The sequence below is a fragment of the Lucilia cuprina genome, chromosome 5 (assembly GCF_022045245.1).
Source record: "Lucilia cuprina isolate Lc7/37 chromosome 5, ASM2204524v1, whole genome shotgun sequence".
NCBI classification, from domain to species: Eukaryota; Metazoa; Arthropoda; class Insecta; order Diptera; family Calliphoridae; genus Lucilia; species Lucilia cuprina.
The window spans coordinates 52,217,184-52,360,881 of NC_060953.1; the positions used below are offsets into that span (position 1 = coordinate 52,217,184).

At 29.8% G+C, this 143,698-nt stretch overlaps 11 protein-coding genes and 1 long non-coding RNA gene across 14 annotated transcripts; 6 read left to right on the forward strand and 6 right to left on the reverse strand.

Annotated features, from left to right (window-relative positions):
* Positions 1-5,102: 5,102 nt before the first annotated feature.
* LOC111681036 (T-box-containing protein TBX6L-like) lies at positions 5,103-11,871 on the forward strand. The gene is made up of 5 exons (XM_023442753.2): positions 5,103-5,468; positions 6,544-6,709; positions 9,939-10,206; positions 10,301-10,438; positions 10,912-11,871. Exons 1-5 carry the CDS (start codon positions 5,378-5,380, stop codon positions 11,593-11,595), a joined length of 1,347 nt encoding a protein of 448 aa, XP_023298521.2. The 5' UTR covers positions 5,103-5,377; the 3' UTR covers positions 11,596-11,871.
* Positions 11,872-31,427: 19,556 nt separating this feature from the next.
* LOC111681035 (ankyrin repeat and MYND domain-containing protein 2) lies at positions 31,428-33,159 on the reverse strand. The gene is made up of 2 exons (XM_023442752.2): positions 32,812-33,159; positions 31,428-32,674 (listed from the first exon to the last, which is right to left on the reverse strand). The coding sequence occupies exons 1-2, from the start codon at positions 33,013-33,015 to the stop codon at positions 31,670-31,672; spliced, it is 1,209 nt and encodes a 402-aa protein (XP_023298520.2). The 5' UTR covers positions 33,016-33,159; the 3' UTR covers positions 31,428-31,669.
* A 1,105-nt stretch (positions 33,160-34,264) lies between these two features.
* LOC124420145 lies at positions 34,265-40,534 on the forward strand. Its single transcript, XR_006941070.1, has 2 exons — positions 34,265-34,366; positions 40,490-40,534. It is a non-coding gene; the product is annotated as an uncharacterized LOC124420145 (long non-coding RNA).
* An 85-nt stretch (positions 40,535-40,619) lies between these two features.
* Positions 40,620-98,201, forward strand: LOC111677272 (CYFIP-related Rac1 interactor B). The gene is made up of 4 exons (XM_046951640.1): positions 40,620-40,927; positions 84,496-84,753; positions 97,437-97,699; positions 97,844-98,201. Exons 1-4 carry the CDS (start codon positions 40,745-40,747, stop codon positions 98,106-98,108), a joined length of 969 nt encoding a protein of 322 aa, XP_046807596.1. The 5' UTR covers positions 40,620-40,744; the 3' UTR covers positions 98,109-98,201.
* On the reverse strand, positions 94,490-95,887 carry LOC124420049 (GATA zinc finger domain-containing protein 10-like). The gene is made up of 2 exons (XM_046951641.1): positions 95,829-95,887; positions 94,490-95,756 (listed from the first exon to the last, which is right to left on the reverse strand). Exons 1-2 carry the CDS (start codon positions 95,835-95,837, stop codon positions 94,863-94,865), a joined length of 903 nt encoding a protein of 300 aa, XP_046807597.1. The 5' UTR covers positions 95,838-95,887; the 3' UTR covers positions 94,490-94,862.
* Positions 98,202-103,403: 5,202 nt separating the features above from the next.
* LOC111677260 (nuclear envelope phosphatase-regulatory subunit 1 homolog) lies at positions 103,404-104,478 on the reverse strand. Of its 2 annotated transcripts, none has more exons than XM_023438353.2 (4): positions 104,223-104,478; positions 104,042-104,119; positions 103,833-103,967; positions 103,404-103,772 (listed from the first exon to the last, which is right to left on the reverse strand). In XM_023438353.2, exons 1-4 carry the CDS (start codon positions 104,242-104,244, stop codon positions 103,627-103,629), a joined length of 381 nt encoding a protein of 126 aa, XP_023294121.1. In that variant the 5' UTR covers positions 104,245-104,478; the 3' UTR covers positions 103,404-103,626. The 2 variants fall into 2 exon arrangements, with proteins under 2 accessions (XP_023294121.1, XP_023294122.1); XM_023438354.2 differs by having other exon boundaries at positions 104,048-104,119; positions 104,223-104,471.
* Positions 104,479-104,822: 344 nt separating this feature from the next.
* LOC111677283 (histone-lysine N-methyltransferase E(z)) lies at positions 104,823-109,022 on the forward strand. 2 transcript variants are annotated; one of them, XM_023438379.2, is made up of 9 exons: positions 104,823-105,068; positions 105,130-105,927; positions 105,987-106,147; positions 106,311-106,325; positions 106,957-107,057; positions 107,263-107,449; positions 107,820-107,956; positions 108,020-108,449; positions 108,513-109,022. In XM_023438379.2, the coding sequence occupies exons 1-9, from the start codon at positions 104,944-104,946 to the stop codon at positions 108,920-108,922; spliced, it is 2,364 nt and encodes a 787-aa protein (XP_023294147.2). In that variant the 5' UTR covers positions 104,823-104,943; the 3' UTR covers positions 108,923-109,022. The 2 variants fall into 2 exon arrangements, with proteins under 2 accessions (XP_023294147.2, XP_023294148.2); XM_023438380.2 differs by lacking the exon at positions 106,311-106,325.
* Positions 108,918-114,005, reverse strand: LOC111677284 (chromosome transmission fidelity protein 8 homolog). Its single transcript, XM_023438381.2, has 3 exons — positions 113,870-114,005; positions 109,376-109,502; positions 108,918-109,317 (listed from the first exon to the last, which is right to left on the reverse strand). Exons 1-3 carry the CDS (start codon positions 113,887-113,889, stop codon positions 109,018-109,020), a joined length of 447 nt encoding a protein of 148 aa, XP_023294149.2. The 5' UTR covers positions 113,890-114,005; the 3' UTR covers positions 108,918-109,017.
* Positions 109,486-112,398, reverse strand: LOC111677282 (general transcription and DNA repair factor IIH helicase subunit XPB). Its single transcript, XM_023438378.2, has 3 exons — positions 112,242-112,398; positions 111,146-112,186; positions 109,486-111,083 (listed from the first exon to the last, which is right to left on the reverse strand). The coding sequence occupies exons 1-3, from the start codon at positions 112,291-112,293 to the stop codon at positions 109,771-109,773; spliced, it is 2,406 nt and encodes an 801-aa protein (XP_023294146.2). The 5' UTR covers positions 112,294-112,398; the 3' UTR covers positions 109,486-109,770.
* Positions 114,006-114,088: 83 nt separating the features above from the next.
* Positions 114,089-114,778, forward strand: LOC111677264 (39S ribosomal protein L23, mitochondrial). The gene is made up of 2 exons (XM_023438361.2): positions 114,089-114,507; positions 114,575-114,778. The coding sequence occupies exons 1-2, from the start codon at positions 114,214-114,216 to the stop codon at positions 114,731-114,733; spliced, it is 453 nt and encodes a 150-aa protein (XP_023294129.1). The 5' UTR covers positions 114,089-114,213; the 3' UTR covers positions 114,734-114,778.
* Positions 114,779-114,888: 110 nt separating this feature from the next.
* LOC111677256 (thioredoxin, mitochondrial) lies at positions 114,889-115,874 on the reverse strand. Its single transcript, XM_023438350.2, has 3 exons — positions 115,721-115,874; positions 115,446-115,647; positions 114,889-115,389 (listed from the first exon to the last, which is right to left on the reverse strand). Exons 2-3 carry the CDS (start codon positions 115,616-115,618, stop codon positions 115,143-115,145), a joined length of 420 nt encoding a protein of 139 aa, XP_023294118.2. The 5' UTR covers positions 115,619-115,647; positions 115,721-115,874; the 3' UTR covers positions 114,889-115,142.
* Positions 115,875-116,589: 715 nt separating this feature from the next.
* Positions 116,590-121,132, forward strand: LOC111677281 (E3 ubiquitin-protein ligase MARCHF6). Its single transcript, XM_023438377.2, has 4 exons — positions 116,590-118,271; positions 118,335-118,518; positions 118,591-118,785; positions 119,066-121,132. Exons 1-4 carry the CDS (start codon positions 116,839-116,841, stop codon positions 120,491-120,493), a joined length of 3,240 nt encoding a protein of 1,079 aa, XP_023294145.2. The 5' UTR covers positions 116,590-116,838; the 3' UTR covers positions 120,494-121,132.
* The last annotated feature ends 22,566 nt before the right edge of the window (positions 121,133-143,698 follow it).

The following is a 143,698-nucleotide window of genomic DNA, read 5'->3' on the forward strand; positions in this document are numbered from 1 at the left end:
TTATAACTTTAAAACACGTTAAAAGATACTTTTTATAAAGACTTCCCAGGATGAAACCCTTTAAAATTTTTACGACATTTTTCCCTTTAATTCAAAAGAAAACCTATAAAAATCTTTAATTACTACAAGTTTCTATTGTCATTATGAACAAGCAGTAAAACAACATAATTTTTCTCATTCACGGTCACCTCAAAAACATTTTTACTCCTTTCTTAACAGAAGTGTCATTTGGTTTGTAACCTTTTTGTGTAAAATGTGGCAATAAAATTAAGGAAAAAAATCCATATATCCTTTAACATTAGCTAAATAGTTAAACTAAGGATAGCAACAACAATAAATATATCCTTTAGTTACAATAACATTTATAGTTGTTGTATGAGTTTAAACTGGCGCCACCACAAACTGTGTTGTCCAAGAATGTCCTTAAAATTTAGTACAGTTTATTGTCGTTGTTATTGTTGTTGTTGTTGCTATTAGTTAGAGTGTAATGTAATGTAAGATCTTATAATGTGGTATGTTGGTTGTAAGTGATCGTATTTTGTAACCCAGTTTGTTGTTTTTTTTCTCTTATTTTCTTTGATTTTTCTTATCTCATTATTTCCATTGTTTCATCACTGTGTGCTGCTGCTGCTTTAGCTACTGTTGGTTGGCAATTACTTTTTTCCAAAATTTCTTATCTCCTTTAGCGGATCTTATTGTCACCGATCTTTTTGGTATATTTTTTACTCTTTAGTTTTTTTTTTGGAGGTTCCAATTTTTGTTAGTTTGCTTTTACAAAAGACATGTGTTTGGTTTGTAATTTGTGTTTTTTGCTTCCTACACGATAAGCATAAATTGTTTGAGGTTTCTTCTGTCTGTCTTTCTTATTTTTATTTACGATTGAAAAATTTGTCGTAATCTTTTTTTCTTGAAAATCTTGTAGTAATTTGTTTAACAGCTTCCGTTTTTATTTCTTTGCTTGTTTATTTAACTAATACTTTTTTCTAGGTTTTTTTATTTTAATTTTTATACATAAAAGGGTTTTTCTTAATACATTGTAGTAAATTTATACAATTACTTTTGTTTAATTGTGGTTTCTTTACTTAAACAATCTATTTTTTTTGTTCATGTTTAAATGCTGGTTAAATTATTTCTGTTTTTTTAATGTCGCAATTTGTATTTTTTCCTCTATCTATATAAGCAGATGTTTAGATATTGTTAATATAGATTATTTGCCCTCGTGTTTTATCTTGGAAATGGAAAATAATAGATTTGTAGAGCAATTAAATAGACTCAAAGACCGCTTTCAGTTGTGGATCATAAAACTGTACGAATCGTTTTCCTATTGCCCAAAATTGCCTTTACAATATATATGTCCTAATCTCTTTCTACAACTTTTGAAAACTTGATTGTAGGAACACAGTATACCATAGTCTTTGTTAGATTCTAAGATGAGCAAGCTCTGTCTGTCCATCTGTCTGTTGAAAGCAGGTTAAGATTTTCGAAAAATATTTTCTTCAGAAAATATTTATTTAGTATTGAAAATTGGTAAAATCCGTCCTCAAAAAGTTACCCTTTGAAACACTGCGTAATTACTCATAATTATGGTTATTATGGAGTAATTGTGATGAAATTTATCAGAGTACAAGATTTGTCAGAGCATGACCAACATCGGGCCGTATTTAACCCTAGACCCCATATAAAGTCCTCTTAAACAACCCTTCATAACTGGCTTAAAAACAGCACAATAGCAAAAATTAAAGATTTAAAAAGGAACAAAGTTTATAAGTATCGATTTATAACAAAGACCGACAATGTTTTAACCCAGAGTCCATAGGAGTATAAAGCTTTGTACTCAATACGAATCTGGTCTAGGAATTTGAATACCGCATCAAGTTTTCGAGATATAGTTAGTTCAATCTGTTTACTTTAAAATAAAACCTTAATATCTGTGATATCTGCTATTTTGTGGCTTAATGCAGAATAACCATAAAACATGTTAAAAAAAAAAACAAAATCTCTGTAACAAAAACTAACAATGTTTTAACCCAGAGCCCAAAGTATTATAAAGGTTTGTGCTCAATCCGAATATGATCTAGGAGTTTGAACTATGCATCAAGTTTTCGAGATATTTCGAGACATTTTGACCATATTTGAGACATTTAAGACAGCTTCAATATATCTTTGTTAGTCCAATCTATTTACTTTAAAATAAAGCTTTAACTTCTGTTATATTTTCTATCATCTTCTAGATATCTTAACCAAAAGTTTAAACCTGGACTACAAAGTCCAGACCTAGACTACAAATTATTTTAAACACTTCACTTTAGTGTGCCTTTTGTAAGCAAGAACCCAGACAGTTGTTACATCATTGATCACAAGTAATCTAGAGATTAAGCAAGAACCCAGACAGTTGTTACTTCATTGATCACAAGTAATCTAGAGATTAAAAGCCCTAAATCGGCACAGTGTAAAAAAAAGTTGTTTGTGCAAGAAATTTTTTAACAAAGCTCTTTCTCGATCGGGAGCTTAAGCAAAAAGTTACATTGCTTTCTTTTTAAAATCGATGAAATATTTTAAATGTTTCTCTAAAGAACTTCAGTTGCTTAAAAGTGGTCCTTATTTAATTGAAACAATTAGGAATGAAAAGTTTTGTTTCAAACATACTGGTTTTTTATTGTTATTTAAACTTTAAAAAGTCTACTAGAGCCTTTATAAGCGTCTGTTTCTGGAAATGTCGTACATTGTACGAATCGTTCGTTGTTTCGCACCACGAAATTCTTTCGTAATATATACAAAATTGTACGAAATATTTTAGTATAATGCAAAATATTCTTGAAAAAATTAATTTACATAAATTGAAAAAAGGGAATTTTGAATAAATATGATAAAATTTACGAAATATTAATTTATTCAAACATTTTTGTCCATTTTAAAATAAATTTTCTAGTTTTAGTTCAAAATTATTCTCCACACGAATTTTTAATTTTTTTCTAAAATTTTATATATAATAAATTATGTTTAATTTCGCTAAAATTTAAGAAAAAAATATTACGAAAGGTTTTCGTACTTTCGTAAAAGTTTTATTAAATAATATTTCGTATTGTACACGAAATTTTTGTAAATATGTATTACGAACATAGAAGTTACGAAATTTTTTTCGTAAAGTTGAGCATGGATTATTTTCAGTGTACGAGTGATGTCCTTTTTATTTAATTCCAAATTCACTACATCTGAAAGTTATTAGGAAGTGAAATTGTAGTATTATAGAATACAAAATAAAAACGTATACCTTTAATTTAAAATTAGATTTGTTTCGCTTTTTTGGAAGGTAATAATCAACACTTCCACAGAAGGTAAAAAAACACTTAGTGCTTCTTTCGAAGTGGTGATAGATGTTATTATTTTTTTTTTTTTTTTTGTTGAAGTACTTCCTTTTATTTTTGCTGGAAAACGAAATTAAAGTGTTTGATTTTCGAATGCTTAGCAATGGAACAGCAATGTTCAGAGATTAAATAACTCGTGTTTTTGAGAAAAATGCTTATTCAAGGACCAGAGTCGTTACAAGCTCTCCCTGTGCTTGTTAAAGTAAGGCAAGTGTTCACATAAAGCACTTCTCTTTTCAACATAACCTTAAAACTTTATTGTTATTTTAATAATAAAATCTTATTTGTATTTCTATAATTTATTAAAGGAATTAAATGTGTAAATATTTAAAAATTTAATTAATGACAATTTTGATTAAATATATAATTGACCTTCAGCTTTTATATTAATTTAATTTTTTTTATAATTGACGTCAATGAATAAACATAATGAATTTTACTTCCTAAACCTTCCAAAATTTCTAAAAAAAATTTTTTCTATACAAAAATATTTTAAAATTTTTTTTCATTCAAATAAACATAATAGTTAAGTACATATTTTGAAATTATTTAAAAAAATATTGTAGTAAACAAACTGTTTCTAACTGAAAATAAATTTCAAATAAGTATTTTTTTTAACACTGCATATTTTTACACATTTTTTGGAATAAATTAAATATATTTGATTGAAAAAATTTCCATAAATTTGAGTTGTTTGAAAACAAATTTTTGTGTTTTTTTTTTTTGTTAACTGTGACTGACGTTAGTTGAAAATGTATGAAAATGATCACCTTGTTTAACAATAATAATAAACGTTTTTGAATTTCATGAATATTTTGTAATATAAAACGAGGATTTTGTATAAAGAAATAATAGATAAATATAGCACCTGCCCAAAAAAAAAAAATAAGAACCTAAGAGTCAGCTAGCAGCCGCCAATTGTATTGAATTTTTTTAAGGACTCATAAAGAGGAAACAACAAAAATTTATCATCTAAAAACAGATGCTGTTTAGTTGTTTGTAATATTTTACAATTACCCAGAGAGAGATAACGCCAAAAAAAGATCTTAAAATATAAGAATTAAATAAAATTCATAACAAAATACATTCTGTGTGTATATTTTTATGGAACAGGACAAAGTAGAAGAAGAAAAAAATCCTAATTACTTTTCAACCACAACTCAAATATGTTGCTAGAATATTCTTTAAATAAATGTTGAAAAAACTAGCACTTTTCAATTAGAAAGCAAAGCTCTAAAAGTGATAATAACAGGGAGGAGTTAATCTAAAAAAGAAGAGAGAAAAAGAGTGAGAAAAATCATTAAAAACAAGCGTTAACAATAACACTTAACAATGAACACACTAAATGATAAAAATGGGTTTTTTTCTGTAGGAGGTGTAAGGGAATGTATGCTTTAAAAATGGAGTTTGCTTTAAAACAAATCACAAGAACATACACTCGTTTTCATTCTCGCTCTATCTCTTTTTCACACGTGCTTTCAAACACACAAGCATTCACTCATTCACTCCTTCTCACTCTCTCTCTCTAACCACAAAAAACAGTTCAATGAATGAACCAATCATAAGATCGTGAGAACAATTTTACTAAAAACAGGTATTTCAAAACTGGTTTTAACACTAAGAGAGTTCAGAGAGTTAAAATGAGTATATTATGCTCATTTGAGTGGGAGAGATTTGTTTAACTACTAGTTAACTAAACACTGCTTAAATAAAAGATCAGTAGTTTTTGTACCGTTGAGTGGTTAAGATCGTTAAGAGTGTAAAAAGTAGGAAAAAAAGAAGATTTATGTTAAAAACCTTAAAAAAAGTGTTAAAAGAATTTTGCTACTAATTAGTATTATTAATAAAAAAAACTAGTTTTACTACAAAAAAATAAACATTAACCGAACAAATTATTTACAAAAACAACTGAAAGTGTGTGGTGTTAATTAATAAAACAATTAAAAAAATATTTATTAATAAATTTTATTTCACAAAAAAAAGGAATTTTTTTATTAAAATATAAAAACAAAATGTTTAATGTACAAGAATTAATGGAATATCGTATGCAGCAACAAATTGCTCAAGAAATTTATCGTCAACAAATTATGCAACGTATACCAGGTGGGTTTAAGAAAAAAAAACAAAAACAATTTTAAATAAAAATATTTTTGAAAAAAACTTTTTATTGCCGTCGGCTTTTTTTCAATGAAAATGTTACAATTTTTATTTCTCAAAATATTTCAAAATTAAATTTGAAATTTAAATAGAATTTTTAACTAAAATACAAAATTTTATAAATTTTTTTTAAATATTAAAAAAAAATTAAAAAATTTCAAATATAATTAAATTTTGAAAATCCTTTAAACGCTAAACTATAAATATGCTTTTTAATTAAAAAAAATAATTTTTCTAAAAAGCTTTTTTCATTCAAGCTCAAAAATTTTTTTCCACTAAAGCTTTAAAAAGCCTTATTCCACTAAAGCTTTAAAAAGCTTTTTTCCACTAAAGCTTTAAAAAGCTTTTTACACAAAAGCTTTAAAAACCTTCTTTACACTAAAGCTTTAGAAAACGTTTTTTCTTCTTAAGTTTTAAAAAGCTTTTTTCTCTAAAGCTTTGATAAGCTTTATTCTCTAAATTCTCCAAAAAGCTTTTCTTTCAAAATTACTATTAAAAATACATTTTTTTACAAAAAAGTTAATAAAAAACTTAATTTTAAAAAAGTTTTTTTTTTCTCCAAAAAGCTTTTTTCTGAAAGTACTTTAAAACTTTTTCTTTAAAAAATTGTTTTTCTAAAAAAGCTAAATAAAGAAAAAGCTAATTTGTAATAAAAAAGCATAATAAAAGCTGTTCATTAAAATAGCTTGTTAAAATCTATTCATTAAAAAGCTATAATAAAAGATTTTCATAAAAAGCTAAATAAAAGATTTTCATTAGAAAGCTAAATAAAAGCTTTTCATTAAAAAGAAAAATAAAAGCTTTTCATTATAAAGCTAAATAAAAGCTTTTCATTAAAAAAAACTAAATAACAACTTTTCATTAAAAAGGTAATAAAAGCTTTTCATTATAAAGCTAAATAACAGCTTTTCATCAAAAAGCTAAATAAAAACTTTTTATGCAAAAATCCCAACAAAAGCTTTTTGGGTTTTTACATCTTTTTTAGTCTTTTTTAATTTATATTATTTTCCCCCCTTTTTAGATCCCTTTCCCCAAATGTTGCCCTTGGGCATGCCAGCACACCATATGATGGTGCCAGCTCCTCGTCCCACACTGCCCGGCAATGTTGAAGCCAAATTGGAAAATAATGATTTATGGCAGCAATTTCATAAGATCGGCACTGAAATGATTATCACCAAAAGTGGAAGGTAAGTTTGTTAAACAAAACAAAAAAAAAACATTTCGTTGTCCTAAACAAATATTTGCTATCAGCTCTTAGAAAGGGCAAGTGATGTGGGGCGCCAGTTATAAATTTTCTGTCATTTCTCAAAAAAAAACTGTCATTAAACATTTACTTTGTTAAAATGTTTAAGGAAAAGAGGACCCAAAATAAATAGTTCGAGTATTTAGATAGGATCAAGAGAGAGAGGGTGAGCAAATAACAAAAAGGCGCCTTTGATAAGTGGCACAAATATTTAACAGGATAGGGAATAAGTAAATAAAACTAGGATGTATGGGAATGAAATGTTGACGAAATTTCTATAAAAAAAGATTAAAGCTTTTTCCTTATTAAACGCTAAAGCTTTAAAAAACCTTAAGAAATACTTAGAAAAGCTTTTGGTTTGTTTTACTCTTTATAAAGCTCCTTCAAGAAACAACAAGGAATTAAGTATTGAAACAAACTTTCAATAAACAAAGATTGATTAAAGAAGCTTTAAAGCTCTAGTCTTCTTAGACAATACACAAAAAGTAATTACCTTTTTTACTCCCTTTAAACTTCACAAACTTTTTAAGAAACCAGTATTGGGTTTTGTAAAGCTTTAAAAGGAGTGGTAACGTAGTTTATTATTAACTTTAATAAAACTATAAAAACTGTTAAGGCTTTTAAGAACGAACTTTCTTATTATATTTCCTTCAAGCTTTAAAGCTTCTGTAACCATGACCAAAACAAACCGCTTAATTTAATCATTTAAATATTTTTTACTTTTTTTTTGAAAAATCTATTAAATTCTTTGTTCTTTAAATTTATGATAATAATATTTGGAATTATTTATCTCAAAACTCTGGTTAACATTGAAAATTATTACCAAACAAAATAAAAAACTTCTAACACTTTAAAAAAATGTTCAATTTAAAAGGAATTTTGAAGTAAATAATAAAATTAACATTAAAAAATGTTTACCGCTGGCGCCAGTTAAATCATAAAAACAGCATTAGGTCGGTCGGTCGATCGGTCGGTCATTTCATTACCGAAGAGAGAGAGAGACCATCATAGTCTACAGCAGACAATAACAGTCAGCAGACACTTGTTGCATTGTTTTTAACAAGTGTTGACAATAACTAACAAAACATTTTTAGTTTATTGTTTTAGAATTTCTATATTTTCGAACAAAAACAAAAATAACAACAAACATATAGAAAACGACAACGTCACAACCAAAATTTATGATTATTGACAAATATAAAGCAGACAAAGAAAGAAAAAGGGTCTCACCCATCAAATCATCCAATAACTACTACCAACTACCTGAGATTTCACACTTTTTTTTAGGTTTTATAATGATAAGTTTAACTTGTTGTTGTTGTTTTTGTTTTTATTTTAAATAAAATCTAAAAACAATATAATAAAGGCGGCGGCATCTCTTAATAATTCATTAAGTTCATTGTTTTCTTTCAATTTAGTAGACAGGTTTTAGGTAGCCGTTACAAGTTGGTATCCTATAACTTGTAAAAATCTTTTTTTCTGTTATTTATTAAATATTTGAAAATTAACATAATTATGTTTTAAGATTTTTATGTAAATTTTGTTGTTGTCTAGAGTGTTTGCTTATGTTTTTGTTTTTTTTTCGGTCCATCCGTTCAGCAGACCTGTCATTTGTTTTGAGACATTTTAAGGGAGCTGTTGCCGCTGCTCATTAAGTTCTCATTATAATATTCATAAGAAATATACAAATGATTAATATAATTTAAAATAAATTAAAAAATATTGTGTGGACAAAAGTTACGTTTAAAGGGGAAAAAACAAAAGTAAAACGACATAACAATAGTTATTTAATAAAATTTTAAGAATTTTTCAAAAAAAAAGTTTATTGAAATTGAAACAAGAAGTTTGAACGTGAACAGTAATCTATTAAGAGTTTTCTATACAATTTTTTAGTTTTTCTTAATGTCTTGATATAAATGTCATGTATTTATCATGACAAGAAAACTTAAGAAAACTTTTAATTTAACAAAAAATGTCAAGAAATATGTCTTGACATAAAATAAATCAAAGCTGGTTGGTTTGTTAAAAGCTTTTATTTTCGTTTTTTTTTTAAGCCTAACACAAGTTTTAGCAATCTATAGATATTGGCTTAGTTAAAGCAACTTTCAGCAAGCTTTAAGCATTTAATTAATAAAGCTTTAAAGCTTTTTTCTTTTATAAATTATGCACACAGCTTGAGAGAAACTTTATAAAAAGCCAAAAACAAACTTTAATTTTGTAAAGGTTAAGGTTAAAGTTTTTGTAAGAAAACTTTAAAAATCCTGACATAAAAACTTTTCTGTAATAAGAAAAAAAAAACTTTTAAACTTTTATTAAAGCTTTTATGTCTTGACATAAAACCAAACTCAATATAAAGCTTTTGTTAACTAAAAATCTTATGTCAACTGTCTTACTTAATGAAAATTACAAAACACTTGCTGAAATCTCAAAATTGTTAGAAAAAAAAAAACAAAAACTTTAAGCTTTAATCAAAAGCTGCGACAAATTTGCCAAACACACGTGCTGCTGGGCTTAACAATTTATTCAAAAATTATTCATATTATAACACTTCTGTTTTTGTTTATTAAATATTTCTCTGTTTACTTTCTAAAGGCAAAAAAAAACTCCTAACAAAACTAGCAATTAATTTGACACTTATTATCTCTCTCATTCTTAAATTGCTAATCTTGTTTTGTAAAGTTTGTTTGCTTTTTTTTCTAAATTTAAATTCTGATAATTAATCATTATGGGGAGTTGTGAAATTTATTGTTAATTTTGTTTTTTTGTTTTCTTGTGGCTTAAAGATATTGACCTTTTTTTGTGATTTTATTTGTTTGTGCCTTAATTTAAATTGTGTAAATGGCGCCAATCGGTTTATGATCGCCTGCTGTTATAATGATCACTGTCTTCGTTCGTTTTTTTGTTTTTCAGTTTATATTCTTTAGGTTCACTATGACGTTTGATAATTATATATAAACATGTGTACCGGAGAGGTTTCAGTTGAAACACTTGTTAGGCTGGAGTTTATTTAGATTTTAGGTTTTGTTGTTTATCATATCTAAACCACAAATCAACTAAAGTTTACACCCATTTGTTTAGAGAATATATAATTTTCATTTCATTTAGATTTATTTTTCAACAATGATTTATGATGTTTAAAATCTAACGTTTTTTCTTATTTTTTTCTTTTTTAGACGTATGTTTCCTTCTATGCGTGTCTCGGTTAAGGGTTTGGAAGAAGAATCCCAATATTGTGTTCTATTGGAAATGGTTCCCATTGGTGATTGTCGTTATAAGTTTTCGGGCTCCCAATGGGTGCCAGCCGGAGGAGCTGAACCTCAATCGCCTCAAAGAATGTTTTTACATCCCGATAGTCCTTCAACCGGTTCACATTGGCAATCTCAAACTATATTATTCAATAAAGTCAAATTGACTAACAATACCATGGATAATAGTGGTCATGTAAGTATCTCTCTCACTCTCACTCTCTTTTATCTTCTTACTCTTAAACCAAAATATTAATTTTCTTTTCATTTCTTTCATTATTTTCTTTTAGATCGTTTTGGCCAGCATGCATAAGTATCAGCCTCGTTTGCATATAATTAAGACATCCGATTTGTCTCAATTACCCTGGGCTCCTCAGCAAAATTATGTATTTCCTGAAACCGAATTCATAGCTGTGACCGCCTATCAGGTTAGTACTTAGTCCCTTTTAACAAATAAACGTCTATACAACAAAAATACCACTTGAAATGTCTAGACTATAGTCTTTATATGAAGATGAACCCTAACAGTTCCAAAAACCACCGGGGGTCCACATATGTAGGCCTTAAACTTGTTACTTTTTTTTTTTTGTTAAACATACTTTGAAAGAAAAAAAAAACAATATTTAAATAAAAATTTCACGCCTCTAGACAAACGACACGAAGATGACACTTAAAAATGTCGCGACACATTTACTTAAAGGCGCGTCAAGACGACATACGCTTTACACCAAAAAACATTAGAATTTGCTAATTACTGACGTCAATTTTGACACTTTCAAGTGGTTTAGAAATAAATATGACTTCATATTACTTTCACTTAAGAAAACACAACAAAAACAAATGAGAAAGAAAAAAAACATATTATTAATACATGTTGTTATCTTTTTTGTTTTATTTTTAGAATGATCGTATAACAAAATTGAAAATTGACAATAATCCCTTTGCTAAAGGTTTTCGTGAGACTGGTCAATCAAAATGTAAAAGAAAAATGATGTCTTCATCATCCTCCTCCACCTCTTCGTCGTCAAGTCAGCATGAGGAAAGTGATGATTGTTTGTCGAAATCTGAAGATGATCGTTCAAGTGTTTCCAGTTTTGATTCACCACCGCAACAGAAACGTTTGAGATCTTTAGAATCTTCAGATGAGGAAAGTTCTCCTCAATCATTACGCTATGAACAGTATTTGTTGGCTCAACATAAGCAACAACAACAACAGCAGCTACAAGCTCAATATATGAATTCTCCCACTTCGTCGTTTTATCATCCTCATCAACAGCAATTGGCTTCTTCGCAATTTATGCAGCAACATTTACAATCTTTAATCATGGATCCTTTAAGATATACCCTACCTTCTCATGCTTTACAAATGCCAGCTAACTCAGCCGTTTCTTCTACATATCATCCTTCCTCAAATCACCAAGAAACTAAATCTTTAGCCTCTTCTTCAGCACCTTCTCCCACACCCTCCAGCTCATCTTCTGCATCATCTTCATCATCCTCTTCAGTTGAAACTTCGTCAGCACCAGCACAGCCTGCTTCTCAAAAGAGAAATAATTTTAGTATTTCCGCTATATTGGCTTATTAAGATCATTGAAAAAGAGACGAAGAGCGAGCGCGAGAGAGAAAGATCAGAAGATCGTTAAATCAAGATTTATGTTAATTTTAATTGTGATGATTTATGTATGCTGTGCATCGTTATTTTGATTTATATTTTTAAGTTATGATTTATAATTGTTAAAGAAAGAAATTGTTAAATTATTTTTATTGTACATTTAAGTTTAGTAAGTAAGTCAAACATTGTAAATTAGTTTGTAAGTTTAACTTTTGGAAATGTTTATAATAAAAAATCATTAAGAAATAACAATAATCTGTAAAAGCTGTTTTACTGATTTTTATGCTTTAAAATCACTACAAAGTGACACTGGGAGTAACGGTAAAGGTTATCGGCTTATAGATTTAAAAGCCAGGAAGCAAAGAATATAAATAATAATGCCAGAAGTTGATGGTTAAATCAAGCAATTTCTGAAGATGTAATAATCTTTTCTTCGATCTGAAATTCTTTGGGATAAGTTTATAGATCATTCGTGGACGAATCATTTTGTTATTCGAAAAAATAAGGCAGTACTTCCAATTGGATATTCAATATCCTCAAACGATTATTACCCTTATATACCCAAGATTAAGCAGAAATCTGAAGCGTCAGAAGCTAAATAAGATTGTTTAGATCTATTATTGATTAACCCCCGTATTCATAAAGATATTAACCGCTTAGTTTAGGTTTATTACGCACATTTGCCAAACAACAAGAGAACATGTTTTTATACCCTTCACCTTCGTAAGAAGGGTATATATAAGTTTGTCATTCCGTTTGTAATTTCTATAATATAATTTTTCGACCCTATAAAGTATATATATACTCTGGATCCTTATAGATAGCGGAGTCGATTAAGCCATGTCCGTCTGTCTGTTGAAATCAATTTTCTGAAGACTCCAAATATCTTCGAGATCCAAATCTTCAATAATTCTGTCAGACATGCTTTCAAGAAGTTCCCTATTGAAAATCAGCAAAATCGGTCCATAAATAACTGAGATATGGGTAGAAATCTGAGACTACCTCTGAAAATTTCCTCAACAAATTATAAATAAAAGCAATATGGTTTATATAGCTGTAACTAATGATTGTCAACATTGGATGAGTAAGACCTGAATTGTTTCGAATCGAAGATCCAATTGTCGTGAATGGAGACTCAAAGAAGTTCTAATTTCTGTAAGATTCTAGTTGTTCGACAAAAAGTCAAGGCATCCGAAAAAGGCAGCAATTTCTATGTACGTCTAACCACCTGGTTGGCTTAGTTCACCTTTTGACACGGATGTACTCTTTATAAACGAGTGTGAAGACAATCGTCACTTTAGTGTTTCCTTTGTAAGCGAGAGAGTGTCAACTTGAAATGCAAACAGAAGTCAAACATTGATTGACTTCCTGGCAGGAAAAGTATATGTTAAAATAGAAAGTTATCTGTCTACTCGATGACTAGGGGTAACACTAAATGGAGGATAGTTACGAACTGTCCGACCTAACTGCTGGGTCAAGGCATCTGAAAAAGACAGTGATTTCCATTTACGCCTGACCACCAGGTCGGCTCTATTTCGTATTTCGTCACGGATGTACTCTTTGTAAACGAGTATGAACACAATCGTCACATTAGTGTCCCCTTTTTTAGCGAGAGGGTGGACACTTGAAAAACAAACTTAACTCTTTTTAATATATGTAATGATATTTGACTTCCTGGCAGGACAAGTACATGTTAAAATAGAAAGTTGTCTGGATACTCGATGGCTAGGGGTAATCCAAAATGTTAGATAGTTACGAACTTTCCGACCAAACTGCTGGGTCAAGGCATCCGAAGACAGTGATTTTCATTTAGGCCTGACCACCAGGTCGGCTCTATTTCGTCACGGACGTACTCTTTTTATACGAGTGTGAAGATAAATCGTCACTTTAGTGTTTCTTTTGTAAGAGAGAGAGAGAGACAGTGGACACTTGAAAAACAAACTTAACTCTTTGCAATGAAGATTGTTTTTCTGGTAGGACAAGTACAAATGCCGGCCTACCTATGCTCTACAAGTGGTAGCAACTCACATCGTTGCCGCTACATATCATCATTCCTCATAAAGACACTAAATCCATTTGGAAGAAGAAACCAGAGCCATTTCTTTAATTTTTCCTAAATCTATTTGCAAGATTAGGTTTCATTAGCACACCATTTCTTTCCATTACTTTATTAGCACCCGATATTTTAACGTTTAATGGGTGAAAAATCTTTAAGAATTAACTCTGTGAAGTAAGATATCAGCATTGAATATATGTATTTACATAAAGGTCTGGCAATGGACAATATATTCTTCAATTGTGTGCGTGGGGTACACGCATCAACCTTCCGTTAACTATTGCGCTTTCCTAGTCTGACGATTTTTTAATATTTGGGAGACCGTAAATGTAACCGATAGTATCTATCAAATTTATTAAACAATCGGAATAATTAGATATAGAATTGTATTTTTTCGATAATCTTCTTACTTTCAACCGCACTTCAATCACGAAGAACTTCACTATTTTAGTTGAGAAATTCTGATCGATTTCAACATGTATATCATAAGTACTACCTTTTTCCGTAAATCCTTTTCTTCTAATAACACAGGCTGATAAAATTTTAATAATGTCCAAACACTGAAACGAGATACTACGTTTCTAAAGGATTGATTGTGCTCTTTTTGAGACGTTATAACAGCTCCAAGACAACTTTGTTTGTAAAATGTTGTATGTCATCTGAGAGTCCAGTTCTATAGGTTTCATACAAACATTATCATAATCTCCACCAATCTTACTTATAGTACTGTTGGAATGGAACTAGAGGAAGTTATGCCTTTAAGTATTTCTGCAGAATAACTTAAATCAGTCAGTAACAAACATCCCAATGGATTCTGAAGAAAATCTTCCATAATCTTCATACATAAAGCCAGATTTCTATCATAAGATTTCGACGGCTGAAATTGCACTCAAGTAATCTGTTGATCTTTTATATAGAAGTTTTTGAGTTCTAACCGAAATTTTACTGAAAACATTTGTGTACTCTTTTTCTTTAGTGTGACTTATTGTACTTTATTGATCTAGTTCTCTATTGATCCTTCTTAAAAAAAACTTCCGTGATTGTAAACTGATCGATAGTCTCCTATGAATATTTGTATCATATTCTTGAAAACTTCCTTATAGAAAAGACATTGGTAATAATTCCTAAAGATTTCTACAATGTTGTCTAAAAATTAGAATTACAGATCTAATAATAGATAAACAAAATGTATGATATTGAGAAACTGATCATGATATTTGAAAGCTATAAATAACAACTTGTCAAATTAAAACTAAAAAGTTTTAAATAACAAATTTTTATTAATTCCAACAAAAGGAAGACGTTGGTGAAACTCAATTAAAAAAATAATTCAATCAAATATTTTATTTTCAATATTTACACAATTTTTTTCTTTAATTTGCTTAATATCCGTTGATCATTAAAATTTAAACTTTATTAATATTTAATTAAATTAGTATACAGTTAACACTAAAACACCAAAAATTACGTTTTCTTTAAAGCATTGCAATATTGACTTCAAACATTCAAATCCTACACATTTCCCTTTCCCTTATGCTAATCATTGATGGTTTTTGAACTTTTCAAAAGAAGTATTTTTAATTAAAATTTTTTTGTTTAGCTTAAAATGAAAAAGAAAACAAACGCATCATATCTGAAATGGTCAATTGATGGCGCCAGAAATTCCACGCTCAATGCCACGGTTTTTAAAAGCTGACTGACCAAACGTCAGCACAACGGACAGAAGCGATTGAACGAACGACCGCACACAGTGGACACTAAAGCGTAAGATTTTTTGACACACACACACACACTCACACTGTTTTATCAAAAGTAAAAGGTAGCAGTAACAGTAGTGCTGTTGTTGGTGGAATTAGTGGAATTAGACTGCAACAGTGTTTTAAGATTAAAGTCAAGTGGGGAATTTTTGAGTGTAACTTTTGGTCGTTGTACTGGAGTTGCTGTGGAAAATGAAGCCACCAGTCGCTTGTAGTGAAAAAGTGTTGTGGCAGCTAATGTTTGTACATGTTATTTCACCACCTTGATTTACGGCTTTTTGGTTGAATGAATCAATGGATTTTATTGGAGTAATAGGGGTTGCCAAGTATATAGTAGTTTTGTTGAGTATCATTACATTTAATTACTCTATTGATCTGTTCAGGTTGATCGTTAAAATGGAACTTTTGCGATCGCCAAATGATCGCGATTTCCCTGCAAAAATTTATATCGTTTTAATGATGAGACTGATTTAATGTCAATTTGTTTGAAATTTTAAATGAAGGAAACTTGGATGGATGCTAAATAGAAATCAGTTGAATAATTACCAATATCTAAGGATTTTGAATCAACTCTTCTGATATTACTTGAACTAGTCGGTCTTCTTTCCATCCTTTATCTACCTTCAAACTAACTAACTAGCTAAGGATTTTGAATCAACTCTTCTGATACTTGAACTAGTCGGTCTTCTTACCATCCCTTTTCTACCTTCCGTATCGTTTTATTCCCTTTCGCTTTCTAATGTAAGAGATTTAATCGTAATTTTATTGTTAAGGTAATCGAGCGGTCGCCAAGATCGCCTATATCTAGAGAAAAAATAGAGAATCACAATCTAAAGTTCTATGAATAAATTCATTTCGTATGAAATACGTTTGTAAAATTCTCACATTTTTGAAAGATATGATCATTAGCTGATCTTGTAAATTTGCTGTCAATAGTCTTAAGAGTTTCTCTTCTACAACAAAAAGCTGGAAAATAATTACGATCGCTATAAAGTATCTGCGGTTTTAAAAAATCAGTTCTATAAATGAAAATTTTCAAACTCCTATTAATTTGGCAAAAAAAAACTGATCATAATTTTCATAGCGATCTTATGAATTCTTAACATTTGACTTAAGAGAAACTGTAACTGATGAATTGCCAAATAAGTAGCCGTATTTAAATGAACAATTTTAGACTAAAATAAAATTTTGTAGATCAGTGATCACAATAAAGTTGTTCAAACTTCTAATTAATGTCAACTTGATTCATTTGTAATGGATCTTTTGCTTTATGATTAAACTAAAGAAAGACTATAACGGTTTCAAAACTTAAAATCTGGCGATTCTTCTATCGCTCAAATCAGACGCACTGATCTACAAAGAGATTTTGTAGATTAGTGATCCTTAATATGGTTTAAAAACTAGATCAAAACCAATAAAATCTTTAATTATTTCAATATTTCTGAGATCAAGAGAGCTTGAAAATCTACAATCAAAATTAAACCTGGCAACTACTATGCAGACTGCCAACGTAGAACTCTATAATGGAACATTTAAAGCAACGAAAAATAAATCTAAAAAAACCAGAACGCAACGAAACGAATCATCTCAACGAAATGCGTTGTTATCACTTAAAAAGCGACAAATCTGTCTCCCCCATAACCAGCACATCACCTTAAATAACACATGCACACAACGTCTACTGACTACTTCAATAATTTTTTTCCAATTTCAAAATGTTCGTTTCTCTCTCTCTCATTTTTCTGCTGATGTGTGCTAAAGAAAAACTATATACAAATTCTTTTTCAGGTTTATTTGTATTTGTTTAAAAGCCACGGTTGATGTGGTTGTGGCAATCATCCGAAATACGCTCTTAACGTGGTCGGCAAACTAAAAACAATCTTAAAAGCCGTCAAACTGCTGTTCATAATGGATGTCTTATCACCAGAAATTGTTTTAACTACTGGACTTTGTTAAGAGCAGTTAAAAGCTAAAATACCGCACATTCTGCTTAAATCTATCGTTCGCTCTCTTAATGCTGCTTATTTCGATGTCTTACCCCCCTTTTTTTTGACCATCACTTTGTTTGTCAAAAGGTGTTTTAAGCCAAAGAATATATTAAACAGTAAAAGAAAACAAAACAATATTTCAATAAAAAAAAAACAAAAAAATAAAGAGTCACCATCACCTTAGCTAAACGACACACGATCATCATCACGATCACTATACAGCAATATGTTTGACAAATGTTTATGATTGCCATTCATAGTAGTTTTTCAACTCTATAAAAATTCTGCGCAAATGGCATAGTTTTGTTATGTATATAGGAGTTATAATGCAAAGGGTCTATGAAAAAAGATGTGGTTTTTTATATAAAGGAAATGTAGCACAACATTTTCTAAATCATAAAATTTCTATGTGTTCTTTAGAAAGTAAATTTAAACTTATGATTCTTAAACAACTTTCATTCTATCTGTCTCTGTCTCGATTTTTTACAATATCGAGAGATCTCGAATTCTGAGAACCTTTGACATGCCATCAGTAAGTCTCTTGTTTATTTTGTTGGCTTTATTCAGAGTCTATGCATTATGTGATGATTCCATACCCCGATCTTGTAAGAATTCATACAGTTCTCCAAACGTGAACGCTTTATCTGAAACTCCATTTGTATCTGATATCTGGGGATCTCTGTAATTCCCAACCTAAGTCCCATTGACCAATAAGCATTACGCCATTCTTACTTAAAACCTTGCAACGAATAGTCGATAGTATGCTTAAAAGCCAAACAAAGACCTTAAATTTAAGCAACATGCTTACGTAAAGGGACGATCAGTGGAAATCGTTTTAAACGAAGCGCTCCACTACATAGGAGAATTCTTCGATAACAAACTGTATACATTGGCGGTATGCATTGACATCAATAACGTGCACACTGATACTCTTATCCAATACCTAGACCAGTTTTATGTTGACCCGATGCTTCGTAACTTGATCAACTACAGGCTAAGGAATAGATGGATAAGCTGCGAGATGTACGAAAAGGTATTTCGCGGTATATCAAATGGTGACATTTGTCACCATAACCCTGGGTAACCATGATTAATAGCTTCCTAAGAACCCTAACTGATAAAGGACATAGACATGCAAACGATGTCGTAATACTTTTAAAAGGAAAATATCCAAATTACTTTCGTAGAAGAGCAGAGATGGCTCCGAATACGGCCTGGAAACCGCTGTAAACGAAGTTGTTCTCTTCATAGGTAAATTTTTCGATAGCAAAACTGTATACACATCGAAGGCGCTTTTAATAACGTATACACTGATACTCTTATCCAATCCATAGACCAGTTTCCTGTTTACCGGGTATTCCGTAACTTGATCAACTACATGCCAAGGAATAGATGGATAAGCTGCAAGATGTACGATATAACTATTAGTAAAAAGGGGTGGCATTTTATCCGCTTTACCACGATTAATAGTTTCCAAAGAACCCTAACTAAAAACTGTCTCCTATGCAGACGATGTCATAATACTTTTAAAAGAAAAGGATCGAAATTACTTGTGTATAAGAGCTGATATGGCTCTGAATACGGCCTTGAGCTAGGCTCAACCGAGAGGCATCAATGTTAATCCGCGAAGTCTGTCTTCTTCCAGCACAACGGTGCTGGGCGATATGTACAAGAACTATAGGTATATGGGGTCTTAGCTCTGCTATGACAAATTGACTTCAATTATCTGGTGGACTACTTTGGACAACTACTATAGATAGTTCAGCTTTGCTCTGGAACGTTGGTAGATATTATGCTCATTGAAACATATATAAGATATATCTAAAAGCAGTTACATGAAACGTCAATGAACACTGGATACATTGGAACGCTATACAAAATCGTCAGACGTGCCTGATCGCATACCAGACGCAGAATATGTTGGAAACTTTGAAACGCTGATTTCAGATAGAATGTATTGGTTAAGCGAAACATAGAGCAAATACCCGTAGGATTCCGTAATTACACGGATGGCCCTAAATTGGTGGACAAATTACCGTTTAAGTAATCATAATAATATAATTGGTATTGGTGTCGGCCGGGACTGCCTTGCATAGATTGAAAAGAGATTTAACCAAAGAACCACAAAATCTGTTACTACGGGTGGCTAGTAGCCCGCAGGCACTATGTCCTGGCTGGTCAGTTCGTTGAGGTTCCTTCGGGATCCACGGAAAGAGCGGAAAGAGTGAGTTGCGGTTAAAAGACTGATGTAGGGTAAAGTCAATATATCGGGATAAATTCGGTGCTGTTGCCGAAACAACAGATACCCCACAAAGGAGTGACTGTCGTATGTTTTTCTCTTATGAATGTGTCGGATAAATGAGAGGTGTGCTGAGTTGTCTAATGATGGATGAAAGGTATAAACGATACCATTAAATTTTCCTTTCTTGTCCAGATATGTTCAGAGTATACTCTGTGAGTAAGAACAAAGTCTCGGCTTATTTGATGGATTCCTATTTGAATCTACCGTTTACGTTTCTAGATGCTGTTGCCAAATCAACAGAGACCATCCCAACTGCGTGGTTGTAAACGGAAGTGATGTTTTACATCTCAGATGTTAAGCAACGGGGCAGCAATGGTCAGAGATTAGGTAGTTCAAGTACTTGAGCAAAGTGCTTGTACATAGACCGGTATAGCCATGTATAAAAATTGCAACCTGCGTAAAAGATTTACTTTTTACTCACCCAGTGGATGAAAAAGAACATCGTGAAATAAGGCCGTCAAGGTAGGTGTTCACGTTAAGCACTCCGACATTCATCCAGTCCACTCGGGAGTAATCGCTAACGAAAGGACAAACCATTCGACGCAACAAAAACTGAATAAAAATTATGGGTAAGATATTCTCATAAGCACTCTTGGAATAATGAAATGGTGGGTAGAGCCAGAAAGATCCATCCTATGGGGTTATCCTTGTGAGAGCAAAACAAGAAATCTCCTCAAAATGAGCAAGTCTGAAGTTAGAATAATAGAACGCATTCTGTGTGAGTGGACACACAAGATTACGAGTACATATATGCAAAAATGGTCGTGCTGATGATTTACGCGAATGTAGAGGACAGTGAAACTCCAGGGCTGTTTCTTTGACAGTGTCAGACATTCATCGAAATTGGAATAAACTATCCTTGAAGTTATTGTATTCCGGAAATGATATTCCTAACACTGATTGAAAGATTTTTAGAAATTATGTCGAGGAAACTGAGTTTTTAAACCTTGAAAACTAATACATTCAGTGAACAATTTTTTAATGAAAAGGAGCGCACAATAGGTCCGATAGTGGCCTAAGTGAATTTCTCCAAATTTGATGTAGTATACATCAATCAACTTAACCTAATAGCGGATATTACAAACAAAAATCACCTCTTCTCCCGTCACCCTTTCCGTCCAACTCATTCTCTATTTGAACGATCAAAACGTTTGTCGGTAAAATTTACAATGTCCGTGTACATATTATGTATGAAATCATATAAACATGTTAGAGAATTTATGGTGTTGTCTTATAACAAGTCTTATTTGCCACTGTTGATCTCTATGTATTTTTATTGTTTCTTTTCTGTTTTATACTATTTTTATGCATAAACTTTCATGATGATCATTACGAAAATGATCATTCATTAGGTGAATGCGATAATGATCACTAGAGTTACTGACGTTGAATCTAGTTGTTGGTGTTGGTTAGCTGGTTTAGCATAAAATATATCGATCGATCGATAGATCGTTCGCCGGCATAAAATAAAAAGAAAGGGCTAATTTAAAACATTTGGCGGTAGCTGTATAGTGTCTAATGAAATGTCAAAACCTCAAAAACATTTGCATATGAAAGCATTAATTTGAAATTTTTTTTATTAAAATTAATACGAATTTACAGCTTGTATTTCTTCTAAATATTAAATGATACAATAAAAAATATTATTAATATTTATGGTTAAAATTTGAAAATATTTAATTTTTATCGTGTTTTGTTTTGTTTTTAGTCGGCAAAGGTAAAAATTTATGCATTTTAGTATTGTTCTTTTTTTGTTGTTCTAATTTTATCTATAAAAACCACAAATAAACAAATTTTAATTTAAGGGGTTATTAAACTTGTAGTTTTTAAATTTTATAGTTTTTTTCAAAAAGCATGTACAAATTATAGCAAAACACAAGGATGTCATAACAGAAATTGTGGAATTTCGTTTTATGTATAACTGGTCAAATATTAATAAAATTTTTGTTTTTAATTTTTTCTGTGAAACAATTTTTGAAATTTATTTTATCCCCGTGCCACACACAGACACATTTTTCTTTAAAGCTTTCTCAAACACCGGACATGTCCGATCTCATACCGTCAACATAGATTGTGGGGAACTGTGAGATTTGTGATTAAGCGCAACATTAGAGCAAACAATTTCTGGAATTTTTTGTTACATAGAAGACTTTAAACTGAAGAAATTCTGAAATATTCGGAATCAGCTTACAGACGGGAAGTCCAAGCTAGCACGAAAAATATAAAGTTTTAACAGAAGTAAACATATTTTGCTACAGTCCCCCCCTGGGCATGTTTCCATGATGAGTGTCACATCATGGTCTATTGCAATCCCGGGGTAAAGAGGTGCGACCAGTACCTCTAGTCTGCCGGGACTTTAAACTGGTGTTTACAATTAAATCATTGGTTTGATTGAAAAGAGGTCTAATCAGAGCACCACATAATCTGGTACTACGGGTAGCCAGTAGCCCGCAGGACTATGTCCTGGCTGGTCATGTGGTTGAGGTTCCTTCGGAATCCATGTAGAGTCTGTGATTTAAACCCAAATCGCGGGAAGAGGATGCTTGGTTAAAAGACTGAGACATGGGGAAATATAATTTTCCAGATACATTTCTGTTATCGTTCCTAGATGCTGAAGCGGTAAGAATAGAGCATGGCTATGGATTAATAAAATATTGGATTTGCGCTAATAATACAAAGATTGAGTATACGAGGTGGAGTTTTGACGGATGGAGTTGGTGTAACGATATGATACGAACGTGGTGCAAGGTCGTCACTGCCCTTTCTTTAATTTATTTAGCGATTTTCCTACATGGTTGAGTGCATGCTAAACTTATCACAGTGGATCTTTGTGGCCACTAAAATATTGTCAATTAATATGATGTGTGTTTCAAACTACCATTTACGTCCTCTATCGAGGACGTAAACAACAGACCTATGTAGTGTGGTTGGACGACATTATGTCGGGGTAGTTCGAACTTGCTCATGACACCAGTCTTTCCCCAACGTGACAAGAGATTAGATAGCTCGAGTGCTTGAGCAAAGTGCTTGTACATGGACCGAACCATCCATGTTCAAAACTTGCAACCTGCGTGTAAGATACAAAAAGGGACGATGACGAGTTATTTACTTTTTACTCACCCAGTGGTTGTAAAAGTACCACCGTGAGATAGGGCCACACGCCAGGTACTCACGTAAAGCACTTCGACTTTACATCTTGCTACAGCCTGAAGGCAATTAAGGTAATATCAACTGGTGAATCTAAGATAGTATAGGATTTAAATCGAACCTCTTTTAAGGACCTCGATCGACGCAAAGTGGGCTAAACGAAAAACAAGGACGGGAGTATGTTCCATGGTTAAATGATATGTTGGATTGCAGAGACTCCAAAGAATAAATTCGTGAATGATATGATGGTACTCACAAAGCTGGACAAATGGATTTCACAGAATGTAGGTCATACAGTGAAATGTTTCAGCACTTTTTCAGTTATTGTCAGGATCCCAACGAATGTTTACCATACGGAGAAGACACTGAAATGCCAGAATAGGCTTTCGTGGAAATTAGTTTCTAATATCTTGCGCAGCAATGTTATCCCAGAAAAATCCAAGGAATTGCACGCAGAAAACTCTATAAAAAAGTTTTCCATCAACAAAGTGGGCTAAATTTAAATCAAGGGCGGGAGAATCTTCCATGGACATATGGTATGATCCGAGAATAGTATGATAAAATTGGACAAATAGATTCAACAGAATGTAGATCATATGGAGAGTGCAGTAAAACATTACAACACGTTTTCTTTTATTGTCAGAATCCCAACGAATGTGGACTATACAGAAAAGGCATTGAAATGCCGGAACTTTTCGTTCCTAATTCTAAATTTTTAAGGAATTTTGCACAAGGAATTAAGTTTCGAATCATTCGACGATAACTTTTTTGCATGATCACTATATAAAATGTTTTCAATAACACTTGCCCTACATAGCTGTCATTTTACGGGCCTATTATGTAAGCCCTCATTGCCACATCGAAAGCCTTCTATTATGAATTTCACTTTCATCCTCATGAAAGGATTAACTCCTGGCACTTATGCTCACGATATGGAAGGGTAATACCCGGAATGAACTAGACAGTTGCTTGCGTAAAACTTTCTCTGCATTTTGTAGTTTCTCAAATACAAAACGTCAAAGTACATTCTCACAAACTCTCTTGTCTTTGTTTATACTTGGATTTGAACGAGTTTAAGCAGATACATTGTCAAAAAGTAAGATCTGAGAAGAATCAGACTTTGTTGCAAATTATGATATTTGACATTCTTCCTTTTTTAATGTTTAGGAGCTTAAAAGAAAGAAGGTCCTATAACTATTTAATAATCCTTTTTCTTTGTCTCAAAGATCATTGCAATTTTTTAAATTTCTGGAAATATCTTGCTTTATCCAACAGTTTTCACAAGATCAGCTCTAAAATCGGCAACCTTCAAAATAAAACTAGAAACATCAGGGGAAGAGGAGAAGATTTCCGGTACCACCTTATTCCAGCAAAGTTAAACTGCTTTGGCCAGGGACCGATAGGAGGACAGGAAAGGACTATCATAGCATTCTTATTGCAGTTCTTGCGGATCTCCAAGGTCGTAAGCTTATTGAATCACTATATACACTGCAATATCCGATTGAATATTTGCTGGAACTTTAAAGTATAGTCTTGAGTTCATTGAACGAGTCCAAATAAGGGCTGAAAATCTTATTAGTTTCTATTGATTCGCTGGTACATTAACGAAACTTGGGCAGCTTATTTTTACTAAGAGTACACACAGGGAAAAATTAGATTCGCCTCATATCAAATTTACACCAATATGGTAACAATATTTCCATAACTTCCGTTGTCAAAGTATGTGCGAATAGTTATCAAAACAGCAAAAATATAACAAATACACGACGTTATCAAATCATCAAAAATATAATAATAATGTGTTACCAAAGTGACATCGATATGTTGTCAAACGAAATATTTCATTGCCGACATGACAATGATGTTGGCAATGCACAAAGCGTAATTTGAATGACAACGTTATCCAGACTACGACCGGATAATATTAATACCTTTATGAAGCAGAGGAATTGATTTTTAAGACCACCAAGCCATGCTTGAACAAGGTACTTATTCGTCAACAGGGAAAAGCTTCTATCTCCTCCTCTACCTCTATCTCAACCTTCATTTCTCTCAGTATTTCTATACTTATTTCACACCTTTCTTATGACTTAACCCTAAAACTATCCATTTTCTTTCTTTTCTATCTCCATTATCTTTACAAGTAACACAAAAGGACCACCAATACCCAAGTGTACGTCTTTGCAGCTTTTCCCACTGTGTCGTTCATGAGCGATATACAGGTGATCTTATGCCACACCGACAACTTTTAGCCGCGACACAAACCATTATAGGGGATAATCGTTTGCCAAACGAACCATACGTATGTAAAGCGATCTCCCTGTCGTTATCTTCTGATTGTCCATATCCCTGCGAAATATTATAGTTTTTAAATTAAGTCCAACTTTCGCCAATACTGTACACTTTATACTCTTGGGAAGTGTAATAAATTTCATTAAACATAATTTTTTATATTTTAGTTCAAATACAATCACATCGTTTAAATATCAAACTTCAAAGACAACCTCAAAAATAGTCAGTTAGTCTGTTGCTATTTTTAAAATTTTGCTTTTAAGAAAATTAAATGCAAATTTTCTTTATTCAAAATTAAAATACACAAACGTTGACCATCCATTAAAGTCATTAAATGTATCCATAAAAAACCTGTTAATAATTGATAACAAAGTAATCTTAAATATTTTTTTTCAAATATTATAGTAATTTCTTATCAGATTGAATTTAATAAAAAAACCATAAATATCTAAATATGGAAAAAGAGTAAAAGCACAAACGAAAAACAGGGTAAACAATAACTAGAGAAATGAGCTATGATGGAATTTAAAATATATTATAAAATTATTTCGAAATTTTTAACAAAAATTTTAAAAGTGTTAATACAATTTTTCCAAAAAAAAAAAACAATTTATAAAATATTACTATTGTTCCAATTTTGTTGAGCATTCGCATTAGCTTAATTAAATGTCCATTTTTTAATTTTATTTAATCACTTAATTTTATTACAAATATTCTTTTGTTTTTATCGACAAACTGGTAACGGTGTTTCTTTGCTTAATTCTTTAATGTTATTATTAAAAAATTATTTTAAAATTTGTAAAATTTTTACGACTTTGCCTTGTGTAGGGTGCATAAATTTAAATAATTAATGCGTGTTTTATGCTTATTAGTTTAACGCGCATGTTTTTGTTTAGATTGTTTTTTTTTATAAATTTTTGTGTGTTAAAACAATACGTTTGACTAAATTAGATGGACAACAAACAAAAACGAAAAAAGCAGCTACTATTATAATAAATATCAATCCATATTCATATGTATATTAATATTTAATTTAAAACTATGTTTATTTTTTATGATACCCCACAGCAAAGAGAATGGTTAAAGTGATGGGGATTTGTTTCTTGCAAATGTTTGTTTTAAAGATTTTTGTAATAATTAGCATAATTTGGATTTTGTAAGGGAAATAAAACTAATTTTAAGCGATCTTGTAAAGTTCTGTTAAGTCCTATTTCTACTGCTAATTCGAGTGATAAAACAACTACATCAGGCGGCTAACTAACTAACTAACTAACTAACTAACTAACTATCTATCTATCTATCTATCTATCTATCTATCTATCTATCTATCTATCTATCTATCTATTTATCTATCTATCTATCTATCTATCTATCTATCTATCTATCTATCTATCTATCTATCTATCTATCTATCTATCTATCTATCTATCTATCTATCTATCTATCTATCTATCTATCTATCTATCTATCTATCTATCTATCTATCTATCTATCTATCTATCTATTTACCTATCATAACATTGAACTAGGTTAGAAAATTACCAATTTTTTGTATAAAACTAAAAATAACATAAAAACTTACCATTTCAAACACCTTTAATTTCTTGAATTCCATTTTTCCTTCATTTCCGTTAAGTTTTCCTTTTTTCACTTTCTTTAATTTTTATTTTTCTCATATTTACAGATAAAATTATTTAATTTTTTATTAATTTTATTATTTCGCTTCTTTTTCACACAATGCCATACACTTTTTAAGCTTTTTTTCAAAATGCATTTTTAGTACCAATAATAGTACCTTTCAACACACCAACTCATCACACACATTCTTTGCTTGTATGCGTTTGTTTTTGTTTACATTTTATGCTGCCTCCCACTTTCTTGGCAGAAAAATAAAATGGCAAACATAGCATATTTTTTTCACACAACTGCTGTATGCAAATTTTTTTAAACTTAATTTTCACTTTAAATACCATAAATTATAACTTTACAACATATTTATTGTAAACTTTAACACTTTAACTTTAATTTAACACAAAAATATTATTAATTTAACTATTATTTCTATTAAAAATTATTTTTTTAACACGCTGAACTACTTGCGCATTTAACTCCCACGGCAAATGAGAACAAACTGAAAATAACTTGACAGCCAGTGTCGCCAGATGTGGAGATTTGTTTGCAAATTGGGGATTTTTGAACATTTGAAACGTGAAAGATGTGAATATTGAAAACAAATACAATTTAAAACAATTTTTTATAGAAAAGTTTCAATATTGATAAATTTTCCATAGAAAAATGTGTTTATTTTAAAAATATTTGTAGAAAATTTTAAATAAAATAACATAAAATTTTCGCAATATGTAAATTTTGTTCCAATTCAAATTTTTACGATTGTTTTACTTTCAAACTAATAAATTCAATATTTTTATTATCTTAAATTAGAACAAAACTCCATAAAAGTTGTACAAACTCAAATGAATTTCAAATTAGCTATAAAATTTTGTTTTTAATGATATTAAATAACTTCTTAATTATACGAAAAAAAAATCCTAAAATTTGTTAAACATTTAGCAATATGCCAAATGAAATATCATATAAATTTGTTTTTTTAACGAAATATTATTATTACTTGTTTTCGATATTTTTTACGACTTATTTTTATGGATTTTTTCTACGATTGTCAAAAAAAGAAAAAAAAAAACAAAAATATATTTTTTAATCAAATGTGACATTAACAACATCAAACAGAAGTTGTTGTCTTAAAGTGATAAAAAATTGATAATGAACAAGCATTAAAAATTCGATTCGATCTGCCATCAAAAGAGATGATTCGTATCGATGAAAGATAAAACAAAAAAAAAAAAAAAACGTTAACCATAGATAATGAATGATTATGTGTCGGTGTTTGAAATAAATTAAAATTGCAATTTTATGTTAATTACTTAATTAAAATAACATTTGTATGTGTTAACATCATCTTTTTTTCCCTATTCGCAGAAACTCATGTGTCGGATATTTATGATAAATAAAATTGAACTAGAGGTCGCTAGGGGGTATTAATTTTTGATTTAAGATATATAAAAAAAATATATTGACAAACAAAATTTTATAGAATTTGACAAATAAAATTTTTAGCTAATTTTTACTTTCACCTGTTCAGTTAGAGAAAGATACAGTTAAAGAAAAATAGGGAAAAATAATATTGAATAACCTTTTACGCTTGTATTCAAAACAAAATTCTAAAGTCGAAGGTCCACACTATGCGTCTTTGTGTCAAAGCATTACGCGTTTGTCATATACATGCTTCGCTTTTTAAGCGTAATTTTTTTGTTTTATTTAAAAAAAAAAAAAAAACTTCGCATTCTAAGTGGCAAGGCATTCTACGCGTTTGTGCTTGTAACTTTCAGCATAAAAATACATTGATTTTACTTTTTTTGACAGACGCTTAGACTGCGTCAAAGCGCAGAACGTGTGGTGTGAACATCCATCTTTACTTTGGTGATAGAAAATATCAAATATATAATCATAATCGCCAAATGTTGGAATTTGTCCCTAAATTGGGGAAAACTATGGGAATTTATATATAAAAATGGGGACTTTTGGGGACTTTCAACTTTAGATTGAAAACATGAATCAAAATATTCCTGGCAACACTGTCTATAATATTTCATTCACAATAACTATTAGTTTAATCTCATCTTACACAAAGGTTTCTTTCCTTACTAAATTTAATTCTCAATGACAAATTTGACAACCAGAGGCGCAATTTTCCCTAAGCGTAAAATAATATTCAATAAAGAATTTACACATTTAAAAAAATTTCAAAATATGATATGGAATTCACAATAATATATACAAAAGGTTTGTGTCTTTGTTAAGTTTACTTCTCAATAAAATAAACAACTAGAATCTCGACAGATAATGCGGTGTACTAAAGCCAAAATTTATTATTTGTGAAGTAGTTGAAACATCGTTATTTAAAATTTTAAATAAAAAAATTTCAATACGAATAGAATTTTCTATATAAAAATTTAATTTCGAAAGAAAAATTTCATTATTGACAAATTTTTTTATAGAAAATCTTCAAATCTTCTTTCTATAGAAAAATTTTAATAATTATAAACACATATTCTTACAAAAGTGATATTTGCAAAAAACAGCTGTTCATTGTTTATGTTTTTGGTTGAAAAGTTGGCAATACTAACAAAGTTAACTAATTCTAGACCCACAACTGAAAAACCCAATCATCGGTTAAAGTCCACTTAAATTTGTTCTGAGTTTAATCTAACAGCAAGTTAAGCCTAGTTTAACTGAGTAGTAAGCAACCCGCCCTTAATGACACGCTTATGTAAATTTCAGTGATTTTTCACCAAACCTTGATGTAAAAGATACCAGCGACAGACAAGGTTAAGTACATACTTAGGTGAAATCCTTGAAAGGAAACTAAAACGAAGACATTACATAGAGGATAAGATTAAGAAAACACGTTGGTTCGGGACGATATGTAGGAGAACTATAGGAATGAAATGGGGTCTGAGTTATACTATGACAAATTGGGTGCTTTGTACAAAAAATGTAATATCAAACTACTACAGGGAGTTCAGCATACGTGATGTTTGGGTATAAGTGATATCAACTAAAACTCTGGACACGTGTCCAGATATACCATTCAATAAACACTTGACACATCGGAAGGTTATACACAATCATCGAACGAGGCTGATCGCATACCAGACACAGAATATGTCGAAATGTCTTGGACAAGCGGAACATTGGAGCAAATACCAGTAGTAATTCGTTGTTACAAGAATGGCTCTAAATTGGGGGACAAAGTAGGCCTGGGGTTCTATATTAAAAAACAAATAAAGGAATACGTAAATTGAATAAGAATACATAAATATGGCGCCTACAGCCCTTAATATATTTACCGACATCCAGAAGTCAATTAGGGCGATATCGGCTGATAGAATTTAATCTAAGAACTTACTCTCCAGAGGTAAGGTTTACATCATATTTGTACCAGACCCCTTGGGAGTAGTCGGTTGTGAAAGCACGAATGTTATAGCTTTAAAGGGAAGGGACCTCGAGACAGTTAACCTGATAAACGCAAAACCATTCGCCGGAACAAAAGCTGAATTAAATATGAGTAAGAGAATCCCATTATTCCTCTTGAAATAATGAAACGATGGGTAGAACCGCAAAGATCCTATGGGGTGACCCCTAATGAGTGCAAGACAAACAATTTTCTTAAAATGAGCAAGTCTAAAGTTAGTATTATGTTACGTATTCTGAGTGATATATGCTATGTGGATGTGACGGACGTGAAGAGGAAAGTGAAACTCTGGAGAACTTTATTTGCCAATGGCAGGCATTCGTTGAAGTTAGATCCAAGTGCCTTGGAAGTGTTGTTATTTCGCAAATAACATTCCTAACTAACACTGCTTGCTTTTTCAATTTTCTATAGAAAAATTTCGATTTCTATTAAAAAAATGTCAATATTAACTAACGTCCATAAAACAGCTTCTGTGCTGTACATTTTTCTAAAGAAAATGTTCAATATTTCTAAATTTTCTTCAGAAAAATTTTAATTTTTGTAGAAAATCTACAATATTGAAAAATTTTGTAAAAAAAAATTTAATACTAACGAATTTTCTATAGAAATATCAAACTTTTTCTATACGAAAATTTCAATTTTCATTAATTTTGTTAAATTTTTTATAGAAAAATTTCAATTTCTAATAAAAAAAATTCCATATTAACGCCTTTTCCATAGAAAACCTTCTGTACTGTAAAATTTTCAAAAGAAAATTTTCAATATTATTAAATTTTCTTCAGAAAAATTGTAATTTCTGTAGAAAAAATTCAATATTGACAAATTTGAAATACAAATTTTTAATACTGACAAATTTTCTATAGAAATATAAAACTTTTTCTATAGAAAAATATCAATATTGTTAAATTTTCAATTAAAAATCATTATTTGTGTTAAATTTTCTACAGAAAAAATTTTTAATTTCTATAAAAAATTTCAATATTGACCAATTTTCTCTTTTAGTCAGATTCTGTATGCAAAATTTGATTTCTATTAAAATTCAGAAGTCAACTAAACTTGCAAGAAAAAAATCCTTAATAGAAAAACATCTTTTTAAATGTTTGTTTTTTTAATTTATTGTGTGGGAGGAAAAACTGAAAGTCTTAATATAATATACAAAACGTTATGGAGGCGAATATAAAATTAAATTGGAATCAAGACTAAACAAAAGTTGAGAAAAAAAATTAACCCAAAAATGTTTATTTTCTTTAAATTTTAACGTTTTGTTAACGAAAATAAATTCAGTAAATGGAAGAAGTGTGTCAAAACGTTTAAATAATGATTATAATTAATAAAGTACATTAAACAAATGCAAAAATGTATGTAAAAAAAAATTTAAATTAAAAACTTCATTTCTTCTTCTTCTCATTCATATGTTCAACGTACATTGGCGACCACACACTGACTTAAAATTTAACTGGCTGTCATGCGAGCCAACTCTTCACGCAATTCTTGGGCATCGATGGGACCCTTAGCGGCCGTCGTTGGATTAGTTGCATTCGATGTCGGCCGGTTACAGGTTTTCTTGTGCATAAACCAGTGTAAACGTTGGCACTCACGATCGCAATATTGCACTGCTTTACATTTGGAACATTTCTTGTCGGGTTTTTCATTGCCACAGGAACTGCAATAGGAAAGTTCATCGACAAAGGCGCGTTGACCATTGATGGCCGAACGTAGAATGCTCAATGCTGAGGGAGCATCTTTGGCAGCCAGCTGAGTGACAATCTGACGGAATATGGTGCACTCTCTGAAGGGGAATTCACGTACACAATCGCGTACTGTGAATTCCACATAATCCAATTGACCCAATTTGTTTTCTTTCAAAACACGTTTGATAAACATCTCAACGAAATCATGTTTATTGGGTTCTTCGGCATTTGTGGCTGGTTTCTCTTTACGCTGGGCCTTACACTGCTCCTCACAACGCATCAACTCCGATATGATCCAGCGTAGATAATGATATTTGAAAGCCATTAATTCATTGACATCGCTGGATTTTTTCATTTCCTTTTCACACATCAACTCCAAAGCCTTACGCAAACCGGGCAGATGTTTAAGCAATCCGAGGTTTTGCAAGTTTAGAACAATACGTACGGGATGTAAATTTGTTTCTACCACAAACTTATGGAAGGCATTTAATAATGCTGCCGGAATATGTGGTTCTTTCTGAAGACCTTGGGGTTGTGTATAATACTCAAGTTGTGATGTGGACACATAATTGTTTATTGTTTCCACACAGGCATGATTACCCACAAATGCCGCCATTTGTGAGGCAGTACGATTAACACTGTTCAAGGTATTCGGGTTGATGCCAGCATCCAAAAGCATAGTGCAAATTTCCGTATTGCCAGATAAGGCTGCAAAATGTAAAGGTGTATAGTTGGCTCCATGTTGACTGAAATCAACAGAGGCTCCCTGGAAAGCAAAAAAAAAATACATATTGTAGATTTTATTTACATCTGTGAGCACGTGGCCAATGTTTAAACATTTAGTTGTTTACTTTCGGTAAAGCTAAACAATATACATTTTTTTCCTTTATTCTATTAACTTACCATATCCAACAAAATTTGTACCGCCTCCTTGTTGCCCTTGCAACAGGCATGTTGCAGTGGTGTCATACCATTTTCGTCTACGAAATTCACACCTCCTTTGACTTGTGCAATCAGCTGCTTGAAACCATCCTTATCGTTGGCCGCAAGTTTATCAAATATCTGCTTATTTATATCATCTAATTGTGTTTTATTTTCTTCGGCCATATTTATTTATTACAATTTGTTTATATTCTTTATACTATATTTATTTATTTTCTGACAAAATTCTCACAAAAAAAAATCGCCTGTGAAAAAGAGAATTTCCTTCAGTATGTGTCCAGAGAACTGCGTCGACAAAAACTAACAACAACGGCGGCTGATACTAAACTCAAAGGCGGCTGCTTAAAAACGGCTGTAAGCCCGCTGCGTTGTTTAAAAGTTTTCAACGATACGACTGGTTTAATGATATTTTTGGAAATGATTCGCTTTCTCGGAAACTATTTAATGTATTTGTAACAAATTGCATATGATTGGATTTGAGGTGTTTCCGAGTTGATTAAAGAGTTGCTGAAAGGAGTTCAGTATATAGGCATTCAAAGTTGGTCAACTTGGAATCACATATTTATTTTTAAGTCTCTATAATTTGATATTGCGATATTTATTATAAGCGCAATCCAATCGGTCAATTTATCATCACATCACCTATATAACTCCTTTTATATTTTTAACTGTTATATTGTAAAATTACATGAATTTTATGAATATTGGACATTTCAAGCCGTTAAAATTTTTAAGCGTCGGCTTCATACAAAATCGCAGAAGTCTGATAGTAATTTTTTCAGGAGTTCAAGATTTTTTGCAATGCACGATGTAGTTGGCAACGCGATTAGTGTTTATTGAGAGTTACCAGATGATTGATAAAAATGTAAATCAAAGAACAGTATTTTTTTTGATAAACTTTGATATTAAAAAGATTTATTAAAATTTCCACATTTAATATCTTTTAAAACAATTTAAATTATTTAATTAATTACCAAATTAATGTTTAATAGAACAATTTTTGAAAAAATATCCCTGTCTAGAAATTATTAATAAAAAATCTATGGTCATTTAGAAAGAATTGAAATTTCATTATATTATTTCGGCGTTAAGAATATTCTATGAGACATAAGGATTTTGAAGTTTATATATATTTTTGTATAGATATTATATTTTATGAAACAATTTCCCAAAGTTCTCAGTGCTCAGTAAAATTCTGTTTATACCAAAGTTAGGATATTTGCCAAATCCTTGAATTGTCACTTATTTAACTTATTAAACCCAATATTTTATATATTTTTAAATAAAATTTTTACCCAAAATTATCTTTAAATCACTCCATCTGGCAGCCTTCTATACACATAGTTGCATAGTTTTAGTACTTTGTTTTATCATTTTCTATTTTCCTTTATTCCTTCATTTTCTTAGTTCGATTTTAGCAGCCGTCTGAACAGAACGTACGTCGTGTGTTTTTGCGGTATTTTTTTATATAGCGGTGTTTTTTAACAAATCTTTTCATTAAAACTTACAAAAAAAAGTAATAAATTTTTTACAAATCTTATATAGAAACAAAAAATTATTCAATAGAAAAAAGGAAGCAAGAATTAAACAAAATAATAAAAGAAACCAGTGAAATTAATAAAAAAGGTGATAAGAAATTACAAAATGAAAAAAAGCAGCAAATGTATAAATATAAAACAAAGTGATAAAACTTGAAAAAAGTTGTTTACACTTTTTCCATACAAAGGGCAATCATTGCAAAATTCCTATATTTTGATAAAAAAATTAAAAATAAATAATTAAAAAAAAGAAATGTTCAAGTTGTAAATGAAAATGGGAAAACAAATTATACCGAAATATTTTTATAAGGAAAAGTGTTGTGGTTGTTGTTGTTGTTGCAAACAACCCCTCTGCTTGTTTTGTGTTTTGAATAGATAGAATTGAAATTGGTAAAATAGGAAAAACAACTCCTCCCCTGCTTAGAGTTCTTATGATTTTGTAATTTTACCTTCTTTTATTGTATTTTTATTTCAACGATATGGAGACACAGGAAAACGTGCCTAGAATTAATGCTCTAGAAGTTAACAGCAGTTAGGCGGCCATGCAGCCAGGCAGGGAGCCAAAACAAATATGGAAATAACATATTCCCGTATTTGTAAAAAACTGAAATAAAAGCTTAAGTTTGTTATTATACCCTACAGCACTGTAGTGGAAGGAAGGTGTTAGATGTTTGGTGGAAAAGTTTAGCAATGGACTCATGATCATTTTATATCTCCCCATCTGGTTGGCTTTCCTTGAGTTTAAAAGTACAGCCTGCTAGGTATTTAACTCTTTGGGAACGAGACGTCATGGATTAGTCTATTGACTTACTCTACTGATTTATTCATATACTTCAAGACGTACTGGTCTAGAACTGAACTAGAACTGAACTAGAACTGAACTTGAACTGAATTAGAACTGAACTAGAACTGAACTAGAACTGAACTAGAACTGAACTAGAACTGAACTAGAACTGAACTAGAACTGAACTAGAACTGAACTAGAACTGAACTAGAACTGAACTAGAACTGAACTAGAACTGAACTAGAACTGAACTAGAACTGAACTAGAACTGAACTAGAACTGAACTAGAACCGAACTAGAACTGAACTAAAACGGAACTAGAACAGAACTGAACAAGTCTATGGAGTCTAGTAACTATTGTCTATTTCATATATCAATTTTTCATGCCGGGTGTAGTTTACCATATATTCGGCCATAGTCGACTATACTTTCTTACTTGCTAATCTTGTTGTTGGTGTACTTTTCATGGCGGATACCCGATAACAGAGTTTTGCAATGAACACACACATACACAAAAATAACAAAAGATAAGAATATGATTAAATTTCATGATAAAACGCTGCTAAAAGTTTTTATTTCTTTTACGATATTCTTTTCACTTTACTCCTCTCCTCTAACAAGTAATTTACAACACATGTTGTTGTATAAAAATAAATAAAAAACCCAAATAAATTATACAAAACTACGCAAAAATTAAAAACCATAAACTTGAAATTTTCAAGAAAAAATTCTTATTTTTTATTATTATTTTTGAAAATTTCATTCTTATCCACTTAATGTTTATAAATTGTACATTTATTAAAAGATTTTTTGCTTTGTTACTCATTTTCCAAAAATTACACAAACACCCCCCACTAAGCAGTTTGTATGTAGACTGCCTCTAATCATGTATCAATCAGCGGCAGCACATGAATTAAGAAAAAAATCTGTACCATTTAACCAATACTTGCACTGAATATGTAATAGTTTCTGTGGAGTAGAGTATGCGAAGCGTTTGTCTGCATTGCTGGGGGGAATAATGTTTGTAAACATTGCATTTTGCTTTTGTGGAAAATCTGGTTATTGTAGCAACAAAATTTTGTATGCATATGTGTGTATGTATAATGTATCTGTATTTTTTGAATTTTCTTTTTTCATCCTTTGTCCTTCAAAAACCAGCTAGTTTTGTTTATTCCTGTTTATTTTCATATTTTCAAGTATTTTCCGTATTTTCCTACTTGTTTTCTTTTATTTTTGTTTGTTGTTGTTTAAACAACACCCATTTGTGTTGTGTTGCTTTGTTTTCATTTGAAAAACGTGTTTTTATTGTAGCAATTGCCTTAGATTTCAATGCCCTACATCACTGAAATGAAAATCATACGTAACGTTCATAAGTTGGCTAAAGTAAGGTAAAATATTTATGTTTTAAATCTGTATTAATTTCCTATATTTTGATCTAACTCAAAGTCAAAAGATATGACAAAGATCTTTCACTTGAGAGATTTTAAGACTTACAAGACGAACAGTGTACTGTACAAGAAGTGAACTAGAAATGAACTAGAACTCTACTAGAAGTGAACAGAACTGAACTAAAACTGAGCTAGAACTAAACTAGAACCGAACTAGAACTGAACTAGAACTGAACTAGAACTGAACTAGAACTGAACTAGAACTGAACTAGAACTGAACTAGAACTGAACTAGAACTGAACTAGAACTGAACTAGAACTGAACTAGAACTGAACTAGAACTGAACTAGAACTGAACTAGAACTGAACTAGAACTGAACTAGAACTGAGCTAGAACTGAACTAGAACTGAACTAGAACTGAACTAGAACTGAACTAAAACTAAACTAGAACTAAACTAGAACTGAACTAGAACTGAACTAGAACTGAACTAGAAATGAACTAGAACTGAACCAGAACTGAACTAGAACTGAACTAGAGCTGAACTAGAACTAAACTAGAGCTGAACTAAAACTGAACTAAAACTGAACTTAAATAGGACTAAACCTAAACTGAACTAGTACAGATATAAACTTTAAATAGTAAAATGATGAAATAGTGTTATAAAATCGTTAAGTGTAGACTATCATTAAATCGTTTTCACTCGTCCTCACTTCCTTATTACTTTTCTGTTTCCATATTGTGCTACTGCACTTCAAATGTGTTTAATTTTTTATCACAATTATACAATGTTTTTGTTACTCTTGCTCCTTGTTCTCTTTTATTTTAGCTCTTTCGTTGTTTATAGAATCCTATATATACGACAATATCAACATTCATATAAACTGATTTATATTTCTGTATGTATTTCGAATATAAAATGTATCGAAACATGTATGTTATTGGCAATTATCGATTATTGACTTATGGTTTTTTTCCTTATACAAACAAAACCAAAATATGTATGCATTTGTTTCATTTCCAAGATTTGCTTTTGCTCTCTCTTTTTTCTTATCATAATTGGTTTAATAGAGCATTGCTACCAGTTCGTTGATTTTATGATAAACAACTGTTTAAGATTTTTAAGTCCTTGTTGTTTATGTATATTATTTCTAAGGGAAACTAATTTTGTGTCAAAATTATTATTATATTGGTTTTATTTCCTGATATTGATATGGCAAATTTTGCTATTTAGTTAAACACTACTGTACACAAGCTACAAAATATAAACCCTGACTTGTTTTATTACATATTTTTTATTATTATTTTTTTTTGTTTAAATGGTCCATAAATGATGTGTGTCACCTTTCTACTTGACCCATAAGTAGATGCGTTACACATATTGAGAACGAAAGAAAGAAAGTCTGTTCATACATTATCAAATGTATGAGAACTATTGTTATTGTTCTATATATATATTTTATTTCTAAAAGAAGTGCTTATTTACATAAATATAAATTTATAAAAATAGATTAATTTTTTCGCTAGCAAATTTTTTCACAAAAAAGTTCGGACAAAGAAAATTAAAGCATGTAAATTAAACTATTGTTTTTTAACTTGTTATATAGAATTTTAAAATATAACTTAAACTTAAGGTTAATTTACTATTTGTGTTTGTTATTTTCAACAGAACAAAGAAAACTTATTTTGTTTATAGAATTTTTGTAAAATTATATAAAAATCTCTATGAGTTTGAGATCATTTTAAAAGATTAAAAAAAAAATTGTATACCCTACACGATTATAGTAGGGGATGTATTATACGTTTGTGCCAATGTTTATTATGCAGAAAAAATATTGTTTCTTAAAATTATACTGATCGAACCAAAAAGACTTTGTGAGACAATAAAGACATATCCGTCCGTCTGTCCGAACAGCCTGGCTGTCCGTTTAAACCTTGCGCACAAGGTACAGGAAGCCATTTTCAAGATTGTTTAATGATAATGGATGAAGCCTTTTTAAAATAGTTGAAATCGGTCCATTATCTTACACGTCGTAAGCAATTTATGCACATGGAATTTAAAGTCCAGTATATGTGCACTTTGCTCAAGTACTTGAGCTATCTAATCTCTGACCATTGCTACCCATTTACTTAACCCCCGAGAATCAAAAATATCACTTCCATTTACAACCACGCAGATGGGATGACCTGTACAAGGATGAAAAATTCCATGGTATCTGTTGTATAAGATACGTAACATCCGTCATCTTTGATCGCAGCACACTTCTTAAATAGAACAACATCCGATACACTAAAGCTAGGTATACGCGCTGGCAACTACCCCTACACACAAACGCATTTCCAACGTTTAGTCTCACAGTCACTAGTCAGTGGGAAGTATCGAACTAATCCCGAAATATAGACTTTACCGTGCATTAGTCTTTTAACTGCAACTCACTCTTTCCGCGAAGATCCCGAATGAACTTCAACAAACTGACCAGCCAGGACAGAGTCCAGAGGGCACATGACAACTCGTAGTACCAGATTTTATGGTTCTCTGTTTCGATCCCATGTCAAATCATTCCGACGATTGATTCTATGTTAAATCGAAAGGGTTAAGTGACATCAAAAGCATTGTAATTACACCAAGATGGGGTTTTTTAAAGAGGTAACATGCCCCCGGGGGAAAAATATCAGGGCACTGCAATGTTCTTAAAACTGTTAACTAGAACTGGAATATTAAAATAAATTGCAAAGTCGACTAAGAATTTTTGGTCCATACTAGATGGAAGGGCAACTTAGATACTTATTAAATTGACAGATGTAGTAACAAGGACTCTGATAGGGGTTTAAATAAGTCATTGTTCACTTAGGTGGAGATTTTACTAGTAAATGTTACAATAGAAACAATAGATAGATCTGTAGGGAGTTATTTTGAGTTTTTTTTAGATCTGAATTGGAATATTTTAAGAAATTAAACTCGAATAAAACTAATTTTATAAATATGTATAAGTTTTTAGAATTACGAATAGAAAATGTTCCAAAGACTTTTGTTTTGAAATTAAATCGAAAATATTTAAATTTTTTGAAAATTTCTAATTTTTTTTCAAATTTTTTAAGTTTGAAATTGGCGTAAAATATATTAGTATTAGTTCTCAGGATTTCGAATCAAAAATATTCCAAAGGCTTATAGTTTAAAAATAAATCGAAAAAAAAATTTAAGTTTGAAATTGAAAAAAATTGTTTAAAAAAAATATATTTTTTTGAATACTCATGATTTTTAGATAATTTTTATAATTGTATACGAGCTAACGTAACTCTTTATTGAATAAATGAAGAAAGTTTAATTCAGACATGAATTTTATCATTTGATTAATGATATTTGTTCATTGTTTACAAGCTAAGGTAATCCTTTATTATATTAATGAAGGATGTTTTTAAACTACAATATGAAACTGTTTCATTAATGGAATGAAACTGGACTAATTCAATGAAAATATTTCATAAATGCTATGTGAAACTTTTTCTTACATTCCAGACATGAATTTTATCATTTGATCAATGAAATTTGTTTATTGTTTACAAGCTAAGGTGATTTTTTATTATATTATTGAAGGAAGTTTTAGTCGTTTTTAAACTCCACTATGAAACTATTTCATTGATGTAAAGAAACTGGACTAATTCAATGAAAATATTTCATAAATTCTATGAATCAATAATAATAATAATAAAATTGCACAAATCATTCGATTGAGTATCCACAAATATTCCACGATTAACTCCGCTTTCTTAAAGATTTGATAACCAATTTTAGTAGTTATTTACATACGGTTCTGTAAATGCTAATAAAAGCATTAATGATTTTAAGATTATTGCAATAAAATATTAAACAATTTTCTAACAATTCTTTAAAAACTGTTTACTAATTAAATTTTCTTTGTCTTTTTTTTAGAAATCAAATTTAAATTTACTGTTTAAAATCCAAAAAAAGAATATACTAAATATTTACTCATTGATTAAGGAAATAAAAAAATAAAAATAATTAACAAATCAAAACAGTGTTTAAAGTACAAAAAAAAACTCACAGTGAATTGATACAAAAAAAAAATAAAAATCCAACAACAATATACAATCAGCTATATATAAATTTTATACTTAAAAATAAATTAATAATAAATAAAACAACAGAAAAAAAAATAAAAAAGAAATGGGCAAATTACTGAGTTTATTGGCACGTGATGACTCAAACTGTTGCACAGCCAAGTCCTACGATGTCTTTTTGGATTTTGAAAATGCAGCACCCACGGAAACAGAACGTGAAATATATGAAGAGGTAGAGCGAGTACTCAAAGAATCAGAAGCTGTTTTAGAAGAGATACAAGTCTATAAGGTAAGTTATTCATGTTTTTTTTTGTCTTTAATTAATGAACAACTTATGAATGAATAAATAATCTTTCAAATGAAAATGTTTATATATTTTTTTCATAAAAAAATTAGTTTTATTTTGAATTTGTTTAATATTTTTTATAAAATTGTTTGTATATCTGTCTTGCGTTCCACCTTGTTTCTAGTAAATTTATTTTTAACAAAATTTATCTCTCTTATAATTATTCATTTGTGAATATATTTTAATAAGTCATTTCTTGTTGTCTTTTAATTTATACATTTTTATGATTATTTTTTTTCGTGTTTTTTTTGCGGGTATTTATGGTGACGTTATTTCTTCATTTTCATAGTGTGACTCACGTGCTTTACAAGTTATTTGCTTGGTTCTTTGACACTCTATAGACTGTTATAGTAGACTTAAATAAGATCACAGTTCAAAGAAATTATGCAAACGGAACATAAAAAGTCTGTCAATAGCATGACAGAAGCAGTTAATTCTTCAATCTTCTCTAACAAAGTAAGATTCTTAACCAATTTGAAATGCTTATCTATGAGTTCCCAACTTTAACATTATTTAATCTATTCCACGATAATTAGATCTTTGCTCGGAAAGATCCGTTTCTCAACTAATGTTTATCAAACCAGAATCAATTGGATCAATCAGATGTTTTTCTCACCAGGAAAGAAATTTGATCATCAAAATGTCTTTTAGTTTTTTTTGATAATTTTCAAATTAAAAAAACTTTGTTGAATTCTAGACAGATCTTTTGATCCCACATATCAGTACTGATTATTCTAAATCGAAAATTTTATGAGAAACTTCAGACTTCTTTCCTTACGATAACCGTTTGAGCAGATATTTTTTTGGAAGAGAATATTTCAGAAATAAAAGTAAATAGTCCAATCTGAAAAATGTGACTTATTCTGAATTCGATACAAATTAGACTTCAGATCCTTTTTCAGTTTCTTTCTTCCTTTTTACAGATAACCGTTTAAGCAGATACTTTTCTGAAAGAGAATATTTCAGAAATAAAAGTAAAAAGTTCAATCTGAAAAATGTGATTTATTCTGAATACGATACAAATCAGACTTCAGAATCTATTTACAGTTTTTTTCATCCTTTTTACAGTATATTATCGAGATACTCAGACATTTGTGGCTGCAATAGTCAATTTATCTAGTTTGTTGCTTTTGGAATACGACATGAACTTTATCATTTGATTAATGAAATTGTTCATAGTACGTATTTGATGATATATTCTTTGATGGAATAGATTCTGTATAGATTCAACATATTATAACATTGTTGCAATACAGGCATGAATTTTATCATGGTATGAATGAAAAAGGTTACATTAGTTTTTGTTTTTAAATTTGTTTTTTAGAAAATATTTCATAAATGCTATGAAACAATAACGTTAAGCAAATCTTTAACCTCGATTTCTTAAAGTTTTGTTAATCCATGTTATGAGTTATGTACATATGGTTTTGTGAATGCCGATAATAGCTTCGAATCTCGACGCAGTAGATATTACATTAACTTTTAGTAAGACAAATATCGATCAACGATCTACTCTCCAATTGATCGTACATACTTATACTTTTATAAGATCTTTTCCATCATTTGTAAGTCCATCTAAGGTCGGTGATTGAAATCTTAGTACGACACTGTGAATGTCGATCATAAGATCTGTTCTATCATATTTAAGTTCATCTAAAGTTTGTAATTGAAATCTTAGTACGACACTGTGAATGTCGATCAGCGATCAACGCTCCTACTAATCGTACATACTTATACTTTTATAAGATCTTTTCCATCATATGTAAGTCCATCTGTAATTAAAATCTAAGTACGACACTGTGAATATCCTATCAACGTTCTACGCTCTATTTACATCTTTTTGCTTTTATTAGAACTTTGCCATTATAAGCAAGGTCGGCGCTGTAAATGTCGATCAATGATCTACGCTCTTATCTTACATACTTATACTTTTAGATCTTATGTTTTCCATAATACGTAAGTCCTTCTAAGGTCGGTGATTGAAATCTTATTAAAACAAATATCGTTCAACGATCAACTCTCCAATTAATCATACATACTTTTATAAGATCTTTTCCATCATATTTAAAAACATCTAAAGTCGGTGATTGAAATCTTAGTACGACACTCTGAATGTCGATCGTAAGATATACATATAGCATATCTCAGAGGTGGTTCTATCTATATTCTGTTTAAACGAATCATCTTTTAAAATCCCACAAAAGATTTGTTAACGATCTAGGATTAGACCTCCTATGGTGCATGTTTTAATAAATAGTTTACTTTTGATTATGACATCGAACTCAGCATGCGGTCAATTCTAGATCCGTTACTATGCCTACCATAGTCAGTGTGGTAATGTAATGGATCGTGTACATATTGCTCATTTTATGTTTCTGAGGTAATACGATCTACGTAAAGTATTTTATGAGTATTAGAGGCTCAATAAGAAACTAAAATCTTACTGATCGTCTTTATAGAATTTAGTTTATTTTAAAAGTATTTTCCGTACAGCCCCCTCCAAGTCGTTCTAAACTATTCAAAATTTCATGTCATTACTAAATGACAATTAAAAATTCTCCATAGTTGTTGCTGTCGCTATCATACGTCATTATATCAATTTCATTTAAAAAAACAAAAACATTAGTTTTTATACACACAACTACAGCTACAAACACATAAACTTATCTCTTTAAAACTTTAACTCTCTCTCTTTCGCTCGCTCGCGCATTTGTCACTTATTCATTGACATTTGAGGTTAAATTTCGTACATAGTATTTGGTTTAATATTTATTAATTTTAACACTAGTATTTGATAATAATGATGAGTTAATGACATTTGTTTTTTATGTTGTTCTGTTGTAATTTTATATTAATTTAATCTTCGTCATCATTATTATTTTTATTATTATTGTCAGCCCTAAATGGATGCATTCCTCTTAAGAATGAAAATCAAATGTTTAACATTCATTTTTTTATGTTATAACTAGTTGGTGATGTGTTAGTTTCTTTTTAAACGTAAATATTTGTCTATAATTGTTTGTGGTTAATAATAATTTAAATATTTTATTCTTTTTGAATTGTTAATATTGTTAATATTGTTAATGCTGTTGTATTTATACCATTTTTGATTTGATTTGTTTTTGTAAACATTAAAAAAGCTTTTTTAGGGAATGAATAACAATAACATTTTTTATGGGAGTTTTTTTTTATTAGAAATTATAATAAAAAGTCTATTGACTTTTGTTTTATTTTTATAATTTTCTATAGATTTTTTAAAAAAAATTATTCTTTATCACGCGATAATTTTAAATTATAGTTCTCGAGCTAAACAACACCATTTCCAATTATATAAGAAGAATATTATAACGAATCATATATTCATTCTGATCCAAGCACTCTTGCTGATCGTGCGATTAACATAGGCTTATGATCGCCTCTAAGATGTTTATGTCTCCTATGTGTGGAGGTTGTTGTTGTAACAGCTTAAACTATACAATAATCTAATTAGGGGGTTCTACATCAATGTCCTAAAAATTTAGCTACTTCAACTGCATGTGTCCATAAATCCATTGGACAGAGTGAAGTAGGATTGACTGAGCAGTTGAATATGTGGTGGGTGTCATGAGGGCCCTGATCACATACAGGACATTCGTTGGGGACGGCACGGTCTATACGTGACCAGTAGGCATTGTTGCTCCATCCCGAACTTAGTTGTGCCTTGCGACCCCGGAATTTATTGCATCTCTAAGAATGTCATTCAAAGCTGCCGAATACGAGCACTGATCCAGTGAATCCTGCACATATCTTCATATGTTCTTCTCGTATATACGAAAATCCTTCCTTACATGTCTCGGGGGAGTATCCAACTGAGTGATGTTAAAATTGGGATGACTCCTCCGATGAACTATTTGGTCAACATGACGGATTGCCTAGCAAATAGAGGCGCTTATCGCCACTTATCTGCCCTGAGCCATTCTTTGGTATTCCACAACATTACGTCAGACAAAGATGCGTATCGTGGGTCGAATCGGAATTTGCTCGCCACTGATCTCAGAATACTAATGGGACTACTCACGGGACACTGTGGTCTCAAATATCATCAATTCATCATAGGAAACGCCACATCGAAGCTATTCAGATTCTTTGGATGTCAGGATGAAACCTCGAACACATATTGTGCAACTGTCCAACACTAAGGACTCGTCGGCAAAAATAAATATTAGGTGCTGCAACACTAGGCCCGAAGGATATTTTTAACCTCTCACCAAGCAAATCTGTTATTTTCATACCTGTTTGGTGAACCTACGGGCTGCACAAAAGACCCAAAATAGGATCGCAGTACTTAACGACTCTCTCTAATCTAATCTATCTAAACCCTTTTAATAGTTAAGAAAACGCAATTGTTCTCCTAGCTAACTTCTAAGTCCTATGTATCGTTTGGCAAATTAAGTTTTCAAAATCAGTTGACAGAATCGTCATATTTGTCATTTAAACAGATATATAAATTTAATGGCAAGTATATCTGCATATGGTCGTCAAAGGGTTAAACGACGATACATTGTAAACCCAGCGACAATTTAATCAACCGAATATTTTTTTCTTCAAGACCTCTTTAAATACTAGCACAAGACAGAATTCAAAACTATGATCTGCGAGCCAACGAAATCCGTGATGATCTTTGGTTATACCAGTTTTAGCACCTCTATATCCTGACATTGTAATGACACAAAACTGTTCATCAAATTTAAGTAAAAATTTTCTAAAATACAGTTGAAAATGATCATAAATTTCCAAAATCTTTCCAAATTTTGTGTAAAGCCAACTTCTTAGAGATAGGAACCCAATGTTTCTTTTAGCCATGTAAAGTACCTTCATTATCAAAACTTATTTGATATCCTTAAACATTTGTTATTTTCTTCATAGTTTATTGTGATTTTCCTTAAAAAAATTATAGAAATTTAAAATTTTGTTAAACTTTATTATATAATGCCATTTATTTGAACCAATTTATATGTCACCCCATTAAGCCATTAAATTAAACCAACATTTATTTAAACAGAATGATTTTTTTTCCAACAAAAAGCAAAAAAGTAGTAAGAATAATAAAAAACAAATTTAAGACTGAAATTGATGTTGCAATTTATAAAGAGGAATTATAGTTTTGTGTTACATTTCAGTTACTAGCTGTTGTTGTCCCGGTTATTTGATTTTTTGGCGCACTTCCAATTTCAAGTGAAAATAAAATGCAGGATAAATGTAAAAAAGGAAATCTGCGAAAAAAAAACAAAAACATAAATTTTGTATCATGTCTGCAAGCTACTAACCAGGTTTTTACACTGCAACTAACTGCTTTAAACAAACTTCATATTATTGCTCACTGAATATCAGGCTAACTCATGTTGTGCAGCAGGGGAAAAACAATTTTTAATGATGAATAAAAGAATTTGTCTGTCTGTCTCTATGTTTTCTGTTTAATGACTTTTTTACCCTCTTCCTCTGTCTCTCTCACTCTCTTACACACTGCTGCTTGACTTAAATTGCTACTGTCTATAATGAAAATAAAGTTTTTTTCCAGTTTAAACTTTGAAAAAAAAAAAGAAAAATCGCAATGAATGAAATGAAAATTAACTTTGATTTAAAAAGTCTTTACAGACTAATGAATACTATTCTTGTACTAGCTCCTAGTTTGGCATTAAATAAATTGTAAATTAAACTGAACTGCAAACTACTAGAGATTTTAGAGTTATATATATTAATATAGAACCTAACCCAGCAAAAATAAAATAAATTACTTCCAAAATAATAACATTTATCACCACTTCAAAAGTAGTAATTCTTATAATTACTTCCTGAGAACGACTTCAGATGTAGTGCATTTGGAATCAAATAAAAAGAACATTTCTTCTATGACTAGCTTGTGTTAGAATCATCTCTTCAGGTCTTTTTCAATACTTCCATGAAATAAATTCTACTTTCTTTTCGCTTCTTTGGAAGTTCTTTTTTTTTTGCTGGGTTTATTTAGGTGTTCATAAACTGTTGTTGTTGTTTTATGTTAAGTGAAACTATGTCACCAGTACAGCGAGTCTGATTACATAAAGTCAACAACATGCTGCAAAAAAAAAACAACCTTTTCAATCAGTTATTTACAAATGTTCTACAAAAAAAGTATTGAAGAGCGAAAAAAAATGCAAAAACCTTTAAAGGGTTTAAGCATTTTGTGGTTAGGTTTGCTTTTAAATGTGTGGTATGGTTATTTTTAAATTACTAAAATCATTTTATTTAGATTTAGAAACTCACACTCATAAAATTAAATTTGTCTTATTTTTAAAAGATCATTTGATGAACAATTTCTACAAAAAGGGGAAAATTCTATTAAAAAACTAAAAATTGTGCGAACATTTTTACAAAAAGATGCATTTTTCGAAATTGTATAAGTTTTCTATAAGAAAAATGAGTTTTTGAAAATTTTCTATAAGAAAGATAATAATAATAATTATATTATCATTAAATAAAACTACAACTATTTAATAAAATTTAAGTAAAATTATAATGTAATTCACGAACTATTTTCATAAAAAAATGAAAAATTCGTGTGGAGAATAATTTTTAACTAAATTTGAAAAACGACGAAAGATTCGTGCAATGCACGACATTTTTCGTATATATTAAGCATAAACTTTTTTTCAGTGTAAAAAGAAGATAATTTTTTAAAAAAATTGCTCTATGAAGAAGAGATTTTTTTTTCAAAAATTTTCTATTAAAAGTGAATTTTTAAAGAATAGAAATTTTATAAATTTTTCTATAAAAAAGAGTATTGTTACAAAAATGTTCCATAAAGAAGATAATTTTTTTCAAAAATTATCATAAGAAGATTTTCTATTAAAAGAGATTTTTTTTTAAAGTTTTCTATAAAAAGGAGACCCACTTTTGTAAAATTTTCTAAAAAAGGACAATTTTTTCAAATTGTTCTATAAAAAGCAGAATTGTTAAAAAAATTTCTATTAAAAGATAATTTTTTTAAAATCTTTGCATTTTCTGTAAAAAAGAGACATTTTCTAAATTTTTCTATAAAGAAGAACTTTTTTTCAAATATATTCTATGAAGAAGACAATTTTCCAAAATTGTTCTATAAAGAAGACTATTTTTAAAATTTTTCTATAAAGAAGACAATTTATTCAAAAATGTTCTATAAAGAAGACAATTTTTTCAAAAATGTTCTTAAAGGAGAGAATTTTTCAAAAATGTTCTAAAAGGAGAGAATTTTTCGAAAATGTTCTAAAAGGAGAGAATTTCTTTTCTTGATAAAGAGAGAATTTTTTCAAAAATGTTCTAAAAGGAGAGAATTTTTCAAAAATGTTCTAAAAGGAGAGAATTTTTCGAAAATGTTCTAAAAGGAGAGAATTTTTCGAAAATGTTCTAAAGGAAGAGAATTTCTTTTCTTGATAAAATTAAAATTTTCCATAAAGAAGATATTTTTTTCTAAAAAATTATTTTAAAAATAATTTATTTTAAAAGTTAGAAAAGAGATAAAATACATTCTATGAAGAAGATAATTTTCCAAAATTGTTCTATAAAGAAGACTACTTTAAAAATTTTTCTATAAAGAAGACAATTTTTTCAAAAATGTTCTAAAAGGAGAGAATTTTTCAAAAATGTTCTAAAAGGAGAGAATTTTTCGAAAATGTTCTAAAAGGTGAGAATTTTTCGAAAATGTTCTAAAAGGTGAGAATTTTTCGAAAATGTTCTAAAAGGAGAGAATTTTTCGAAAATGTTCTAAAAGGGGAGAACTTTTCGAAAATGTTGTAAAAGGAGAGAATTTTTCGAAAATGTTCTAAAAGGAGAGAATTTCTTTTCTTGATAAAAGTAAAAGTTTGAAAAGAGAATTTTTCAAAATTTTTCTCTAAAAAAGAGAATTTTACAAAAAATTTCTTTAAGAAAGATAAATTTTTCATTTCAGTACCATCCTGTATGTATATGGAAGGAACCGTAGGCTACGTTTTATTTCAAAATCTTAAGTGGGCGGGGTGCTAGGCCCACATCCAAAATATGAACTAAAAAAGTTGGATATCTCAGCTAGAGTCCTCAAAATTTGTAAGGATAATTGTGACACCCATATGAAAAAATGGGCGGCCTAGCTATAATGGGCGTGGCACTTCCAATATAAAGAAAATCTTAGAGAATCCAACAGTAAGATTCCTCAAATTTATTCGGAGCTACTTTAGTATGTATCTTTAATGTTTAGGACATAAAATGGTCGGACTATAAGTTGGGGCATGGAATTCTCATATGATTTAAGCATTAAAATTCGTTTATCTGAGGAAACTATTATAGAAAGAATCCTCAATTTTACAAAAACTACTTTGACATTTATGTGAACATTTGGGTAATAAATGAGTGGGCCAGGGCCGAGGTACCTCCCATTTAAAATAAAAAAATGCATTTATCTAGGTAACTATTGAAGCTAGAATCTTCAAATTTTGTACTAAGAACTTCAACATCCATTTGAATATTAAAGGTGAAAAATGAGCAAACTTACAATTACAAGTAATTGGTTACTGGTCAATTACACATTACAGGTAATTGTAATTAAAAAAAAACTACATTACAATTACAAGTAATTGTAATTGATCATGTGATAAATTACTTAGTACAATCATTAACCCTAATGCGTGGTCGCATATGCTTCCAAAACTTTGGACCAATTCCTAAAATTGAAATTACTTAGATTTTTCTATATGTAAATTATTACTTAAGATGTTTTTCTCTGACTGTATCACAACACTATTTCTATCAACAACTTACTTTAGGGTGCGTCATATTTTTGTTAAAGGGTTTTTATTATTTTTAAATTTTTTGTTGTACAACTATAAATTGTTTAACCACCAAACTAACCAACCAAGCATATTGTTTGTTCTTATTGCTACTGAAGGTTTTCATTTTTTATTTCGTTGTTATATATACGATTATATGGTTTTTTAGGTCAAAAACAAAAACCAGTGTGAAGTCATTTTCTGGTTCATTTACTCAACTCACTAAAGTTGGTTGGTTGGTTGTCGGCGGATTGATGTTGATGTGGTGGCATGTGGCAGCCAAAAATAAATATGATACTTGTAATAAACAATCATAAATATTTATATAATAATATTTGTTAAATATAAAAAAGGAAAATTCTTATAATCAAAACGAAATGAATAAAATATAAATTTAACCAATAACTTCTTTAACAAACTTGCAACATTTCATTTAATGCCCATTACTCAAGGAAAATATAAAAAGGACGGACGACAAATATAAAGAAAAATATAAATATTTTTGTGTTGTAAAACCAAACCAACTTAAAATGTTGTATGAAACCATATTCTTTAACCCTCTAACAAATGTCTAAAACGATTTATTTTGAGGTAGTTTTGTGTGGCGCCCTTTTTTTACTTTTATATTTTGTCTTAAACATTGATTCTTTTTTGTTGGAATTTTTTTTAGGTTTTAATTTTTTTTCGTTATTTTTGGAATTTTTATTTGGATTTGTTTGCAATTGTTATTTGGGGTTGTCTTTCGAGGGTTATCCGAGGTCATGTTTGTTGTATGAATTTGTTTACTTTTTCTATTATTATATCTTTTTTGTTTTTTTGTTACTGTCGATAGCACTTGAATGTTTATTTTTTATTTATTTTTAGAAAACTAAAGGTAATAATTAAAAATACACTTGAATAGGCAATAATTTACCAAAAGGAAACTCAAAGGAGACTTTTTCGAAAAACTTATTTAAAAAGAAAAATTTTAAAGGATATTTTTCTATGAAAAGAGAATTTAAAAAAATCTTAAAAAGAGATTTTTTTCAAGAAAACTTTTAAAATTAAAAATTTTTAAAATAATGCAAATTTTTAAAAAAGAATTAAAAAAAAACCTTATCAAAAAGAGAACTTTTTAAATTTGCATTATTTTTAATTTTTCTATAAAAAAGAGAATTTTTAAAAAAATCAGCTAATATTATTTTTGTAAATTAAAAAAAAATTATTTTTTCAAAAATTTCTTTAAAATTAGAATTTTTTTTAATAAATTTTCTATAAATTTTCCAAAACGTTCTATAAAGAAGAACATTTTTTTAAATTTTCTAAAACTAGAATTTTGTAATAAATTTTCTATAATAAAGAGGCATTTTCTATAACGAAGACAATTTTTTCCAAAACCTTCTATGAAGAATAATTTTTTTAAATTTTCTATTAAAAGATACTTTTTTCAATTAAAAGAGAATTAAAAAAAATTTTTGAAAAATATTCTTTGAAGAAGAGAATTTTTGCAAAAATTGTCTATAAATTTTCTATAAGAAAGCGACATTTCTTACATTTTTTTATTAAGAAAACAATTATTTCAAAAATGTTGTAAAAAGAAAAGATTTTTTTCTAAAATTTTCTTTAAAGAAGACAATTTCTCCAAAATTTTCTATTAAAATAGAATTTTTTTAAAAATTGTCTTTACATTTTTTTTATAAAGAAGACAATTTTTCAAAAATTTTCTATAAAGACGACAATTTTTTTAAAAAAAGGTTCCAGAAAGAAGACAATTTTTTAAAAAATTTCTATAAAAACAGAAATAATTTTTTTAATAAATTTTAATAAAAAGATTTTTTTTTTATAAATTTTCTATTAATATTTTTTAAATATTTAAAATATTCAATAAAAAGAGAGAACTTTTTAAAATATTTTTATAAAAAAGAGAATTTTTAAAGAAATTTATATTAAAGAGAGAATTTTAAAAAAATCTATAAAAAGAGAATATTAAACAAATTTTCTATAAAAAGGGAAATAAAAAAAATGTTAAAATAAAAAAGAGAAAATTTTAAAAATATTTCTATAAAAAGAGAATTTTAAACAATTTTCTATAAAAAGGAAATTTAAAAAATATGTTGTAAAAAGAGAAATTAAAAAAATATTCTATAAAATATATTTTTTAAAAGACAATTTTTAAAAAAATATATTTTATAAAAAGATAATTTTTAAAAAAAATTTCTATAAAAATTGAATTTAAAAAAATATTTTATAAAAAAGGAAATTTAAAATATTCTATACATAGTAGAGAATTAAAAAAATCTATAAAAAAGTATTTTTTAAATTGTCTTTAAAAATGATTTATAAAAAGTTTTCTATGAAAAGCTCAATTTTCTATAAAAAGATAAATTGAAAAAAATACATTTTAATAACTTTTCTATTAAAAGGAAAATTTTCCAAAATTTAAAAGTTTAATCTTATTGTTCTGTATCTGTGTGCACCTTTAATTATTTCATGTACTATACTAAATATGAAAATTTTGGCATTTACATTTTTTTATTTGTATTTCTTTATAAAAAAATTTCATTTATATGGAAATTCTTGAAAAGTCTTTCTAATGCTTCGTGAAAAAAACACACAAACTAAAAGCAATATACAATAGAATCTGAGAAATTTTAATTCTAAGAATTTTGTCTATTGTTTTCAAATGATTTAGAAAGGAATGATATATATCTTTTTGTGAAAATTTCGTGTAAAAGGTTTAGTAGTTAAAAAAAGTAATAACATTTAGTTTAAGCAAAATTTGTGCAATAAACGGATCTAATTTTGAGTAACTAGTTAAACTAAGACCTAATAATACTCGTTCAAGGACTCAGAGAGAATAAGGTAGAAATAGCAGATTTGATCGATTGATTAAAAGTTGATAGTGGAAATTGAAGCTTATTAAAGGTAGTTGGTTCCCATTGGGTCAGAATTCGAAGTGAATACCAATCGTGTTGGCCTTATTTAACGGTGGTCTTTTTCAATCATTGTGTAAGCTTTTGAGACGGCTCACTACCTCCCTTTTGTGTATCTTTTACATTGGTATTTCCGGTGCAGTACATGAGCAGTGTAATCTCTTACCCTTAGTACACCGTTGCTTAAATTTCGAGATACAAAAACACCATTTTCGTATACAAAAACGCATATGGGATGACCTATGTTGAGTCGACAGCAGTACCTAGAGATGTAGACCAAACGAATACATCAAATAAGCCGAATATGTTATTCTTACTCACAGAGAATACACTGTGGTAAATCTGGTATGAACCAAGGATAAGGAAGGAAAATTTACTGGTATCACTTGTATAAGACACTTTTTATCCATCACCATTCAACCCTGCATACTTCTTTTTCATCCGACACACTCATAAGAGAACAAAATACGACAGATAGAAGAGATCCAATACATTCATCCAGTATAATATACATTTAACAGCAACTCATTTCCAATGATTAGTCTCTCCTCTGTCACTCCTCTATGGGGTATTTGGTGTCATTCGGCAAACAGCACCGAACTTATCCCTCGAATTTGGGTTTAAACTAAAGCCACTACGTGGATCCCGAATGAAACTTAATCAACTGAACATTCAAAATATAGTTCTGTGGCAATTGGCCACCCGTAGTACCAGTTTATATGGTTCTTTGGTTCGACGAGGATACATTTGACATCATCAGTTTATAGTTTCGGTAGACTAAAGGTACGGGTAGCACTTCTTTTCACTTCCAGCTCAAGCGTTTGGGAGAGGGGAGGTTGTTAAATTTGTTTGTTTTTTTTTACTTACGGTTTCTTGAGAATTCTTAAAAAAAGGAAGGTTCATAATCATTTCGAGAACATGTTTCAACTTTATAAATTCTATAACAGGTTCTACTATAACAGGTGTGGATCCAGCTCAAGCGGTTGTGGGTGGGATATTTTTAAACCCTACACCTCTTTAGTGGGGAGGGTATATTGGGTTTGTGCTGATGTCTGTAACGCAAAATTATATTGGTCATATACCCACGTTAAATTATACTAATTGGCTCAGAATCATTTTCTGAGTCGATTTAGCTATGTCCATCCGTCTGTCTGCCCGTCCTTCCATATAAACCATGTAATCAATCTAGAGATCGCAATTTCTAAAATGAAATTTGGTACAAGATCTTCTATTGTCCCAGTGACGAATCCTGTTGAAAATTGTTAAGATTAGCCCATTATTTCACCTTGTACTCATACAATTTAACCCCCGAATAGGACTTGTAAGACTTGTAATCAAACTACACATCGCAATTTTGAATATAATTCTATGAAATTTGTCACATGATCTTCTATGGTACTATGGTATAACTGAACCCGCCGACTAGGGCTTTTTTATGTTTAATATGCTCGTATCTTGACAAAAAGCTGCAAAACCAAGTTCTATACTAGCCCTTGCTGAACCTCATGAACTCTATAATTATAGGACCTTATTTGACCCTAGCACCTATATAAAAGCCCCCTTTAAAATTTGACTTAAATGTCCTTAATAAATCTGTAAATTTGAGACAAGCTGCAATTAAACTTAAATGCTTTATTATAAAAACTAAATTACATTTTAGTTTTGTAACAGTTGTAGGGTATTGTATGATCGGTCTTACCCGACTATAATTTTTACTTGTTTTTTTTTTACTTATTTTATTTTTTTTCCTCATTTTTTTATTTGGTATCAATAATTTTTTATTTTGGGGATGGAGGGTAAGTTTCCTTTTCCCCTTCGTGGGTTCACTAGATCCAGTACATAAGGTTTTTTTTATTTATACTGTTTCTAGGGTAGCAAAGTAAACTCGGAATAGCTCGTACAAAATAAATATTAATGATAAAATCACAGTCTACCAGCCCATTAAAAACTCATTAATTTTGTTTCCTTCTTTCTGGCAAAAAAAAAAAAATATTTCAATAATAACTCTTATTATAGGGCATCAGCAAAAATATTAAATAAATGTTTTACTAATGGATTAATTAAATAATTTGTCGTCTTGAACATAAAACATAAAACAAAAATTTAAAATTTTTTTATTTAAACAGACTAAAATGACCAGTAAGGTCAACAAAAAAATACATTTTAAATTGAGTAATTTTCTTCGCTTTATTTTTTTTTGCCAACAAAATGCTATAATTGAAATTTGAATAAAAAAATTATAAAATTTTGTGCATTTGCTTGGTCTACTTATTAAAAATTAATATTTTTTTCAATTTAAATTTTATTATTTTGGTTGTAGGAAAAAGCTACCAATACCCAGCAAAAATAAAATGAAGTACTTCCAAAAGAATAACATTTATCACCACTTCAAAAGTAGCACTAGGTGAATTTGTTTACCATTTGTGGAAGTGATGTTTAGTGACTTTTAAAGAAGTGAAACTGACATTTTTTGAATATGATTTATTCCCAGCAAAAAAAAAAAAACGCTGTACTTACAAAAGAATAACATTTATCACCACTTCAAATGTAGCGCTAAGTGAATTTTTGTTCCATAATACTACTATTTAGCTTCCTAATAACTTCCAAAAAGAAAGAACATTAAAATTATATCTGGAGAATGAATTCAGATGTAGTTAATTTGAAATATAATAAAAAGGACATCCCTTCTATTAAAATCCTGTTTTAAAATCATTATTTCTTCAGGTCTTTTCCAGTACTTCCATAGAGTAAATTCCCAGCAAAAATAAAAAGAAGTACTTCCAAAAGAAGAACATTTATCACCACTTCAAAAGTAGCACTAAGTGATTTTTTTACCTTTCGTGGAAGTGATATTAATTGACTTCCAAAGATGCGAAAAGAATAATTTTGTTTTTAAATTTAAGGTTTATTTTTTAGTATAAAAATTCTTTAATTAAACCAATTTTATTTTGGAGTTAATAAATAAATGAGTCAATTTCTAATAACCTCCAAAAAAAGAACATAAAAATTACTTCCTGAGAATGACTTTATATGTCGTGAATTTGAAAATAAATAAAAAGGATATCCCTTCTATAACAAGCCTGTGTTAAAATCATCACTTCTTCAGGTCTTTTTCAGTTTTTCCATGTAGTAAATTCTACTTCTTTTTTGCTTCTTTGGAAGTTCTTTTTTTGCAGAGTTTACTTCTTTTTCGCTTCTTTGAATGTTCTTTTTTCTGCTGGGTTTATTTATGTTGATATTATTTGTGTCAAATTAGTTGTATTCTATAATACTACGATTTCAATTCCTTATAACTTCCAAAAAAGAACATAATAATTACTTCCTGAGAGTAATTTCAGATGTAGTGAATTTGGAATCAAGTTAAATAAACATTCCTTCTAAGACAAGCTTGTGTTAAAATCATCTGTTCTTCAGGTCTTTTTGAGTTCTTCCATGTCGTAAATTCTACTACTTTTTAGCTTCTTTGGAAGTTCTTTTGTTTTTGCTGGGATATAGTGCGAATATTTGTATTTTTTTGTTTATTTTCAATTTGTATGTATTTGTTAAACTTCCGGTTATTAAACTTTACAAATCGTGTCTGTCTATCTGTCATGAACATATAGCGAATATTAAATATGAAAATAGAAAAAGAAGTGTTAAAAATTATTTAACATAGTCTGTGGATGGTAAAACCGACATAAAAAAATAATGGTCATTGGCTTAACCCACCATACACCACAACAGTAGACAAGCTAGACACAGTTAGACAGACGTTAGAATAAATATTATAAATATAGGGATGTATGTATGAACTATGTATGTACATCATAAATATGTGCAATATTTATTTTTAAAAATACTAATTGAATAATATGTTGTTTATTTTTTGTGTATGACCAAAAAAAGAAAAATACCAAACCCTCTGCAAACCATATGTGTCATCAAATATTTAAAAAAATACTTACATATGCTGATTTGTTTCCATTTTTCCATTTTATGTTATTTATAACCCTTTTTTGTGTTATTTATTTAAAATAGTTTTAATTTTAATTTACTTGTTGTTGTAAATATTTTGTGTAAATTACTTAATATTACAATATTACATTGTAATGTCTGCTAAAGGCTACTAACAGTTAATACCTTTAATAAAAATAATAAACATATTAATTTAATTATTTCCGTTAGTTTAGCAATTAATTTAAAAAAATATATTTTTATACATAAATAGCATTTGCTAATGTCTTATTTTACATTTTAAGTTTTATTAGTTTTCGTATTTTTATGATTTAATATTGCGCTTAAATACCATTTCAAAAAAAAATTAAAACATTTCAAAATAATAAATAAATAAGACATTTATGGTTAATTTGTAATTATTTTACAATGATAATAATCTATTATATTTGTCATATTAACGGATATTAATCAATATTATTAAATGAAAACAATTTGAAAGTTTAAAGTCGGCAAAATTAAACTGTAGACCCTTAATAGAAAAAAACCCTAAAAAAGACATTTTCTTATATATTCTTTAAAATAATGTCAATGTCAAATTATTACCACTAAATAAGGCTAATATTTATCGATATTTTCCTTTCATTTTATTCTGAATTTCATTGACTATTATGAGACAGAATGTAACTTTAGGTCATATACTAGACCAAGGTCAGGCTGTCAATAAAATAAACAATAGATTTTTCAGAATAATCAACAGATTAGTCACTAGTCTTGTCTATAGATTCTAGACCAGAAGTGGATCGCGCGGATCTACCGAAAATTTTTCATACAAAATATAAAAATGAGGAAAAAAGACAATAACTCGAGTTGAAACTGGAACTATACTATAGACTAGACTACAGAGATACAAGCCGAAACGGCTCAAATCGGCGGCGGCTGACCACCGGCCGCGCCACCGCCGTCTTCTTTCGGCTCAAAAGCTAAGCCGGCTTAAACGTAGCCGCTGATATAGATTGGAATCACACATGTATTTCGGAAAATAAATTCTCCAATTTGAACGGAATTGCCACTATTTTAATTATTATTGAAAAGTGTTGCCACACAATATTGTGGTAATATTAAAATTGTTAAAACAACTATAAATGTTCATTTTTCTGTAGAAAAAACTTGTATAGAGTCAAGTTTCTATATAATAGACTATTATACAGAGATTTTTAAATATAATAAACGCTTATAAGCTCAATTTCTGAAAAAAAAGTTTAAATTGTGCCGACAATTTAGCCGCCGCCGATCATTTTGCATTTTGAATACTATATTATAGACTAGACAACGACTATGGAACATAATGTATAATAATGTTCTTATTATGTTAGAGGTTTCAGAGGATTCCAATAGACGCAGAGTCACAGCTAGATATATCGACAAAGACACCCAGATCGTTGGATTATGGATACTGCATTTCAACTAGCTGAACACAATACGAAAGTGGTCCTCATCCTTAACCAACGGAAAAGTGAAAAAAATATATTATGGTTAATAGACACGATTTAAAGTCACAATCGCACATCAAGTACCTTGAGATATTAATTAACGTAAGGCTAAACTACAAATCTCACTGGGAATATATCATTGGAAAAGCGTCAAAAAATTAGGATCCCAATTGGATGTATGATGCCTAACCTAGGAGGTCCAAGGCAATCTAAGAGGAAAATAGTTGTCAGCTTGTTGAAATCAAGAAAAATATTTTCTGTTTACAAGGTTAAGTGCTTTACGTGTTCTTTTCGGACAGATGATACGGGATATGTGTTGGAATAATTCCAATATTCTATCTGGCGAAGCCAAACGTCTGTAGGTTCGGAAAAGAAAAGGCGCAAATGTTGCTCAAGCGCAGATTATTTAAAAATGGACATTCAGACTTATACCGAAAACAAAGGAGTGTATAAATCCAAAAAAAAAAAAACACGGAGAAGTTAACAACATCCGTACACAAGGTTTTAAGAGCTATCTCCATAGGTTTGAGCTGGATGAATTCCCTACATGTCCACATTGCCCAAATACTGTGGCAGACCCCGAACATGTAATGATGTATTGTCCCAGATTTAATGGACGGCAGTTGAGCCCTCAAAATTTAGTTTAGACAGCATGGTAAAAGAAATCCATAAGAAATTAAGAACCGAAAAGGTGGGAAGGAAAGTTTCGTTCCTAAATATGACGGATGATAGTTAAGCCTTTTAGTCCTGAGACGTAATATCATTATAAATATTTCTACAGGGTGTACGAATGACAAAAGAGATAAGAATTCGACACATACCTTTTTTTTTCTCGGAACAGCACTTAGGGGATGACCCCTACGCATACAGTGTATTGTAATGGAACAATTATAATAGGTTCTAGAAGGGAGGATAGAGAGAGTAGTGTTTGTGGACATCGAAAGTGGCGGGGAATACTTCTGCATAAAGTTTGTTCCGCATACGAACAGTGCGGCTGAAGAATGAATTTTCCCTGTAATGTGTTGTGCGATCCACTACCCAATCGACCACAAATGGGTGTGTTCTTGAAGACAGTCGTGTGCTACCTAAAAATATACGGGTATCTGAAACGAGTTCTCGTAATTTCAGAGGAACACATTCCATTATAGTATCCATAGAACAGTGAAATACACCTCACATTGCGACGGTGCTTGATTGAATCAATTGAGTTGGATACCCTACTGTCACCGATAAGTACCTTCGACCTCCCTTGTACGCGGTCGAGTAGCTCCAAAATAGTTTCACGAAGAGGGTCATTTATGAAGAGATCAATCTAGAGCCTAGACTAGAGATCAGTCTATAGGCTGGATTTAAGATCAGCCTTTAGTCTAGATTATAGATCAATCTATAGTCTATACTATAGATCAGTCTATAGTCTGGACTATATATAAGTCTATAGTCTGGATGTAAGTCTATAGTCTGGAATATATACCGTCTATTGTCTGGACTATAAATTAATCTATAGTCTGAACTATAGATCAGTCTAAAGTCTGGGTTATAGATCAGTCTATAGCCTGGACTATAGATCAGTCTATAGTCTGGACTATAGATCAGTCTATAGTCTGGAATATATATCAGTCTACAGTCTGGATTATAGATCAGTCTACAGTCTGGACTATAGATCATTCTATAGTGTGGACTATAGATCAGTCTATAGATTAGTTTATAGTTTGGACTATAGACTAGACGAGACTTTAAGTTTAGACTTAACTTTTTATAATATAAAAATGTTGTTTGTGAATAAGGGGCTAAGACTAGACTATAGACTAGACCTCTTTAGGTAAGAGATATCAAAAACCCACCGAAACCCCATTTTTTAATTAATCCCACAACCATATTAAATTGTACTCTATATAAAATGTGTTAAACTGTTGATATATTCGAAACTAATTGTTCAATTTTACACAAAAATTTAAGAAATTTATTTTTAATTTTGTACATATTTTCTCTGCCAATTTTTATAAAGACAAACGCATTTAAAATTGATCTAATTTACTTTTACATTAGTTATCTGTAGTGTCGTGTGTTGTGGCCCCAATGATTTTTTTCTTATCTTATATAGTAGTAGAACTACTACAAGTATTTAACAGCACTTTCATTTAATTTCACTTAACAATTAGTGCAGACATGTACAAGAGTGTGTCTGTCTGTCTGTCGTTGCCAACATAATGTTGTCGTCGTAGTCGTTAAAGACTGATTTTGTTTTGTTCACATCTTTTCTTTAGTATTAATAATGTGTAAATAATTAAGTATTTTTAAGTGAATGAATATTTATACTTACATATGTACAATATACATACATACGTATGTATGTATAAAAGTATGTGGTAATTGCTACCAATATATTATTTTCTATCTTTAAATATTGTTAAAGGAATTTTGTGCAAATTGTTCTTTGTTCTTTAAGAAAACATTTTCATTTATTTTCGATTCTTGACAAAGACGAAAATAAATGTTTATTTTTTTACAGAAAACTTAAAGAAAATATGCTTAACCCAATTTTAGAGTAAATGTGTTTTTTTTTTACATTACAAAAATTTTCTAGTTTTTTTTATTTATAAACGAGTTGCACAAATATCCACTACTATGTGTAAACGCATGAATATGCTGGTGATGATAATGATGATGAAGATGGTGACTGTGATGATTATGTTGTTGTTCAATTGTAAAGCGCTGCTAAACTTTATATTTTTTACGAAATGTCTGTTTTTCTTTACGTTTTTTTTAGAAGCTTTTTTCTACTTTACATCTGACAAAACTTGTCACGTGTGTAAGCAATTAACTTGACAGTTAAATACCATGTCATGCACAAGTATTTTTTGTCTGTAAAGAAATTCTTCAAACAAATTAATAAATAAGTGAAAAAGAGTAAAAAAAAACTAGAACACACTTTTTTTGGTTCATGTAAAAGGTGAATCAGTAGTCTAGTCTGGACCATGTAGATCATAGATCAGTCTATAGTCTGGATCAGTCTATAGTTTGTACTATAAATCAGTCTTTAGATCATTCAGTCTTAACTCTAAGAGTCTTTAGAGTCTAAACTGAACTATAGATCTGTCTATAATCTCGACTATATAACAGTCTGGACTTTAGATCAGTCGATAGTCAAGACTATAATTAACATTACGTTTGGTTCATCACACAGCGCCAGTTCAGTCAAGACTATAGATCAGTCTATAGTGAAGACTATAGATCACTCTATGGTCAAGACTATAGATCAGTCTATAGTCAAGACTATAGATCAGTCTATAGTCAAGACTATAGATCAGTCTATAGTCAATACTATAGATCAGATCAGACTGATCTATAGTCAAGACTATAGATCAGTCTATAGTCAAGACTATAGATCAGTCTATAGTCAAGACTATAGATCAGTCTATAGTCAAGACTATAGATCAGTCTATAGTCAAGACAATAGATCAGTCTATAGTCAAGACTATAGATCAGTCTATAGTCAAGACTATAGATCAGTCTATAGTCAAGACTATAGATCAGTCTATAGTCAAGACTATTGATCAGTCTATAGTCAAGACTATAGATCAGTCTATAGTCAAGACTATTGATCAGTCTATAGTCAAGACTATTGATAAGTCTATAGTCAAGACTATAGATCAGTCTATAGCATATACCGGCAGATAAAAAAATCACCACTACCCACACACTATTGGCATTTTTTCATTGAAATAGCACTGAAAAAAATATTTGGTTATTTTTAATTTTGAAGATTAAATTGCATTACTGTAAAATGCGAATATTTATAAACAATGTGTAATCAATGTACTTAAGAATGATAATTTCTTCAAATAGAAACAACATTTCTAATTAAAATGTACAAAAAAAGTATGAAACAAGATTAACTTATTTACTTTCATTGTTTTGCATTCTAGAAAATTATTTAGAGTGTACGTTGTTTTTGTAAATTATGCTCTTGCTTTTGCAAGTTGTTTTTTGTTTTTTCAAATTGTGTTTGCAATTTCTTTAACAAAGCGACATCAACCTGCCTTGTTGAATGCTGTCAAGCAACTAAATAAAATATTTGTATTTTTGATGCTCTTGTTTAGAGGTTCGTATGCGATCGTGTTGTGTACATGTAATTTGCCGAAAATCTTCGTTGTCAGAACAATACTAGCGCCGACGTCTGGTCTATAGTCATGACTATAGATCAGTCTATAGTCAAGACTATTGATCAGTCTATAGTCAAGACTATAGATCAGTCTACAGTCAAGACTATAGATCAGTCTATAGTCAAGACTATAGATCAGTCTATAGTCAAGACTATAGATCAGTCTATAGTCAAGACTATAGATCAGTCTATAGTCAAGACTATAGATCAGTCTATAGTCAAGACTATAGATCAGTCTGTAGTCTGGACTATAGATCAGTCTGTAGTCTGGACTATAGATCAGTCTGTAGTCTGGACTATAGATCAGTCTATAGTCTGGATTATAGATCAGTCTATAGTCTGGATTATAGATGAGACTATAGTCTGCATTATAGATCAGTCTATAGTCTGGACTACAAATGGTCTATACTCTATACTAGATCAATCTATAGTTTGTAGATCAGTCTTTAGATCAGTCTATAGTCAAGACTATAGATCAGTATATAGTCATAGATCACTCTGGACTATGGATCAGTCTATAGTCTAGACTGTAGATCTGTCTATAATTTGGACTATAGGTCAGTGTGTAGTCTGGACAATAGATCAGGCTATAGTTTGGATTATAGATCTATCTATAGTCTAGACTATAAATGGTCTATACTCTGAACTATATATCAGTCTAAACTAGATCAGTCTATAGTCAAGACTACAGATCAGTGTATGGACTATAGATAAGTCTATAGTCTGGAGCATAGATCTCTCTTTAGTATGGACTATAATTCAGTCTATAGTCTGGTCTATAGATCAGCCTTTAGTCTAGACAATAGATCAGTCTTTAGTCTGGACTTTAGATCAGTTTATAGTTTGGACTATAGATCAACATAAAGTTTGGTCCTTAGATCAGTCTGCAGTCTTGACGATGGATCAGTTGATAGTCTGGACTATAGATCAGTCTTCTGTCTAAACTGTAGATCAGTTTATGGTCTTTACTATAGATCATTCAATAGTCTGCGGTATACATAGATCTATATATTTATCAAAAAGATATAGAAAAAGTTCAAACGTTCGAACGTTGAAACGTTCTTGAACCTTAAATTTATAAAAACAAAGACAACAAACAGTTCGGTTTTTATATGTAAAAATTCTAAAGCAGATTTTTTCAAAAGCCTTTTTTTGCGTGTGATTTTTTTTCTCCCCAACTTCAACAATTTTTTACACTAAAAGAATATATATATATATTAATATATAGTATGTAGTCGTATTTAGATTAATTTCACCTTGTACTTTTTTTTATATCACACAAAGAAAGATCAACAAATGAAATTGTGCATTCCCCCGAAAAAAGCAACAAATTAAAATAAACAAACAAAATCGGTACAACCACGACTAGGGGCATTCTTTTGAAAGTGTCTGTTTTATGAGCAGTTGTGCTATTATTGTTGTTTTTATCACAATTAATATGACACTGAATACAACAAATAATATAAACATTAAAAAAAATAAATAAATAAACAATTGTAACAATAACAAAAAAAACTGATTATATTTGTTTACATTATTTTATTTATTTACATATATATTTCTATTTATTTATTTTTTCATAAATGCGTTTTTAACAGTGGGATTGAAGATCTTGTAATAATAGAATATAATTTTCAATATTTTGAAAAAAAGGTTAAACACTTAAAATTCACATTAAAATGTTTTCTTGGTTTTCTTAATTTAAAGTAATTTTTGTTTTCTTTTAAATATAATAATATTTATTTTAACATTTGAAAAAGTTTAAGAAAACAACTTTAAGCGTCTGCTCAATCTCAAGTTTCTTTTAGAATTTATTTACGTATTTTTTTTTCTTTTTTTATGTAGCAACTTATAAAATACAATAATATTTATTTGTAATAAAATAAGTTTTTCTTTATTGAAACTTTTTATAAGAATACTTATAGTTGTTGTTGTTATCAGTAAATATAATTTTATTAGAAATAATGAAAATTTATAGAAAATTTTTTGAATTAATGTAAAAATGTATAAGGTCAAGATGATTTTATATGAAATTGACAATGATTTAGAAATTTAAACTTCTTATCAAATATTAATGATTTGAGGGGGGAATTTTTATTCCAAAATGTATTTTAGACATTTTAATTTTTAATTTAATTGTTTTAAATGTATTTTTATAATTTTGTAAATTTTTGAATACAAAGGCTTTTGATTTATAGTCCATGACACTGACTTATCTGTAGTCCTGATTAAATACTAATGTATAATGTAGATTATAGATTGATCTATAGTGTTGACTGTATACCGATCTATAGTCCAGATTATAGACTCACATATACTCCAGACTTAGGCTGATATGTTGTAGACTATATAGATTCTATAATTCAGACTTAGATCTATCTATAGTTTACATTATAGATTGATCTATAGTCCAGAATGAAGAATGATCTATGGTTCAGACCAATATGTAAAACAATAGATAATCCAGACTATATAGTGATCTATAGTTTATATTATATAATCGTATATACTCCAGACTTAGACTGATATATAATGGCTATTCATCTAGAGTCTATACCATAGATTTATCTTTAATCTTGACTGATGTATAATGCATACTACAAATTGACCTATAGTGCAGACTACAGAGTGATCTATAGACCAGATTATAGACTCATCTATACTCCAGATGTAGACTGATATATTCTAAACAATATAATTATCTATAGTACAGACTATATACTAATCTATATATCGATTGTCCTCTATATTTCAGACTTAGATCGATTTATAGTTGACTGATCTATGTTTCAGATCAATATATAGAACTATATATAGTCCAGACTACATAGTCATCTACAGTTCATATTATAAAATCTTCTATTCTTCAGATTTAGACTGACTGATTTTAAGTTTAGACTAGAGATTGATCTATACTCAATTTATATATAATTTAGAATCGAATTCAGGCTAAAGACAATTATCTACTATATTGACTATAGACTGATCTATAGTTCTGACTATAGACTAATCTGTAGTCCTGACTGTAAACTGATGTATAGTACACACTATAGACTGGTCTGTATTCTCTACTGTAGACAGATCTATAGTCCTTAATGTAGACTAATCTATAGTCCTTAATGTAGACTGATCTATAATCTTTACTATAGACTGATCTGTAGTTCTGACTATAGACTGATCTGTAGTCTCGACTATAGACTGATCTGTAGTCTCGACTGTAGACTGATCCATAGTCCTGACTATAGACTGATCTGTAGTCCTATCTATAGACTGATCTATAGTCCTGACCATAGACTTTTCTATAGTCCTGACTATAGACTGATCTATAGTCCTGAATATAGAATGATCTGTAGTCCTGACTATGGACTGATCAATGACTATAGATTGATTTATGATCTGATCTATGTATATTAATGACTATAGATTGAAAATGATCCTATAGTCCATGTTGATCCTGAATGATCTATTGTAAAGACAATACAGCAATCAAAACTTAAGACTGAATACTGACCAATATTTTTAGCAATTCAAACTGATAAAAAGTGATAATTTGAAATATAAAGCAGCAATGCAACAGTTTGTATTTTTTAAGTTCTAGAAAAAATATCTCTTGAGTTTTACAATCAATGAAAATAATGTTCTTATTTGTGGTTTATATATATATTGGGGTTTTTCTCTAACAATGCAACCAACCAATTTATATAAAATACCAAACGATTTGTTTAGAAACAAGTAATTCTATAATCATTTTGTCTAATCTGTGGTTACTTTGAAATATAAGAAATATTTTCAATAAAACTTAATATTAACCACAAAATAATAAATATTTTTATTTTTTTAATTTTAAACATTAAAGTTTTACTTCGTCATAAAGAAATGCATATAAATTAGATGCTAACTCGTTTAATTAATGTAGTAAATAATTTCCAATCAATAAATAAATATACAAACCATATTTCACAATTTTATTACTTTGACATATGTGAGTGTTTTTTTTAAAGTCATGCATGATTTGTCATTAATTGCAGACGTTTTTCACAGTCTCATGCCAAAATTTTCAAAAAAAAAGGTGTTAAACACAAACGTGACAATTTTCCACTACATGTGATTACAATTTGTATTTCCCATTTTCTGGGTAATTTAATCTAAATTTATGTGAAAAAAGAGAAAATGAAAATAAAATGTATCTACCAGGCATTATAATCGATTTTTTTGTACTTATGTCTGTATAAGTATTTAAATACACATTAAAACCAATACTCCTGATACAAAGATACACACACACACACATAATTTTCCTATATTTCTGTAGAAATCTTATCATCAATAAATAAATATAATCTGATATAAAAACATTTTTTTTATTTGCAAACAAAAAATATGTCTAAACGGTATTTAGTAAAAGCTTTTTATTGTCATTGCAGAAAAATTTTAATTTAACACAAGCTTTAATTGTTATTAAACAATATAAATTTGCTTATGTTGGATTTAGCTGTTTAAATTGCTGCCCCTTAAAAAAATTGTTTACTAAATTACTCAATATTAGAGAAATACAATTTCTCACTGTTTTAATGATTCATACTTTTATAAAATTTTGTTTAACAATGTTTCTCTCATTTATTATCTTGCTCTCTTAGAGATAATTTGAGATTTTATTGGATTTACAGTAGACTCCTTAATTATGTGGTAGAGCAAACGACAATTTTTTCTTAATCATTCTAGGCTATAGATCAGTGTATAGTCAGGGTTAAAGTCTGCACTATAGCTCAGTCTCTAGACTGGACTATAAGTTAATCTATAAATAATGCAAATTATTATTTGCTTTATTTATCAGTCTATAGTGTAGACTATAGATCTGTCATTAGTCTGAACTATAGAACAATCTATAGTCTAAACTATAGAACAGTCTATAGTCTTGACTATAGAACAGTCTATAGACTTGACTATAGAACAGTTTATAGTCTTGACTATAGAACAGTCTATAGTCTTGACTATAGAACAGTCTATAGTCTTGACTATAGAACAGTCTATAGTCTTGACTATGGAACAGTCTATAGTCTTGACTATAGAACAGTCTATAGTCTTGACTAAAAACAGTCTATAGTCTTGACTATAAAACAGTCTATAGTCTTGACTATAGATTAGTCTATAGTCTTGACTATAGATTAGTCTATAGTCTTGACTATAGATTAGTCTATAGTCTTGACTATAGATTAGTCTATAGACTTGACTATAGATTAGTCTATAGTCTTGACTATAGACTAATAGATTAGTCTATAGATTAGTCTATAGTCTTGACTATAGATTAGTCTATAGTCTTGACTATAGATTAGTCTATAGTCTTGACTATAGATTAGTCTATAGTCTTGACTATAGATTAGTCTATAGTCTTGACTATAGATTAGTCTATAGTCTTGACTATAGATTAGTCTATAGTCTTGACTATAGATTAGTCTATAGTCTTGACTATAGATTAGTCTATAGTCTTGACTATAGATTAGTCTATAGTCTTGACTATAGATTAGTCTATAGTCTTGACTATAGATTAGTCTATAGTCTTGACTATAGATTAGTCTATAGTCTTGACTATAGATTAGTCTATAGTCTTGACTATAGATTAGTCTATAGTCTTGACTATAGATTAGTCTATAGTCTTGACTATAGATTAGTCTATAGTCTTGACTATAGATTAGTCTATAGTCTTGACTATAGATTAGTCTATAGTCTTGACTATAGATTAGTCTATAGTCTTGACTATAGATTAGTCTATAGTCTTGACTATAGATTAGTCTATAGTCTTGACTATAGATTAGTCTATAGTCTTTATTAAAGATTAGTCTATAGTCTTGACTATAGATTAGTCTATAGTCTTTACTATAGATTAGTCTATAATCTTTACTATAGAACACTCTATAGTCTTAACCATAGATCACTCTATAGTCTTTACTATAGATCACTCTAAAGTCTTAAACATTGATCACTCTATAGTCTTGAATATAGATTAGTCTATAGTCTTGACTATAAAGTAGTCTATAGTCTTGGCTATATATTAGTCTATAGTCTTGACTATAGATTAGTCTATAGTCTTGACTATAGATTAGTCTATAGTCTTTACTATAGATTAGTCTTTAGTCTTTATTATAGATTAGTCTATAGTCTTTACTATAGATCACTCTATAGTCTTAACCATAAATCACTCTATAGTCTTTACTAAAGATCACTCTATAGTCTTAACCATAGATCACTCTACAGTCTTGACTATAGATCACTCTATAGTCTTGACTATAGATTACTCTATAGTCTTAACTCTAGATCACTCTATAGTCTTGACTATAGATCACTCTATAGTCTTGACTATAGATCACTCTATAGTCTTGACTATAGATCACTCTATAGTCTTGACTATAGATCACTCTATAGTCTTGACTATAGATCACTCTATAGTCTTGACTATAGATCACTCTATAGTCTTGACTATAGATCACTCTATAGTCTTGACTATAGATCACTCTATAGTCTTGACTATAGATCACTCTATAGTCTTGACTATAAATCACTCTATAGTCTTGTCTTCAGTTCAGAGTGCAGATTTGATTATACTGAATTATAAATTAGTCTATAGTCATATCAGTCCATAGTTTGTACTACATATCAGTTTATTGATAGATTTATTTACAGTCCTATCTACCTATATGCAATAGATCAATCAGAAAACTGGTCTACAAACCACTCTGTAAATTAGACTATAGATCAGTCTATAGCCTAGACTATAGATCAGTCTATGGCCTAGACTATAGACCAGTCTATAGCCTAGACTATAGATCAGTTAATAATCTGGACTAGAGATCATTCTATATGATGTATAGATAGTCTTGATTATAGATGATGATCTGTTTATAGCGAACTAATCTATATCGTCTATAAACAGATTTCATGTCTGAAATGTAAATTAGTCTGAAGTCTAAACTGTTCACCTTAGGTTTGAGAAAACGATCACAATTTCATATTTTTAATAACCCCTTACGAATACAGTTATTGCGTTATATTAGGGACAACTGTATAATACTGAAACATGTCATATGTCGTCATAAATTTTTTTATTATTAACATAATAAAATTATTTAATTAATCATATTAAGTTGTTTATACAAATTTAGTTTCCATTTACTATTGGAATTTTTGCTAAATTTCCAATAATTACCAAACATATATGGATTTATATTATTATTTCTAAGAATTTAAAATATGTAAAGTTACAAGAACTTTTAGATATTCATATTATACTAAACTATTGTTGTTATTTCATTTTACAAAAAACCTATAAAATTTCTTTTATTAAAAAACCTTGTTAAAGGTTAGGGCGTTTTTTAAACTTTTCTTTAAAAATCGCTTATATGAGGCGTCAAAATGTCTGTAAAAGTACTTTAAATAATGCATTTTTTTCTTATTCAAAATTTTTTTTATTAAAACAAAAGAATGACAATGAAAAGTGAGTTTTTGTTTAAGTTCCTCTCTACACAACAACTGCATATAATTATTTTTTTATTGTTTTAATTTTAATACCCTTCCGTTTTGTTGTATGCAAATCGTTATGTAGATAGAATTAGATAGAATTTTTTTAAAAGAAGAAGTTTTTTTTTGTATTTTTAAGATGTAATCTGGTCTATAGACCTTGATTGTAGTCGAATACGTAGATAATTATGCGGTCTTCTTGTATACAGATTGGATGATCAGTCCATTCTCTATACAATTCTATAATCTCGATGTAACCTATAATGTAGTTTTATCTATTATCTAACAAAAAAAGAACTTCCAAAGAAGCGAAAAATAATCGAATTTACTTCATGGAATTACTGATTTTGACACACGCTTGTCATAGAAGGGATTTCCTTTTTATTTGATTCTAAATTCACAACATAGGAGGGATGTCCTTTTTATTTGATTCTACATTCACCACATCTGAAGTCATTCTCAGGAAGTAATTTTTATGTTAATTTTATGGAAGTTATAAGGAAGGGAAATTTTAGTATTATAGTATACAACTAATTTGACTCAAATAATATTAACATAAATAAATAAAATACACTACTTTTGAAGTAGTGATAAAAGTTATTCTTTTGGAAGTATTTCGTTTTATTTTGCTGGTTAATTGTCTCGATTATAGTCTGGTCTATATTCTCATCTATAGTCTTGTTTAGAGTCTATTGTTTAGTCTGTACTCTAGACTACACTTTCTAGATTACATTCTCGACTACAGTCTAGTCTATAGTGTCTCCTCTATCGACTATAGTTTGTTCTATAGTTTCGTCTATTGTGTACTCTGTGACTCGACTATTAAGTGGTCTATAGTCTGGTCTCAACTATAATCTTACATATATTTCCAACATTCCATATAAGCTACTGTTTTTCCCTTGACTTTACATTCTCAGTAAATTTTTTTCAATAATTTTTATACCCTACACCACTTAAGTGGGGAGGGTATATTGGGTTTGTGCCGATGTTTGTAACGCACACCTTAAAGTATACCAATAGGCTCAGAATCATTTTCTGAGTCGATTTAGCCATGTCCGTCCGTCAAACTACAGTTCGCAATTTTAAAGATAATGCAATGAAATTTGGTAAATGATTTTCTATTGTTCCAGGGACAAAGCCCTATTGAAAATGGTTAAGATTGGTCCATTATTTGACCTAGCCCTATACAACTGAACCCCCGAATAGGGCTTGTAAACCTTGTAATCAAACTACAGGTCGCTATTTTAAAGATAATACAATGAAATTTGGTAAATGATTTTCTATTGTTTCAGGGACAAAGCCTATTGAAAATGGTTAAGATCGGTCCATTATTTCACCTACCCCCATACTTGTAATCAAACTACAGATCGTAATTTTAAGGATAATGCAATGAAATTTGGTAAATGATCTTCTATTTCTCTAGGGACAAAGCCTATTGAAAATGGTTCAGATCGGTCCATTATTTTACCTACTCCCATACAACTGAACCCCCGAATAGGGCTTGTAAACCTTGTAATCAAACTGCAGGCCGCAAATTTAAAGAAAATGTAATGAAATTTGATAAATAATCTTCTATTGTTCCAGGGACAAAGCCTATTGAAAATGGTTGAGATCAGCCTATTGAAAATGGTTGAGAACGGTCCATTATTTCACCTAGCCCCCATACAACTGAACCCGCCGAATAGGGCTTTTAAGTTCATAATTATGTTTAATATAGTCATATCTCGACAAAATGCTGCAAAACCCAGTTCTATACTAGACTTGATGACCCTCACGAATTTCATAATAATAGGTCCTCATATGACCCAAGCCCCTATGAAAAGCCCCCATTAAAATTTCACTTAAATATCCACAATTTTTTCAACAATAAACGGCTTAAGTATGTATATCTGAGGCAAGGTACAATAATTCAACTTAAATGCTTTATTATGGTAACTAAATCACATTTTATTTTTGTAAAAGTTGTAGGATATTATATGGTCGGCCTCCCTAGACTAAAATTTATTACTTGTTTATTTTAATTTCTTGTCTTGACATTTCATTTTCTTAAATGTTTATTATTTTGGAAGAAGGAACGACATTATAGAATCAAAATGGAAAGTACAAAATTTTGTGCATTAGTCCATTTGCAAACATAACTGTCATAACATGAAATTTTCGAATTTTAAGTGATATGAACCATAAAATGCATTCCGCCCATAATTTAAAGGAAAAATCCCGATGTTCCAATTGCAAGAGATTTTTTAGCTTAAAAAAAATGTTTCTTTTAAATCTTAGTTTTTTGACTTATAACAGTATTGTCACAAATCGGGTGGATATGCCGGTATATGATGACATTATTATGCATTCATTCATTCATTCATTTTGTTTATTTCTTAACTTTTGATTATTGTTCGTTCATACAGAGTTACTAAAGTTTATTCATCTTTTAAAATAGCGAATTGGTTTAGAAGAGTGAAGGAACGAAAAAAAAATATTAAAACAAAAACGTGACTTGTAATATATAATCATCATGTTATAAAATCACATAATTCAACACAGACAAATATTTGTTTACATATATATTTTTTTCAGTGTATTTATGCAAATAACATATTGTTTTGACTCTCTTATATTTCCCCTTCTTATTTTTCTGAATGTCGTAATTTATTTTCTTAACGGAAATGCAATAAATTGTCTATAACAACTTTTTTATTGTTGTAGTTTTTTTTTTCTTAATTCTTAAGTGTTGTTAGCACAAACCAGGTCAGTAGTAGAATTAATAATTGATAAATAAATAATGTTTATTTAGACGGCGTGCGGTATCATGTTTTCAGTATCAGGTATCATGTTTTCATCATTTTTTTTAAGTACCTATTCAATATAGTTTTGAATATTAACATTTTTTAGGAAACTTTATGTAGTTAAAAGTTGTCGATATTACTTAAGACTTATTTAGAGTTTGCTCTCTAGTCTAAACTATTGTATCGACTTGAGTCTGTTTTATAGTATTAACTATAGTTTGGTCTATAGTCTCTTATATAATCTCATCTTTAGTCACGAAAGTTGTTTATAGTCAGGTCTATTGTCTGATATATTACCATAGTCTGGACTATAGTCTGGTCTGTAGTGTAGACTATAGTATGGGCTATATTTAAGCCAACAATCTGGATTACAACCTGGACTATAGTCTGCCCTATAGTCTGAACTTAGTCTGCCCTATAATCTGAACAATAGTCTAGACTGTAATCTCTCCTACAGTCTGAACATTAATCTCGGCTGTATTCCGGTTATAATCTCTACTATATTCTGGTTATAATCTCTCCTATAGGATTACAGTCTGGACTATAGACTGGCCTATAGTTCTATAGGTCAAACTATACTTTAGACTTATTCCGTCCTAAATTCTAGAATATAGTCCGCTCTATAGTCTGGCCTTTAGATTGGATTAAGGTATGGACTTACTTCTGTTCTATAATCTGTCCTTTAATCTGTTCAATACTCAGGCCATTAGTCTGCACAATGGTCTGGTTTATAGTAGATATTATACTCCAGACTATAGGCAGGATTATAGTCTAGAATATAGACCGAACTATATTCTAGAATATAGACCAGACTATAGTCTAAAATATAATCTAGTCTATAGTCCGGATTGTAGTCTGGACTATATTTTGGTCTATAATCTGAATAGTCTGGTCTATAGTAGAGATTATACTCTAGACTGGTTTATAGTTTAGAATATAGGCCGGACTATAGAATAAAATATAGTCCTGCCTAAAGTCCGGACTCTAGTCTGGACTATAATCTCTCCTTTTAGTCTGGACTATAATCTGTTCTATATTCTGGGTATGATCACACCTATTATAGGTGTATCACACTGGATTATAGTTTGGACTATAGCCTGGCCTATAGTTCTATAGGCCGAACTATATTTTTGACTTTAGCCCGTCCTAAACTCTAAACTTTAGTCAGGTCTATAGACTTGGCTATTATTTCTTCAATAGTCTGACCTTTATATTGAACTCTGGTTTGGCATAAAGTCCGTCCTTTAGTATGTCCTTTAGTCTGCCCAATGGTCTGGTCTATAGTAATCTGGATTATAGACCGAACTAAAGTCTAGAATATAGACCAGACAATACAATATATTCTAGTCTATAGTCTGGAATATAATTTGGTCTATAACTTAGATGGCTACAATATTAATTTTAGTATGGTTTGTAGCATCAGCTAATGTCTGATGCATATCCTAGACTGGGGTATGTTTTAAAGTCTCGACCATGAACTAATCTATAGTATAGATTATAGTCTGCTGTATAGTCTATAGATTAGTGTAAAGTAATGGCTTTACTGTCGACTATACTCTGATCAAAATTCATGGATGTGTTTGGATCTAAAGTCTTCTCTATAGTATGGTTAAAAGTATTCACTGTAGACTGAGAGAGAATATCTCTGTAGTATTAACTTAAGTCTTAGCCTCACTGTAGTCTGTTCTATAGTCTCGACAGTAGTCCGGTCTTTAGTATCGTCTCTTATCTGTTTCATAGTCTGATATATACTTTCCTCTAAATTCATGTCTATATTAGTTTTGTCTATTCTAGTGTCCTTTACATTGTTGACTTATCTTGATCTTGTCTACTAGTTGTACGTTACGCTAATTATCAAATTTATTCTAATGAGATGCTTCTCTTTAAAATTATAATTTCCTTTCATATATTTAGACATTGTTTAACTTGCGTGTTTTGTTATTTTTTTTTCTGTAATAATTTCTTAATTTTGTCCCATTCATTAAAAAAAGGATGGATAATTTTTAATAACTGGGTGTTTTTTGTCACTTTGTAATTATGTCTTGCATGACACTCTTTAGTAATCCATCTTTCCATTTCTTAGTAAAACATTTGAAGGTTAAAATAAACTACTATATTGTTATAATAATTAACAATTATGTCTTATTAAGAGAACTTGGTTTTTTTTTAAATAATAAAATATAAATAACTTAATATCTAGTTAATGAAAAAAAGAAAAGGAAAATATAAATATGAAATCATTGAATGTATTTTCTTGTTTCATAAACCATTAATGACTTTTTTTGTTTAATAATAGTATTATCATTATATTTATATCATTGTTTGTACTTGTTTTCTTTCTATTAAATTTTTTTAAACCCTTTCATGTAGACTGCTTAAAAGTTCAATAAACTTTACAAGAAAATAGAAATAAAAACATACATTATAAATCACACCATTAGTTACAACATTTACAACACTTGCAAGTAGCAAACTCTAAGAAAACTGAAATAATTAACACCTTTTTAAATGCCACACAACATCAAGGAAAACTAAATAAAAGAGAAAAATAAAGTAAACGTCTTAAAACAACAATTTTGCATTTAATCATGTGCATTCAGTTGTGGCTTTAAACTTTTCATCCCATACCTCCTTTGTCCTGTTGTTAGATGCACAGAAGCATTTTAAAACTAATAAACACATTGTAACTACTGATATAAGCATATCCTGTGCAGGCGGTTAGGTACAATCCTTGGCACACCAGCTAAATATGTTCTCAAAAGTAAGTTATGTCCAGATATTTTTACGCAAATATCTGCTTTACTCCCAACTAAAGTCTAGACCTTTAAACCGGTCTGCAGATTAAACCAATGTCTGGTGTATAGACTAAACTATAGACTAGTCTATAGACTGAACTATAGACTAGTCTATAGACTAAACTATAGACTAGACTATAGACTAGACCATAGACTAGACCATAGACTAGACCATAGACTAGACCATAAACAAGTCTATAGACTAAACTATAGACTAGTCTATAGACTAGACTATAGACTAGACCATAGACTAGACCATAGACTAGACTATAGACCAGACCATAGACTAGACCATAGACTAGACCATAGACTAGACCACAGACTAGACCATAGACTAGAATATATACTAGACTATAGACTAGACTATAGACTAGATTATAGACTAGACTATAGACTAGATTATAGACTAGACTATATACTAGACTATAGACTAGACTATAGACTAGACTATAGACTAGACTATAGAATAGACTATAGACTAGACTATAGATAAGACTATAGACTAGACTATAACCTAGACTAGACTATAGACTAGACTATAGTCTAGACTATAGACTAGACTATAGACTAGACTATAGACTAGACTATAGACTATACTATAGACTAGACTATAGACTAGACTATAGACTAGACTATAGACTATAGATTAGACTATAGACTAGACTTTAGACTAGACTATAGACTAGACTATAGACTAGACTATAGACTAGACTATAGACTATATACTAGACTATAGACTAGACTATAGACTAGACTATAGACTAGACTATAGACTAGACTATAGACTAGACTATAGACTAGACTATAGACTAGACTATAGACTAGACTATAGACTAGACTATAGACTAGACTATAGACTAGACTATAGACTAGACTATAGACTAGACAATAGACTAGACTATAGACTAGACTATAGACTAGACTATAGACTAGACTATAGACTAGACTATAGACTAGACTATAGACTAGACTATAGACTAGACTATAGACTAGACTATAGACTAGACTATAGACTAGACTATAGACTAGACTATAGACTAGACTATAGACTAGACTATAGACTAGACTAGACTAGACTATAGACTAGACTATAGACTAGACTATAGACTAGACTATAGACTAGACTATAGATAGACTATAGACTAGACTATAGACTAGACTATAGACTAGACTATAGACTAGACTATAGACTAGACTATAGACTAGACTATAGACTAGACTATAGACTAGACTATAGACTAGACTATAGACTAGACTATAGACTAGACTATAGACTAGACTATAGACTAGACTATATAGACTAGACTATAGACTAGACTATAGACTAGACTATAGACTAGACTATAGACTAGACTATAGACTAGACTATAGACTAGACTATAGACTAGACTATAGACTAGACTATAGACTAGACTATAGACTAGACTATAGACTAGACTATAGACTAGACTATAGACTAGACTATAGACTAGACTATAGACTAGACTATAGACTAGACTATAGATTAGACTATAGACTAGACTATATACTAGACTATAGATTAGACTATAGACTAGACTATAGACTAGACTATAGATTAGACTATAGACTAGATTATAGTCTAGACTATAGACTAGACTATAGACTAGACTATAGACTAGACTTTAGACTAGATTATAGACTAGACTATAGACTAGACTATAGACTAGACTAATGACTAGAATATAGACTAGACTATAGACTAGACTATAGACTAGACTATAGACTAGACTATAGACTAGACTATAGACTAGACTATAGACTAGACTATAGACTAGACTATATACTAAACTATATACTAGACTATAGACTAGACTATAGACTAGACTAAAGACTAGACTATAGACTAGATTATAGACTAGACTATACACTAGACTATAGACTAGACTATAGACTAGACTATACACTAGACTATAGACTAGACTATAGACTAGATTATAGACTAGATTATAGACTAGACTATAGACTAGACTATAGACTAGATTATAGACTAGACTATAGACTAGACTATAGACTAGACTATAGACTAGACTATAGACTAGACTATAGACTAGACTATAGACAAGATTATAGACTAGACTAAAGACTAGACTATAGACTAGACTATAGACTAGACTATAGACTAGACTATAGACTAGACTATAGACTAGACTATAGACTAGACTATAGACTAGACTATAGACTAGACTATAGACTAGACTATAGACTAGACTATAGACTAGACTATAGACTAGACTATAGACTAGACTATAGACTAGACTATAGACTAGACTATAGACTAGACTATAGACTAGACTATAGACTAGACTATAGACAAGATTATAGACTAGACTATAGACTAGACTATAGACTAGACTATAGACTAGACTATAGACTAGACTATAGACTAGACTATAGACTAGACTATAGACTAGACTATAGACTAGACTATATAAAAGACTATAGACTACACTATAGACTAGATTATAAACTAGACTATAGATTAGATTATAGACTAGACTATAGACTAGATTATAGACTAGACTATAGACTAGACTATAGACTAGCCTCAACTATAGTCTGGTCTTAAGTTTATGTGCAACAGTCTCGTTTTCTATTCAATCATTTATTTCTATTAATTTGTTTCACTCAACAAATTTAATTATAAAAAAATAACATTAATAAATTTAATGCATTTAAAAAAGCAAACAAATATTCATACATTATTTTTAGCGATTAATCGTATTATTCGATTTTCAATTATTCATTCGTTTAATTAGTTGTGCTATTTTCAATTTGAGTAATTTTTCGTTTTGTGTAACATATGTGGCATAAATAATTGTGTAAATATTTTACATCTCTGTTTATATGAAATTTGTGTTTTGCATCATATAGCTATTGCAATGATGCATAATATTTGTTGTAAATTAAACAATTTTATGGTGTTTGTGAGCGCCTGTTAAATGCAAACAAAAACAAAAAAAAAAAGAAAAATAAATAACGAGACAATAAACACAATGACACCAAAGCTACCACCATAGAGGTCCTGTAATGCAACATTATGCTGCTTACAGTAACAAGTGAATTGTATAGAGTGAATATAATAAAAATAAAACAAGACACGTACATACACATGTGTGGTCCTACAGTTTGTGTCCTAACGGATGCTGATACTGCTCCAGTCGCTGCTTCAGAATACAAGTATCCTGATAGTGTCACCAACACAAAACAGCACACAATAACCAGCATAAACAAGTGGTAGAGTTTGCTTTTTATTTATTTTTTACTGTACAACAATGTTTTTCTTTCTAAGATATTTTTTTTTTCATTTCAACATTATTTACAAAGTTTTTTTCCCATCAGACAGGTGATTTTGTTTTTGAATAATTTATTATACATCCATATGTTTTTGCTTTTCTACTCCTTTACTTGTGTTTATACACTTCTTCTATGTAAACTAGAGTATTGTTACTTACTACCCTGAGGGTTTATAACCTGTCTCAAGGATTTCTCCTTAAACATTTCGTCAAAGTTAATATCTTTGAACTTTAGTCTCACATACACACTCATCATGTACTATATAATAGCAGCTATAAGTTTTAGAACAAGGTCATCATCATACATTTCGAAAACAAAAAGTTCTTTTAATTTTAGTTGTAATTGCTGAAAGGCTAGAAACTGTAAGAACTTGTTGATAAAAATTTTACACATTAGTTACAATGTTTATACGTTGTTGTAAATGATTGACAAAGTTTTGTAATAATTTGTTGTTGTATTGTTGAGAATTTGAGAACTTAATTAAAATGCTAATTTAAATGTAAAATACTTGCAAAGTAAAAGAATGAACTACAATAAAATAAAGTGATTGGAAAAGTTTAAAAACGTATGAGTAATGAATTATAGTTTCAAAGTACAATTTTGCCTATACCTACTCTGGCCTATAGTTTAAACAACATTTTGTTACCAAATATCAACTAAAGTACGACTGCTCAATAAACAAATTTTAACTGTTGTCAGTTTTCCGTATGACAATATTGCTTATACATAATCGATAATTAATTCAACTTAAGAATGGTCTGTGGATTTGGGTACAATTTGTTCTTGACAATATTCTGGCATACGCTTTTTATTGCAATCTGATTTACAGTTTGGGTATACTCAAATTTATAGCCCCGACTATAGTTTTTTGGTCTAGTTACGCGTGATTTATACATATACAGACTGGTCCATAATCTCTTCTTTATTCTTGTTGTCATTAATCTCTTCTTTACACACGTCTAATATATAGTTTTTATTCTCGACTAAAGAGTTGTCCTTCTATATTCTTGTCTAGTCTATAGTCTAGTCTATAGTCTAGTCTATTGTCTAGTCTATTGTCTAGTCTATAGTCTAGTCTATTGTCTAGTCTATAGTCTAGTCTATAGTCTAGTCTATTGTCTAGTCTATTGTCTAGTCTATAGTCTAGTCTATAGTCTAGTCTATTGTCTAGTCTATAGTCTAGTCTATAGTCTAGTCTATAGTCTAGTCTATAGTCTAGTCTATAGTCAAGTCTATAGTCTAGTCTATAGTCTAGTCTATAGTCTAGTCTATAGTCTAGTCTATAGTCTAGTCTATAGTCTAGTCTATAGTCTAGTCTATAGTCTAGTCTATAGTCTAGTCTATAGTCTAGTCTATAGTCTAGTCTATAGTCTAGTCTATAGTCTAGTCTATAGTCTATAGTCTAGTATATAGTCGAGTCTATAGTCGAGTCTATAGTCTAGTCTATAGTCGAGTCTATAGTCTAGTCTATAGTCTAGTCTATAGTCGAGTCTATAGTCTAGTCTATAGTCTAGTCTATAGTCGAGTCTATAGTCTAGTCTATAGTCTAGTCTATAGTCTAGTCTATAGTCTAGTCTATTGTCTAGTCTATAGTCTGGTCTATAGTCCAGTCTATAGTCTAGTCTATAGTCTAGTCTATAGTCTAGTCTATAGTCTAGTCTATAGTCTAGTCTATAGTCTAGTCTATAGTCTGGTCTATAGTCCAGTCTATAGTCTAGTCTATAGTCTAGTCTATAGTCTAGTCTATAGTCTAGTCTATGTCTAGTCTATAGTCTAGTCTATAGTCTAGTCTATAGTCTAGTCTATAGTCTAGTCTATAGTCTAGTCTATAGTCTAGTCTATAGTCTAGTCTATAGTCTAGTCTATAGTCTAGTCTATAGTCTAGTCTATAGTCTAGTCTATAGTCTAGTCTATAGTCTAGTCTATAGTCTAGTCTATAGTCTAGTCTATAGTCTAGTCTATAGTCTAGTCTATAGTCTAGTCTATAGTCTAGTCTATAGTCTAGTCTATAGTCTAGTCTATAGTCTAGTCTATAGTCTAGTCTATAGTCTAGTCTATAGTCTAGTCTATAGTCTAGTCTATAGTCTAGTCTATAGTCTAGTCTATAGTCTAGTCTATAGTCTAGTCTATAGTCTAGTCTATAGTCTAGTCTATAGTCTAGTCTATAGTCTAGTCTATAGTCTAGTCTATAGTCTAGTCTATAGTCTAGTCTATAGTCTAGTCTATAGTCTAGTCTATAGTCTAGTCTATAGTCTAGTCTATAGTCTAGTCTATAGTCTAGTCTATAGTCTAGTCTATAGTCTAGTCTATAGTCTAGTCTATAGTCTAGACTATAGACTAGACTATAGTCTAGTCTATAGTCTAGTCTATAGTCTAGTCTATAGTCTAGTCTATAGTCTAGTCTATAGTCTAGTCTATAGTCTAGTCTATAGTCTAGTCTATAGTCTAGTCTATAGTCTAGTCTATAGTCTAGTCTATAGTCTAGTCTATAGTCTAGTCTATAGTCTAGTCTATAGTCTAGTCTATAGTCTAGTCTATAGTCTAGTCTATTGTCTAGTCTATAGTCCAGTCTATAGTCTAGTCTATAGTCTGGTCTATAGTCCAGTCTATAGTCTAGTCTATAGTCTAGTCTATAGTCTAGTCTATAGTCTAGTCTATAGTCTAGTCTATAGTCTAGTCTATAGTCTAGTCTATAGTCTAGTCTATAGTCTAGTCTATAGTCTAGTCTATAGTCTAGTCTATAGTCTAGTCTATAGTCTAGTCTATAGACTAGACTATAGACTAGACTATAGACTAGACTATAGACTAGACTATAGACTAGACTATAGACTAGACTATAGACTAGACTATAGTCTAGTCTATAGTCTAGTCTATAGTCTAGTCTATAGTCTAGTCTATAGTCTAGTCTATAGTCTAGTCTATAGTCTAGTCTATAGTCTAGTCTATAGTCTAGTCTATAGTCTAGTCTATAGTCTAGTCTATAGTCTAGTCTATAGTCTAGTCTATAGTCTAGTCTATAGTCTAGTCTATAGTCTAGTCTATAGTCTAGTCTATAGTCTAGTCTATAGTCTAGTCTATAGTCTAGTCTATAGTCTAGTCTATAGTCTAGTCTATAGTCTAGTCTATAGTCTAGTCTATAGTCTAGTCTATAGTCTAGTCTATAGTCTAGTCTATAGTCTAGTCTATAGTCTAGTCTATAGTCTAGTCTATAGTCTAGTCTATAGTCTAGTCTATAGTCTAGTCTATAGTCTAGTCTATAGTCTAGTCTATAGTCTAGTCTATAGTCTAGTCTATAGTCTAGTCTATAGTCTAGTCTATAGTCTAGTCTATAGTCTAGTCTATAGTCTAGTCTATAGTCTAGTCTATAATCTAGTCTATAGTATAGTCTATAGTATAGTCTATAGTCTAGTCTATAGCATAGTTTATAGATTTGTCTATAGTTTGGTCTAGGCTATAGTCTTGTAGATAGTCTTTTCTACTCCTTTATAGTCTAATATATAGTCTAGTCTATAGCATAGACAAAGGTTTGTTTTAGACTTAGACAAGGTAGTGTTTATAATATACTGGTTTCCACCCTATAACCCTAAGTATAGTCTTTGCTATGGTCTAATCAATAGTCTTTAATATAGTCGGATATTTAGTTTCTTCTGATTATTTCTTTTGATTGCAAAATTAAATTTTTTTAAAGTATTTTTTAGGAATTGTTGCAAACGTTTAACATTAATCAATTTACTTGGTTGATTATGTGAACGCCAAAAAATTCAGTTACCACAACTTTAACTGTTAAATGCATCTGCAGATAACCAACCTCCATATTTATATTTTTTTAATAATATTTTATCTTAACACCTTTAAAATACAATTTTTTTTCATGGCATTTACTAAAAATATAATAAGTAAACAGGTTATTCGGCAGTAACGAATTGATTGTAGGCTATTGCATGAATGGATGCCAAAAAACTTGCAAGCCTTTGTAGAAGCGGTTAATTAGTATAAAATAGTAAAGTATTTTTAATGAAAAGATGTAATTTTGAAAAGGTAGAATTGTAATTCTTGTTAAGTGATCGTAATTTCATTACGATTTCTAAAAAGTAAGAGAAAATTATTTATATCAGAAGCCCCTAATAGACTTACTACACTCATGCTATAGGGTAATAAAAAAAACAGGCGTAAAAAACATTAATTATTTTAGTTGTTCACCAAAATGTTTTACAATTATTGCAACAATTTTAAGTTATTTTTATTATTATGTGTGTGTGTGTAGAAATAACAGCAATTTTTATAATATAAAAAAATCTATGGTGTTTATACGTAATTTAAGTTTTTTTTTGTTACTATCACCATAACAAATCAACAACAAATGTTACTTGCGTCCATGCACTTCACTTGCATGGACATTCATTCATTTATTCTTTCATTTGGTTCTAATGGTCAATGGCCTTTTATTGTAGTTTGTGGGTAAGAGTAGTAAGATTATGTGGTAGTAGTTACATGCTGGCCAATATGTGTATAACAGTGGAGTTAACAGTTTTTTATTGCCTTTTTAACTTTTTTTTGGTTTTTTGTTAAATTTTAGCCAACTGTTCTAGTACTCGTACATATAGACATGTTTTTTATGTAGGCATGTTTTATATAGACATGCAACTTGCACACGTTATTCTGTTTTTTTGTTTGTTTTTTAACCAGTTGCATGGAATTGCAATTGAAGCTAAAACCTGACTGACTGAATGTCCATATGAGCTCATGCATATGAAATTTATGATGGTGGTATTTATTAAAATCACTCGTACCTTTATGGTTTATTTCTTTCTTTATAGTTATAATATATTTGGAAAACCCACCGTTTGATTCTTTGCATCAGTTGTACCCCCCCCCTCCACCCTTTCTTTAGCCAAAAAGTTTCTGTAACAGTTTAACACAAGTTAATGCCACAATTTATAAAATCAGCCGACCGGCTGGTGGGGCAATAATAACTGTTACATACCTTTTGTAATAAATAAAATCAAATTGCTTTTCTTTGTATAAATATTTTTGTAATTAAACTCTTTTTATACCCTTCACCTTCGTGAGAAGGGTATATATAAGTTTGTCATTCCGTTTGTAATTTCTATAATATAATTTTCCGACCCTATGGATCCTTATAGATAGCGGAGTCGATTAAGCCATGTCCGTCTGTCTGTCTGTTTGTCTGTTGAAATCAGTTTTCAGAGGTCCCCAGATATCGGCGAGATCCGAATCTTCAATAATTCAGTTAGACATGCTTTCGAGAAGATCGCTATTTAAAATCAGCAAAATCGGTCTATAAATAACGGAGATATGAGCAAAAATCAACGACAACCTCTGAAAATTTCATCAAAAAAGCCACATTTTTTTCATGCTTTGTTAAAAAAGCAACAACAACACTGTGAATTGGATAAAGATGTACATGTGCGTGTGGAGATGTATTTGGTTTTATTCTGCTGTGTATTTTTTGTATGTTTGGATGCTGTTCTGTTCTCACGAAGGTATGTGGGTATAACAAGAACAAGGAGATAAAGCAGTAATATGTTGGCAATAAAGCTCATATTTGTCTGAGGGTGGTAATACAGTTTGCGGTGGTACTACAGTACAACGGTTAATATTTTTTTCTATTACAGTTTATATTTGTTTGTGTGTATGTTATGTGTGACATGTGTGCAAAGATACAAAATAAATAAAAACTGTTTTTTAAAACATATTTGGTGCAGGGTATATAAGATTCGGCACAGCCGAATATAGAAATATTACTTGTTTTTATTAAATTGTTTTTTTTTTCTTCGTTTCCTTTAATTACAGGGTGCTGGTAAAGAAATTCGCGAAGCTATTGCAGATCCTTCACTACAGGAAAAAGCCTGGTCTGCTGTCCTGCCTTTAGTTATAAAATTAAAACGTTGTTATGAACATTCACTGGAATTAGAGAAAATTGTACCAAAACTGCTGGGTCAGTTGGTGGGCGGTAAATTAAATCCTACACAACATTTAGAAACACAACAGGCTCTGGTTAAACAGTTGGCCGAGATTTTAGAATTTGTTTTAAAATTCGATGAACATAAGGTGAGTTTTGAATAAAAAAATTTAATTTTATTTAAATATCGCATCGACTTTCTTTTGGCCTTTTGACTAAAGTATGACCTATAGTCTTGATTATAGTCTGACTTAAAGTCTGTTCTACAGTCTTAACTTTAATCTTATTTGGCCTATAGCAGAGATACACGCCGATGCAAAACGATCGACGGCGACGGCGCAACCATTTTCGGTCGGCGGCGGAGGCTTATTATAGAAAATATCTGCGGCTGCTAAATTGTCAGCTCAGCCGTTTTAAGCCATCTCGGCTTATATCTCGGGCCTATAGTCCTTACTATAGTCTGACTTCTAGCCTATTCTAAATTCGTGACTGGCCTATAGTCTTAATTAGAATCTGTTCTGCTTAACTATAATCTTGTCTGGCCTATAGTCTTACAAAAAGTCTTAACTATAATCTATCCTATAGTCTTGACTATAATCTTGTCTGGCCTTTAGTCTTGACTATAGCCTGGCCTATAGTCTTGATCATAGTCTGGCCTATAATCTTAACTATATTCTGACTTAAAGTCTTGAATGTAATCTGTTCTACAATCTTGACTATAATCTTGTCTGATCTATAGGCTTCTCTATAGTCTTGACTAGATTCTGACCTATTCTGAATTCTTGACTGGCCTATAGTCTTGACTAGTTTACAGCCTTGACTATAATCTTTTTTGGCTTGCAGTCTTGACTACAGCCAGATTTTAAGTATTGATTATAGTCCGGCCTACAGTCTGTCCAAAAGTCTTGACTATAATCAGTTTTACAGTTTTGAATATAATCTTGTCTGGTACAGTCTGTTCTATAGACTTAACTTTAGTCTTCACTATAGTTTGGTTTATACCCATAACTATAGTCTGACCTATAATCAGTATAAAGTCATGGCATAGTTTACAATCATGTCCACAGTCTGGTCTATAGCCTTCTCTTTAGTTTAGTCTATAGTCTCTACTGTTATGTAATCAATCTTCTCGACTAAAGTCTAATTTATTGTCTCTACTTTAATCTGATCTTTACTCTTGACTATAGCCCGGTCTTTAGACCCGATTACTATTCTAAATACTTTCTACAAATAAATTCTATAGTATTCACTGGTACCTAGTTCCAACTATAGTCTGAACTTCAGTCTGATCAATAGTCGATACAATCGATAGTCTCGAGTCTGGTTTATAGTCTTGATTCGATTCGGGTTTATGGAGTCCACTAAAGTTTGATCTAAAGACTCGAATGTAATCTGGTTTATATTATCCAATAGAGTGTACACCAAAAAAGTTTACACCCATTTTTTGTTATTTTTGCCTAAAAATAACTCCCTTTAAGGACAAACCCTGTAATTGTAACAACTCGAACAGCTACTGCAATTAACTCATTGATTTTTGTGTAGGTTTTCTTGACGTATCTTTGTTTTTACGATATATTTTTGGTTGATATTACTTGCGTGTTTTATGAGCGTTATAAGGTTTTTGTTGTTGTTGTTGTTGTTTGTTGCTGCTTTTATTTTAATAATGGTGGTGGTGGGCAGTATCGCGTGGTTGCATTTTAACATTATTATTTTTTATGTTTATTCAAACCCATCATAAGTCATGCACGCAAAATCGCTTGAATTTTTTTTTAATCACCAGGGACGCGACTAAGTTCTTTTACATTATTTATTTAGTTTCATTTTTGTTTTTTTTTTAAGTTTCCGTTTACCACTTACTTGTTCCTCATCAATGTTGTATGTTTCTTTAATTATTGAATGGTTTTTAAATTTTAAATCAATGGATTGTATTTTTTTTTTGCATATGTATATTTTATATTCATATGTATACTGTGTTTTGGTTCTAATGATAGTTTTTGCCTATTAGTTATCATCAGCCATGGGGAATTGCTGTTAGTCTCCTGAGTGTCAACATAAAACAAATGTAGACTAATTATTAATTTGTAGGTGTGACACTTGACGTAAAATATAAGTTGCAACCTCATTAAGGGAAGTAACGATCGATCGATCAAGTTATAAACAAATGTTAACCTGACACGACTCTAGATTCACTGTTTCAGTAATTTTGTATAGGAAGTTGTTAAAATAATATATCTCCATTTAAATAATTAGTCGATTATCATAATTGGAATTTGAGAGATAAAGATCGATTAAGGCAAATGTTAGCTTAACAGGTCTAATGGGTCCCTGTTTCAGTAAATTTGTTTAGGAATTTGCTAAAATTATATTTCTTTATTGAAATAGTCTTGACTATAGTCTTGCCTCGAGTTTTGACTATTGTCTGGCCTATAGTCTTGAGTACTGTCTGACCTATAGTCTTGACTATAGTCTGGCCTATAGTCTTAACTATAGTCTGGCCTATAGTCTGGCCTATAGTCTGGCCTATAGTCTGGCCTATAGTCTTGACTGTAGTCTTGACTATAGTCTGGCCTATAGTCTTGACTATAGTCTGGCCTATAGTCTTGACTATAGTCTGGCCTATAGTCTGGTATATAGTCTTGACTATAGTCAGGCCAGACTATAGTCAAGATTATAGGCCAGACTATAGTCAAGACTATAGGCCAGACTATAGTCAAGACTATAGACCAGACTATAGTCTTGACTATAGTCTGGCCTATAGTCTTGACTATAGTCTTGACTATAGTCTTGAATATAGTCTTGACTATAGTCTTGACTATAATCTTGACTATAGTCTTGACTATAGTCTTGACTATAGTCTTGACTATAGTCTTGACTATAGTCTTGACTATAGTCTTGACTATAGTCTTGACTATAGTCTGGCTTTTAGACTGTATTAAAGCCTAACCTATAGTTTTGACTATAGTCTAACCTATAGTCTTGACTATAGTCTGACCTATAGTCTTGACTATAGTCTAACCTATAGTCTTGACTATAGTCTAACCTATAATCTTGACTATAGTCTAACCTATAGTTTTGACTATAGTCTGGCCTATAGTCTTGACTATAGTCTGGCCTATAGTCTAACCTATAGTCTTGACTATAGTCTGGCCTATAGTCTTGATTATAGTCTGGCCTATAGTCTTGACTATAGTCTGGCCTATAGTATTGACTATAGTCTGGCCTATAGTCTAGACTATAGTCTGGCCTATAGTCTAGACTATAGTCTGGCCTATAGTCTGGCCTATAGTCTGGCCTATAGTCTTGACTATAGTCTGGCCTATAGTCTTGACTATAGTCTGGCCTATAGTCTTGACTATAGTCTGGCCTATAGTCATGAATATAGTCTGGTCAATAGTCTGGCCTATAGTCTGGCCTATAGTCATGAATATAGTCTGGCCTATAGTCTGACGAGCAGACGGAAGGATATCTTTAAATAAACTCACAAAGTAATGCTGCTTATATTTTTAGAAAAATGGGCGCACTTTTAAAAGGGGGCTTGATAACTCCCATATGAATTAATCATAAAATGTATATCTGGGAAACTGTAAAATCATTAAATCTTAATTAACGTTTGGAAAACTATTATATTTAGAATCGCTAAGTGTCTTCTTGGGGTAGCAAAGCACACTGGGCATAGCTAGTAATAATATACATTTCACAAGCTATTTTGCATAAAGAAATAGAATTTCCTTATCCTCACCACCTGTGTCCCCAAGAAAATATGTAAAAATTTCATGAATAAAAGAAGCGAAATAAAGAAGTATATTAAAATTTATGAAAACATAAATGAACATAATCGTTATCGATTTACAACTATACAACATAGTACACAGTATACTGTAGCAGTATATAAACTCAAGTATTATAAAATATTAATGTGGGTGTCGTCGTTTGTTTGAAAAGAAATAACTCTGCTGAAGATTATGACAACTTAAGTACCAAGAACAACCAAGAACAATCAAAAGATGGTACAAACATGGATATAAGTAAAATCCGAAAAGGAAACCAGGAAACAACTTTTAGGTTCTTAACACGAACTATAATCGAAATAATAACAGTAGTATGTTAAAATATTGTATTTTAACAAAATGGAAACAAAAACAAATGAAACATTATAATAGTTTTTTGTTTGAACGATTAACGCTTAGAATTTTGAAATTTGAGATACTTACTTTCTTATTATATTGAAGAAAAGAAAATTTACATTTTATAATAATTATTTCAATATGAAGAAAACAATGGAATTGTTAACTTAAGAGTAGCGTTTTTTACTTAAACTTAAATTATTTACTTAAATTGCTCATTTTTAATCTGTACAGATTTAAATGTCGCTCCACATGACAATACTTAAAGTTATAACATATGCTCTATAACTTAAAGTCAATAAATTCTAAGGCATCTTACAGAAAAAAGTTCTACATTGATATTACGATAAAAAATTAAAGTTACAACATTGCAAATGCACACCACACAGTGGGGCATTTCTTAATAAATTTTGGTGAAAAAAAATGATTTTTTAGTTAGAAAAGTAACTTTTTAATAAAAATGATTTCTTCAAAACAAAAGTGATTTTTTTTCTGAAAATAAGGATTTTTAGTAAATAGTGAATTTGTTCAGTGAAAAGGTGATACCTATGTGAAAAAGTCATTTTATAGTGATAAAGCGATTATTCTCTAAAAATTACTATTTTTCATAAAAAATTAGGATTTTTTTTTTTTTTTGAAAATATGAATTTTTCATTGAAAATGCGAATTTTTTCATTGAAAATATGATTTTTTTTGAAAATGTGAGCTACGAAGGAGTAATTTTTCATAAACAACAAGATTTTTCATTAAAAACGAGATTTTTTCAATACAGAATTGATGCCTATCCCAACAAGTCAACTTTAATGGATAATTAATATTTCCGTAAAAAGTGGTTCTTCACTAATCAAGTGATTTTTCAATGAAGAAATAAGTTGACACTAAAGAAGAAATTTTTTCGATTCTTCACTATTAAAAAAAAAAAACAATTTCTTCTCTAAATAAGGGGTTCTTTACTAACGAACTAACGCTTTACTGAATAATTGACATTCACCATGAATTGATTTCTCAGTTAAAAACTGAAATGTTAACACAAAGTTTATTCGCATTGAAAAATACTTGGATTTTTCTTCATAAAATATAATATTTTTGTTAAAAATAAAAAGATTTTTCACGAATGGAATTATTGTTTATAAGTATTTTCGACGATGTTCGTCGTTCATGATAAATCTATCATTCATAAAAAAAGGAGTGAGTATTCATTAAAGAAGAGATTCTGTATGAATTATGAATGAAATATTCATTGATGAATTTTTCTTCAAGGAAAATGTTCTTTACTGAGACTTTCTTTAGAGAAATAGACTCTACCTTCCTTATGCAAAAACAATAGTTTACTTAACACTTTTTCCAACACTTTTAAAAAATAGCTTTTAACAACCATCTAAAAAGCCCTTTAGACGAGGCCTATTGATTATAGACATTGCTTAATTACCTCTATAAACAGCTATTAAAGCTGTGTCTAAAAATTTTAACCATTCAGCGATATTGAAACTTATCAATGTCCCTTATTCTGCTTTTCTTCTAACATCCTATCCTTCTAATTTCAATTCAAAATATCGTTTATCATAATATTCATCCAACTTCTCCATCTTTTGAAAACAAAAACTTCACCTAATACGTTGCACATCGCCTGTAATCGCACATAAAGAGATATTTTGAGATGCAGACAAAGGCGTGTGAGCTAAAGGCGATAATGAATTAAGGCGATAAGTAGAAAATTTGTTTATAAATCATTTGAAAGTGATATTTCAGTAGAGCAGCAAAATGTAGATACAGTATGTACTGAATACACACACTGAAATAATCCCTATGATATTAATTATATTATGATTAAATAAAACTACAACATTTTTATAAAATTTAAGAAAAAGTATAAAATTATTCTGAAATTATTTTCACAAAAAAATTGAAAATTCGTGTGGAGAATAATTTTGAACTAAAATTAGAAAATTTATTTTAAAATGAACAAAAATGTTTGAAGAAATTAATTTTTCGTAAATTTTACCATATTTATTCAAAATTCCCTTCTTTTCAATTTATGTAAATTAATTTTTTCAAGAAAATTTTGCATTAAACTAAAAAATTTCGTACAATTTCGTATATATTACGAAAGAATTTCGTGGTGCGAAACAACGAACGATTCGTACAATGTACGACATTTTTCATATATATTAGGCATGGTTTTTTTTCAGTGTACTTATTTAACATTCTATAAAGAATTACCCCTAGTCACCGAGCGTTTAGATGACTATCTATTTTAACATGTGCTTGTCATATGAGGAGATTAATCGTCACCCCAAAGACTACAAAGCAAGAAGCTAAAGTTTGGTTTTCTAAAGTCCACTCTCTCGGTTACAAATAGCTCATTGTGCATCGTTGGTGAAGATCGTTAGAATTATTTAAAACTACTTGATGCTTAAACTACCCATTGTGCAGACATAATAATCTGTTTTGATATGTACGTAATATTGTAAACACAAAAGTCTATGTGTACGGAACTACTCAATGGATACTTGAAGAAAATCCGATACACTGTAAATAGCCAAAGCAGACATGTACTTATTTTCTCTTCTTTTTTTTATACAAATAGTACACGCTCTGCTCAACTCCGTATGGAATATATAGGAATCTCTTTTTATGCTGTAAAATAAATTTACTACGTAAAAGAATAAATAATAAAATGACACATTTTTTTATTTTCTACATTTTAATATAATGTTTTTTCTATATGAACAGAAAAAGTAAAAATTACATTCTTACATACATACATACATACATACATGCATACAAAATAAATCGTATTGAATGTAAAAGTATTTAACAGATTATTTATCTCATTGTTTCACAACAATAAAAAAAAATATAATATAAAAACAACAATAATAATATTTACTTACTCATTTAAAACCATGTGTATCACATCATTCGATAATTATAAATGTTGTATATACATTATATTTATATATTTTAATTTAATTTAATTCATGCGGTTTTCTATATAAATATATACGTATACATGTATTTAAGATCAAATGCGATGTTTTTAATTTTGTACCTAGTATTGTTATACACATGTATATACAATTAAAAAAATGTTTATAACACTATATAACAGAAATATTATAAACAGAAGTTTTTGAAAAATTTTGCAATCTTAGTCGATATTTATTGTACACTTGATATAGAGTTATAGGCAATAGAATGTACCATAGATTAACCAATAGACTAGTCCAAAAGCTAGACTAGGTAATAGTCATTAGACTAGTTTTTTCACAGACTAGCCAATCAAATAGCTAATAGACATGTCCGTAGTCAATAGATTTATCTATATACTAGTCCATAAACGTATATATAGACTAGTCAAAATACTAAACCATAAGGAAGTCCATAGAATTATCAATATAGACTAGTTAATAGTATAATGTACGTAGTCTATAGACTTATCCATAGATAAGTTAATAGAATAGTCCAAAGACATCTCTTTAGATTGGTCCATAGACTTATTCAATATACTAGTTATATACTACTAAGATTCGTCTATAACTAGCTTAGTTAAAATGCTAAACTATAAAGATTTCAATAGACATGTCCATAGACTAGTAAATATACTAGTCCCTGACTAGTCCACAGAATAGTCAATAAACTAGTTCAATGGAAATATATGTATATAGAATAGTCAAAAGACTAGTCCAAATACAAATCAATAGAAAAGTCCATAGACTAGTCAATAGTCCAGTCAATAAACTATGCAGAAAACTAGTGAATAGACTTGTTCATAGACTAGTAACTAGTAGACAAACCAGAGAATAATTCATAGACAAGTCACTAAACTAGTACATATACTATTCAATAGACTAGGCCTTAGAGTAGAATATAGATTAGTCCATAAACTAGTTTTTAAAACAGTCCATAGAACAGTTTGTAGAGTTATTCATATAATAAGTTTTAGGCTAGTCCATAAGCTAGCCCGGGCGGGTGTTGTAATTTCCCTTTCCCCCCTCGATCCGCGCCTGAGCTAGCCCGCCAGTTCAACAGTCCATTGAATTGTCAATGGAATAGCCAATAGTAAAGTCTATAGACTATAAACTAGTCTAGTGAGCTAGTGAACTAAATTGTCCGTAGTCTAATACAAAGATTCGTCTATAATGTATGGATATGGAACTAATTCATAGACCAGCCCATAGTATAGTCTATAGAAAATCTCTAAACAAGTTTAAAAACAACACCACACAAAATAGCTTTGTTCCGAAATTTCGTAGTACTGTAAATATCTAAAGACATTACACTTAAGAGACCTCTAAATATATACAAACTTAACCTTCGTAGAAAAAAAAAAAACTGAAAAATACTTTTAACCCTAAAAAGGCAATTTATTTTAAACAATTTTATTATTACAAAATATCAATTTATCATGCATAACTCAACTATATTTTTAAAGATCGTGTAAAAAACCCTATTACAGTTCGAAACTCGGACCCATGGATATCTCAATTTCCCTTACGTAGCTCAAAACAAATTAAAACATGTAGTAGTTGACAATGCATCTGTGTGAGCAAAAATAAGAGTGAATCAATTGAAATTGTTTACCATGATGACATGAATGGCGTGAGCAAAACTAAATGTTATTTATTGTCATCTTTCCATTCCAATTCATTTATTGTAAAATGTTCTTTTGTTTTTATTTATTTTAATAGAATAATAAAAAAAAACTTTTTTTTTATAAAATATTTTTTCAATAAAAAAGTTTGTTAAATTCTAAATTGGAAAAATGTTTTCCAATTTAGTTTGACTACACTGAAAATAATCCATGCTCAACTTTACGAAAAAAATTTCGTAAATTCTATTTTCGTAATATTTACAAAAATTTCGTGTATAATACGAAATATTATTTAATAAAATCCTTTTCTATTTTTACGAAAGTACGAAAACCTTTCGTAATATTTTTTTTTCTTAAATTTTAGCAAAATTAAACATAATGATATTAATTATATTACGATTAAATAAAACTACAACATTTTTATAAAATTTAAGAAAAAGTATAATATTATTCACGAATTATTTTCATAAAAAAATTGAAAATTCGTGTGGAGAATAATTTTGAACTAAAATTAGAAAATTTATTTTAAAATGAACAAAAATGTTTGAATAAATTAATATTTCGTAAATTTTACCATATTTATTTAAAATTCCCTTCTTTTCAATTTATGTAAATTAATTTTTTCAAGAATATATTGCATTATATTAAAATATTTCGTATATATTACGAAAGAATTTCGTGGTGCGAAATAACGAATGATTCGTACAATGTACGACATTTTTCGTATATATTAGGCATGGATTTTTTTAAGTGTAGCTTTGTATTTGATTGTTATTAGACATCAAACCCTTCTTATACCTTCTGTAAGTCAATCCATTTTATAAAACCATTAATAGTTAACATTTAAAAAAAATTCAATCTTTGAAATTGTCCACAAAATGATCGCTGCACACCAACATTCAATTATAGAGAACTAATTACAATGCTTTCGATCCAAAGTATATATTTAAAGAAATGATCTTTGGAATCTCGGAATAAGAATTAAATGAGTATTTTGAATTCTTTATAAATGAAGCAATTATAGCAAAATACGTCTTTAGAGATCTCACTGATCTCTATGACAAAAAGATCGCTGATTATGTAGTTGTAATATTGAGGCATACTTCTTCAAAATATGGCCTACATTTTACAACTTTGATATGAAATCGGAAGTTGAACTTTGAAAAGATCGTGAGGGATTTAAATTGACACTGCTATAAGTTTAGTAAAATTCCTAGAAAGATCATTTGTATCTAGGAACTTTAGTTTCGAGAAATTTAACAATAAAATAGAAACAAATGGACTTAATATATAAACTAACTATTTTATTTATAAAAACTAATAACTACTTATTAATCAAAAAATGGGTTAGAGTATTTCATGATCGTTCCTCTTTAAGGGCCTGTTCCTCTAAATGCAAACGAACAAGTATTTTTATGTTTTATTTTGAAAATAACAAATAAATTCGAAAAATTGTTATTGTTTTCAATATAAAATGGGAAAGAAGTATTCTTTCACATTTATAGGAACAGGCGGTAACACTTTCTTCGTCCATTCTAATTTAATATATTGGTCTTATGCGATGTGGATTATTTTCTAAATAACGTTTAAAATGTTCTCTATAATCGGGCACATTATTTTTACTCAACGAAATTAAATCATTTGAAATTCCATTGTAACGTAAATTCGTATTAGTGGCATAAAATTGTTGTGGCTGATGCTGCTGCTGGTGTTGTTTTTGCTGTGGCTCCAGTAGCTGATGTTGTTGCTGCTGTTGATTACTCCAAGATATGATGTTTTCTTGTTGTGTAGTTGCTTTAGTATGTTGTTGTTGCTGTTGTGATTCAGGTATGACATCAATTTGATGTCTAAAATCTCTATGATAAACAATATTGTTATTGTTGTTGTTGTTGTTATAATTAAACTGGGTACGAGTAGTTTGTGGGTTGTAAATTGTTGGTGGTAATACTTTCGAATTCCTATAAAGTGAAGGCAATTGTGTACGAGTAGAATGTTGTTGGTACAATGTTTGTGGAATATCTGTTGTTGAAGGCTGATACTGTTGCTGTATATCATCCTCTACCACTATAGGTGGACCAGACCATATTTGTGTGGGTTGATAAGATTGCAACTGTTGCTGCTGCTGTTGTTGATGGTATTGTTGAGCTGGTGGTGTATAATAATAACGATACATTTGTTGATAATTTGAATTTCCTTGTAGATTTTGCTCTGATTGTGTTTCAACATGATTTTGTCGATGATAAAGAGAATACTCATTGGTGGCAGGTTGTTGTAGATGATTCTTATTGTAGTTATTGTTGTTATTGTTATTATTATTGTCTATATTTGTGGCATGTAACAGGTGAGCTTGATTACTTGCATATGGATTATAGTTAACAGTTCCGCCATAGTGGAAATAGTTAAAGATTATAAACAAATACAAAAGCAAGTTTAACTAAGAATACAAAAACAAATTAAATATTTTAAAATATGAGAAAATAATTTAAATTATTAACAAAAATCTTACCTCCAACATGTTGTTTTAATGAATTTTATATGAAAACTACAAAACCTAACTTATTGGCATAACTATTTATATAGAGAAATTTCAAAACTAAACAAAAAATTAATTTAGAACCTTGTCTCTATGGGAGTTGTCCGTCTGTCTGTTGTCGTCTAATGATCGTTTGAGTATATTCTCAAATAAATGTATACATATATATATATATTAAAACCTCACGTTTTTCCCTGAACTCAAAATTTATTTGAATTATTTCATATGGAAAAATAATTACAATTATGTTAATTTTACTGTCGTTGTTGTTGTTTTTCTCTAATGTTGAAGTCATCTTTAATCAAACATTAGTTCAAATGAGTGAATGAATTAAACAAATTACTTACTTACAGATGTTTTAGTAACGCACAATTGTTTAAATTAATTTTTATTTTATTTATGTTGGTAATTTAATACTCTTAATTTGTCAAATCACGTAATTTTCACCTGTGATAATCTTAAACACGTCTTAGTTTGTCGGCTTAAGTTTGAAAATTTTCACATCCTCATATTCTAAGTTTTATAAATATTCTTATGAGATTTTAAGTTTTTTGTTGAGTTTTTTTCCCAGTTTTTTACAAATTTACATTGTAAGCTGTAGTTTATTACAAATTTTGAGTTGAACATGTTTTTAGGTTAGGTTGTTTTATATGCAATAATGTTAATGATAAACTTGTTTGTGCAATATATATGTATAAGAATTTAAAAAATAAATTTTTTAAATGATAGTTAAAATGTGAATGTTTTTAAAATTTTCTATCGACTAGACCCAGTTCTAGACTATCTACTAGACTAACAACTTGACTATATGCAATACTATTTACTACACTATAGACTAGACTAAAGACTAGACTACGGACTATTCCATAGACGAGACTTTAGAGTATAAACTAGTCTATAGACTAGACTACAGACTAGGCTTTAGACTAGACTGTATCCTAGGCTTTAGAATAGACTATAGACTAGGCTTTAGACTAGACTAGGCTATAGATTGGACTAGGCTATAGACCAGACAATAGGCTAGACCATAGACTAGACTATATACTAGACTATAGACTGGACTATAGGCTAGAATATAGACTAGACTGTAGACTAGACTGTAGACTAGATTGTAGACTAGACTATAGACTATACTATAGTCTAGAATATAGACTAGACTATAGACTAGACTATAGACTAGACTATAGACTAGACTATAGACTAGACTATAGACTAGACTATAGACTAGACTATAGACTAGACTATAGACTAGACTATAGACTAGACTATAGACTAGACTATAGACTAGACTATAGACTAGACTATAGACTAGACTATAGACTAGACTATAGACTAGACTATAGACTAAACTATAGACTAGACTATAGACTAGACTATAGAGTTTACTATAGACTAGACTATAGATTTTACTATAGACTAGACTATATATGGACTAGAGAATTAATCGAAATAAAAAGAGATTTTATTTTAAATTTATTAACAAAACATTTTACGCTACACTACAGTTAAAACTTTTCGAAAATTAAGAATAATTTTGCAAAAATTTACCAAAGCTCTTTATTTTTGTAAATCCAATTTCAGATGAAAACACCTGCGATACAAAATGATTTCAGTTATTACAGACGTATCGTCAGTCGACAACGTATTGATGCCACAAATAATATGTTGGTACCAACTGAACTGGCGAATCGTATGTCATTGTTTTATGCTCATGCCACACCAATGTTAAAAGTCTTAAGTGAAGCTACCTCGAAATTTGTAAATGATAATGCTGATGATGTTGAGAATACAACAGAAACACTGGGTACAATGGCTAAAGTGTGTCTGAGAATGTTGGAAAATCCGTAAGTAGTTTTTTTTTTTTTTTATTTTAGAATATTCTTTAATTTTTAGTGATTTATCGATATTGATAAAATTTTACATACAATCCTTTTTTCAACGCTCATGTTTATTTATTTACATATTATGTAATTTTTTTCCATTTCCAGTAAACTCCTACAACAAATCGAACGTGAAGAAACCCACCTGCTTGTTTTAAGAGTTATGGTTGGTTTAGTTATTCTCTACGATCATGTCCATCCAGTGGGGGCGTTTGCACGCGGTGCTCATGTCGATGTCAAAGGTTGTGTACGACTCTTACAAGCTCAGCCAGCCATAAAAGCAGAACCCCTGCTAAATGCTCTGCGGTATACAACCAAACACTTAAATGAAGAAAATACGCCCAAAAATATACGAAATTTATTGGCAGCATAATACACAAAGAGGAGCAGTTTTTTAAAACAAATAGATGAAGTGTGCTGTTGTTAGCATTTTGCTTTCTTTTTGCTTTTTTCTTTTTTTGTTTTTGGAAAACTGAGAGATAAATAACGTTAATTTTATGTATTTTTTTTTTATTTTTTATTATTTTCTAATATTTTTAACATTTGTATGTATGTGCTTGTTTTAGTTTTTTTTTTAATGTGTTTTTATTTTAATTTTGTTTATTTAAGTTTAATTATTATTTTTTATTATTATTATTTTTAAACTAAAAGTTGTGGTTGTAAAGAAAAAGAAATGAAAACCAAAATTAACTTTACTTTAGCAACTTTATTTATATATGTATGTATCTTACTATATAATCACCAGCAATATAAATAAGTTTCTTTTTATTTGTTTCCAATTTAAAATGTTATGATTAAGAAATGCTTCTTTTTCAAATTGTTAAAGTTATAAATGTGTTTAAAAATATTAAGTGGAGAGTTTGTTGGAGAGTTTATTTGTGGAGGATTATAAAAATTTGAAAGGTTTCTCTTGTATTTATCTGATTTGTCAAGTTGCTTAATTTTAAATTTAGACAAAATGGGACTTTTCTTTTTTTTGAAATTTTTTTATTGAAAAAGAGATAAATATTCGAAATTTTTTGTACAAAATGAAAAATCTTTGAACACTTTCTATAAAAAGCTGAAATTTTCAAAAAATTTTTATAAATAGAGAAAATATTTTAAAATTTTCTATAAAATTTTAAAAATATTACATTTTGTTAAAAGAGAACAATTTTTAAAAATTTTCTACAAAATAAAGAAAAATTTTCGAATATTTTTTATAAAAGAATGTAGTTTTCTATAAAATTTAACGATAATTTTCTTTAATAAAGTGATTTCTTTTAATATTTTATAAAAAAGAGAATTTATTGAAAATTTTTAGAAAAATTAAAAAAAAAATTAAAAAAATTTTCTTTAAAATAGTGAAATTTTTAAAAAATTTATATAAAATGAAGAATGTTTTGAATATTTTTTGTAAAAAGAACACATTTTTGAAATTTTTTTATAAAAAAAAGAGAAATTGTCAAAACATCTTTATAAAAAATATATAGTTTTGGAAATGTTCATTAAAAAAGAGATTTTTTTTTAAGAAAATGAGAAAGTTTTGAATATTTTCTGTAAAAAGAACACATTTTCGAAATTTTTTTGTAAAATAGAGAATTTTGTATAAAAAACAAAAATCAGAAAATAGAAAATTATATTAAAAGGATAAAGTTTTGAATATTTTATGTAAAAAGAACACATTTTCGAAAAATTTCGATAAAATAGAGAATTTTGCCAAAATTTTTTTATAAAAAATACACTTTTGCGAAATTTTTTTAACCGAATTTTTCTTTAAAAAAATTTTATTTTTCTATAAAAAAGAAAATTTATATATAATTGTTAATTATAAAAAGAAATTTATGGAACATATTCTTTAAAAATGAAATTTTATGGAAAATTTTCTTTAAAAAAGAGAATTTATCAAAAAATTTTTCTTTAAAAAAAAGAGAATTTATCAAAAATCTTCTTAAACAGAAAATTATTCGAAAATTTTATCTAAAAAACGAGAAGTCTTTGAATATTTTTTATTAAAAAAGAAGAAAGTTTTGAATATTTTCTGTAAAACCGTTTTGAAAATTCAATAAAAAACTTTCTATAGAATTTTGCTAAAATTTTCTAAATTTTCTTAAAAAAAAAAATAAATAGAATTTATTTATTTTGTCATAGAAAAAAATTATTTGAAATCTTTGAAAGTTTTATTAAAAAGAATAAAATTTGGAAAAATTTCTGTAAAAAAGTATAGTTTCGAAAATTTTCTATAAAAAAGAGAAATTATCGAAAATTTTTAAAAAAAGAAGAGAGTTTTGGAAATGTTTAATAAAAAAGAGAAATTTTCTATAGATTTTTGTTAAAATCTTCTATAAGAAATAGAATTTTACGCATATTTTCTATAAAAATAGAATTTTAAATAATTTTCTATGAAAAAGAAAACTTTACATAAACTTTTTAAGAAAAAGAGAAATTTGTATAAATTTTTTATGAAAAAAGAGAATTTTGCGCTTGTCTTCTATAAAAAGAGAATTTTGAAAAATTATCGATGAAAAGGAGAATTTTGCATAAATTTTCTGTGAAAAAATAGAACTTTACTAAAAAAAAATGGCATAAAAAGAGATTTTAAAGAAAGTATTCTATAAAAAGTTAATTTTTCAAAAACTTTCTACAAAAAAAAGAGATATTTTCATAAATTTGTTATAAAAATCAGATATTTTAGTAAATTTTCTTAAAAAATTATAAATTTTCAAAAATTTTCTTTGAAAAATTTCTATAAAAACAAAGGTTACCTAAACTACTTTTCGGCTATCCAATAACACTCTCCATTTATTCCTTTGTAACAAAAAAGAAGAAGGATTAACTTGTCCTTAAACATTTTATAATATTAGTATTCTTTAGCTTTTCTGTTTTGTTAAGTAATTAATTAAATTATAGTAAAAAATCGAGTAACGATTAAATATTGTATAAATAAGTAATTATTGTTTTATATGTATGTGATTATTATTTTTTTTTTTATTATTTACATTTTACTATATGCATATTATGTTTTATTTCTATTTTGTTTCAACTTTTAACCTTTTGCTGGTGTCAATTAGATTTTACCACACACATACACACACAATATGCATTTAATTATAAAAAAACAATAATGAGTCCATATCCTTTTTATAAAATAAATTCCCTTAATAATATTTAAAGCAAAACTAGATAAATACTATATAAATAATTAAAAACAATAAATATTTTATAATAATTGGTTTTTTTTTAAGAAATTTAATATTAACTACCTTTTCTTAATTTTTTGTTTAAACTAAAGAATTAATTGTAAAAATAACTAATACAGAAAAACTTTTAAAGTTATAATTAAAGAAATTGTCTTAAAAGAAAATTGAAAAATTATATCATACTTGAGAAGAAGTAAATTTAAACAAAATATTGCAATTAATAAAAACAAATAACAAAGAAATTTAGTAAATAATTAAAATAATATTAAATATTAAATGGCAAATACATATAGTTGTAATTTTATAAAGAAAACAAAAGTCCCCTATAGTTTTTAACTAAAAAAAAACAATTATATGAAAAGGTTTTCAAATATACCAACATTTTAAGAAGTGATTAAAAGATTTTAAATTATAATTTTAAAGTTGAAAATCATTGAGGTTTTCAAAAACTTTTTCTAAAATTTTAAATTCCCTTTTTATTTCCTTCAATAACAGTTTCTTTATAATTAATTTTAAATGTCAAGTGTATATTGAAAACCTTAAACAATCTACCACATGATCTACATATTTTAGAGTATAAAACAACAACTTTTAGCGCAAAATTTTTAAAATACAAATCCTTTACTTTCATAGTCCTTAAACTACAAAAAAGATTCTTAACACACACAAAAACTATATATATAAACTTTATCGTGGCTTAAAACAAAACAAAAATCATAACATAATTAAATGAAAAAAACCTTGTTAATTTCTACAAAACAAAAACAAAACTTCCCAAGGTAAAAATTTATTTATAAATGAATAAATATTCAAGTGCTTTCATTTTTCAACTCTTTTTATATAATCACCATCCCCCCCCCCGCCCCCTTAAAAAGAAAGTTCTTCTTTATTAATGAAAACAATGAGTTTAATCAAAATTTTATTTTTACTTTTTTTTAATAATAAGATTTTGTATGTATAATCCCAACAAATTGCATTTAAAATTGTTTTTTTAAGAAAATTAAAAAAATAAAGAAATTAAAACGTTAATAAAGATTGTAGTAAAAATATTTGATGCGCAAAATTTTTTGAAAAATTGTAATATTTATATCCATTTAGTTTGTTTTTCTTTAACTTTTTTTATTGTATTTAACTAAATTTAATTAATATTAACAAAATAAATAATAAAAAAAATTATATAAATAATGTTTGTACCAAAAATTTAAAGAACAAAAATAAAAATAAATAACTAAAACCACTAAATTTAATTAAAACAAATAAAATCATGTATTTATATAAGAAAAAATTTAATTAAAGAAGAGAAATTTAAAATAAAATCTATTAGTAAAAAACATAAAACGTTTATATATTGAAATATTTTTATTTGAAACGCAGAAAATTGATAGATAGATAGATAGATAGATAGATAGATAGATAGATAGATAGATAGATAGATAGATAGATAGATAGATAGATAGATAGATAGATAGATAGATAGATAGATAGATAGATAGATAGATAGATAGATAGATAGATAGATAGATAGATAGATAGATAGATAGATAGATAGATAGATAGATAGATAGATAGATATGCATAGAATTAATGTCTATCTACTGTTGCTCTTGTTGTAACAGTTCGTCTGCAGTCGATAGTTCTTTCTTGAAATTAGAAAAAAAACTTAATTATTTAAGTTTATGTCTGTGGGTGGAAGGAGTAACTTAAGAAACTGCGCCACCTCAGTCAGTCGTAATCATAGCTATAGGGGCCGCAAATCTAAACTCCTAGCTCGACAATTAAAAAAATGCACCGTAACATGAGAACTTTGATGACAGGCAGAGCAACTATTAAAGTGCCTGGAACGATTCGTTCACGGTAGAAGTTAAGGAAACTAATCTATCTACTGTATCCATTATTGATTGAAAAGCAAGACTCATTGATCTTCCATATAATATCATCTGTAAAAATTGTCATAATACAAATCTGGATAAAAAGAGATAAATAATCTTTCAAAAGAAATAAATCATTGTCTAGCTCCGGTATCTGTATGTATCTAGTCATTAAGAAGGGTATAATTTTATGATCTATCAGATCCACCCAATGTTAAATTTTTCAAAAATATTACATAAAAACAGAATTTTTCAAAAATATTCTATAAAAAACTAAATTTTATCGAATGATAATTTTATCCAGAACATTTTTTACTATTTTTTTATAAATTTCAATCGAATACCTCTAAAAAAGGAATTTTTCTTAAATACATTAATTTGGTAGCTGTTTGGAAATGTTCCAAAAAATCTTCACGAGTACCAGGCAATCCAAATTAGCCTTTTCAAGATCCCAAAAACTTGATAATCGATTTGATTTTATTAACTATGAAATTAAAGAATCACTGAAAATAGGTTTTCCATTAAGCTAAATACAAATTTTACAAACAAATTGGACACTTATTTTACTTACATACATTGACTATTTATTACCAAAAAACAAACCCATTTAACAAACTTATCTCAATTGGAGTCGTTCTACTATAAGTATATTTTATTACTAACTTGCTGGTCTATATAAAAATACAACAATAATCTTGTTATGTCTTAATAGCGAATATATTTGTAAATGACAACAGAAAGCTGAAATCCCAATAATATACTAAAACATATCCTAAATATGGGAAGGCATTAATAAAAAAAACACGAGCATTTCTAAAAGGTACTTTATAAAACATGATTTTTTTTAATTGTTATTAGGTCGAGGTTTTAATATCAGTTTCCCCGTATCATCACAACTCATATTAAAATCACTAAGAACGCTACGCATACGTGAGGTGATAATCTGAGGAGCAATGACCAGCTTGTGTATGCCAAAGACAAATAAAATAACTGGAAAATAAAACACAATGAAATTATTAACAAATCGTATTGTTTGTTTAAGAAACTCACCTAAAATTAAGGTGGCAAAGGTAAACACAGGATGTATGAGCAGTGATTCAGTTAAGGGCACCACCGAGGTGCGTGGATCTCTTAGCCAATACCAGGCGCTAATGGCGGTACATAAAGATATAACGGCTAAAACAACTTGTTTTTTTGTTTGAAAAAGAAATAGTTTTAAGTTTTATTAAAATTCTCAACATTTCTAATTGAAATCTTACACTTACTTCGCCAACGTACAGTTGATGGTTTATAGGAAGACACTACCTCAGTCAGACGTCTTTCAAAGGCTTTTAAATCTAGTATTTATTAAGAAAATGTTAATAAGTTGAGCTTTTTTCAATTCAAAGTTCATTTGTTTTTATTTTAGAATTAAAATTCAAACATAGAAGAAATATTTACCTTCACAGGCTGAGGGTTCCATGTTTTGTTGTCTCTGTTGTTTATTGTTGTTGGTTGAGAAAAGACTTTTAGTAGAATATTTTTGTGTAAAAAATTATTTTTGGTATTTCTTTATTGCTTAACAGTTGTAAACGATACTTTATTGTATTTAGTAAATAATATTTTATTGTTTTTTATTGATTAGATAAATATTTTCACGAAAAATTTACATTTTCCATTGACTTTTTCTTTTCTATATGATTTTTTACGAATCTGACATTCGTAATAAATGATGCGTTGACATTTAGCACAGGGTGTGTCGTAATCATTATAGTTTCGGTAAATAAAAAAAGAACAACAATAGAGATGCCATATTTTTTCAAAGTTTACTATGTAATTTGATTATTTTTAGGAAAACATAAAAAAATGATTAAATATATATATTTATTAAGTGAAAAATAAAAATCAGGATGCACTTATTACATAGTTTCATAACGATCTTTTATTAGACAGAAATTGCATATAAGGTAAATTTTTCAGATTTAAATTTATTGCTCCCATCCCTGCGAACTCTTATTTTTTTTGAAACACATTTTTGCGCCTTCTTCAATCTCTTTTGTGTTGGCATTTGTGCAACAAATATTTTGCAGACGCCGAGTAAACAAGTAAAAATTTACGGACAGTTTTAATACATTTTATAATAATTTATGAAAAAATATTAAAATAAATTAATTAAATTAAAATGCCGAATAATGTAAAAGTACCGCTGGAATGGAAAAGACGCGTTAAAAAAGAATATATTAAAATAAGACAGCAAAAACGCTACAAAAGAGCTGATGAGATAAAAGAAGCGTGGATTAAAAATTGGTAATTGTTGAGAAAAAGAAAAAAAAATTATTTTAATAAAAAATATATAAATTTTCTTTAGGGACGAACACAATTACAATGTACAGGACTTGTATTGTGAGCCTAAGGTTTGGCAGGTCCAACCCTATGATCCGCCTCATGTGGATTGTGTTAAGCGTGCCGAAGTTACCATGTACAATGGTTCTGGTTTACAGCAGGTGCCGATATGTGTTATTAATGCCGTAACTCCCATACCCACTATGTACACCTGGGCGCCCACTCAACAGAATTTTATGGTAGAGGATGAAACTGTTTTACATAACATTCCCTACATGGGTGATGAAGTTCTCGATAAAGATGGCAAATTTATCGAAGAATTAATTAAAAATTATGATGGCAAGGTTCATGGTGATAAAGATCCTTCATTTATGGATGATGCTATATTTGTGGAATTGGTTCATGCCTTGATGCGTAATTATCCCAAAGAAATTGAGGATATTACAGGAGTGCCTTTGAAAATTGAGGCTGTCAAGGAGGATAAGGATGTAAAAGGTAAGGTAAGCAAGGAGGATAAGGAGAAAAAAGATAGTGTAGAGGTAGAGGATGAAAAAGATAAAGAGAAAAAATCGGATGAATTAAAATCGGAAAATAAGTTATCTGAAGAAGAAGAGTCTAAAGAAGAGGACAAAAAGTCGGAAAAATTGCAAGATAAAAACGATGAAAAGTCAGATGACGCTAAAGAAGTGAAATCTGAAGAAAAAACGGAGGAAGAAAAACTAGATCCGGTCAAGGAGAAAATGCCATTTCCACCACCTATTATATTCCAAGCTATAAGTTCTAATTTTCCCGATAAGGGAACTCCACAAGAATTAAAAGAAAAGTAAGCTTATTTAGTTTAAACAACCAGTTACATATTATTTATATATATTTAACTTTTAGATACATAGAACTTACCGAACATCAGGATCCGGAACGTCCTCAAGAATGTACACCCAATATAGATGGTGAAAAGGCCGAAAGTGTTTCACGTGAAAGAACTTTACACTCTTTTCACACCCTCTTCTGTAGACGTTGTTTTAAATATGATTGTTTTTTGCATCGTAAGTATATAATTATTTTAAAGTTATTTCAATTATTTAATTATAATTAAAATATATAACTTTTTTTATCTTTTTTTAAATCGGTTTAAAAAATGATTGTGTTAAAAAAAATTTAATGCCGTTTGAACATAAAAATGTTAAAAAAAAATTACAACAAATTTAGGTCATCCAACTCACGGTGAGTTGTAGCTGTTGTTCTATGTTTTCTTATTGAATGTTGCTACACCATCATGACCACCACCAATCCATTTTTCTACCATACATTCGATGTTTTCATACTTCAGATTTTTTTCAGGCATTCAGAAATTAACAAATTCAGAAATATGTAAAATATCAACAAAAAAAGCATCCTTAACTTGACTTTCAAACAATCAAATTAAACCAGTTAAAACTATGCAAACAACTCATTTTACCGCATACCTTTTGGTTTTAACATTATTTTAATATAATTTTCAAAAACTTTACCTTCTTTTAACTATAGATTAAGGGGAAGTCGAAAATAATTATGTATGTGTTTGTATATGTATGATTTGAAACTTTTTCCCCTATTCTCCTAAAATTGGCATTATGTTGTACTGTATGTTATGGTTTAAATTGTTGACGAACTCCATTTTTGCTTAGCACTATTCAAACAAATAAAACTAAGCATTTGAAATGTTCTAATGTTTCTCTAATTCATTTTCAAATCAAACTGATCAACCAACAAATAACAAACTCAATGGCATTTCTATAATAATCATTTCAATTTAGTTTGAGTTTCGCACAGTTTACAGGTTAAAAATATTTATTAATAAATTTCTTTTCCATAGGTCTACAAGTTGGTCATGCTGGTCCTAACTTACAAAAACGTCGTTTTCCCGAAATTAAACCATTTACGGAACCCTGCAGTAATAATTGTTATATGCTATTGGTAAGTAGATATTTGTAATTTAGACTACATCATTTCACTAAAAAATCCAACAAAAGTCTAACACATTTTTCGTAAAATCTCTACTATTTGCAACAAGTTTTTAGCATCTTTTGGATTAAAATTAATTGGAAAATAATTTTTAATTTGAAAATTATTATTGAATTGTATAACAAATTTAAATAATTTTTTTTCCTTAAAACTATAGGATGGTATGAAAGAAAAGTTGGCCGCGGACAGTAAAACTCCTCCTATTGATTCCTGTAATGAGGCCAGTTCAGAGGATAGTAATGATAGCAACAGTCAATTTAGCAACAAAGAGTTTAACAATGATCAAACAAAGGAAAATGGAACTGTAACCAGCGCAGCTGCCGCGGAAATTAGTTCTATAATGGGTAAGTTAATCGATAGATTGATAGATAGATAGATAGATAGATAGATAGATAGATAGATAGATAGATAGATAGATAGATAGATAGATAGATAGATAGATAGATATATAGATATATAGATAGATAGATAGATAGATAGATAGATAGATAGATAGATAGATAGATAGATAGATAGATAGATAGATAGATAGATAGATAGATAGATAGATAGATAGATAGAAATATAGATAGATAGATAGATAGATAGATAGATAGACAGACAGACAGACAGATAGTTTCCTTTGTGTATAAAAACTAGAATCTGTTTAGTTTATAATTTAAACTATAGACTGATTCTATTTCTTAAACAACACATAACTCTCTCTCATAACAGCTGGAATGATGAATACATCAAATGCCAAGTGTGACTGGACTGGAGCTGATCAATCGCTCTTTCGCACGCTACATAAAGTGTTTTTGAAAAATTACTGTGCCATCGCACAAACCATGTTAACGAAAACCTGCCAACAGGTAATATAAACATATACATCTAATATTTGAAGAAAAAGAAAACTTTAAACAATTTTTCTTTAGGTTTATGAATTTGCCCAAAAAGAGGCTGCCGAATTTTGTATTGAAGAATTGCGTCAGGATTATACACCACCACGCAAGAAGAAAAAGAAGCAACGTTTGTGGTCTTTGCATTGTCGCAAGATACAATTGAAAAAGGATTCCACCTCGAATCATGTCTACAATTATACACCATGTGATCATCCCGGTCCTTGCGATATGAATTGTTCTTGCATACAAACACAAAACTTTTGTGAAAAATTCTGCAACTGTAGCAGTGATTGCCAGAATCGTTTTCCAGGCTGTCGTTGCAAAGCTCAATGTAACACTAAACAGTGTCCCTGTTATTTGGCCGTACGTGAATGTGATCCGGATTTGTGTCAAGCATGTGGAGCGGATCAATTTAAATTGACTAAAATCACTTGCAAAAATGTTTGTGTACAAAGGGGTCTACGTAAGTTTGTTTTTTTTTATGTTTACCAAAAACTTCGGAAATTTACTTAATTATTTTGAACAGATAAACATTTACTAATGGCTCCCTCCGATGTGGCCGGTTGGGGTATATTCCTTAAGGAGGGTGCACAAAAGAATGAATTCATTTCGGAATATTGCGGTGAAATTATTTCACAAGATGAAGCCGATCGTCGTGGCAAAGTGTATGATAAATACATGTGTTCTTTCCTTTTCAATTTGAATAATGATTTTGTGGTAGATGCTACGCGTAAGGGAAATAAAATACGTTTTGCCAATCATTCCATCAATCCCAATTGCTATGCTAAGGTAATGATGGTCACTGGCGATCATCGTATTGGTATATTTGCTAAACGTGCTATACAACCAGGAGAAGAACTATTCTTTGACTATAGATACGGTCCTACCGAACAATTGAAATTTGTGGGCATTGAACGTGAAATGGAAATTGTTTAATTTAAAATTTTTTTATTATTATTTTCGTGTACTTTTAATTATTTCTTTTTTCTTAAATTTAGTGGAAAAAATATTGAATAAAATCAATTTGAAATCTAAACACTTTTTGCTACATTTGCTATAATGGGTTTGGGTCTAGATTTAAAGATCAACTTTTTGGTTATAACAGCCTGCACGGTGTATTCACTTTTCTGTCTTGATTTGTTTTCCAAAGCCACCGTATTATCGAGCAGCGTACGATCGACAGTGTTGTTCATAACGCTGGCATTTAAATTGCCTACAGTTTGATCGAATAAATGTTGACCTTCACTGGTTTTTGATTTTTCCAAGACGGCAAAAGGTTTTTCGAGTTTTTGTTCTCTGCCTTGTAAAATATGATGACCGATAATTAAAATCTGTGGGTATTAAATAATAATTATTTAATTGGGAATAAATGTTTGTAAACAAACTTACTGGTTGACCATATTTGTTATAGTAGAGATCTCCCACAAATTGATCGTGCATATCTTCATTAGATCGCACCTCCAGATCTCCCTGCAGTTCAAGAATGGCCCATTCTTTTAAGCCGCTAGAGGTTTTGCTAAAAAATGGAAGTTTCGGTTATTATTGGAAATATATTGGTCTCTGACCACTATTTTGAGATTACACAAAGGATTATTTTCATTTTAAACCTAAACTATATGCAATATATTAAGTTCTATACGAACGTATATCTGTTATAAAGGACTAACCAAAATTCTGACTTTATAAAACAAATCAGCCATTCATAATTCAAAATATATTCTATTTATTTGTAGTACATTTAATTAATATTAACATCAGCATTACATGCATAGTTTTACATTATTTTAAACTCCTCTGAATTTCTTAAACAATGGATGCACATTTCCAGAATTCTTTTTACGATGTTCATAGTAAATAGCATCATCACCTCCCGACATAGAACTTAAGCCGCCACGTTTCATGGTACTAGAACCGCCTGGACGATAGCCTGGTTCACCCGGAATCTTTTCATCTTCACAGTCCTGATCGGAAGCAGACAAAACTTGCTGCAACAATTGGGACTGTTCCTCACGGGTTTTATAAAATAAGTCGGGATCTGTGTCCATGCCACTTAAATGTGTAATAACTTTATAACTGTAACCCTGATTGACCAAGAAACGTTGACGTTTGCGAGAATAACTCATTTCCATGGTGTCCTGCGAAACAAGCGTGTAGAAGAAGGCATTATATTCCTCCGCAATGGCACCCTTTTTAGCACGCAAAATACGACCTAAACGCTGAGCCTCCTGACGACGTGAACCACCATGTGAGGAAATCTGTATAAGCACATTAGCTTCGGGTAAATCAAAACTAGTATCGGCCACTTTTGATACAAAAATGGTGTTGACTTTTTGATTGAATTTGAAATTTTGTAAAATTTGTATACGTTCATTTTGTGAGGTAGGACCATAAATGAAAGGCTTATTCATTTTGATGGCATAATGTTTCAAAGCAAACACATTGTCCGAGAAGACAATCGTTTTGTCACCTCTTTTTTCATGATATTTAATAAGAAACTGGCAACTGCGGAATTTGGATGGATTCATAACGTAAAGTAACATTTTCTTGGAAGTCTTGGCAGTCAAGTATTCACGATAGAATTCTGGAGACATTGGACACCACACCTCGGCACACTGTACACGAGCAATAAAGCCCTTCTTTTGTAGCTCCAACCAATTGGCTTCATATAGTTTAGGACCAATAAGGAAATTCAAATCGGCAATTTTGTCATCTTCACGCAACAAGGTGGCAGTCAAACCAAGTTTACAGTGAGACTGTACTATAGTTAAAACTCTACGAAACATTTTGGCTGGAATAGTATGTACTTCATCCAATACCATTATGCCCCATTCCTGTTCCTGTAGCCAACGCATTGTCTGCTCTGCTTCCCAAGAACGTTTTTGAGTGTGAGTGATCATAGAATAGGTTGTGACTAGAATGCCGCATCCCATAGGTTTATCTTTAGCCTCAGAAGTGAAACGACAAATCATGCTGTCATCAGCGGTAGACCACATTTTGAACTGTTGTTTCCACTGTTCGACTGAGACACCACTGTTGCATAAAACCAAGGCACGTTTGCGCACGGTACAGCAGGCAGTAACACCAACTAAAGATTTACCTAAAATATTAGAAGATATGAAAATGTTGCATTAATTTAATAGATATTACTTTAAAACATACCTGCACCACAAGGCAGTACAATAACACCTGATCTGGCGCGTCCATTACCAAACATTTTGCGCAAACTCTTCTCCTGATAGGGTCTCAACACAGCAGCAGGTTTTAAATCAATATTTATGTCTGGATTGTGTGTATCATTACGAAAATCATACTCTGCCAGCAGAGGATGTTCAATTTCTATGCAACGTTTCTGTATAACTTCAATTTTTTCCTGATTAACTTCAAATGAAACCGTTTTTAAATTTGCCTCATCCTCATCTTCCTCCTCGTTATCAATTTTATCATAAAAATTTGTAATATCATCGGGTACAGCTGTTGTGCCATCTGCATTAAGAGTACCAGCAGCATTTGTTTCCGTCTTACCATCAGCCCCCTTAACTGTACCATCGGGTAATTTTGTACCAAACTGAGTTATAGCTTTACCCTCTACAGTGCCCTGTATAAACGCATCTCCTTCTTCACGCTTTAAGCGACACGTCTGTATAACTGGATCTTTGAGCAACTTTTGTAAAATATCCGGATGAGGAGATTCAATAAAATAACGATTATGTTTTAAAACCAATTTAACTTTGCCATACGATAAAGTACACAGTTTAATGAATTCAATAATACCCTCAGGAATACTAGTTTTACTTAATCTCTTTAAATACTCAACAATGTCATGGGTCTGCAGACCAACCGATACCGCGGCATATAAACTGTAGGCTGTTAATTTGTATTCGTGTATATGTTCGGGACGACAGACAGGTTCCGAGATGGCAATTAGAAAATCATGAGCATGTTTATAAACAGGAGAGAAGGATTCCAAAAATATATGACCATTCGGTGCCACCCACAAAGGACGATTGTTGTGATCCACTTTAAGTTCCATTTGTGAACGATAATCTTTGGCACCATATTCATCGGTATTTATGCCATCATCATTAGTTTCCGCATTCTTAGAGGCTGCTCCCGGTATTCCATCAGATTCACTAATATCGATGGTATCGTTGTCATCAACAAGCTGTGTGTAGGCCTCATCTTCGGCTCGTCGTTTTTTACCTATTAGATTATAATGTAATTATAAAGCTTATGAGGTAAGAATATCTAGACTTACCAAATTTGTCTCCACCGAATTTATCTTTTTTGGATTTCTTTGGTGGTCCCATTATTTAATTTAATTTATTTTTTCACAGAAATATGAAATTCCAATCATCGACGGCAAACAATCCGAAGAAAATGAAATTTGTGACAGTTTACAAGGCGAATTCGTCTTGTCAACAGTTTGTTTACTACCCTACAAGAAATGTATGACCGAAACTAACACATACAAAATGATTTTACTAACACACTTGCAACATTTTTCTTTAAAAATTGCAAAAAAAATAGTTAATGGATAATTCCATCAATAATGACGGTCAAATGACCGGTAAAATGACTGTTGATGTACTCAATGTGTGATAAAGGGTTTCATTTGCATATGAAAGAGTGAAACAACTACATTTGACTGATATTGTGTTTTCCGTCGCATAAATTAATTATTTCAGTGAAAGCCAAGGATCAAGGAGCAAAAAATTAAAGAAAAATTAAACTAACATTATTAAAAATAAAGAGATTTATTATAATTTAAAAACGGTGCAGGAAGTGGAGCTGAGAATATACACTTCGGAGTTTAATCTATTTGTGGTAATATGAATACATATTTACTTTTAATTTTTATATTTCAATATTTATATGCATTTCTTTACAGACAATTTATTTCCACAAATTAAAAGGAGCATAGGAGGATTTTACATTCTGTGAGGTATGTAAAATGGTGAAATGATAAATAATTTATGTATATTAATAAAATTAAAAATATATGTCTTAAAATGTTAATAAATTGTGTTTTATTATAAATTGGCATAGCCGTCAGATTTGACGGATAAATTCATCAAGTGTGATCGGTCAACTGTGATGGATATATCCATAAAGAATGATTAGTCAATCGTGACTAACATTTCCATCATCCTTGATTGGTAAAAAGCAAAAGAGTGAGCAGCTCAAATATATGTTTTAAAGTCGATAGAATTCATAAGTGCGAGGGTGATGCAAAATCACATGTACACAAAAGTTTCCATCACTTTTTACATATTGCCCTTAAGAAACAGATAGAAACTTTTGATGGAAACTTTGATCGATTTGCCAGTCAAATGACCGGTTAAATGACTGTCACTGTTCTTTTAGGGTAATTTCAGCGGTGTAGAAACAAATAGTGTTGACATAGTTTTATGAAAAAATTTATTTAAATGTAGGGCAACGTTTTGGGATTTTTAATAAATAATTATTTATTAAAAATCCCCTTAAAGGTATTAAGACGTTTAATGCAATTGCAAAAATAACTTACAATTGTACATAAATGCTGAATTTTCAGAAATATTTTAATAAAAAGAAAATATATCAAAATGTAATAATAGATTAATCAAATATATTAATTTTACGGCTGTCTAGATTTGTTCCAAAAGCGTTTTTACCCTTCACCTTTCGTCGAAAGAAAAACTAAGAGTTAAGTCTTAATTTTTCTAAACATAAATTGTTTTGACATTTTATTAATTTAACTTTAAAGCTGGATATTTTTATTTCCCAGATATACAATTGAAAATTTTTGAAAAAGACTATTGGCAACCCTAACTCAAATGCACACAAATTGCCAACAAAATCAATGTAAACAATGGCAAATAAACAATGAAGTTAATATAAACTTACGTTTTTATTAAAACTGGCATGGTTATTATCACACTAAGAGTCAATATAAATTACTTTAAACACTAAATTTAAGAAAAAAACAAAAAATTTCACAGACAATATATTGTATACAGTTCCTAGATTCCAGCGCCAAAACATATGGTTGAAAGTGCTACCATTGTTAGTTTTTGCCATTAAAAATAAAATTGTTTTGCTACTATTTTAAGCAATTAAGTCAAGGCGAAATAAAACTAAACAGCTGTTTAGCTAATATCGTTTATTTGCAAAAAATCACGATTTTTTACAATTTTATAAAATAATTAAAATTTATTAATTAAAGTTTATATAAAACATAAAAATAAGTTATGTCTAGTCGCTGGTATCCCATTTATCAACGTGGCAATCCACAATTACGTGTTTTCCTACCCAATTTTTGGATGAAACTGATACGTCCACTAGAGGAACAACCAAAAAACGTCGCCACATTTTCCGTCTCGATGGAAATGACAAAATACGATGTTAAAAATTATTTAGAGAAAATATACAAAATTCCTGTTGTAGATGTGCGAACCCGTATTGAATTGGGATCTACAAAACGTGATACAACTTATGGCTATGTTACCAAAAATGATGATATGAAAATAGCTTATGTAACTATGGTGAGTTCTGGGAGGGATTGAGGGATATTTTGTAGAGCAAAAGTTTTGATTTAATTGTTTTTTTTAGCCTAAAACAATGGAATTTACCTTCCCCGATTTATTTGCTAAAAAGGCGGAGACCAAAAAGAGCGACGAGAAGGCATTGGATGATTCAAAGAAGGGCTTTAGAGATTTTCTGGAACGCAATAAAAAGAGACCTGGTACACCAGGATGGTATTCAATTTAGTTAGGTTGATATTTGTTAATAAAATTTAAAAAAAAAATCCAAAAATATTTGATACGTTTTTAATAAAAGGTTTCTCTATGGGTCTTCAGACGATTATATAGGCATAAATTGATTGATTTATTGTTTGCTTAAACTATATTTATAGAAAAAAAACATTTGTATCGGAAATCATCTTTAGAATATCACTAAAAATAGAAATTTATTAACAGTTTGGATTGGCAAAGATTTTTACCAATTTGTTTATTAGATTTTTATCTTTCTCAGATCATTAGATGATACCAAAAAGATAACATTGAAAATATATAGAAATTATCGAAATTAAAGCTGCTTTTTGGGATATGCTCATCGGAATAAATGTTTAACAAATCTTAAAATAAAATTATTTTCTTCGGGCACCTTTACGTATCATTTACTTGTTTTCTTCAACAGTTTTTTCTATCCATGCTCTAAGCTTGTCGGTATCTTGTAAACCCACCATACGGTTGACCACCTTGCCATCTTTCATGGCCATGAGAACGGGCACAGCAGCTACATCATAATCCAAAGCCAATTCACTGTGTTCATCGATATCTACTTTAGCCAATTTAACGGCTCCAGCTTTTTCTCCTACAATCGATTCCAAACGTGGAGTCAACATTTTGCAGGGATTACACCATCTACACAAAATAAATTATATAATCTTCTTAATCAAGAATTTCATCACAAAACTTACGTTGCAAAAAAGTCAACTATCACAACCTTATCACTCTTCTTGACTTTATTTTCGAAATCTTCTGAGCTTTGTACGTTGAAAATCTCATTTTTAATGCCGCTAGTGGCCACTGTCCGTTGACCAAGACGAGGCAAAAGATTTTGTCCAGTTTTTTGGAAAATAGTGCGCAACATATTTTACTGTTAATTTCTTTGATTATTTCCTAAAAATTTATAAATATATAAAGCTAAAGATTTTTAATTTTATTACTTGGCAATTTGACAAAATAAACTTACTTTACACGCTAGAAAATTTTCTTTCCGAACAATGATAAATTTGATAAAAATAATGATGATGTTTTTGTTGCTTTTTATTTAGTTTTCAATGAATAGCACTGAACATATGGCATGAGGATGTTTTTGTTGTTTTTTTTAATTTTTGATAAACAACACTGAACATACTGTATGAGTAACGACTGCTGTGTGAAAAGTTGCCAGACATATGCGTCAGTATTGTATTTCTGCTTTATGTGTGGTAGCTCTGGTTTATCTGGGTTGTATTTTTGTATGACGGTTATGAAGTAGGGTTGAAGTAGTAGTTGAAACGAAAAGTTTTCGACATTTTTCATTTAGTTAAAAATCGACTTTGCTTAATTTCATTGAAATTAAGTTGAAATTACAATGAACATTCCTGTCTTAGAAGAGAAAATACATGTTTTTACAACCATGAACGAAAACACAATTTAAAAATCAAATAAAAATAGAGAAATTTATATTAATATTATAAAAGTGTTTAATATACCTATAATTTTAATATACCTACATAATGTATGTGCAATAGGTGTCAAAATATGTGCAAACAATTATCTGAACTGTCAGCAAAATTGTCAAAAACACTGGTCTTCAAGGTAAGATTTAATGTGTAATTTCGATTCCAAATTACTTAATTTCGACTCGGTTTGAATGGGCTATATTTGAGAATTGCAATATTTTACTGATGAAAATCTTTTACATTTGATATTCAAATTTAACACATAAATATAGAATACCCTTACCCTTATACATTCTGCATTTAAAAAAAGTACTAAGAACACAATACTTCCTACTAAGTACAACTCTGGGAAAAAGTATGTTAAAAAATTATGTTTTATTCACATCGATAACAACAACAACATTACATGAGAAACAAACAGCTGGCTGATAAATTTACGTGTGAAATTAATAAAGAAAGAAGAATTTTGTGGAAGGAAAATTTTTATAAAATATTGCGAAAACATAAAAAAGAAGAACAAATTGCAGTAAAATTAAACAAATAAAGTGAAGAGAAAAGGCTATATATAGCAAAAACTCCTAATGCCTAAATAAAGATTGTGGAAAGTGAAGAAAAGTTGATAGCTTTTTTTTTGTTGTAAACAATGGATGATTTGTCACAAGGCGACATTTGTCGCGTTTGTCGTTGTGAGGCTCAGTCGGATCGTCCTCTTTTCTATCCTTGCGTCTGTACGGGCAGTATAAAGTATATACATCAGGATTGTTTAATGCAATGGATGCGTTATTCGCACAAGGAATACTGTGAGCTATGTGGTCACCGTTTTAGTTTCCAACCCATATACTCGCCCGATATGCCCCGTGTATTGCCTTTGCGTGATGTGGCTGGGGGTTTAATATCGGCCATCATGAAGGCGGCAAAGTCATGGGCTCATTATACTCTGGTCGGTTTGGCTTGGTTTGTAATTGTTCCGTTGTCGGCATACCGCACGTATCGTTATTTGTTTCGAGCGTCATCTTTTGATATGATTATGACATTGCCATTCGATATATTTTCTACTGAAAATTTGGCTTCGGATGTTTTTCGCGGTTGTTTTGTAGTGACCTGTACGCTTTTGTCCTTTATTGGTTTGGTGTGGTTGAGAGAGCAGATATTGCTTGGTGGTGGTCCGGACTGGTTGGAACGTGAAGATGCCCCAGCTGTGGCGGAAGGTGGTGGCAACAATGATGGGGAGGATGATGTAGATCTAATACCTTTGCCTGAATTTGGGGGAGCGGCAGCAGCTGATGTTGAAGCTAACGCAGCTGCCGATAACGAGCCAGGAGTTGGTAATATTTTGGAAGAAGTTATTCCTGAAGAAGAGGTTGAACTACTGGCAGATCAGGCGAATGCTAATGAGCCAGTTGCTGCTCCGGCTGTACCAGCTGCTGCTAATAATGATAACAATGCCGAAGCTCCTGTTGTAGAACCTATGAACAATAATGCTCCAGCTGTAGCAGATCCGGCAGAAAATGAAGGTGATCCTCCATTAGAATTTGGTCCTCAATTACCTCCCGCCTTAGCTGGAGGCGCCGCCAATAACAATGCAAATAACAATGCAGCCGCCAATGCTGCTGATAATGATAACGACGAACCAAATTGGAATCCCATGGAATGGGATCGTGCCGCCGAGGAGTTGACTTGGGAACGTCTACTGGGACTGGATGGTTCATTAGTGTTTTTGGAACATGTTTTCTGGATCATTTCTCTAAACACCATGTTAATTTTTGCCTTTGCCTTCTGTCCCTACTGCATTGGCCATTTTATCTTGCAATCGATGAATCTATTGAATGCCGATAAGCCTTTGCTACATTTTCATGGCCTATTAACTACTTTATTTGGTTATTGTTTTATTGGACACATATTGGTGGTATTACATTTTTTGGCAAAAGCATTCCATATGAGAAGAGTTCGCAATCTTATAGGCTTGTGCTATATAGTGGTGAAGGTGTCTCTATTGTCGGTGGTGGAAATTGGTGTTTTGCCCTTGGTTTGCGGCTGGTGGTTAGATATCTGTTCACTGCCCTTGTTTGATGCTACGTAAGTTTGTTTTAAATAAATTATAGTTTTAAAAAACTTAATCTTTTTCTCTTTATGTTTTAGTCTTAAAGATCGCAAGGCTAGTTTTACCGCCGCACCGGGTACATCGCTCTTTGTTCACTGGATGTTTGGAATGGTTTATGTTTATTATTTTGCTGCGTTTATTTCTCTGCTGCGAGAAGTATTACGTCCTGGTGTTCTTTGGTTTTTACGCAATTTAAATGATCCCGATTTTAGTCCTATTCAGGTGAGTTTAAATTTTTTCTTTGTGTTTGTTTTTTAATAAGGTTTTTGTTTTGTTTGGGTTTTTTTTTTATAGGAAATGATACATCTTCCCATTTTAAGACATGTTCGTCGCTTGATTTCTTCGGCCATGATATTTGGTTCTGTTGTACTCCTTATGCTTTGGATGCCAATTCGTATTCTGAAAACAGTTTGGCCCACATTTTTACCTTATACCTTATCTGGTGATTCGGAAGTGAATGAATTAAGTTTACAACTTTTACTTTTACAGGTGAGTTAGTCTGATAATATTTATTCATATAATTATAAATAAAACTGTTCGAATGATATTGAAAAATGCTTACAACAAATTCAAATTACGCTAAAAATTCTTTGTCACTAATAAGTGATTTAACCAATTTGCACTAAAATTAATTGGATCCAATTACTTTATTATATCGTAAACGTTTTTTGTAAAAAAGTTCGCTTTTCATTACATTGATCGTCTATTATTGTCGAATACTCTGTTTTCTTAATATTACCTTGCTATGCCAACTATTTTTCGTTTCAAGATCATCTTGCCCGGTTTCTTTGAACAATCCCATACACGCGTCTGGCTTAAAAAGCTTTTACGTATTTGGTGTATTTGTGTTTCATGGATTTTGGGTATACGCAGCTATCTCTTGAGCAATGACCCGCCAGCAGAACCCACCAATCAACAACAAGCCAACAATGCTGAAAACAACCCAGAAAACAATGAGAATAATGAACAGGAAAACAATGCTGATAATGAAAATCAAGCAGCTGCAGCAGGAGATAATATAGAAGCAGCAAATCCTGTACAAGCACAACCACAAGCACCACCTCCGCCACCACCACCGCCTCCACAAGCTGAGCGTAATTTGGCGGCAGTGCATCATGCCATAATACATCGTGATGTACCGGTGGCCTTCCAACCTTATGATAAGCCTTCAATATTTCCCATAAGACTATGCGGTTTGATATTCTTCATGTGTATATCACTGGTGGTGGCTTCGTTGCTGACACTAACCGTACCCGTGTGGATAGGACGTCAGGTAATGTCATTGTGGTCGGTGGGCAGCATAACGACACAGGTTGTTGTACAAAGCACTGAGGTAACACCACGACCACATGAATTATATACAGCTGCATTAGGCACTTATTTGTGTTGGATGATTACAAGAGGCATAGCTATAGCGGTTACTTTACTGCCACAAGGTCGAGCTGCGGTAATGGATAAAATCAAACAATGGCTTAAGGTTGGTGCCTCCTATGCTCTACCCGTTTTGATAATTGTTTTAATGCTAGGAGTCATACCTTTACTCTTTGGCATGCTTTTGGAGTTGGTGGTAGTTATTCCCGTACGTGTGGGCATACGACAAACGCCCATCTACTTTATTTGGCAAGATTGGGCCTTGGGTGTTTTATACACGAAAATAGCTATTGCCTTGACCTTAATGGGTCCCGATTGGCATTTGAAGCGGGCTTTAGAACGTGCCTATCGTGATGGTTTGCGTGATATCGATTTGAAATTCTTAATCAGCGAATTGGCCACGCCGGTTATAACCTGTTTCGGTCTAGCTTTGGCCATACCTTATGTATTGGCCCATTCTATACTACCCATTTTCTTTAAAGATCCCTGGGTCCAATTAGAGATAGCACACTTTGTATATCCAGTATTCTTTTCGGTTATTGGAGCCATTGGTTTAGTGTGTTTCCAAATACGACAATTCAAAAAGCTATATGTAGCCATTAAGGTGGACAAGTATTTGGTGGGACAACGTTTAGTCAACTATGAACATCGTAAGAAACAACAGCAAGAGGCAGCCGATGCTGCGGCCGCTGCCCGTGAACAGGAAGAAATGGAAAATGTACCCATTGCCAATATAGTGGAACAGGCTGAATTGGAAAGACGTCGTAGACAGGAAGTGGAACGTCAACAATTGGTACAAGATTTAGTTAGAGATGAACTTTTATAAAAACTACGCAAATAGATAAGTAATGACGTTGGGATATTTTTTTTCTAAAGAAAGGAGTGGATAATCTTTGTAGTAAATTTAGCAAAACTAAAACAAGTAATTTGCTTATTTTTTTCCATAAACATATTTTTTTGTTTTGTTTTTTCTTTTCTTTTATAAGTGTTAAATAAATTAAACGACTAATTCGTTAAAAAAACAAAGAAATCACAAGTTATTTGGATAACAATTTTGTAGACTTTTTTTGTAAAAAACTTATAACTTTTCTAGAATTTTCCAAAAATATTGCTGTTCATTTGTAAGAAACATACTTAAGTTAAATTTCTTAATAATTCTATATTGAGATTTTTATTGGAATAAACTTTTGTGTCAATCACTCAATCAATAATACCACATATTGTTGCAATTTTTAACTTTTTATATTCTTTCTTTCTTCAACTATCGACAATTCTAAAACATGAATGATCTTAAAATTAAATCAATGAATGATATAAATATAAAACAATGATCTAAATGATAAATTCACTTTGAATTTTGACATATTCAGATGATGATGATTCTGTTGTTAATTGTAAAGAGATAACATTACACTGTAACCAGGCAAAATAAGTTTTCTAAAAGTTAACCAATTTCCAAACTAAACAAAATTCCTACAAAATGAAAATTTCAAAATCTGTATTAATTAAAATTTGTATTATATTCACAAAATTATACAATATGTATGTATTACAACCTTTATATACAAACACATTAATTAAACTACTTTAAACGCATTAAAATGAAACAAATTATAACTAATTAACTTTTTTTACAAAATGGATAAATTCATTTATTTGAACATTAAAAAAAATCTTGGCAAAACAAAATTTATTTATCAAATTATTCTTAAATAAATAATGCAGACATCAAAAGCAAAATAATATTATAATTATAAAATTAGTTTCTTCTTTATTTTTTGTTGTTTATATATATTATCATTAGTATCCTAAATAAATAATTTTCTTTTTATAAAAGTTTAAAAATTTTAATTTAAATACATTATAATATTAAAATAATTGCGGCTTGTGTTTCTCTTGATTTAATTTTAGCTACAAAATATTTTAAAAATATTAAATTTAAGTTTATGCACTTTACTGAAAATTGTATGTGTAATTTATATTAATAAAAAGACAATTTTTAACTCAAAAAATATAAGAAAAAAGTAAAGTTCAAAAAATTAAAAAAATTAAAAAAAAAAATAATTAAACGAGAAAAACTTGATATAAATTTTAAGCTTTTAAATAAAACTATAAACAATTTTTTCTTCTTTTTTTGAGAAATTATTAAACGAAATGTGAAAAGAAAACCAAAAAAAATGTTGTTTTAGTGTTCATAAAAAATGGAAGCTGATTTCGAAATCTGTGACCAAGAATCGACTTTTTGAGTGGAAACATAAAAGTCTATTTATCTTGTAAACTAGAAGAGATAGAGCCAGAACAAAAATAATCTGTGATCACTTTTTTTCCTACCAAAAATTTACTTTTTGAGTGAAAACATAAAAGTTCATTTATTTTGGAAACTAGAAGAGATAGAGCCAAAACAATGATAATCTGTGATCACTTTTTTTCTTACCAAAAATCGACTCTTTGAGTGATAACATAAAAGTCCATTTATCTTGGAAACTAGAAGAGATAGAGCCAAAATAATGATAATCTGTGATCACTTTTTTTCCTACAAAAAATCGACTTTTTGAGTGAAAACCTGAAAGTCCATTTATCTTGGAAACTAGAAGAGATAGAGCCAAAACAATGATAATCTGTGATAACTTTTTTTCTTACCAAAAATCGACTTTTTGAGTGAAAACATAAAAGTCCATTTATCTTGAAAACTAGAAGAGATATACCCAAAACAATGATAATCTGTGATCACTTTTTTTCTTACCAAAAATCGACTCTTTGAGTGATCACATAAAAGTCCATTTATCTTGGAAACTAGAAGAGATAGAGCCAAAACAATGATAATCTGTGATCACATTTTTTCCTACCAAAAATCGACTTTTTGAGTGAAAACCTGAAAGTCCATTTATCTTGGAAGCTAGAAGAGATAGAGCCAAAACAATGATTATCTGTGATCACTTTTTTTTCTTACCAAAAATCGACTTTTTGAGTGAAAACATAAAAGTCCATTTATTATGAAAACTAGAAGAGATAGAGCCAAAACAATGATAATCTGTGATCACTTTTAAAAAGTGATCACAGATTATCATTGTTTTGGCTCTACCTCTTCTAGTTTCCAAGATAAATGGACTTTTATGTTTTCACTCAAAAAGTCGATTTTTGGTGGGAAAAAAAATGATCACAGATTATCATTGTTTTTGCTCTATCTCTTCTAGTTTCCAAGATAAATAGACTTTTATGTTTTCACTCAAAAAGTCGATTTTTGGTAGGAAAAAAGTGATCACAGATTATCATTATTTTGGCTCTATCTCTTCTAGTTTTCAAAATAAATGGACTTTTATGTTTTCACTCAAAAAGTCGATTTTTTGTAGAAACAAAAGTGATCACAGATTATCATTGTTTTGGCTCTTTCTCTTCTAGTTTTCAAGATAAATGGACTTTTATGTTTTCACTCAAAAAGTCAATTTATAGTACGAAAAAAAGTGATCACAGATTATCATTGTTTTGGCTCTATCTCTTCTAGTTTCCAAGATAAATGGACTTTTATGTTTTCACTCAAAAAATCGATTTTTGGTAGGAAAAAAAGTGATCACAGATTATCATTATTTAGGCTCTATCTCTTCTAGTTTTCAAAATAAATGGACTTTTATGTTTTCACTCAAAAAGTCGATTTTTTGTAGAAACAAGAGAGATCACAGATTACCATTGTTTTGGCTCTATCTCTTCTAGTTTTCAAGATAAATGGACTTTTTTGTTTTCACTCAAAAAGTCAATTTATAGTATGAAAAAAAGTGATCACAGATTATCATTGTTTTGGCTCTATCTCTTCTAGTTTCCAAGATAAATGGACTTTTATGTTTTCACTCAAAAAGTCGATTTTTGGTATGAAAAAAAATGATCACAAATTATCATTGTTTTGGCTCTATCTCTTCTAGTTTTCAAAATAAATGGACTTTTATGTTTTCACTCAAAAAGTCGATTTTCGGTAGGAAAAAAGTGGCTCCATCTCTACTATTTTCCAAGATAAATGGACTTTTATGTTTTCACTCAAAAAGTCGATTTTTGGTAAGAAAAAAGTGATCACAGATTATCGTTGTTTTGGCTTTATCTCTTCTAGTTTCCAAGATAAATGGACTTTTATGTTTTCACTCAAAAAGTCGATTTTTGGTAGGAAAAAAGTGATCATTGTTTTGGCTCTATCTCTTCTAGTTTTCAAGATAAATGGACTTTTATGTTTTCACTCAAAAAGTCGATTTTTGGTAAGAAAAAAAGTGATCACAGATTATCATTGTTTTGGCTCTATCTCTTCTAGTTTCCAAGATAAATGGACTTTTATGTTTTCACTCAAAAAGTCGATTTTTGGTAGGAAAAAAATGATCACAGATTATCATTATTTTGGCTCTATCTCTTCTAGTTTTCAAGATAAATGGACTTTTATGTTTTCACTCAAAAAGTCGATTTTTTGTGGAAACAAAAGTGATCACAGATTATCATTGTTTTGGCTCTATCTCTTCTAGTTTTCAAGATAAATGGACTTTTATGTTTTCACTCAAAAAGTCAATTTATAGTATGAAAAAAAGTGATCACAGATTATCTTCATTTTGGCTCTATCTCTTCTAGTTTCCAAGATAAATGGACTTTTATGTTTTTACTCAAACAACAATCGATCTTTATTAGGAAATAGAAGTGATCACAGATTGTCTTTATTTTGGCTCTATCTCTTCTAGTTTCAAAAATCAATGGACTTTTAATTTTTCACTTAAAAAATCGATTTTCATTACGAAATAGAAGTGATTATAGATTATCTTTATCTTGGCTCTATCTCTTCTAGTTTCCAAGATAAATGGACTTTATGTTTTCACACAAAAAATCGATTTTCATTAAGAAATAGAAGTGATCACAGATTATCTTCATTTTGGCTCTATCTCTTCTAGTTTCCAAGATAAATGGACTTTAATGTTTTTTACTCAAACAATCGATTTTCATTAGGAAATAGAAGTGATCACAGATTGTCTTTATTTTGGCTCTATCTCTTCTAGTTTCAAAAATCAATGGACTTTTAATTTTTCACTTAAAAAATCGATTTTCATTACGAAATAGAAGTGATTATAGATTATCTTTATCTTGGCTCTATCTCTTCTAGTTTCCAAGATAGATGGACTTTTGTGTTTTTCACTCAAAAAATCGATCTTTATTAGGAAATAGAAGTGATCACAGATTATCTTTATTTGGCTCTATCTCTTCTAGTTTCCAAGATAAGGACTTTAATGTTTCCACTAAAAAATAGATTTTTGATGGGAAATAGAAGTGATCACAGATTATCTTTATTTTGGGCTCTATCTCTTCTAGTTTCCAAGATAAATGGACTTATATGTTTTCACTCAAAAACGATTTTCTTTAAGAAATAGAAGTGATCACAGATTATCTTTCTTTTGGCTCTATCTCTTCTAGTTTCCCAGATAAATGGACTTAATGTTTCCACTAAAAAATCGATTTTCATTACGAAATAGAAGTGATCACAGATTATCTTTATTTTGGCTCTATCTCTTCTAGTTTCCAAGATAAATGGAATTTTATTTTTTCACTCAAAAAGTCGATTTTTGATGGGAAATAGAAGTGATCACAGATTATCTTTATTTTGCCTCTATCTCTTCTAGTTTCCAAGATAAATGGAATTTTATGTTTTCACTCAATAAATCGATTTTATAAGGAAACAGAAGTGATCACAGATTATCTTTATTTTGGCTCTATCTCTTCTAGTTTCCAAGATAAATGGACTTTTATGTTTTCACTCAAAAATCGATTTTTATTAGGAAATAGAAGTGATCACAGATTAACTTTATTTTGGCCCTATCTCTTCTAGTTTCCAAGATAAATGGACTTTTATATTTTCACTTAAATAATCGATTTTCATTAGGAAATAGAAGTGATAACAGATTATCTTTATTATAGCTCTATCTTTTCTAGTTTCCAAGATAAATGGACTTTTATGTTTTCACTCAAAAAATCGATTTTTATTAGGAAATCGAAGTGATCACAGATTATCTTTATTTTAGCTCTATCTCTTCTAGTTTCCAAGATAAATGAACTTTTATTTTTTGTTTAGTAAATCGAAGTGATCTCTTCTAGTTTCCAAGATAAATGGACTTTTATGTTTTCACTCAAAAAATCGATTTTTATTAGGAAATCGAAGTGATCACAGATTATCTTTATTTTAGCTCTATCTCTTCTAGTTTCCAAGATAAAGGGACTTTATTTTTTGTTTAGTAAATCGAAGTGATCTCTTCTAGTTTCCAAGATAAATGGACTTTTATGTTTTCACTCAAACAATCGATCTTTATTAGGAAATAGAAGTGATCACAGATTATCTTTATTTTGGCTCTATCTCTTCTAGTTTCCAAGATAAATGGACTTTTATGTTTTCACTCAAACAATAGATCTTTTATGTTTTCACTCAAAAAAATCGATTTTCATAGAGCCAAAACAATGATAATCTGTGATCACTTTTTTTCATACCAAAAATCGACTTTTTGAGTGAAAACATAAAAGTCCATTTATCTTGGAAACTAGAAGAGATAGACCCAAAACAATGATAATCTGTGATCACTTTTTTCCTACCAAAAATCGACTTTTTGAGTGAAAACATAAAAGTCCATTTATCTTGGAAACTAGAAGAGATAGAGCAAAAACAATGATAATCTGTGATCACTTTTTTTCTTACATAAAATCGACTTTTTGAGTGAAAATATAAAAGTACATTTATCTTGGAAAATAGTAGAGATAGAGCCAGTATTTTCCTACCGAAAATCGACTTTTTGAGTGAAACATAAATGTCCATTTATCTTGGAAACTAGAAGAGATAGAGCCAAAACAATGATAATCTGTGATCACTTTTTTCCTACCAAAAATCGACTTTTTGAGTGAAACATAAAAGTCCATTTATCTTGGAAACTAGAAGAGATAGAGCCAAAACAATGATAATCTGTGATCACTTTTGTTTCAACAAAAAATCGACTTTTTGAGTGAAAACATAAAAGTCCATTTATTTTGAAAACTAGAAGAGATAGAGCCAAAACAATGATAATCTGTGATCACATTTTTCCTACCAAAAATCGACTTTTTGACTGAAAACATAAAAGTCCATTTATCTTGGAAACTAGAAGAGATAGAGCCAAAACAATGATAATCTGTGATCACATTTTTTTCCTACCAAAAATCGACTTTTTGAGTGAAAACATAAAAGTCCATTTATCTTGGAAACTAGAAGAGATAGAGCCAAAACAATGATAATCTGTGATCACTTTTTTCCTACCAAAAATCGACTTTTTGAGAGAAAACATAAAAGTCCACTTATCTTGAAAACTAGAAGAGATAGAGCCAAAACAATGATAATCTGTGATCACTTTTGTTTCTACAAAAAATCGACTTTTTGAGTGAAAACATAAAAGTCCATTTATCTTGAAAACAAGAAGAGATAGAGCCAAAACAATGATAATCTGTGATCACTTTTTTTCCTACCAAAAATCGACTTTTTGAGTGAAAACATAAAAGTCCATTTATCTTGGAAACTAGAAGAGATAGAGCCAAAACAATGATAATCTGTGATCACTTTTTTCATACCAAAAATTGACTTTTTGAGTGAAAACATAAAAGTCCATTTATCTTGAAAACTAGAAGCGATAGAGCCAAAACAATGATAATCTGTGATCACTTTTTTTCCTACCAAAAATCGACTTTTTGAGTGAAAACATAAAAGTCCATTTATCTTGGAAACTAGAAGAGGTAGAGCCAAAACAATGATAATCTGTGATCACTTTTTTCATACCAAAAATCGACTTTTTGAGTGAAAACATAAAAGTCCATTTATCTTGGAAACTAGAAGAGATATAGCCAAAACAATGATAATCTGTGATCATTTTTTTCCCACCAAAAATCTACTTTTTGAGTGAAAACATAAAAGTCCATTTATCTTGGAAACTAGAAGAGAGAGAGCCAAAACAATGATAATCTGTGATCACTTTTTTCATACCAAAAATCGACTTTTTGAGTGAAAACATAAAAGTCCATTTATCTTGGAAACTAGAAGAGATAGAGCCAAAACAATGATAATCTGTGATCACTTTTTTTCCTACCAAAAATCGACTTTTTGAGTGAAAACATAAAAGTCCATTTATCTTGGAAACTAGAAGAGATAGAGCCAAAACAATGATAATCTGTGATCACTTTTTTCATACCAAAAATCGACTTTTTGAGTGAAAACATAAAAGTCCATTTATCTTGGAAACTAGAAGAGATAGAGCAAAAACAATGATAAGCTGTGATCACTTTTTTCCCTACCAAAAAACGATTTTTTGCGTGAAAACATAAAAGTCCATTTATCTTGGAAACTAGAAGAGATAGAGCCAAAACAATGATAATCTGTGATCTTTTTTTCCCACCAAAAATCGACTTTTTGAGTGAAAACATAAAAGTCCATTTATCTTGGAAACTGGAAGAGATAGATGCAAAATAATAATAATCTGTGATCACTTTTTTTCCTACCAAAAATCGACTTTTTGACTGAAAACATAAAAGTCCAATTATCTTGAAAACTAGAAGAGATAGAGCCAAAACAATGATAATCTGTGATCACTTTTTTCCCTACATAAAAGTCCATTTATCTTGGAAACTAGAAGAGATAGAGCCAAAACAATGATAATCTGTGATCTTTTTTTTCCCACCAAAAATCGACTTTTTGAGTGAAAACATAAAAGTCCATTTATCTTGGAAACTAGAAGAGATAGAGCCAAAACAATGATAATCTGTGATCACTTTTTTCCTACCAAAAATCAACTTTTTGGGTGAAAACATAAAAGTCCATTTATCTTGGAAACTAGAAGAGATAGAGCCAAAACAATGATAATCTGTGATCACTTTTTCTCTTACCAAAAATCGACTTATTGAGTGAAAACATAAAAGTACATTTATCCTGAAAACTAGAAGAGATAGAGCCAAAACAATGATAATCTGTGATCACTTTTTTTCTTACAAAAATCGACTTTTTGAGTGAAAACATAAAAGTCCATTTATCTTGAAAACTAGAAGAGATCGAGCCAAAACAATGATAATCTGTGATCACTTTTTTCATACCAAAAATCGACTTTTTTAATGAAAACATAAAAGTCCATTTATCTTGGAAACTAGAAGAGATAGAGCCAAAACAATGATAATCTGTGATCACTTTTTTCATACCAAAAATCGACTTTTTGAGTGAAAACATAAAAGTCCATTTATCTTGGAAACTAGAAGAGATAGAGCCAAAACAATGATAATCTGTGATCACTTTTTTTCCTACCAAAAATCTATTTTTGAGTGAAAACATAAAAGTCCATTTATCTTGGAAACTAGAAGAGATAGAGCAAAAACCATGATAATCTGTGATCACATTTTTTCATACCAAAAATCGACTTTTTGAGTGAAAACATAAAAGTCCATTTATCTTGGAAACTAGAAGAGATAGAGCCAAAACAATGATAATCTGTGATCACTTTTTTTCCTACCAAAAATCGACTTTTTGAGTGAAAACATAGAAGTCCATTTATCTTGGAAACTAGAAGAGATAGAGCAAAAACAATGATAATCTGTGATCACTTTTTTTCTTACATAAAATCGACTTTTTGAGTGAAAATATAAAAGTACATTTATCTTGGAAAATAGTAGAGTTAGAGCCACTTTTTTCCTACCGAAAATCGACTTTTTGAGTGAAAACATAAAAGTCCATTTATCTTGGAAACTAGAAGAGATAGAGCCAAAACAATGATAATCTGTGATCACTTTTTTCCTACCGAAAATCGACTTTTTGAGTGAAAACATAAAAGTCTACTTATCTTGAAAACTAGAAGAGATAGAGCGAAAACAATGATAATCTGTGATCACTTTTGTTTCTACAAAAAATCGACTTTTTGAGTGAAAACATAAAAGTCCATTTATTTTGAAAACTAGAAGAGATAGAGCCAAAACAACGATAATCTGTGATTACTTTTTTTCATACCAAAAATCGACTTTTTGAGTGAAAACATAAAAGTCCATTTATCTTGGAAACTAGAAGAGATAGAGCCAAAACAATGATAAGCTGTGATCACTTTTTTCAAACAATGATAATCTGTGATCACTTTTTTTCCTACCAAAAATCGACTTTTTGAGTGAAAACATAAAAGTCCATTTATCTTGGAAACTAGAAGAGATAGAGCCAAAACAGTGATAATCTGTGATGCCTTTTTTTCTTACAAAAAATCGACTTTTTGAGTGAAAACATAAAAGCCTATTTATCTCGGAAAATAGTAGAGATAGAGCCAAAACAATGATAATCTGTGATCACTTTTTTTCTTACCAAAAATCGACTTTTTGCGTGAAAACATAAAAGTCCATTTATCTTGAAAACTAGAAGAGATAGAGCCAAAACAATGATAATCTGTGATCACTTTTTTCATACTATAAATCGACTTTTTGAGTGAAAACATAAAAGTCCATTTATCTTGAAAACTAGAAGAGATAGAGCCAAAACAATGATAAGCTGTGATCTCTTTTGTTTCTACAAAAAATCGACTTTTTGAGTGAAAACATAAAAGTCCATTTATTTTGAAAACTAGAAGAGATTGAGCCAAAACAATGATAATCTGTGATCACTTTTTTCATACCAAAAATCGACTTTTTGAGTGAAAACAGAAAATTCCATTTATCTTGAAAACTAGAAGAGATAGAGCCAAAACAAAAATAATCTGTGATCACTTTTTTCCTACCAAAAATCGACTTTTTGAGTGAAAACATAAAAGTCCATTTATTTTGAAAACTAGAAGAGATAGAGCCAAAATAATGATAATCTGTGATCACTTTTTTCCTTTTTGCATGAAAACATAAAAGTCCATTTATCTTGGAAACTAGAAGAGATAGAGCCAAAACAATGATAATTTGTGATCATTTTTTTTCCCACCAAAAATCGACTTTTTGAGTGAAAACATAAAAGTCCATTTATCTTGGAAACTAGAAGAGATAGAGCCAAAACAATGATTATCTGTGATCACTTTTTTTTCCCAAAAATCGACTTTTTGAGTGAAAACATAAAAGTCCATTTATCTTGAAAACTAGAAGAGATAGAGCCAAAACAATGATAAGCTGTGATCACTTTTTTCCTACCAAAAATCGACTTTTTGAGTGAGAACATAAAAGTCCATTTATCTTGGAAACTAGAAGAGATAGAGCCAAAACAGTGATAATCTGTGATCACTTTTTTTCTTACCAAAAATCGACTTTTTAGTGAAAACATAAAAGTCCATTTATCTTGGAAAAGAGTAGAGATAGATCCAAAACAATGATAATCTGTGATCACTTTTTTTCTTACCAAAAATCGACTTTTTGCGTGAAAATATAGAAGTCCATTTATCTTGAAAACTAGAAGAGATAGAGCCAAAACAATGATAATCTGTGATCACTTTTTTCCTACCAAAAATCGATTTTTTGAGTGAAAACATAAAAGTCCATTTATCTTGGAAACTAGAAGAGATAGAGCCAAAACAATGATAATCTGTGATCACTTTTTTTCTTACCAAAAATCGACTTTTTGATTGAAAACATAAAAGTCGATTTATCTTGAAAACTAGAAGAGATAGAGCCAAAACAATGATAATCTGTGATCACTTTTTTCCTACCAAAAATCGACTTTTTGAGTGAAAACATAAAAGTCCATTTATCTTGGAAACTAGAAGAGATAGAGCCAAAACAATGATAATCTGTGATCACTTTTTTTCTTACCAAAAATCGACTTTTTGAGTGAAAACATAAAAGTCCATTTATCTTGGAAACTAGAAGAGATAGAGCCAAAACAATGATAATCTGTGATCACTTTTTTCCTACCAAAAATCGACCTTTTGAGTGAAAACATAAAAGTCCATTTATCTTGGAAACTAGAAGAGATAGAGCCAAAACAATGATAATCTGTGATCACTTTTTTCTTACCAAAAATCGACTTTTTGAGTGAAAACATAAAAGTCCATTTATCTTGGAAAATAGTAGAGATAGAGCCACTTTTTTCCTACCGAAAATCGACCTTTTGAGTGAAAACATAAAAGTCCATTTATCTTGGAAACTAGAAGAGATAGAGCCAAAACAATGATAATCTGTGATCACTTTTTTTCCAACCAAAAATCGACTTTTTGAGTGAAAACATAAAAATCCATTTATATTGGAAACTAGAAGAGATAGAGCCAAAACAATGATAATTTGTGATCACTTTTTTTCCAACCAAAAATCGACTTTTTGAGTGAAAACATAAAAGTCCATTTATCTTGGAAACTAGAAGAGGTAGAGCCAAAACAATGATAATCTGTGATCACTTTTTTCATACCAAAAATCGACTTTTTGAGTGAAACTATAAGAGATAGAGCCAAAACAATGATAATCTGTGATCACTTTTGTTTCTACAAAAAATCGACTTTTTGAGTGAAAACATAAAAGTCCATTTATTTTGAAAACTAGAAGAGATAGAGCCAAAACAATGATAATCTGTGATCACTTTTTTCCTACCAAATATCGACTTTTTGACTGAAAACATAAAAGTCCATTTATCTTGGAAACTAGAAGAGATAGAGCCAAAACAATGATAATCTGTGATCACTTTTTTTCATAACAAAAATCGACTTTTTGAGTGAAAACATAAAAGTCCATTTATTTTGAAAACTAGAAGAGATAGAGCCAAAACAATGATAATCTGTGATCACTTTTTTTCTACCAAATATCGACTTTTTGACTGAAAACATAAAAGTCCATTTATCTTGGAAACTAGAAGAGATAGAGCCAAAACAATGATAATCTGTGATCACTTTTTTTCCTACCAAAAATCGACTTTTTGAGTGAAAACATAAAAGTCCATTTATCTTAGAAACTAGAAGAGATAAAGCAAAAACAATGATAATCTGTGATCAGCCAAAACAATGATAATCTGTGATCACTTTTTTCCTACCAAAAATCGACTTTTTGAGTGAAAACATAAAAGTCCATTTATCTTGGAAACTAGAAGAGATAGAGCCAAAACAATGATAATCTGTGATCACTTTTGTTTCTACAAAAAATCGACTTTTTGAGTGAAAACATAAAAGTCCATTTATTTTGAAAACTAGAAGAGATAGAGCCAAAACAATGATAATCTGTGATCACTTTTTTCCTACCAAATATCGACTTTTTGACTGAAAACATAAAAGTCCATTTATCTTGGAAACTAGAAGAGATAGAGCCAAAACAATGATAATCTGTGATCACTTTTTTTCATACCAAAAATCGACTTTTTGAGTGAAAACACAAAAGTCCATTTATTTTGAAAACTAGAAGAGATAGAGCCAAAACAATGATAATCTGTGATGACTTTTTTCCTACCAAATATCGACTTTTTGAGAGAAAACATAAAAGTCTATTTATCTTGGAAACTAGAAGAGATAGAGCCAAAACAATGATAATCTGTGATCATTTTTTTTCCTACCAAAAATCGACTTTTTGAGTGAAAACATAAAAGTCCATTTATCTTGGAAACTAGAAGAGATAGAGCTAAAACAATGATAATCTGTGATCACTTTTTTTCCTACCAAAAATCGACTTTTTGAGTGAAAACATATAAGTCCATTTATCTTGGAAACTAGAAGAGATAGAGCCAAAACAATGATAATCTGTGATCACTTTTGTTTCTACGAAAAATCGACTTTTTGAGTGAAAACATAAAAGTCCATTTATCTTGGAAACTAGAAGAGATAGAGCCAAAACAATGATAATCTGTGATCACTTTTGTTTCTAAGAAAAATCGACTTTTTGAGTGAAAACATAAAAGTCCATTTATTTTGAAAACTAGAAGAGATAGAGCCAAAACAATGATAATCTGTGATCACTTTTTTTCATACCAAAAATCGACTTTTTGAGTGAAAACATAAAAGTCCATTTATCTTGGAAACTAGAAGAGATAGAGCCAAAACAATGATAATCTGTGATCACTTTTTTTCCTACCAAAAATCGACTTTTTGAGCGAAAACATAAAAGTCCATTTATCTTGAAAACTAGAAGAGATAGAGCCAAAACAATGATAATCTGTGATCACTTTTTTTCATACTATAAATTGACTTTTTGAGTGAAAACAAAAAAGTCCATTTATCTTGAAAACTAGAAGAGATAGAGCCAAAACAATGGTAATCTGTGATCACTTTTTTTCATACTATAAATTGACTTTTTGAGTGAAAACATAAAAGTCCATTTATCTTGAAAACTAGAAGAGAAAGAGCCAAAACAATGATAATCTGTGATCACTTTTGTTTCTACAAAAAATCGACTTTTTGAGTGAAAACATAAAAGTCCATTTATCTTGGAAACTAGAAGAGATAGAGCCAAAACAATGATAATCTGTGATCACTTTTTTTCCTACCAAAAATCGACTTTTTGAGTGAAAACATAAAAGTTCATTTATCTTGGAAACTAGAAGAGATAGAGCCAAAATAATGATAATCTGTGATCACTTTTTTTCGTACTATAAATTGACTTTTTGAGTGAAAACATAAAAGTCCATTTATCTTGAAAACTAGAAGAGATAGAGCCAAAACAATGATAATCTGTGATCACTTTTTTCATACCAAAAATCGACTTTTTGAGTGAAAACATAAAAGTCCATTTATCTTGGAAACTAGAAGAGATAGAGCCAAAACAGTGATAATCTGTGATCACTTTTTTCATACCAAAAATCAACTTTTTGAGTGAAAACATAAAAGTCCATTTATCCTGGAAACTAGAAGAGATAGAGCCAAAACAATGATAATCTGTGATCACTTTTTTCTTACCAAAAATCGACTTATTGAGTGAAAACATAAAAGTACATTTATCTTGAAAACTAGAAGAGATAGAGCCAAAACAATGATAATCTGTGATCACTTTTTTTCCTACCAAAAATCGATTTTTTGAGTGAAAACATAAAAGTCCATTTATCTTGAAAACTAGAAGAGATAGAGCAAAAACAATGATAATCTGTGATCACTTTTGTTTCTACAAAAAATTGACTTTTTGAGTGAAAACATAAAAGTCCATTTATTATCACTTTTTTCCTACCAAAAATCGACTTTTTGAGTGAAAACATAAAAGTCTATTTATCTTGGAAACTAGAAGAGATAGAGCCAAAACAATGATTATCTGTGATCATTTTTTTTGCTACCAAAAATTGACTTTTTGAGTGAAAACATAAAAGTCCATTTATCTTGGAAACTAGAAGAGATAGAGCCAAAACAATGATAATCTGTGATCACTATTTTCATACCAAAATCGACTTTTTGATTTTCATACCAAAATCGACTTATCTTGGAAACTAGAAGAGATAGAGCCAAAACAATGATAATCTGTGATCACTTTTGTTTCTACAAAAAATCGACTTTTTGAGTGAAAACATAAAAGTCCATTTATCTTGGAAACTAGAAGAGATAGAGCCAAAACAATGATAATCTTTTATGTTTTCACTCAAAAATCGACTTTTTGAGTGAAAACATAAAAGTCCATTTATCTTGAAAACTAGAAGAGATAGAGCCAAAACTGTGATCACTTTTTTCATACCAAAATCGACTTTTTGAGTGAAAACATAAAAGTCCATTTATCTTGGAAACTAGAAGAGATAGAGCCAAAACAATGATAATCTGTGATCACTTTTTTTCCTACCAAAAATCGACTTTTTGACTGAAAACATAAAAGTCCATTTATCTTGGAAACTAGAAGAGATAGAGCCAAAACAATGATAATCTGTGATCACTTTTGTTTCTACAAAAAATCGACGAGATAGAGCCAAAACAATGATAATCTGTGATAACTTTTTTTCATACCAAAAATCGACTTTTTGAGTGAAAACATAAAAGTCCATTTATCTTGGAAACTAGAAGAGATAGAGCCAAAACTGTGATCACTTTTTTCATAATCGACTTTTTGAGTGAAAACATAAAAGTCCATTTATCTTGGAAATTAGAAGAGATAGAGCCAAAACAATGATAATCTGTGATCACTTTTTTCATACCACAAAATCGACTTTTTGAGTGAAAACATAAAAGTCTATTTATTTTGAAAACTAGAAGAGATAGAGCCAAAACAATGATAATCTGTGATCACTTTTTTCCTACCAAAAATCGACTTTTTGACTGAAAACATAAAAGTCCATTTATCTTGGAAACTAGAAGAGATAGAGCCAAAACAATGATAATCTGTGATCACTTTTTTTCCTACCAAAAATCGACTTTTTGAGTGAAAACATAAAAGTCCATTTATCTTGGAAACTGGAAGAGATAGAGGCAAAACAATGATAATCTGTGATCACTTTTTTCATACCACAAAATCGACTTTTTGAGTGAAAACATAAAAGTCCATTTATTTTGAAAACTAGAAGAGATAGAGCCAAAACAATGATAATCTGTGATCACTTTTTTCCTACCAAAAATCGACTTTTTGACTGAAAACATAAAAGTCCATTTATCTTGGAAACAAGAAGAGATAGAGCCAAAACAATGATAATCTGTGATCACTTTTTTTCATACCAAAAATCGACTTTTTGAGTGAAAACATAAAAGTCCATTTATCTTGGAAACTAGAAGAGATAGAGCCAAAACTGTGATCACTTTTTTCATACCAAAATCGACTTTTTGAGTGAAAACATAAAAGTCCATTTATCTTGGAAATTAGAAGAGATAGAGCCAAAACAATGATAATCTGTGATCACTTTTTTCCTACCAAAAATCGACTTTTTGACTGAAAACATAAAAGTCCATTTATTTTGAAAACTAGAAGAGATAGAGCCAAAACAATGATAATCTGTGATCACTTTTTTCCTACCAAAAATCGACTTTTTGAGTGAAAACATAAAAGTCCATTTATCTTGGAAACTAGAAGAGATAGAGCCAAAACAATGATAATCTGTGATCACTTTTTTTCATACCAAAAATCGACTTTTTGAGTGAAAACATAAAATTCCATTTATCTTGAAAACTAGAAGAGATAGAGCCAAAACAAAGATCGACTTTTTGAGTGAAAACATAAAAGTCCATTTATCTTGGAAACTAGAAGAGATAGAGCCAAGACTGTGATCACTTTTTTCATACCAAAATCGACTTTTTGAGTGAAAACATAAAAGTCCATTTATTTTGAAAGCTAGAAGAGATAGAGCCAACAATGATAATCTGTGATCACTTTTTTCCTACCAAAAATCGACTTTTTGAGTGAAAACATAAAAGTCCATTTATCTTGGAAACTAGAAGAGATAGAGCCAAAACAATGATAATCTGTGATCACTTTTTTCATACCAAAAATCGACTTTTTGAGTGAAAACATAAAAGTCCATTTATCTTGGAAACTAGAAGAGATAGAGCCAAAACAATGATAATCTGTGATCACTTTTGTTTCTACAAAAAAATAGATTTTTTGAGTGAAAACATAAAAGTCCATTTATCTTGGAAACTAGAAGAGATAGAGCCAAAACTGTGATCACTTTTTTCATACCAAAATCGACTTTTTGAGTGAAAACATAAAAGTCCATTTATCTTGGAAACTAGAAGAGATAGAGCCAAAACAATGATAATCTGTGATCACTTTTTTTCCTACCAAAAATCGACTTTTTGCGTGAAAACATAAAAGTCCATTTATCTTGGAAACTAGAAGAGATAGAGCCAAAACAATGATAATCTGTGATCACTTTTTTCCTACCAAAAATCGACTTTTTGAGTGAAAACATAAAAGTCCATTTATCTTGGAAACTAGAAGAGGTAGAGCCAAAACAATGGTAATCTGTGATCACTTTAGTTTCTACAAAAAATCGACTTTTTGAGTGAAAACATAAAAGTCCATTTATCTTGGAAACTAGAAGAGATGGAGCCAAAACAATGATAATCTGTGATCAATTTTTTCCTACCAAAAATCGACTTTTTGACTGAAAACATAAAAGTCCATTTATCTTGGAAACTAGAAGACCTAGAGCCAAATTAATGATAATCTGTGATCACTTTTTTTCTTACCAAAAATCGACTTTTTGAGTGAAAACATAAAAGTCCATTTATCAAAAAATCGACTTTTTGAGTGAAAACATAAAAGTCCATTTATTTTGAAAACTAGAAGAGATAGAGCCAAAACAATGATAATTTGTGATCACTTTTTTCCTACCAAAAATCGACTTTTTGAGTAAAAACATAAAAGTCCATTTATCTTGGAAACTAGAAGAGATAGAGCCAAAATAATGATAATCTGTGATCACTTTTTTTCCCACCAAAAATCGACTTTTTGAGTAAAAACATAAAAGTCCATTTATCTTGGACTTTTTGACTGAAAACATAAAAGTCCATTTATCTTGAAAACTAGAAGAGATAGAGCCAAAAGAATGATAATCTGTGATCACTTTTTTTCCTACCAAAAATCTATTTTTTGAGTGAAAACATAAAAGTCCATTTATCTTGGAAACTAGAAGAGATAGAGCCAAAACAATGATAATCTGTGATCACTTTTTTCCTACCAAAAATCGACTTTTTGAGTGAAAACATAAAAGTCCATTTATCTTGGAAACTAGAAGAGATAGAGCCAAAACAATGATAATCTGTGATGACTTTTTTTCATACCAAAAATCGACTTTTTGAGTGAAAACATAAAAGTCCATTTATCTTGGAAACTAGAAGAGATAGAGCCAAAACATGAAAGTCCATTTATCTTGAAAACTAGAAGAGATAGAGCCAAAACAATGATAACCTGTGATCACTTTTTTCCTACCAAAAATCGACTTTTTGAGTGAAAACATAAAAGTCCATTTATCTTGGAAACTAGAAGAGATAGAGCCAAAACAATGATAATCTGTGATCACTTTTGTTTCTACAAAAAATTGACTTTTTGAGTGAAAACATAAAAGTCCAATTATCTTAGAAACTAGAAGAGATAGAGCCAAAACAATGATAATCTGTGATCACTTTTTTTCCTACCAAAAATCGACTTTTTGAGTAAAAACATAAAAGTGTATTTATCTTGGAAACTAGAAGAGATAGAGCCAAAACAATGATAATCTGTGATCACTTTTTTCCTAACAAAAATCGACTTTTTGGGTGAAAAAATAAAAGTCCATTTATCTTGGAAACTAGGAGTGATAGAGCCATAACAATGATAATCTGTGATCACTTTTTTTTTCTACCAAAAATCGACTTTTTTAGTGAAAACATAAAAGTCCATTTATCTTGGAAACTAGAAGAGATAGAGCCAAAACAATGATAATCTATGATCACTTTTTTTCATACCAAAAATCGACTTTTTGAGTGAAAACATAAAGTCCATTTATCTTGGAAACTAGAAGAGATAGAGCCAAAACAATGATAACCTGTGATCACTTTTTTTTCTACCAAAAATCGACTCTTTGAGTGAAAACATAAAAGTCCATTTATTATGAAAACTAGAAGAGATAGAGCCAAAACAATGATAATCTGTGATCACTTTTTTTTTCTACCAAAAATCGACTGTTTGTGTGAAAACATAAAAGTCCATTTATCTTGGAAACTAGAAGAGATAGAGCCAAAACAATGATAGTCTGTGATCACTTTTTTCCTACCAAAAATCGACTGTTTGAGTGAAAACATAAAAGTCCATTTATCTTGGAAACTAGAAGAGATAGAGCCAAAACTATGATAATCTGTGATCACTTTTTTTCATACCAAAAATCGACTTTTTGAGCGAAAGCATAAAAGTCCATTTATCTTGGAAACTAGAAGAGATAGAGCCAAAACTATGATAATCTGTGATCACTTTTTTCCTAACAATTTTTGAGTGAAAACATAAAAATCCATTTATCTTGGAAACTAGAAGAGATAGAGCCAAAACAATGATAATCTGTGATCACTTTTTTTCATACCAAAAATCGACTTTTTGAGCGAAAGCATAAAAGTCCATTTATCTTGGAAACTAGAAGAGATAGAACCAAAACTATGATAATCTGTGATCACTTTTTTCTTACCAAAAATCAACTTTTTTAGTAAAAGCATAAAAGTTCATTTATATTGGAAACTAGAAGTGATAGAGCCAAAACAATGATAATCTGTGATCACTTTTTTTTTCTACCAAAAATCGACTTTTTGAGTGAAAACATAAAAGTCCATTTATCTTGGAAACTAGAAGAGATAGAGCCAAAACAATGATAAACTGTGATCACTTTTTTTTTCATACCAAAAATCGACTTTTTGAGTGAAAACATAAAAGTCCATTTATCTTGGAAACTAGAAGAGATAGAGCCAAAACAATGATAATCTGTGATCACTTTTTTTTCCTACCAAAAATCGACTTTTTGAGTGAAAACATAAAAGTCCATTTATCTTGGAAACTAGAAGAGATGAAGCCAAAACAATGATAATCTGTGATCACTTTTTTTTTCATACTAAAAATCGACTTTTTGAGTAAAAACATAAAAGTCCATTTATCTTGGAAACTAGAAGAGATAGAGCCTAAACAATGATAATCTGTGATCACTTTTTTTCTTACCAAAAATCGACTTTTTGAGTGAAAACATAAAAGTCCATTTATTATGAAAACTAGAAGAGATAGAGCCAAAACAATGATAATCTGTGATCACTTTTTTCCTACCAAAAATCGACTTTTTGAGTGAAAACATAAAAGTTCATTTATCTTGGAAACTAGAAGAGATGAAGCCAAAACAATGATAATCTGTGATCACTTTTTTTCCTACCAAAAATCGACTTTTTGGGTGAAAACATAAAAGTTCATTTATCTTGGAAACTAGAAGAGATAGAGCAGAAACAATGATAATCTGTGATCACTTTTTTTCCTACCAAAAATCGACTTTTTGAGTAAAAACATAAAAGTCCATTTATTATGAAAACTAGAAGAGCCAAAACAATGATAATCTGTGATCACTTTTTTTTCCTACCAAAAATCGACTTTTTGAGTGAAAACATAAAAGTCCGTTTATTATGAAAACTAGAAGAGATAGAGCCAAAACAATGATAATCTGTGATCACATTTTTTCTTACAAAAAATCGACTTTTTGAGTAAAAACATAAAAGTTCATTTATCTTGCAAACTAGAAGAGCCAAAACAATGATAATCTGTGATCATTTTTTATCTACCAAAAATCAACTTTTTGAGTGAAAACATAAAAGTCCATTTATCTTGGAAACTAGAAGAGATAGAGCCAAAACAATGATAATCTATGATCACTTTTTTTTCTTACCAAAAATCGACTTTTTGAGCGAAAACATAAAAGTCCATTTATCTTGGAAACTAGAAGAGATAGAGCCAAAACAATTATAATCTGTGATCACTTTTTTTTCTATCAAAAATCGACTTTTCGAGTGAAAACATAAAAGTCCATTTATTATGAAAACTAGAAGAGATAGAGCCAAAACAATGATAATCTGTGATCACTTTTTTATCTACCAAAAATCAACTTTTTGAGTGAAAACATATAAGTCCATTTATCTTGGAAACTAGAAGTGATAGAGCCAAAACAATGATAATCTGTGATCACTTTTTTTTCTTACCAAAAATCGACTTTTTGAGTGAAAACATAAAAGTCCATTTATGTTGGAAACTAGAAGCGATAGAGCCAAAACAATGATAATCTGTGATCACTTTTTTTCCTACCAAAAATCGACTTTTTGAGTGAAAACATAAAAGTCCATTTATTATGAAAACTAGAAGAGATAGAACCAAAACGATGATAAACTGTGATCACTTTTTTTTCTTACCAAAAATCGACTTTTTGAGTGAAAACATAAAAGTCCATTTATCTTGGAATATATAAGAGATAGAGATAAAACAATGAAAATCTGTGATCACTTAATTTTCTTACCAAAAATCGACTTTTTGAGTGAAAACATAAAAGTCCATTTATCTTGGAAACTAGAAGAGGTAGAGCCAAAAAATGATAATCTGTGATCATTTTTTTCATACTAAAAATCGACTTTTTGAGTGAAAACATAAAAGTCAATTTATCTTGGAAACTAGAAGAGATAGAGATAAAACAATGATAATCCGTAATCACTTTTTTTGCTACCAAAAATCGACTTTTTGAGTGAAAAAAAGAATAGACAAAATAAATTTTCCTATCAACCGGCATAAGTTTTTTCGTTCATTCAAAATTTTCTTGCATCTGGCATAGAGTTATTTATATTTGTCACAAAAATTTTAAACTACACAATTTATTTCAATCTTCTTTCAAATAAATTTATAAAAGTTTGTGTTTGATAGTTTTAAATATTTTTGGAAAACTAATTAAATTTCGTTTAACAAAACTTCTCAATTTATTTAAAGTAGTTGAGTTATAAGGAATTAAATGGTTTCTAACAAATGTTTTTTTTTTTTTAACTAAATTCAGTTTTACCCAAAACAATAACAAATTGAGTTTGACCAAAGTTTTAAATTACAAACATTTAGTTTAGAAACATTTTGTTTAATAATGCTTAGTTAAGAGAAAACACATCAATTGTTTACTGAAAGATACTAATAAACCTGTTGGTTGGTAAAAACACCAACATAAATATGTATGTACATAGTTAAAATAAATTATTTGTAAAATATGTAGTTTGAAATGAACAATTTGTAAATTTAAACAAAAATAATTTAAGCGTAATTCAGTTAAATATTTTCTCATAAAGGTTAAAGTTATATTTATAAATATATAAAGGCAGTTAGAAATAACCAAAAGTTTTGTTAAATATAACTAGTTTTATATAATCAAAGTCATCATGGTGATTTGTTTCTTAATATTTAGTGGATATATGTATGTTCGTAGTGATATTACCCTTAATAGACTTAAATATATTTGATTTATTGAAGCATTCAACTAAATGTATATAACTTGAATATTACAGTGATTCAAGCCTGTATGAAGGAAAATAATTTTAGACCAATTTTATATATCGATCTTTATATGATAAATTACGGCAATTCTAAATATGGCGTACAAATAAATACAATTTCGATATAGTACATTGAGAATTCCCGAATATTGTAAAATTTGACTTTTGAACTTCAGAGTTTATGATCTGAAAGTATTATTATAATGGTGTACGAAGAAACGGCTGAAATGTCCGTTGAAGAAAATCAAAATTTTTAGACCATAGCTGAGAACAAATATGTATTATATAATAAGAACTAAAACTAATATTTGCACATTCGTTTTTTTGAAGCACTCTAATATATACGATGACTTTTTGAACATCAACTCTTAGTGTGTATATGAAGAAATATAAGTATTACATAATAAATACATTATATAATACGTTATTATATATTTACGTAATTTATTTAATCATATACATATTAATAGCAAGCTTTTATATAAACTAGTATTTGTGTACATTACATAATAAGTAGTAAATATGATGGACTGTATTTCAACTTATACATATGTAAGTATGTATATATTTAGGACCTCGAACTTTCACTGCTACAAGATATGTTATAGGTAGTTGCAGTTTCGAAGTAAAAAAGATTGACCTAAGAATATATAGACTAGGTTGATCTATTGACTATAGGCATTACTTCTTTAGACTAGACAATAAACTAGACTATTGATTAGAGTATGGAATAGAGTGTAGACTAGACTGTAGACTACAGTATAGACTAGACTATAGACTAGAGTATAGAATAGAGTATAGACTAGAGCATAGACTAGAGTATACACTAGAGTATACACTAAAGTATAGACTAGAGTATAGACTAGAGCATAGACTAGAGTATAGACTAGAGTATAGACAATTGACTAGACTATAGATTAGACTATAGACTAGACTATAGACTAGATTATAGACTGGACCATAGACTAGACTATAGACTGGACCATCGACTAGACTATAGACTAGACCATACACTAGACTATAGACTAGACTATAGACTAGACAATAGACTAGACTATAGACTAGATTATAGACTAGATTATAGACTAGACTATAGACTAGACAATAGACTAGACTATAGACTAGATTATAGACTAGATTATAGACTAGACTATAGACTAGACTATAGACTAGACTATAGAATAGAC

What these genes read in the sequence shown, in the direction of transcription:
- LOC111677260 (XM_023438353.2), bottom strand. Translation starts at nt 104,244, where the DNA reads ATGGAACCCTCAGCCTGTGAAG. An exon ending in TGTACGTTGGCGAAGTAAGT is followed by an intron (nt 103,968 to 104,041) that starts GTAAGATTTCAA and finishes CAAAAAAACAAG; the next exon opens with TTGTTTTAGCCGTTATATCT. An exon ending in CTTTGCCACCTTAATTTTAG is followed by an intron (nt 103,773 to 103,832) that starts GTGAGTTTCTTA and finishes TTTATTTTCCAG; the next exon opens with TTATTTTATTTGTCTTTGGC.
- LOC111677284 (XM_023438381.2), bottom strand. Translation starts at nt 113,889, where the DNA reads ATGCCAGTTTTAATAAAAAC. An exon ending in ATGCCAGTTTTAATAAAAAC is followed by an intron (nt 109,503 to 113,869) that starts GTAAGTTTATAT and finishes TCCATTTTTTAG; the next exon opens with CAAAACCTCTAGCGGCTTAA. An exon ending in ATAACAAATATGGTCAACCA is followed by an intron (nt 109,318 to 109,375) that starts GTAAGTTTGTTT and finishes TAATACCCACAG; the next exon opens with ATTTTAATTATCGGTCATCA.
- LOC111677283 (XM_023438379.2), top strand. Translation starts at nt 104,944, where the DNA reads ATGCCGAATAATGTAAAAGTACCGCTGGAATGGAAAAGACGCGTTAAA. An exon ending in GAAGCGTGGATTAAAAATTG is followed by an intron (nt 105,069 to 105,129) that starts GTAATTGTTGAG and finishes AATTTTCTTTAG; the next exon opens with GGACGAACACAATTACAATG. An exon ending in TAACGAAAACCTGCCAACAG is followed by an intron (nt 107,957 to 108,019) that starts GTAATATAAACA and finishes ATTTTTCTTTAG; the next exon opens with GTTTATGAATTTGCCCAAAA.
- LOC111677282 (XM_023438378.2), bottom strand. Translation starts at nt 112,293, where the DNA reads ATGGGACCACCAAAGAAATCCAAAAAAGATAAATTCGGTGGAGACAAA. An exon ending in ATTCGGTGGAGACAAATTTG is followed by an intron (nt 112,187 to 112,241) that starts GTAAGTCTAGAT and finishes ATAATCTAATAG; the next exon opens with GTAAAAAACGACGAGCCGAA. An exon ending in TGTACTGCCTTGTGGTGCAG is followed by an intron (nt 111,084 to 111,145) that starts GTATGTTTTAAA and finishes CTAATATTTTAG; the next exon opens with GTAAATCTTTAGTTGGTGTT.
- LOC111681035 (XM_023442752.2), bottom strand. Translation starts at nt 33,015, where the DNA reads ATGGCCGAAGAAAATAAAACACAATTAGATGATATAAATAAGCAGATA. An exon ending in TACAAATTTTGTTGGATATG is followed by an intron (nt 32,675 to 32,811) that starts GTAAGTTAATAG and finishes TTTGCTTTCCAG; the next exon opens with GGAGCCTCTGTTGATTTCAG.
- LOC111677264 (XM_023438361.2), top strand. Translation starts at nt 114,214, where the DNA reads ATGTCTAGTCGCTGGTATCCCATTTATCAACGTGGCAATCCACAATTA. An exon ending in AAATAGCTTATGTAACTATG is followed by an intron (nt 114,508 to 114,574) that starts GTGAGTTCTGGG and finishes TGTTTTTTTTAG; the next exon opens with CCTAAAACAATGGAATTTAC.
- LOC111677256 (XM_023438350.2), bottom strand. Translation starts at nt 115,618, where the DNA reads ATGTTGCGCACTATTTTCCAAAAAACTGGACAAAATCTTTTGCCTCGT. An exon ending in ATAGTTGACTTTTTTGCAAC is followed by an intron (nt 115,390 to 115,445) that starts GTAAGTTTTGTG and finishes TATTTTGTGTAG; the next exon opens with ATGGTGTAATCCCTGCAAAA.
- LOC111681036 (XM_023442753.2), top strand. Translation starts at nt 5,378, where the DNA reads ATGTTTAATGTACAAGAATTAATGGAATATCGTATGCAGCAACAAATT. An exon ending in ATTATCACCAAAAGTGGAAG is followed by an intron (nt 6,710 to 9,938) that starts GTAAGTTTGTTA and finishes TTTCTTTTTTAG; the next exon opens with ACGTATGTTTCCTTCTATGC. An exon ending in TAGCTGTGACCGCCTATCAG is followed by an intron (nt 10,439 to 10,911) that starts GTTAGTACTTAG and finishes TTTTATTTTTAG; the next exon opens with AATGATCGTATAACAAAATT.
- LOC111677272 (XM_046951640.1), top strand. Translation starts at nt 40,745, where the DNA reads ATGGGCAAATTACTGAGTTTATTGGCACGTGATGACTCAAACTGTTGC. An exon ending in AAGAGATACAAGTCTATAAG is followed by an intron (nt 40,928 to 84,495) that starts GTAAGTTATTCA and finishes CTTTAATTACAG; the next exon opens with GGTGCTGGTAAAGAAATTCG. An exon ending in CTGAGAATGTTGGAAAATCC is followed by an intron (nt 97,700 to 97,843) that starts GTAAGTAGTTTT and finishes TTCCATTTCCAG; the next exon opens with TAAACTCCTACAACAAATCG.
- LOC111677281 (XM_023438377.2), top strand. Translation starts at nt 116,839, where the DNA reads ATGGATGATTTGTCACAAGGCGACATTTGTCGCGTTTGTCGTTGTGAG. An exon ending in CCGATTTTAGTCCTATTCAG is followed by an intron (nt 118,519 to 118,590) that starts GTGAGTTTAAAT and finishes TTTTTTTTATAG; the next exon opens with GAAATGATACATCTTCCCAT. An exon ending in TACAACTTTTACTTTTACAG is followed by an intron (nt 118,786 to 119,065) that starts GTGAGTTAGTCT and finishes TTTCGTTTCAAG; the next exon opens with ATCATCTTGCCCGGTTTCTT.